Source organism: Paramormyrops kingsleyae, chromosome 25 (assembly GCF_048594095.1).
Source record: "Paramormyrops kingsleyae isolate MSU_618 chromosome 25, PKINGS_0.4, whole genome shotgun sequence".
In the NCBI taxonomy this organism is placed as follows: Eukaryota; Metazoa; Chordata; class Actinopteri; order Osteoglossiformes; family Mormyridae; genus Paramormyrops; species Paramormyrops kingsleyae.
In genome coordinates, this window is record NC_132821.1 from 30,707,147 (window position 1) to 30,829,509 (window position 122,363).

General features: G+C 50.5%; 2 protein-coding genes across 2 annotated transcripts; one reads left to right on the forward strand and one right to left on the reverse strand.

The window, feature by feature from the left end:
* Positions 1-11,265: 11,265 nt before the first annotated feature.
* maml3 (mastermind-like transcriptional coactivator 3) lies at positions 11,266-104,580 on the forward strand. Its single transcript, XM_023829755.2, has 5 exons — positions 11,266-12,256; positions 65,940-67,445; positions 97,983-98,228; positions 99,253-99,331; positions 101,703-104,580. The coding sequence occupies exons 1-5, from the start codon at positions 11,891-11,893 to the stop codon at positions 102,626-102,628; spliced, it is 3,123 nt and encodes a 1,040-aa protein (XP_023685523.2). The 5' UTR covers positions 11,266-11,890; the 3' UTR covers positions 102,629-104,580.
* An 8,807-nt stretch (positions 104,581-113,387) lies between these two features.
* On the reverse strand, positions 113,388-119,148 carry LOC111853091 (ras-related protein Rab-33B). The gene is made up of 2 exons (XM_023829654.2): positions 118,642-119,148; positions 113,388-115,881 (listed from the first exon to the last, which is right to left on the reverse strand). The coding sequence occupies exons 1-2, from the start codon at positions 118,843-118,845 to the stop codon at positions 115,432-115,434; spliced, it is 654 nt and encodes a 217-aa protein (XP_023685422.1). The 5' UTR covers positions 118,846-119,148; the 3' UTR covers positions 113,388-115,431.
* Positions 119,149-122,363: the final 3,215 nt, after the last annotated feature.

Here is a 122,363-nt window from a genome sequence, read left to right on the forward strand (position 1 = left end):
AAGTGACGACACCTCAATTATTTTCTTCTCTTCTGGAGAAAACAAATGAGACAATTACACGCATTAGTGGTCGCCCAAGATCATCAACCCAAAATCAATAGTTATGAATACATGCTGTATGTCACTGAAACGAGACCCCTGGAAAGCGATGCTGAGGCTGGATCTCGCTGAGGTTCCCCGACACGCCTCTCCTTCATTCTTCCTAATCATTCCATCGCTTCTGCAATGTTCCTGGAATGCATGTCACCCCCCCCCCCTTCCCCGAACCATCACATGGGCTCCCTGTAGTCGACAGGTCACTTTCTGATTCACCGGAACATGAAGTGAATGGTAATATTCCTGGATGGTGAGTATGAGTGGGCAGCCGCGGACGGGCAGCGTATCAGGGCCCCGTTACCGGCGTCTTTACCGGGGGCCTTAATACTCAGCGGGCACATTAAATATTTAAGGGGAATCTCACGCAATATTCCAGCAACCTGCCCTGGAGCTGAGCAGCCCTAGGGGGCGGGGGTGAGGGGGGGGGGGGCTGCAGCGGGGACAAGCACCTTTATGTCCCTCACCATTCCAGCTACTCAGCCTTCCAGGTCACATTTGCACGGTTTTGTTTATGTGTGGTGGGACGCCCGTTCTGCGCGCCAGTGTGTGGGCGAGGAAACCTCTGTGAATGTTTGCTGCGGCAATTAGTGCATTTATGCGTGTTTTTATTTTATCTGACAGTTTTATCCAAAGCGACATTACAATTTCTGTGTGCTTTCTGGGATTTTAACCCACAACCTTAGCATAATACTCAACTTTTTGAGCTGCAGGAGCAAATCATCCTTAGTAATTACTTTTTAAGCCAAGTCTGGGTCCCCATTCAGGGACACTTGGTATGGAGGATGGATTTCATTGCGGACAGTATACCAACTCCTCCCGCACCGGAACTGGGCATGATCTAGATCTAGACAGCAGTCAGCAGTGGTGTAAATCCATTACGTTAGCTCTGGTACCGCTCCTGTTGCAGGTAGGTAGTTCGGGGAACTTCAGGAACTAAAGTCAAGATTCAGGAACTCTTTGTTTGCCTTCAGTACATCAGTACACATGGATTATTACTCGCGTCGTCCAGTCAGTAACATGTAACGTAATAAAATTAGACAGCGCAAAACAAGACATCAAAGGAGATATATAATTAGGTTCTATACGGATACATATTTATGGATGAATATATAATAAATAGAATAAATGGCTGAAACAGAATGCATGGAAAAATGTAAATATATGAAATAAATATTAAACAAATGGAAGAAATAACTGAAATAGGGAAATTGCAAAGTAAAATGCAAAGTGAAGTATCGCTCTGTCCAGTAAAGTGCACTGTGTGTTTATGAGCTTGGAGTATCATTACTCTGTCCAGTAAAGTGCACTGTGTGTTTATGAGCTTGGAGTATCATTACTCTGTCCAGTAAAGTGCACTGTGTGTTTATGAGCTTGGAGTATCATTACTCTGTCCAGTAAAGTGCACTGTGTGTTTATGAGCTTGGAGTATCATTACTCTGTCCAGTAAAGCGCACTGTGTGTTTATGAGCTTGGAGTATCATTACTCTGTCCAGTAAAGTGCACTGTGTGTTTATGAGCTTGGAGTATCATTACTCTGTCCAGTAAAGTGCACTGTGTGTTTATGAGCTTGGAGTATCATTACTCTGTCCAGTAAAGTGCGCTGTGTGTTTATGAGCTTGGAGTATCATTACTCTGTCCAGTAAAGTGCACTGTGTGTTTATGAGCTTGGAGTATCATTACTCTGTCCAGTAAAGTGTGCTGTGTGTTTATGAGCTTGAAGTATCATTATTCTGTATTGAGTTTGAGTTGTTCTCTCCCTTTTTTGCAGATCTGTGTTATTTGTTGCTGAGATCCAGCTATACTTTGTTTAGTGATTGGGGATGGGGTCTTCCCAGCAGATCATGGTAGACAGACATCCTTAGTCTTCCTTATGGTCCTTGGTCTTCCTGAAGATCCTTAGTGTTCCTCATGGTCCTTAGTCTTCCTGATGTTTAGTTGCAGGTGGTTGTCACCTCACATCAGAACAAAGTCCCATAATAGGTGTCCCTACTCTGTTATCTCACCTGTCAATGGAGGAAGTGTACAGGGTTGCTACAGATTGAGTTATTAGTTGAATTTCCCACCTGTGCTGTGACTTCTTCAATGGGGGAGTTCTATTGTGCGCTGGTGTGGGCAAGGGCTGTGTGACGACTGTGGGTCTTCATGTTCTCCAGCACTGACTTGAATGAGACCAGTCTCTGTTTACATGGAAAGCATCTCTGACCAACGAGTGCCTCATTCAGCGAGATGTTCACACCTGCAGAAGCCAGGCAATGTTTTCCTCCATACAAACTGTAATTACCGACGCACTCTGCCACAGCAGAACCACAACTGGACTGAGGGAGACCCCGAGTGCCGTCAGCAGTCCCGGTCAGCTGCAGGAGGCAGTGTGATTGCTGCCGTAATCAATCTCTACACGGCGAGGCATTAAAGCGGGATTGATTTTGTGCTGCATCGAAGCTATTTTGACAAAGTGTTGGGGCCGTGCTTGTTTTTGAAGTCAATCCCCTCGACACCCCGCACCAGCGAAGGTCCTCAGATAGAGCCCTTGTGCAAGTCAGGCATTCGGGATTCCTGCGGGCCGCGTCCAGATCGTGATTGATCTTGCCGTGTGCTGTTCTTCTCTCCCATCCATTAAGGGTGCAATTACCTCCCAGGGCTGGTCAGAGTGGCCCTGGGGGGTGAAGCAGGTGTTGAAAATACTGGCAGCCCCCCCCCCCCCCGCCGAATCGCTGTAATAACACAAGGGCTAGCCAACCTGACCTTGTCCATCTCTCACATGGAAGGTGAGACCTTGTATCCCATCATCCAAGAGCAGAGGACGACATCAAGAGCTTTGGGGAAGTTAGTCATGCTCTGAAGGACCTGGATGGAATTACAACAGTCTCGCTGTGTCGACCAACCATGACGGATGCGTGAGTAGGCCGTTCGGAGAAGGGCTTCCTTACAGCAAAGACAAAGGTTTCCGGGGGGCTAATAGTCAACCAGCGAGCATGTATCTTCATAGCAGGCGAGCGGAGAATGTCATTACCTATAAGGTTTGATTTATGTTTTCCACAAAACAGTCGCACTGTTTAAAACACAGCTAGTGGGACTCTCATGCCTCGTAATGTCATCTCATAAGTCATTTCTGGAAGCAACATTAAGGGTATTTAATGTGAAATCCAGGTTTGACTGAGGTCTATAACGGTCCAGAAAACATAGCAATTTAATCTCTTGAACAGTTTTATCTAAATCAGACCTTAAATACACAAGACAATTTGTATAAAATGTATTGGATTAAAACTGAACATTTTTAAGAATAATGATGAGAAAGTATATGTCATTTATTGTGTGTAATTTCACGTCTGGTAAGAAATTAGTACTGTAGCTAAAACCCTCAACCCAAGGGGTGAAGCAGTAGTACTGCCCCCTGTAGCATCCTCCTGTCATTACGTGCCACATATTTGTTAGAAATCCAATAGGATGTCTTCCCTGATTGGCTCTGATTTCACTGTGCCATCACATGACGCCAAGCAGGCCTGTTGGCACCAACATGAGGAATTCAGGCAAACAGCGGGGGCTTGACATGCCTCTAGGTGGCGCTAATCCAGTGGCAGGCTGAAATGGCAGCTTCCCACTACCAGTGAACCAAGCATAGATCCGTTTCGCCTGTGTGGCAGATGGACCTGGCTATATTTAAATTGTACAACCCTGATTGGTTCCCTGCGCAAGCACTTTTAATAGGATTTGCTGAAAAGGAATATTTGCTTCGAGAACAAAGTCTATTTTAAGTATAATGGTTTGTCTTCAAATAATGGGTGTGCCACCATATCATGGAAAGAATACTATAGTCAAAGGCTTTTCCAGTGGAAAACACACCTCTGTCAGGTCTGTTCGCCCCCAGGTGTCATGTGACTCAGCTGTTTGCCCCCAGATGTCATGTGACCCAGTTGTTTGCCTTGCCTTATTTTACGAGACGCCTCGCCTCCCCGTGTCCCGAGGTGTCACCCTCATCAGCTGTGAGACGTCAGAGACACAGTCCGCCTGGAACGGGGACTCTGGATTTTGGAGTGTTTGTCCGAAATGTCGGAAAAGGATGATTTTGATATTTTAAACTAAACCAACATAGCATGTCCGAGCAGCTTCTTAAAACGAAGAGTAACATGCAGATACTATATTTATTTGGTACTTTTTTCTAAAGCAACTTACAGTAGAAAAAAGGGTATAATTAATAGGGGGGGTTGCTGGGATTTGAACCTATAACCTTTGTATTCTTAATGAAATGTGTTACTTGTAGTATTTATCCGGTTCACCCTAACCCATTATACAAAGTACAGTAAATCATCCATCCATCTGTCCCTCCGTCCATCCACGCCACTTCCCCATTATTGGTGCGGAAATTCACCAGAATAATATGATCTATTATTTATGTGCCACTAACAGCAGGCCAGTGGAATCAGCCTTAGTGCTTCTGCTGTGTTTCCATTGATCACTCTCTCCGTGTCCCTTCAACAGGCTGGAAATATAAGTGTGTTTTAATAAGATGCAGTTTGGCAGCCGCACAGTTTGGACGTCGAGTAAAAGAGAGTAAATAACTTCACCGTGCTTCACCAGTGGGCAAAATCCCATGCAGATCTGGCTCCCTCAGGCGCCAGCCACTCTCAGGTCCCCCGATCACCCCACCCCCCCCCCCCCCCCCGCCCCACCCACGACCCCATCCGAGGGGAACCCCCCCAATCAGCAACCATCACACCCTGTCAGACTCAGGAAATACAATTGTGTCAGGAAACAAATGGGCCAGAGGACGCCAGCTCGGCAGGAGGGGGATGGGGGGCTAGAGAGGGCAGCCGGCTGCCGCAGTTACCCAGGACTGTGGGGGTGGAGGGGCCAACATTCCTGTCATTCTTTCAGCACTAGCCGAGTGGACAAGGCAGGGCCACAAACACGGCTCTGTGCCCTGCCCTGCCCTTATACACACGCTCTCTATCCTCATACACACATTACACACGCTCCCTAACCTTATACACACACACTACACATGCTCCCTAACCTCATACACACGCTACACACGCTCCCTAACCTCATACACAAATTACACACGCTCCCTAACCTTATACACACGCTACACACGCTCCCTAACCTCATACACACAGTACACACGCTCCCTAACCTTATACACACGCTACACACGCTCCCTAACCTTATACACACGCTACACACGCTCCCTAACCTTATACACACAGTACACATACTCCCTAACCTTATACACACATTACACATGCTCCCTAACCTTATACACACGCTACACACGCTCCCTAACCTTATACACACACTACACACGCTCCCTAACCTCATACACACATTACACACGCTCCCTAACCTTATACACACACTACACATGCTCCCTAACCTCATACACACATTACACACGCTCCCTAACCTCATACACGCTCCCTAACCTTATACACACACTACACACGCTCCCTAACCTCATACACACATTACACACGCTCCCTAACCTTATACACACGCTACACACGCTCCCTAACCTCATACACAAATTACACACGCTCCCTAACCTTATACACATGCTACACACGCTCCCTAACCTTATACGCACTCCCTAACCTTATACACACGCTACACACGCTCCCTAACCTTATACACACAATACACATACTCTCTAACCTTATACACATGCTACACAAGCTCCCTAACCTTATACACACTCCCTAACCTTATACACACACTACACACGCTCCCTAACCTTATACACACTCCCTAACCTTATACACACACTACACACGCTCCCTAACCTCATACACACATTACACACACTCCCTAACCTTATACACACGCTACACACGCTCCCTAACCTTATACACACGCTACACACGCTCCCTAACCTTATACACACACTACACATGCTCCCTAACCTTATACACACAATACACACGCTCCCTAACCTTATACACACTCCCTAACCTTATACACACCACACACGCTCCCTAACCTTATACACAATACACACGCTCCCTAAACTTATACACACAGTACACACGCTCCCTAACCTTATACACACGCTACACACACTCCCTAGCCTTATACACACATTACACACGCTCCCTAACCTCATACACACATTACACACGCTCCCTAACCTTATACACACACTACACACGCTCCCTAACCTTATACACACGCTACACACGCTCCCTAACCTCATACACACACTACACACGCTTCCTAACCTTATACACACGCTACACATGCTCCCTAACCTTATACACACAATACACACACTCCCTAACCTTATACACACACTACACACGCTCTCTAACCTTATACACACAGTACACACGCTCCCTAACCTTATATACACTACACACGCTCCCTAACCTTATACACACACTACACATGCTCTCTAACCTTATATACACTACACACGCTCCCTAACCTTATACACACTCCCTACCCTTATACACACACTACACACGCTCCCTAACCTTATATACACTACACACGCTCCCTAACCTTATACACACTCCCTAACCTTATACACACACTACACACGGTCCCTAACCTTATACACAATACACACGCTCCCTAAACTTATATACACAGTACACATACTCCCTAACCTTATACGCACATTTCACACGCTCCCTAACCTTATACGCACATTTCACACGCTCCATAACCTTATACACACATTATACACGCTCCCTAACCTTATACGCACATTTTACACGCTCCATAACCTTATAAACACATTATACACGCTCCCTAACCTTATACACACACTACACACTCTGCCTAACCTTATACACACACTACACACGCTCCCTGACCTTATACACACACTACACACGCTCCCTGACCTTATACACACATTACACACACTCCCTAACCTTATACACACACTTTAGGCTAAGTGTCAATGTCAATACAAAGACCATTTTAAAGACCCATCGTGATTTATGAAAGCATACACTGGACAGATGGCATGTGTTTATGTCACTGCATTTTGGTCTTGCTAGGCCAGCCTTGTTTTATCATACTGAGTGAATGTGTGTGGATGTATGTTTCACTCGGATTCAGGGAGCCGTCACATGGTAGCTGGCAGGCTGGTTTTCTCAGGTGTTTTTCTGGTTTCGTTATGCAGCATGGCTGATTAATCACCCTCCGCAGTGCCGCAATATGCAGCACCCGCATTAACTCTTATATCATGGCTCGCCTAAGCGTGACTTGCACTTAGGCACACGGTGCAGTCATATTCCCCTGCAAGGACTTGCCCGTGCTTGACGTGTGGGCTGTTGGTGTTGGTTAGTTCTTCATGTCTTTGCTGAGGGCGCCGGGCATCGCTGGAGGTGACTCTGCTAGAGGCCCGGCGCTAACCGCTGTCACGGCTGAAGTCATACGAGGAGAAAGGGGGCCTTTCTCATGAAGGTTTCTGCAACTGCAGGATGACTCTGCGATCCCACGTCGTCCGGATCTACCTCCCACCTGCGAGTCACATGGAGAACACGCCTAACGGTCAGACCGGGCTGCTCACGGATCAGCGTGTAGTTAACCTAGCTGCTGGTTCAAGACCCCAACCCTACAACACATCCTAATCTGAATTTCTGTAGTAGCATACATTTATAAATACATACATTCAGCAGATAAAACTGCAAAGGAATCTATTAAAATAATTACTATCATACACTGTCAGAAAAAAGGGTAAAAATGTGTATCTTTGCTTGTCACTTTGCTGTACCTTTTAAGAACATCCCAAAGGTACAAACAGCATTAATGTACCATCAATAGTACAGAAATGTTCCTCCGAGTTCATTTCTGTACCTTAAAAGGTACAATTACATACAGTTATGGGTACAATTGGCAGACCCTTGAGGGTACAGCCCCAGTGACAAGCAAAGATACACATTTTTACCCTTTTTTCTGAGTGTAACAATGCAATATGTATATAAACCTGTGTGTACACCGTCAGAAAAAAAGTGTACCAATTTGTACCTTTGCTTGTCCCTAGGGGTGTACGCTCAAGGGTCTCCCAATTGTATCTTTAGCTAGTCAACCCTAGAGACAAGCAAAGGTACAAATTGGTACACTTTTTTGTGACAGTGTACAGCCCCCTTGTTTTGCACTTTAATCCCTGCCCCCGCCACTTACAGTTGGTATGTCCCACCGTGGTCCTGAAGGAATGTTCCGTGCCACTGTGTGGCTGAATATGGATGACATGACAATAAAGCCCAAGACTGACTTTTCTTTATTTTTATTTTAACTATTTCATGTGAGCTAAAAACACCGAAGAGCTGCAGGAGGAGCTGTCAGTAGCTGCTGTATCATGGTATAGCTCGACGTCCGGAACTGATCAATGACCGTTTGGGTGAACTGCCTTGCCGAGGCAACCCTACCCCGGATTCAGCTAATCAAACTCCATCACCCCCCCTCTTTTAATGGACAGAAACACTTCAGAGGACCAAGGAGAACAAGTGCATTTGTTTTAGATGAATTCGGGCGTAGCAGGGAGGGGATATAAAAAAAAAAGCTGGATTTCTTCATTTGTTAGATTTAAGCATTGTCCAGTAGTACATCTCCTCCTATTGGACAGTTTTCACAGTAGGCTTAAGTTATCCAGCTATGTGGGAAATCCTGCTTTGTGGAATACTCCCAGGTCTCACCACGCCACTGTTTCTTATCATTTTTAGTCATATTATTTGATATGATTGACATCCAATCCAGTGTGTTCCCTGCGCTGCCTGAGATAAACGGCACCCCACCCACTGTGGCCTCCTAATCATCCCCTATATCTGACTGGTGAATCCTCTCCTCCCTCTTCACCACCTTAGCTACTGTGAGGTGAGCGTACTGGTGCAGAATGGCTGCCGTCGCATCATCCAGGTGGGGGCTACACAGTGGGGGTGGTTGAAGTGGCTCCCCATTGGTTCTGTAAATTAGCTTTGGGGCGTCTTGAAAAGTGCCATATAAATGTAACTGTCATTCATTCATTCACTCGACCCCGACCAGGATAAACAGTTGGAAGATGGATGGACAGGTGTTTACTAAAGTAATGTGAGTTGCTGTTGTACCCTAAGGTACTCTGTTAGCTTCTGTCTGTACAGAACTAGTTACCAAAAGGCTGAGCCCGGTAATGAGAGGTTCGTCTGGGTTGTCTAGTGATCAGGCTTCTGGGGTGATAGTTCACAGCCTTTACACCAATCAAATGGCTCGACTTGGTTAAATAAAGGGACAGTGTAAGTTTGAATGCGCCAGGCTTGTGATGTGTCTAACGTATGTATTATTGCCTTCATAACTGAAATAAAGCTTTAGTTGACATTTATACAAGTGCATTTTTTCCATATAAGCCACCCTTTTGTCCATTTTAAGGCACAAACACACATATGGTGACACAGGTGACAGTGAAGCTTAGGTTTTAGGTCAGGGATCCCAAAATCTGATCCTAGAGGGACAGAATCTGGGATAGTTTGCAGACTGTCAGGTTTAGTTCAGGGGTGGCCAGTCTTATCCAGAAAGGGCCGCTGTGTGTGCAGGTTTTTGCTGCAACTCGCTAATTAGATTACTAATCAGAGGACTGATTGGCTGAAGAGTCGTCGCACCTGGGTTTGATCAGCTGACCTAAAGGCTATCCCAAAAACCTGCACACACACCGGCCCTTTGTGGCTAAGATTGCCACCGCTGGTTTAGTAGGTGTGTTTGAACAGGGAACTCTACAAACTGTGTTGGATTGCAGCATCCAGGACTGGATTTGGCAAACCCTGGTCTAGGTGCAGGTTCAGGTATCCATCTGTCACACCTGGAGTATTTCAGGACCTTCAAGGACCAAACGGGCATGTGGAAACTCTGCTGAGCACGGGATTCAAACCAGCAACCTTCCGATCACAGGCACAGCAAGTTAACCCAGCAAGCCACACAACACCCTCTACACAGATGTCTGGCCCGGAGGAATATCATCATCCCACTTAGAAGTCCTGGGGGGTGGATGGCGGTGGCTGGGGGGTGGCTGTGAATAAGGCCCTTAACCCCTAAAATCCCCCAGAGACCCTGCTTTCTCAAAAACCGCATATCGCTCAGAATATAAACATCGACTAAATTAATAAATTAAATGTAAACATAGGAGGAGGGAAAAAAGATTCAGATGTATGTTTATTGTGCTTTTGCAGAGCACTGGGGTGCATACTGATCAACATACGCCAGCTAGTTCCTCATGGATTCAGACTCTATAAAGTGAAGAGGAGGACAACCCAGATAAGTGCTTATTGGTTACCTGGCAGCAGAGTCATCGCTCCGAGGTGTCATGGGAATATGGCAAGTAGGGAGATCAGAAGGGTGGTTATTAAAGGAGAAGGGAAAATGCCAATTAGGAATGGTCACCTATCATCTCAGTAGGAGTGCTATTCCTGCACTCAGAAGTGAGTCTACGTGCAGCTGCCTTCAGCGGTGCCGTTAAAGATTTTGGGCCCCCAACCCAGATCACTCGGATTATGTTCCAAATTTTTAGAGCTGCAGTCACTCGGGGGCCCTTGGAATCGTCCTAACGCTCCCCCCCCCCCGCTTTACAGTGCTCCCGGCTGACAGCCTCTTTCAGGCGCTGGAGTCACGTACTCGCTAAACAGCAAGCCCTGATTCTGACTCGCCACCCTGCACGCTGTGAAAACCCTTAAAAACAACCCGAGAACGCGATGAAGGTCAGATTATTGCTGTTTGAGTGAAAAAAAAACTTCCAACAACATTCCCGAAACTCAAGTCTGTGCTAAATCAAACACAAAACGACTGCTATTGCTAAAAGAAAAACTCTATGAAACTGGCGTCCTGTTTGGTGTTTGGAAATGGATTAAAATATGGGTGCTGAAATCTAATGGGAATGTAACATGAAATACACAAAAACAATCCAGCTGAATAAACGAGCGATATGCGATATATATAATATTATATATATATATATATATATATATATATATATATATATATATATATATATATATATATATATATAAATAAACACAGATTATGTGTTGAGCCTGAATATCTAGATGTTAATGGCAGAAATACAGCCGTATCCGACTTTTTGTGTCAAGTATGCGCGCACTTCCCTTCGTGAATGCGCAAGCGGTCACAGGCGCGTCCACGTCCGGGCGCTCGGCGGCTCCGCTCCGCGTTTTGCGTGCGATTGCCGAGGCTGCTCACAGCCTCTAGCTGCTTTTTACTCAGCCCTTGTCCTGATATCACTCCGCTGGCATGGAGGAGGAGGAGAGCACTTGATCATTGTGATGGTGGCAGGCAGCTGCGAGCGACCCCGCGGATCGGCGTCTTTCGGGATCTGGCTTTTGCGCGTTTCACCTCCGGGCTTTTGGACGGACTTGTTGGCGCTCGGGGGATTTTCACGGGAAAATGTGAATGAGATGCGAGTTCGCGAAACTACTCCGGAGCCCCTGCGCTGCGAACAACAAAACTTTTTCCTAAAGGACAGCACGATAAAGCTGCGTGCTTGAAACATTGTCCGCGATGTGTGATGATCGCCTGTAACATCGGGATCTTCTGCCGAGTTAAATGCAGCGATCCGGTGCCGGTGGGAGCGAGTGAAGCACCGACCGCTGAGTTTGGTCAGTTGCGCTCCGCTATTGTTGTCTGTTTTGCAGACCGACCAGAGTATTGTTTTAATGGTACTGAATGATTGAATGACACATTTTTCCCGATGAGGGGAAGCGGCCGCCGCTCGTTTGCACTCTTTTGAATCCCCTATTTCTTCCCCCTGGAATTACTTTTGCTGAAGGAGGCTTGAGAAAGTTCTTCCAAAATACTGTGCACAGACTATATGATGGGGGATTTTGCCACCCCCGCTACTGCGAACGGCAGTAGTATTTGCATTAATAACAATAACATAAACGGTGGCATCGGAGCTGGAGGCAGCGGTAATAATGTGATGCCTAAGCATAGTACCGTGGTGGAGAGGTTAAGGCAGAGGATCGAGGGCTGTCGGAGGCACCATGTCAACTGTGAGACCAGGTACCAGCAAGCACACGCTGAACAGCTGGAGATTGAACGCAGGGAGACGGTCAGCCTGTACCAGAGGAGCCTGGAGCAGAGGGTTAAGAAATCCGCTCATAATAAGCAGCAAAACAAACAGCAAGACCCTGAGTCGGCAAGCACAACAGAACAGAGAAATAGCACGCTGATCGCGGTAAGGACGGCGTAAGACCACCTTCTCGACCCCTGTGTCCCACACCCCTCCCGACCTAAAAAGAAAAAAAAAAGTTGAGAGATTCTTTAGGTTTGCCATTTGGTGCATGACAGATGGCAGTTTTTTCACAGTTTTGAACAACATATTTGTAAAAGTATTTTTGCTCTAGTATGGGATTATCTTGACGAGGGAGTGGGGGGGGGGGGGGGTGTAAACTGTTGCCGATCTGTGTTCATAATTTAGGTAATCAAAATACCAGAAACTTTAATCCTGAGGTGTATGTTGATTTTTATTTAGTTAATGTCTACTGAAGATGTGTCATTTATACAAAGAGTGCCTCCTGTTCTATATACATTTGAGTGTTTCTTTTGCAGAAAAAAGAGACATTTTTGTGGTTGTTATAGTTTGGTAAGGAAAACCATTGTTTGATATCGTTTCATTGTTGTGCAGCATCCGCTATATTTACGGGTTTATGTATTTACTGACATGGTTTTCATATTAAAGTTAGTGTTACTGGCTTTAAGTCTCACCAGCTCTTTTGATGAGGATGCATTTTTTGGTAATGTTTGTCAAACAGTATTTCCGTCAGTATAAATCGTCAGCTTGCTGCGGTCTGAAGTCTCAGTTGATCATACTACAAAAAGCCAGAAGACGCGCATGTACTCGTGTGTGTATCCAGACACACGCTGCTTTAAGATCGGTGTTTTGAAAATACGTTGCAGTCTTTATATCATCTGTTCTGGAAAGGGCAGTTTTGTTTTGAGAAAGTGTGGCTTTTTCAGCAAGTAAATGTGTAATTAGCTGCTATCAAGTGTTACAGGGTATGAAAACAAACGGGGGGGCAGTATAGGAAGCATCGCACCAGACTGACAATGGGACACTTCAGGGTGGCTATTGTCTTCACGTGTTACGCATCCCTGTCGCAACTATCCCCTGCTTTTGAAGTGCATGCTTTTCGTTTTAAGAAGCGCATTTAGTGCCTTATTAAAACTTTACCGCGCCGGCGAGGGGATTTTACCACGGCGAGATATTATCCTAACCGATCTTAAAGCGCGGATTACTGGGGCTCGTCGTGCCGCCTTTATTGGGGACCTTCAATCTGAGCGTTTCCGCGTCGATCGCGGTAAAGTGTCCGTGATGAAAGGCAAGCGATCGGGGCATCGCGGGCGCTTTGTCTGCACCGGCTTGAAATGCCGTCGGTCCCCGGCGCCTGACCCTGCGGAAGCATCACCGTCTCAAGACCCAAATGCTTGACTAGGTGTGCAGCGACACAATAACCTCTGCATTTCATGCACGCACTATTAATCGTATCTCTTTGACAATCTGGCGTGGGATTGATAGTTCAGCGCTGCGACCGTGGAGGCGACGAGAGGAATGGCGTGTTAAGGAGGCGGCGGCGGCTGTAATGGGAAGGGACCTCCCACCGGCCAGTGTGGACACTCCACCGAGCCGCCCATTAACTGCTAGACAACAAACACTTACACTTAGAGGGATTACCACTTAAAGATACAGTAACCCTCTCAGGTCGGCTGCCGGAGCAGCGACTAGCCAGAGACCCTTGGAGGAAATAAAGCCCCCCGATTTTACTATAGAACCATCAGTAATAATCGCAATTAAGTTTATCTTTCTGTATATTGCATGAAATGCTTATATTTCATACATCACATATACGAGGCGGAATGTTTCATATGTCGTATTTAGTATTAAAGAAAGAAAGTATTAGCATTTAATTATTTTTAGGTAATCTGCCTGTCGGAGTAATAAGAGAGAACAGCACTGTTTTTTTTTTCTTAACTGCGACTCTATTACAATAGACAGCGACTGTCATTTAAACAAAGTAGCTTTTATTTATAGGTAAATAAAATGCGGAAAAGGAGGCGGGAAGGTGTAGAAACGGCCCCTCGGTTTCTCCGTCCTAAACGGGCTGATTTGTCACATTGCGGATTTGCGGCATCTCCCAGCCCGCGATCCGGGAGCCAGCGTCCCCCGGTGACCCTCCCTCCGGGCTGTTGTACCGAGGTCTGGCACGAAGGCACTCCGTCCCCCAAGCCTAGCACCCCTTTATCTGCGGGGGGTCTAAACCTTTTACATCGTGAAGCATTTAAGCTTCTCTGTGTGACACGGCCGGTGCACTGCTGCATGCAGGGACGTGCATTTAATGGCAGGCATTTCATACCGTGTTTTACAGTTTGACATCATCAGCAAGACACTGGCACCTGTCCGATACTTAATATAGGCCTAATGTATATTGAGTCGCTTTATTACGTGCTGGATGTTAAACACAGTTTCCCTCGGTCTCTCCACCGTATTTGGAAACGCAAGTGGCAATTAATTTGGAGAAAAAAAAATTAAGTTGAAGTACGTTGTTCAGTTTCACAATGGGAGAACAGGAAGCAATGCTGTAATTCGTCTGTTCTTTTTTTCTAAAAAGATGAAAGTATGTGTTTAAGAAGAAAAAAAACATTAATCGCCATAGGAAAGTGTTTGATGCCTCTGTTAGTACATCAAAGCCGCCCAGAACCAGGAAGGCGAGCTTCCTGTTAAAAGGGAAATGGCGAAACCTTAAAGCAGGCTCGCGTCCCAAGCTAGCCACAAGTGGTCACTACAGGAAAAGCAAAATGCATAGAAAAGGGGAGACCTTAGCCGGCAGAAATGGTATCATAATTCAGCGGGTGCAACCAAAAATTTAAAGTAACTAGATAAATGGCGATTAGATATTTCTTATGTTACTGTTAAGGCGCCAAATGTACATGCTATTCATTTTCCTGCTGCCTTTAGTCTGTGTTTTTATGTTATTTATGTGGTGCCTTGATTTTTGTCTTTGTTGGTAGTTTTTAATGACCGGAGAGTAGCAGAACTGTGTAATTGCACCGAATGTATGATGAGAATAAAGTTTCATTCATTAAGGTGTTCAGTAAATCAGTGGTGGTGATCTGTCTCATATCAAGCATCGAATCCTGGGTGATAACTTGTGTGAATCACCATCAGACATGTGCAACTCGTTGTTTTTGTGCGTTCGTGGAGCTGTCAGGAATTTGCAGCTGGAATCCCATAGCTGGCTCTTGCTGGTTTGTAGGTCCTGTTCCCCGTCGTTTGCTCACTGCTTATTTTTGGGGGCCAGTGTTACGAGAGGAAGTATTCCTCAGCCGGAATACGCGGAGGCTCAGTAGCAGATCAACCCCCCCAACTTTGTTTAGCGCTGATGCAACGAGTCGTGCAGAAAGCGCTCCCGGTATCACGTTGTTACTGTTCTCCGGGAGAAGGGCCCAGTTGCTAAATTTAACTGGTGAGCTGGCAGGGAGACTGAGGCCCGTGACGTCAGCGACACGGGACTCTCGACCACGGCGCGCAGCTGGGGACGGCCTCCCGCTCGGTGTCACGTCGAGGGGGGGCGCTGTTCGCCCCGCTGCCCCCTCCCCCCCCCCCACGTCCGCTTGACTCCTTCGTCTGCACGTTTGACTGCCATGGGTTCTCAACGTGCCACGGTCATATTGTGTCACACGCTGTTGTGTCTGGACCTATAAATAGTCGTGTCTCTTATCCTGTGGGTCTGTTTTGGCCTCTGGGACAGAAAGGAGCTTTCGTGTGGTTTGAGTATGTGGACTGTAAGGACCAAATCCAGCCCAGATTAAGGCTGAATGCTAACATTTGTAGCGTTGTGGAGTATTTTAGGGTTTTAGGTAGCTTTGTAGAGTATTTTTGTAGTTTGTATAGCATTGTAGAGTATTTTGAGGGGATCGAGTATGACTGTTGAGAATTTTTATAGGTTTATATATATATATATATATCTCATATTTTTATGGGTTATGTAATATATATGAAGAGCTGTGGGGATCTGTATTGAACACTTCAGTTCCTTTAGTCTCTTGTCTGTTGCTCTTTCTGACCTTTGCAGTTGGATGTTCGTCTTCACCAGCTACATCTGCAATCCTCAACTACCTCGGAGGACTTATGGCCGTCAGGAGAATTTCAGACTCTCGTTCTGAGACGGACACGCAGATCGAAGCATGGCTCGGGCAGATTCCTCCAGGAAGGGTTGCAGTCTGTTTCGCTGCCAGCCCTCCCCCTGGTGTCTGTCGTGTTTAGACAGAGGTTTAGCATGACGCTGTCATTGAGAGGCATGCTGACCTTTCCTTGTGTGGTGACCATGGCGATGGTCAAGAACAGACAATGTTCAGAACAGCCTGCAAGGGTCTCGGTCTGTTTGTATCTAAAGGAAGCTCAGTGAGAAGAATCAGCCGATGGACAGTTTCCGGGGGGTCTGCAATTGGGGTTCGAGTTCCACACTTTACAGACTGTCTGTGCCTTAGGTGGCGGGTGTTATCCCTCATTAAAGTCAAGGACACTGAATGTTGTAGACGTTTTGCTGAATGAGCTGGAAGTTTTGGAGACTTGTGAGGGGCTGCTGTTGGTGCCCCCTTCCCCCGGATTGGGACCTGTCAGGGACGGTCTCCTGTGAGCTGTCCTGAGGGTAGCTGGTAACGCTTGTCATGCCTGCCCAGATTCACTCAGGGAGCAGGCAGCTGATGATGGTCTCATCTTCACGCCGCACCTGCTGATGGTCCGTGCTGGATGCAGCTGGCCAAAGCTTGAGGGTTGGGTTTAGTGCAGTTTCCCAATCCGGTCCTGGGGGACCCACATTCGGTCCATGTTTTCGCTCCCTCCGAGCTCCCTGCCAGACAGTGCACAATTTTGCTTCCTTCCAGCTCCCGGTAGGACCTGATTGGTAAATTGGTAAAAGTTATAATATGACTTTGAGTGTGTGTATTTGTGCCCTGTGATGGAGTGGTATGCTGCCCAGGGTGTCCTCTGCCTTGTGCCCTGTGCATTCTGGGATAGGCTGCCAGCTTTTACTAACCCTGAATGGGATAAGTAGTTGATAGATGGATGACAAGATTTTGTGTTTGTGTTACTCTAGGGATGTATCTGTAATTATTTAGCCTGAAGCATGGGTAGGGGGTGATATCATAAAAAGTATGTAGGACTTTTTTCAACCTGCTTTTGTACTACTTGTTTGTTTAGATGTTCTCCTTGCTTTGTGGCGTGAATAGTGGATTGTTTGCTGAGAGTTTTAATTTTCTGGATTCATCAGTGCAAAAGAACAGTGTCTGCCATGAGATTTGAGTGGCTCAGTGAACAGACCTTTCCAGAAATGCATTTATTGGTGTGAAGACGGGGCATTTTCCCGTTTGTCATGAAGTACCGCTTTCATGGGCTCAGACAGCTGGCTACTACCGATTTAACCTGCTTCGGGTACTTCTGTGCTTTTTCTGGAATGTTGGCCAGCTCTCTCCTGTTTATATTTAGATTTTGGAACATGACTGAAATCGGAGGTGCCAAAACGGACCTTTTATTTTTTTTCCCTCCTCTTCCCCAGCTGGGCTGGACTGTCTCTTGTTTTGCCTGGATTTTTCGGGTTTGAGAAACCAGTCCCCGTGTTACCATATTCTCTCTCTTCCAGTTCAGGTAATCCTCTCCACTTTTAAGAATCGTCTGGAACTCTGACTCCCAGAACGTTTTTTTTTTTCCTTTCTTTTTATAATGATCTCCTCAGCCCGGCAAAAAGGCTCAGCGATGGTAAGGCGTGTATCTCGTGCCACATCGAGGCGGCGTTCAGGTTTTGAGAAAGCAGAGGCTTTGAGCTTTTCAGCATAACCAATGTTCTCCTTGTGCTACTCTGACTGTATCTGAAAGCAGCATCCACCCCAACCTGGATCCAGTCAGATCTCGCATGTGTACTGTATTTACAAACCTGACGTGAAGTGTGTAATCAGAGGTCACAGGCCCCCTCCCAGTGGTGGCATCTTGGGAAGCACGGTACAGTGTCCCCCCCCCCCCCCCCCGAAAATCACATACAAATCACGTCAGAATTACAATACAGCAAAGCTCGCATCGCGTGATGAGTGTCTGTGGTGCCGCAGACCGTGTGTGTGTGGTGTTTCGTTTGATAAATTGTGAAATAGCCAAAACATTGAAGAGTGTGCAGGCAGGGGCCCCAACCCAAGCTCTTGTGGACATACTGACGCCCCCCCCCCTAACGAAATGAGTTTTGGATATTTTCTCCTGTTTCTGTGTAACGCACTATTCCTCAGACAGGGGGAGCCAGTGCCAGTGCCAGCAATGGTAATATTATTAAAAATAATAAGAGGAATCTCGCTGTGCTGTATTTAGAGCAGAATGACACCCACATTTTCCAAAATACACACTGTCAATATGAAAGTTCTTGTGATGCTTAACTCATGCTGGTAAACAGGTGAGTTAGCAGTGATATTAGCAGTGATATTTCCGTCAGTATTGTATGAGCAGGCTGGGTGTGTCCCTCTAGGGCAGAGATGGGCGGTCTTTTCCAGAAAGGGCTGCTGGGTATGTAGATTTTCGCTGCAACTCCCTAATTAGATTACTAATTAGAGGACTAATTGCCTGGGCTTGAGCAGCTGACCTAAAGGTCATCCTAATAACCTCCATACACACCGGCCCTTTGCGGATAAGATTACCCACCCCTGTTCTGGGGGGGGGGGTCTCCTGGTTTGAGGGTCAGTTGCTGGTTTGGAGAGGGTGAACCTGACGTCCAGTGGCCCAGAATCAGGCTCAGCCAGTTCCTAGCTAGCGGGGGACCTTAGTAGGTGTGGTCATCTCCATGTACGTCATGGAAACCAAAGAATCCTGCCACCATATTTAAGAAAATATTGGTGCTTCTGCAAGCCTAAACATAAGGCCCGGCCGTCTCTGCTCGCCGCCCCGGTGCTGCTGACCATGGCGAGGCACAGCTGGGTGACGGTACCACTGAATAGGCAGCAGGTATCGGTCAGGTAGAGGAGGAGTGAAGGTCGTCTTGGCAAGGGGCAGCTGTGCCCAGTTCAGAGCTGGCTGGTTTACCAGACCCTGTGATGGGCTCACATCCGACCCATCGTGCCCTGCACCTCCTACCCTGAGCTTTGTTGAACAGGCCCTGGCCTATGGGTGTTTGTGGGGGTGGGGCCAATGGCCCCAGCTGAAATCTGATTGGCTCCCAGAGTGCCCCTCCCCCCCACACACTGATTCAAAACAAAGCATCATCTACTAACTAGGGTGACTCTTCTGTATGAATTATGGCCCCTTTTGTAACCCCCAATGCTAGAATTGCCCCTCGCTTGCCCCCTGTTGAACGCTGTACTGGACAAATGGATGGGTGAACATTTTAATGAAACGATATAGGCTGAACATCCTCCTTGGTGGTGTAACGTCGTTCACCACGAAGTCTGAATCTGCCCCCAGCTCCCCTGGTCCCCACCAAGTGTGAGTGTCTCGGAGGAGGAGGACCAGACTGCCCCCTGGCTTCTGGAATCCACATCGCAGCACCTTCGTGTGCCAAGGGGAAGATGAAATATTCTCCTTCCGGTCTCAGGGACGGAGTTGTGTCCATTTTGAGTCTCTCGGGTGGAGAGAGCACCCCCTCCCCCCCTTGCTGAACAGCTGGCACGATCAGTCCATGCCCCCTAACAGTCGGCTGCCCACCACAGACCTGGTAAGAGGGAGTATTATTGATAAATTTGCTCCTTAATTAGCCTCACCGGTATCCCGGACGGGGGGAACTGGCTGCCAAGCGGCAGTGCTATGCTTCCCCCCCCGGGACAGCTGTACACCCCCCCCCGCTGATACTTTCATGGGCACAACCGCTTTGTCCGAGGGCCCCCCCTATTTAATTGTCGTGCCGGTTAAGTCGTTATGGTAGGTCTGGCTGTGTGTAGAGATGCAGGTAAGAGCCAGTTTAGCGGGGGGGGAGGGGGGTACTGTGTATGACTGACCCCGCCCTCTCTCCCATCCCTCGCCCTGGCTGTGTGGCCACCTAAACACGCCTCATGCAGCATTTATCCGTTGCCGTTGGTGTCTGATGTTCTGCTGCTGCTCTCAATGAGTCGAAATGAGAAAATGATAAAAGATTGATGAGCGAGTCATTAGAGACACCCAGGGCTTGTCACTAGGGGCTAGTGGTGTCTCCGTGAACATGACCTGCTTTGGCCCCCGATGGCCCTGAGTCATACGCATCTCCTGGCAGTTATTTCAAAGGTGACCCATTTGTAGGCTTGTGAATTCAGGACTACGTTTCCCAGCAGTCTGTGGGACATGCAGAATGATGACATAACGTCAGTACATGCTTATGGTGCGTTCGTTTTTCTCTCGGAACTCGGAAATTCCGAGTTGAGTGACATCACGTCCGACAATCTCCCGTTCGAGCTACCCACATCTCGGAACAAACATGGCTGCCTCCATGAACACGTTGCTGTGTGTTGTTGCTTTATATTTTAGCAGATTTGGAGTTTTACAAATGAAGAAAATGGAGAAATTTAGATTTTTCTGAGAGACAAACAAGAAACACGAACTAGTCAAACCACATTAAAAGCTTTATAAAATATTTTAGTACATTCATAGCGATATTCTTTTTTCGAACAGTAAATAAACTACAAACAAACCAAGTCGCCATGTTGAAATTACGTCACAAGGGCAACTCGGGCAACAAAATCTTATCCGACTTCAACGTCATAAAAGGGGCGTGTTTCCGACGGGAAGTGATGTTTTTCGTGACGTTTTCATCCGAGTTCCGACTTGGAGAGAAATAATCGAACGCACCACAAAATCTTATCCGACTTCAACGTCATAAAAGGGGCGTGTTTCCGACGGGAAGTGATGTTTTTCGTGACGTATCGTGACGTTTTCATCCGAGTTCCGACTTGGAGAGAAATAATCGAACGCACCATTAGTGTAGTCAGTGTCAGAGGCGCAGGGCATATACAGGGGCGGGGCCACAGGGGCACCGGCCCCAGCTGAAAGCCGATTGGTTCCTGGGGTGCCCCTTCCTTTGTCCCTCGCAAATTCAAAGCATATCATTGGCTAATAATAATAAGGCCGGCCCCTCTATATGAGTTATGCCCCCCCCACATTTAAAAATCCTAGAATCCCAGCCCCCTTCACCAGGTTTCCATTCCGACATGCGATGGTGTGGCGCCTCATGCAAGGTGTCCCCGGTGACGGGTGTGATGACAGATCATGCCGGTTATAGCTGGGACTGCCTGTGCTTCCTGTGAAAGGCTTCTGGCTCCTCCTGATAAGTCGTGGTGGTGGATGGATGTAACGTCGGCGCATCCCAGAATCCTGTTGTGGCTCCGTCTCAGCTGATCTAGCCTCCTCCTCCTCTCTCGCAGGGCTGCTGTGTAAATGGTCTGGGATCAGCTGATCCCCTCCCCAGACCAGCTACTTGGTGCAGTCAGCATACCTCCGAATGACCCCCCCCCCCCCCCAAACTACGAGGCGTGGGCAGAGGAAGGGGCAGGGAGCTTATGGGGCCGCACTGTTTTTAGCAGCCAAGCCCAGATCAGATGTCCCTCTGGCAGAGAGCGTAAGAGGCGAGCGGTCAGTAAACACCAGGTGCCATGGGCACTTCCTGTCCAGAGTCGCTCTCCCCGATCTGGCACCCGCAGCCTGGTGAAAACGAAACGCCGGAAACGGCACCCGGGGGGAGGGGGGACTAAATAAAGCGTAACCGGTTTGTGCCGGATTTAGGCGCCGAGTACCTCGGCCATCAGCCGGGGGGCGCCGCTGGTCATCAGCCGGCCACCACACCGGCGGCGAAGGTGTCTGGTGAGCGGAGATGTGGCGGAAACGTAGCCGGTGCTGAGCGCGGGAAGGGGGGGGGGGGGGGAGAGCATGAGTCAGGTTTCATGGGGGGCCGGGACGGAGATACACCTACCTCTGCCCGAACAGAGAGCCAGTGGCTGCTTCCTACTTCCGCTTTTCATGACTCGGGCCAAGAAAACATCTCTATTTGCCCCCCCCCCCCCCCACTCCCCTGGAACTGTAATCTGGAGCTTGGGGCGGTTGGACTGCGCCCTGAGTCTCCTCCGTCCTGTTTGGCTCTTGTTTTGCCACCTCCCATGATACGTGACTGCTTAGCAGTGTGCTAATGCTAAATTAGCTGTATTGGATATATTAGCTAAATTAACAATGCCCCCCCCCCCCCCCCACTTATCGCCAGACTGCAAGCCCGCACGCAGTGAAATTTTTATGAACAGCCCACGATTGCGCGGCCGCGTCGATAGCCATTAGCTAGCCAGGCGTGGTTATCGTGCCTTAGCCCCGTGCCCTGCGGAGGGCGCTAGAGGGAACATGAGGGCCACTAGCCCTGCTGCAATGGTCTTGGCCATGAACAAGAAATGATGACATTCTTAATGTTTAGTAGGGTGGGGGGAGCAGTGTTATCCTGCACATCCTGATTGCAGCTTTTACCCCCCCCCGGGTCCTGAGCCTCAGAAATGGATCGGCCCTCTGTGACCTGCGATGCAAACCCCGCCCCCCCACAGTGATTGGTGCATTCAGCATATCTCCGAATGGGAGGGTACCACTGCCAGACAGACTGCTCCTTAAGGCCTCGCTGTCAGAGGCTCCCTCTGGCTTGGGGGGGAGGGGGGGGGTTCATTTATTAAATATGTGGGGACTGGGCCTAAGGTTATGCCATTGGACGTGTCACCTTGACTGGGGCAGGACATTCTGACTTCTCTTATTTAATGTTCCTTTTCACCACCCAGTCACAGACTAACAAGGTCATTTGACGAGTGACGCTGCAGTCATCTTTTCTTGCGGTTTAAGGTGGGACCTCACCGGTTAGAATTGGAGTTTACTGATCAGTGTTGACACACCATAGCACACAGTGCACAACAACGAAATGCATTTAACCCATATGTGACATTGTGACATAGCAGGGGGCAGCTAATTCAGCCCCTGTGGAGCAGTGCTTGGGGATGGTACCTTGCTCAGGGTACCTCAGTGGCGCCTTGCTGGTCGGGGATTCAAACCTGCAATCTTTCAATTACAAGTGTACTTCCCTAACCATTAAGCCACCACTGCCCACAAAAAATGTTTTAATGGTTTGGCCCATGTCACACTGGCTTTATAGAGGCCCTCCAGTGGTCCTGTTCTCCTGCCCGGAACAGTTTAACTGTCCAGGTTTATACCTGCGCTCCCTGACGAGATGAAACCCCTCTCCACAAGTTGTCGAGCATTAATCAACAACCAGACTGCTGGCTTCAAGTTACGGCAGGTACGTACGGTGTAGATTCTACTACGCAGAAGTATTAATCAGCCGTTAGAAGATGGATTCTGAAGGTTTTTTTTTTTCTGGGGGGGGGGGGGCGCTATTAGACTGGGATATTGTCTGGATAATGCTAGTCTGCTCACATTTTCAAACCACCCCCTACTACAGAGATGGTCAGTGCCAGTCATCCTCCAATCGCTATCTAAAGCCAGCTCCTAGTTCCCCGTGAAGACGTGCCCATCTCTCCCAGTGCCTGAACCCAAACTGCCGATTCTGAACATCTCTGCAGCGAGCCAGTGATACACATCCAGTGGCCAGTGGCTGATTCTCTGACCCCGGTGTTTGAGCAGGATTATCTAGCAGGGCTCTGTACAGACAGCCCTCACCTGCCGTAAATATGTCCCACACCCCGCACACGCAGTAACGCTCCCTCGCAAACAAGCTCTATCCCACAGAGCTGGCCTCTTGTGGTGTAACGGTTATATAAAGACTTAAAGGGTTTGTGTGCGTCGCCCTGTATTTTAGAGATGTTTATTCTCTCCCCTGTAAACATCTCACAAGGTCGGTTTCGAGCAAAGCAATCACTTCAGCCATCCCTCAGGCTCAAAGAAAATCAGCGCTCGGCTGTGGAACCGGACCGTGTAATTCAAGGATTTGTCCGTAGCCCGTATGTTAGGTCTGCGCCAGGTGCCGAGCGTGGTCCTGGCACGGTGAATCTACGAAAAGAGCCGTCAGTTGCCGGTCGACTGCGCCACGCAGGTTAGGTCAGTACGGCTTGTCGGGCCTGTGTCGGCTAGCTCGGTGATTCCTCCCCCGGAAAGTTCCTGAAAGGCGATGAGACACCTCACTATATCTCTGCCGCCGCAAGAGCAGAATCCCTCTTTTCTTTTGTCTTAACGCTTCACTCCCTCCAGCTTCAGTTCTTACGACTTCCTGTTTGGAGGGGTGAAGAAAAAAAAGAGACTGTTCCAGAAATAAATGGATAAGAATCTCGAACAAGGAAGCATCTGACATTACTGAAAACAGAACTGCGAGCTGAATCTGTAGCGCCTTTTAGCAGACAAAAGAAGGCGAGCGGGGAAATGTCAGCTTGTGTTGAGGCGCTGGTTTTGCTGCGGAGAGGCTGCAAAGTTTGCGTTTTTCTTTTTTATTCCTTGTGAAATCGATTTGATTTGCTTATCAATTCAGGTTTTGCAGGGCTGTAACGTTTGCCCAAGAATTAAAATGATAGGCATCTCATTCCTCAGCTGCAAGCTCAGTGTTTTAATTGATTTTTGTTAGATGTTTAGCAGGCCATGGTAGTGCTCATACCTCCAGGGTTGCAGGTTCGAATGCTCCTCTGGGTTTCTTAGGTGAATCAGTGACTCGTACTGTGTGCACCCAGTAACGGACTGGCATCCTGTCCAGGGTGTCCCGTGCCTTGTGCTCTCTGCTGCCGGGGACTGACCCCAACTCCAGCCCAGATCCTGCAACTGGAGGCGTATAGATGCATTGGTAAGCTGTTGTCGATTAGGCAGACAAAGCTCAAAGACTGATACGCCCACATTTAGTATTGCTGGTTAGTCGTGGCCCAGGTGATTAACATCTCTCCTGAACTAAAGGTGCAGTATGTATTGGGAACAGCGTGATCGGCGTCACGGGACAGAGAGGTGTGACGAGAACTTTTATGATAATGATTTAATGGTTTGACTTTTGTACAAATAGAGGCACTTTTTTCCCACAGCATTCCTGGAGCGGTGTTTGGGGTGATGTGATTAGTTTTTCTGCCAGGGATTCAAACCTATGACCTACTGGATACAGGCACTGACTCCTAAGTCACAGAGCCTCATACCACCATATAGGCTTGCTACGTCCACAGTGCACCACTCGTAAGACAGAGTTTTTTTTCTTATTGTTTATTTCGCCTGTGTTTCGAAATGCAGATTTCTCTATGTAGTGCTCCAGGGTAATGTATAAGGAATATCAAGGTTGGGACTGGACCTAACGAGGTGGGGGGGGGGGGGGGAGTCGAAACTGGAGCCTGGAAAACCTGCTGCTTGCTAGCATTAATATTTCAGAGCGGCAGATCTGTACTGTGGAATGAGTTCATAACACCCCCAGCAACCCTGGCTGGATGGCCAGCGTCAGCGTGGGGGGGGGACGGGTGGCTGATCTGCCGCCCACAGGTGTCGCCCGGAATTGTGGAGAGATGTTGCTATGTTCGGCGTCTGGGTGCCGTGTTTAGGCTGCTGTAAGGCTGTGTGCAGACGATCGGGGGTAAATACAGGAAACCGCGCGGGAAGAAGAGACGAAACATCCTTGATTGGCAATTACAGTGTTTAGAAAACACTGCGGAGACAGAGCCGTGAGCAGGGGAGACTGGTACGCGGACAGGCGCCGGTGTGTGTGTGTGTGTGTGTGTGTGTGTGTGTGTGTGTCTTTCTGTGTGTGTGGTGAGTTGTGCGTTTTTTTTTTTTTAAATTACAGATGCATTTCCAGTTTGCTTGGCTAAACTTTCCCATAATCCCTTTGAGGGTCTCTTCCATCCCAGTTTGGGATTGGCCCTTGACATTGTCTTCATACTGGAGATCCTCACCCACCACTGATGTCACTTTAACTGGCCCTACCCCATTCGCTTAAGGGGTGTGTCCTGGGGAGGGGGCGGGCCCTGTGGTCAGCGGTGGGCGTGTCTGCGCTGAGGCCGGGCTTCTTGTGGTGGCGGAGCTGGTTTTGGGGCATCCCGGGTAAACCAGCAGAGTGACCTTTCTGTGCTCTGTGGAAAGACTTTCATCTCACCTTTGTTGCGTCCAGCTAACCAGTGGGGGCTGGACCTCCCGCGCTGGCCGTCAAAGGAGGTGGAGGGAGGGCATTGGTGGAGGTGGGGTGTGACTGGCCACCTCCCTGCTCTCCGAGCTGTGACGTGTGACCGGGGGCCGAGCCCTGTGGATTGTCGTGGCGTTGTCATGGCGACGGTGATGCAGCGAGCCCCAGAATGGCAGCCTGTCACGCTGATGCATCAGGTCTGTGCCGAGTGACAACATGTCGGAGGGCGACGCGAGAATCCGGGCTGGCTTCATTTCACGAGGAAAAACGACACTTTTATTTTAAGGTCACGTGACATTAGCACATGGCTAAAAATTCGGCTAATGCCCCGCCCCCCCCCGAATGTCTTGTACTACTTTTGTATTTAAAATCCGTTGTTTGTTTTGTGACGACTTAATTGAGCCACGCTGTGATTATTAAATGTTTTTTATTATTCATTTGGCCTGTGGGCTAATAAACTATTATTTATTGCTATAAAGTAATTGTCTCATTTTTAAATATGCTGCCAAAGCAGCAGAATTGTTAAACAAAGGAGTAATATCAAGAGAGTAAACCTGGATGACTGCGGTTCACTGCGAGCAGTTTTCTTAATGGAAAAATGGTTATGAATATTTACGTCTTTGTAGCTAGCATCTTGTATTTTCGAAGGTGTTCTTCCCTCAGTAGCGAACACTGCAAAGCTGTTTGTTGGAATATTTTACAAAGTCTACCTACGTCCTGACTTTCTGTAGAATTTTGTAGATCCGCTCCATATTTTTCAAATTTCCACCTGTGGGCTGATTTTAATACTTTACCGCATTGTTAGATTCAGGGCTGTCATTGATACATTGATCAATTAGAACAATCTCTTGCTTGATACATTGTATCAAACGCTGTCCCTGGAGATCAGTTTTCAGGTGTGTTCCGGCCTCCTGACAGTAGGGGGCATGTGACTTGGCAAGAGCCCCAGGACCCGTGGATGCCGAATGACAGTCATGTGATGCTGTGTTTCTTAGTACACTATAGGTCACGACTCATCCTTCTGTCACCACAGCGAACCCTGAAATGCATGTCCAGGGAGGTTTATAACACTATTATAATGCTACACATTTAACAAGCTTCTCGTTTTGTTAATTGCCCAGAAAAGAGCTCTCTCCTATTAGCCCTCTATCTATTACACACTGATTTCACTGACCTGATTGTGTACGTCTGACCTCAGAATCCCAGCCAGTTCACTGGTCATCACCTTCGTATTCCCTTGAGTCCGTTTTCAATGCATGCAGTCTCGTGATGAACTCTTTCCCATAACCAACTGATGCTCCACTGGATTCAGGTTTTTGGGATGGGGGGGGCGGGGTTGTAGAATTGGCCAGTTATGGTTTATCTTCCCAGCCTTGATAGCCGACGATGGATTTCAAATGTGGTTTTAAATCGACCTACTTTTTATACTGCCTGACGGGGGGGTGGGTGGGTGGGGGGGGGGGGGTGGTTTCAACTTGCTAGTTGAGCTGTGAAATTTGTCTGTCCATCCATCCTCTATATCTTTTCATTTTCTTTTCCTATGGAGGACCACAGGGGTCTGGAGCCTATCCCAGTAGGTACAGGGGAAAGGCAGGGAATAACCCAGGATGAGGCCCTAGCCCATCACAGGGGTCAAATGTTTTTATTTATATGAATTAGTATATTTGTGTGATTCACTTCATATGACTGGTAGGTCTATAATCTTCTTAATAACCATGATAAATAGAGTTTTAATATCACAGCTATTCATCAAAAAAACCGTCCGCCCATCTCTGCATGCAGAATCCATACGCAGAGCATAGCTGGGATTTGAACCCCCCCAGTGCTGGAAGTGTGGGGTAACACTTTTACCTGGGGAGTCATTTCACCTCCCACCTCATCAGCCATCATGAAAATGTTCCAGTAAATGGTCAGAGCCCCCGGTACCTTGCCATCATTAAATCGTAACATCCCATAATTCAGTGCTGAACTTGTTATGCTGTGCTTTATTACCAAGGCTGCCGTTCCTCAATGCACACATACACCTTGATGAAGGTTTTGACGTGGCCTGTTCGTCAGGGTTTGGCCCGGGGTAGGTTATGTCTCTGTGCCGGTGGTCAGAAGGTTGTTGGTTCAAATCCCATTGCAGAGTAGTCATATCTCCACTGGGCAAAAGAAAAAAGCCAATAAAGCTTCATTTTATTATCCGATCCTCCCACCTCTATGTGCCAGAGTTTAGGTTATGAGTTCAACTGCTGCTCCTATTGTTTAGGAATCATGTTGTTAAACTTTTCCCTTACTTATTAAAATATGTGCTGAATTGCAGATTCTGATTCTGCTTAAACGGTGCGTACGCTCTGCCCGCTACTGTGCTAGCGTGTTAGCCTTCCAGTCCGCTATCCCGGTAGCGTCGCGGCTGACTGATAGCTGGGAGGAGTGGGAGGTGAAGCGAGAGAAACAAGAAGGGCAGGCCCCGCTCGCGCCAGTCCCCTCTGTGCACACGGCCCGTCCCTATCAATCTCAGAAGCGGAATCAAAAGCCCAGCTATTTTTAGCTGCGTATTTGCGGTTCTCGGGGTATTTTTAGCACACCGCCAAATTGCAGCGCCCCCTCCCAGACCGCACGCGTCCTGCCTTTTTACAGCGCTCCTCTGACAGCCCCCCCCTTCCCCCCAGGCCAACACACACACCCTCTGCCCTGGCAAGCCCTTGCAGTCAGCCCCCCCCCCAAACCCCAGGGAAAATTCTGGCCGAACCTTAGCCCGCTGTCACGCAGTCCTTGTGGAAACTCCTGGCTTGGCTGCCATAACTCTCTCACACACACACACAGATCACATGACCACTCCTTCGTTATCGGGTCTGTTGATTACATTCGGAAATGGGCCCCGGGGGTGGTGTTCTTTTGCACTGCAGGGTTTCCAAAACCGGCGCATGACATCACTGCTGTGAAATCGCGTACGGAAGGGCTGCACGGAAGAAAAGCCTCTTTTAGGGGCAATTAGCGAAACGAGAGCATGATTAGTCGCTTAGCTGAGCGGGCATCCAGCATTCGGTGTGGTGTCGGGGCAGACGAGTGCTGTTCTGAGAGGGAGGCAGTGCCTCCTGCGCCTCACTTCTAGCCTGCTTGGCATCTGCAGGTCCCGAGGCTTGTATAAAGCAAGGCGCCCCCTTCTGTCCGGAGGCTGGAACTGGGCCTAAAATGTGTCGATCCACATCCAGCTATTACTTTTATTTACTTAGCAGGCGTTTCTATCCAAAACAATATACTTTTTTTTTTTGAGAAAGCATGATCAGGCAGTCCTCAGAGCAACTGGGGGTTGAGATCACTCTGCCGACCCTGGGATTTGAACCAACGCGCTTCTGACCCTAACCTGCTGAGCCACACGCTGCCCCCAAAGACCCAGACATGCATTGTGTAAGAAGTGGCTGTCTGGCCACAAATTGAATGTGTTGTATAAGCAGTGTAACGACTGACCTGAACCCACACAAGGTCTGAAGTTCTGAACCCACACAAGGTCTGAAGTTCTGAACCCACACAAATGGTCGGAGGTTTCCCCAAAAGCTCCGAGACCTCATGAATCACTCCTGGACAAAATTCCATAATGATGCTTGTTGCTGGGTTGGTGCCCCATCCTGGGTTGTTCCCTGCCTTGTTTCCGTAGCCGCCGGGACCCTGAATGGGACAAGCGGTTTCGGAAAATGGATTGATGGATGAACGTTTATCGCTGTTAAAAAATGAAAGTGACGTAAAGACTGTTTTGTTGTACTTGGTGCCTTGCATTATCGCTGCCCTTTCTGTAGCAGAGCGCACGTTTAAGTATGAAGCTGTGCACTGCTTGTCGCAGTCTGCAGTCTTATAATCTTTGTGTCTTAGCCTTTTTCCACATGCTCCCCAGGCAATTAATGATGTGTGTCGTTTGTTTGTTTGCGTCCAACAACACAGCTGGTTGCTAAGACACTGAAGTCCTCCGAGTGAGCATCACAACCAGAACATTCACGGTCGGATCGTTTCTCCAGCATTCGCTGGAGTTTTTTGGAGGCGGGTGGGGGTTTGATTTGTAGGTTTCGGTGGCCGTAGACAGGCCCGGTTACCAGGTGTGCCTTTGTGCTGCTCGCACCTTAGCGGCGATGCCGAGTTTAATGCATTAGGGGCCTTTTTGATAGTATCACACCGTGATAACAGCACTGCCGACTACAGCTGCTAAGGCTGTCTGGACTCTGCACTCGGATTCACCTATTATCAGGGGAGCCACTATTGGCTGAAGGGCTTACATCACAATTTTTACCCATAAGCCCCCTCTCCCGTTTCGAATCGTTTTTTTCTTTTTTTTTTTAAAATCACTTCAAAAACTTTGCAGTTTTTGTTAAGACTAAGTCGTTCCCTTAATCCATTCTGTGGCTCAGTGGGTAAGGATACTGTGTCTGCGATCGGAAGGTTACTAGTTCAAATCCTTGGCTGGGTGGAGTGATGTCACCATTGGGCCCATGAGCAAGACCTGCTTTGGGTAAAACCGTCTCCTAAGAAATAAAAGATAGATGAACAAAAATATGAAAATCTCTTTATAGGTTTGTACCTCTAGTATTCAGCAGCCGTGTTCCTGCTTGGGTGCAGAGGTCATTTTAGCAGCTACGTTGCAGCTTTCCGATAATCAGACCCATATATTGTTATGCCGTAGTTACTCTCTAAATAGGATCTTGCCTGTTTTGCCTTTTGGAGCCTGGAGGACCAGACAGATACGCCCCGGAAGGAGGGGCACGTGCGAGGTGGGGGCTCTCTGTGTCTTTACCTGGCAACCCCCGGACTGTGGCCACCTTCTTGTCGGGCTGTGGTGTGTTTGTTCTGGGGAGGGCTATAAGAATTTTCATCAGTTTTAAATGTCTACTCCCCCCGCCCCCCCCCCCCATAATTAGATAATGAAAGTCTGTTTGGTGTGTAGTGTGCTGTGATTCTGTTTATTTCTTAGTCCACAGCTGTGGTCACGTGGGTCAGAGTTTTCCGGAACGTTTCATCTGTCTAGCTTGCTGTACAAAAGCCGAAGCAGGCATCGAGGTCTGGGCACAGGTCACAGAAGCTGACCTTATAAGGAGTGGCCGCGTTGGGCGGGGGCGGGGCAGGTGATCATGTGATCGGTAAGACCCCTAGTCTTACCACTGAATCCCTGCAGTCTTATCGCCACAGAGCTCATGTTTAATTATGGGGTCGACTGATACCCCCCTCCAATTCCCCCCACCCCCCGGTCACCAGGAATAGAGGTCAGATCGACCACGGCCAGAGACACTAAATCGCAATCAGATCCTTCACTCTCGCCTCCAGGTCAATCCAAAGCCTTTTATGACTAATACATAACTGCATAACAGTTGGACCTATAAATAAATGAATCTTGGGGGGGAAACTGTCTGATTCATGATTATTTTAATCCCGTGATGCCTCTGAGACAGACAGAGTAGTGCACAGAGCTTTCTGGAGATCAGAGCTGTCGAGTGACCGTGTAGCTGATGCCGTATACGCTCACGTGCCGTGGGGCACTTTCACACCTAAATGGTTCATCGGGGGGGGGGGGGGGGGGACACATTTGAATTTATAAGCCCAAGACTGCGAATTCTCCTTTCTTCATACGAGATGATGTTAAAATAGAAACCTTCGTCGTTACAAGATCAGAAGTGTTTCAGGCCTGGTCAATGCAGGCCGGCCCTTTGTGCCGATGCGGGTGAATAATTATTTATCTTCTTGCATTGATACCAGCCTGCGTTGTCTTGGCTGTTTTGAGAACACGGAGCTGTTTATCCTGCGGGGGGGAGGAGACAGATGAAGCTACAGGCAGAGTTAATCGGCAGGTTATGTAAGACCGTACGAGATGTTACAAGCGAGAGGAAAGCGATAGGTCCATTCGGCCCTGCAAGTCCAGACTGGAGGCGAGTTCTCTACTTCTGAATGTGTTTAGTATACCAGACGCAGGAAGTGCTGCCGCCTTTCTGGGTTCTGACCCAATCCAGCGTCTCTAGCTCTCTCCCGTTGTGACCCTGTGGTCCTGTGGTTCCTGTACGTGTCACGCCTGCCCTCTGTTAGCTCCGGGTCATGATCTTGCCATGTTCCTGGGAAGCTTCCGGAAGGTGTCAGTTGGGAATTAATCCCTGCTGACTCCTCCCACTCCCGGAGTGTAGGTGAAACCCAGAATCCAGCCACCCTCAGATGCCCTCCTCTCATCTGAGGTCCTCTGTATAGCCCCGCCCCCCTCAACACGCTGCCTTCCTATTGGATTATGTGACTGATTACATCATTTCCAGTGGGAAAAGCCCAGACGTAGGAGCCCGGCCTCAGAGTGGATTCTGGGGGACAACAGGACCCCTCTGAGACCCGAACAACTGGATCCTTTAGGTTGATCTGGAGCACCTGCTCTGAAGGCTGCATCTTCCACTCAAAGGAGGATTTTCTTGTTTTTTTTTAGCATGCAGTAACCATCTCCAACAGAAAACTGGGTAGCTTTTCCCATGTCCCATCTCGCTCAGACAAGAGACACAGGCAAACAAGAATATACAGGTATGAACAAATCATTCAGCATGTAGTCTTCTTGGACCAGTTAGGGTTGAGGGTCTTGCTCAAGGGTCCAACGGCGATATGATTACTCTGCGAGCCATGGGATTGGAACCCACAACCTTCTGGACTGGCATAGATCTTAAACTCGGCGAGCCCCACGCCCGCGACAGAAGCGGAAGGATAAAGGAGAAAGCGGTCACATGGCTTTCTTCTCTGCTCTTCGCTCTCAGTTTGTGTCAGTAGAAATATGACGTGACAGAAGGTCTGTGAGCTTGCCCGTGTGCTCACGTGGCCATGTTGTGCACGCACGCAGTAAAAAGCGAGAACGCAACCCCCCCCCCCCCGACTGCGCTGCAGATCTCTCTTGCCCAAGTTGATTCTTTGGTGGTTTTTTTGTGCTTAAGTGAACAGAATTCTGCAGTGAAACTCCCATTACGCTGCTTTTTAAAAAGGCTTTTATCAGCATTGTGATCACGGCCCACTAAATAGCTTCTAAAAACAGAAATTGTTTCCTTCTCCTGTATCCCTGCTTCCTTGCCGGGGCATCTGACTCAAACCCCCATATCTATAACTTCCCCTTCAGCCAGCCTCTTAATAAATTAATCATTAATTTCCAAACCTTCGATTCAACCGCTGAATGAATGTGACGCAAGTGACATTTTGTGCAAAAGACCTGGTAGCAGACTTTAAACCAAATCCAAATGGATACTTGATACTTGTGAAGCCAGAGAAGATGCTTATAAAATATTATTTAAAAATAAAACAGGTCATGTTCATTAATTTCATAAAACAATCTCTCTTAGCACTCAAACAGTCAAACAGGCTGTAAAAAGGTACCCAAGTTACGCTAGTTTATTTCCCTGCTTTCGTTTCACGAAGCATTCAAGAATTTTGAGAGTGATGTGTGTAGTTTCCTTCAGGTGATCGAAGAACTTCCGGACAGTAGGACGTACACCCTGAAACGCCCGGACAGTAGGGCGTACGCCCTGAAATGCCCGGACAGCGGGACACACGCCCTGAAACGCCCGGACAGTAGTACGCACGCCCTGAAACGCCCGGACAGTAGGACGCACGCCCTGAAACGCCCGGCTCGTGTGCTACAGCACTTCGCCTGCGCTGACCTCTGGGTGCCCCTTTGTCCCGGTCAGGCTGAGAAATCGTGTATCCTGATGAAGGGGTTGGTGTGGATTTATGGGAGTCTCCACCCCCCCCCCCCAGCTCCACCCCTTATGGGTCTCATGTGGACCTGATGGATAGTCTAAGTGGGGAAGTTGTAAGGTGTATTTTGGGGGCAGGCTCTTCAGTCCTCTTCCCTTCCAGTTTCCCATTGGTCCTCTTCTCTGTTTACTTCCATAGCCCCACCCTCACTCACCGCTTGTGACACCATGCTCTCGCCCCCAGGCCTGTCTGGTTGCGTGTGGTTGTGATCTGTACCCCTGACTGTCCCGCCCACTCGCCTCGAACAAAACCTCGAACAAAACAGGTCATGTGACTTAATGACAAACCGGTGACCCGGCTCGGCGTCAAACTGATGCCTCATGCGGGGACTCGTGCTCCCTCTCCTACCATTATAATTGCCATTTGTTTCAGGAACGCAGCTGAACGGGTGGCCCGGCAGTCTATTCGAACAAAAGAGGAACAGCTGCGATCTGATTGGCCCAGGCGTGTCACGTGGCCCAATTAGCCAATTATAGCAGAATCCTCTGTACGTCAAGAAGAGAATTTGCCGCGTGTCAGGCGCAACCAGCAGCCAAATTGCTGTCTAGGGCAACCAGAAGCTTGATGGGGGAAAGTGTTGAAAGGTGGGAAAAGTTTGGCTGGAAAAGGTGAGAGAAGTGTCCTATTTCCATGGCGACCGCAGTGGAGCAGTCATCAGCCAGTTAAGCGTTTGTCTCACAGCCAAGCCACTGAGCTGTTCTGGAGGATGGGGGGTTTTCAGTGGCGGAGGATGATTAATAAACGGTCGACGGCTAGACGGCTGTAGCTGGAAAGCGAGAGACGCGGGGGCTTGACAGAGGTACGGCCGCGCTCGAGGCTGCTGTGGGAACCCTGTGTTTGCACCCTTTGTGGAGGGAACTGAGTAGTAGGGGAAGGTCCCTGACCGCAGCTCATTGGTGGAGGAGAGAAGCCGGTCGGCCAATCGGGGATGTTTAATCACTCACACACGGCACTGTCTGCCCATCTGCCTTGTAGTTATCCTAGACGGGGCATCTGGTAGCATAGGGCACGGGACTGTGGTTCAGCCAGGAGAGGATGCCATCGATTGGTTAATAATGTAAGAGGGAGGGGCTACATTGTGGGAGGAGTCTGTCTGGGGGAGGGGCATTATGAGGAGGAGAGTGATATTTTCAGAGCATCTTGCCTGTATATTGAGACTTGGGTAGTAGGCAGTACGGATTTTTTTCGGCAGTAATCGCCCCCAGGTTCCTCATTCCACCCAGTAAAACACCCCCCCCTCCCCCCCGTTACTGTGACAGGGCGTCGTGCTGGTGGCAGGGAGGGGTGACGGTTTGACCAGGGTGACGCCTCAGTGCAGCAGCAGATCAGGGCTGTTGTGCAAGGCTGAGCTGGTGGCCAGCGCTCGCTAAGAGGATCACCGTATGTCCGTCCTCGCATGTTTGTGCCGATCGATCTTACGTAACGGGCCGAGCGAGCAGTCATTAGTCAGCTCTGCCTTTGATTCGTCCTCCCTGGTGTGACAGTGACAGGAGTGTTTAGACTGTGGGCACCGCACTGACTCCAGCGGTCTGTAGATCCTCGGCCCGGCCGATTCACGGGACCTTCAAAGCCTGCAGAGGAGCACAGATGATCCCGTCCATATCTGCTTCCCCAGAGCAGATTCAGCCGCAGGGATTTAGCTTAAATAAAAAACACTGAACACACTGATGTTCATACCGTGTTACTCACACTGTAGACTGATACTGCACTCTGCTGGTACTCACTTCTATAGTTTGACCGGATTCTCAACCTAATACTTTGCATTCATTTATTGTTCTGCTTTAACGTCTGTCGGACTTGCTGAAACACGAAGCAGTCCATGGTGTGGTTGTTCTGAGAAGTGGCCTGTAAGCGGTGCTAGAACGGGCACTGAGCGGTAAAATGGCTCGAGAACCGTCGCCACGGTGAAGCCGGATGCTGCTGAGGTTCCATGCCACCCGTTTCTATGGCGACAGCTTCAGTTTGCCGCTGGGCTGTTCAGCAGGTCAGAGGTCTCGTGTCCAGACCTGAAACATGGTTAATGAGGGCACGCATCTCGAGGGGTGGCCCCACGGTCTCTTCCAGGGCTCCTCGGAGGACTCTGAAGTGCTCTCTGGAGATGGAAAGGACAATGCCCCCCCCCCCTCCCCCGGGGAGGGTCTTACCTCATGCACCATGTGTGATTAAAGGGGCAGGGCTCTGCATGCACCCTGAACCGCTGGATCCCTGTGAATTGTGGCAGCGACAGCTGGGCTGGGTTCTATGTGAATATTCCAAGAATATTCCAAGCCTGAAATTTCAGAGCAGTTGAATTAAAAATTCTGTGCTCCGGGACGCCTGCTCTCCCTCTCTCTCTTTCTGATAGCGTCCCGCGCTGACCCGGTCCGCTCCCGGCACGTCCACAGCGCGTTGGGGAGTTTATGACCTTCCCTTACCATGACCCCCACAGCTCATCCTGAAGGTTTATTAGTTGACTTCACTTTTTATTTTTTTTATTTCCCCCAACTTCCTTTGCAAGGCACTTTGGGCTGACTCAGCTGCTATCCAGAGTGGTTTCACTGTGCAGATTTCCTCCCCTCATGAGAGTGAAGGTTTCCTGATTAGGGCAGGGGAGGGGGGACACTGGCCTGTGCGCCATGAGATCTCTCACCCCCCTCCCCCCAGATGACCCTGGAGACTCTCTCCTCTTGTTTGGTTACTGGTTATAAACATAAACCGGCTGCCATGCTGTCAGGTGACTCCCACGACTCTCCCCTCTTGTTTGGTTACTGGTTATAATCATAAACCGGCTGCCGTGCTGTCAGGTGACTCCCACGACTCTCCCCTCTTGTATGGTTACTGGTTATAAACATAAGCCGGCTGCCGTGTTGTCAGGTGACTCCCACGACTCTCCCCTCTTGTTTGGTTACTGGTTATAAACATAAACCGGCTGCCGTGCTGTCAGGTGACTCCCACGACTCTCCCCTCTTGTATGGTTACTGGTTATAAACATAAACCGGCTGCCGTGCTGTCAGGTGACTCCCACGACTCTCCCCTCTTGTTTGGTTACTGGTTATAAACATAAACCGGCTGCCGTGTTGTCAGGTGACTCCCACGACTCTCCCCTCTTGTTTGGTTACTGGTTATAAACATAAACCGGCTGCCGTGCTGTCAGGTGACTCCCACGACTCTCCCCTCTTGTTTGGTTACTGGTTATAAACATAAACCGGCTGCCGTGCTGTCAGGTGACTCCCACGACTCTCCCCTCTTGTTTGGTTACTGGTTATAAACATAAACCGGCTGCCTTGTTGTCAGGTGACTCCCACGACTCTCCCCTATTGTTTGGTTACTGGTTATAAACATAAACCGGCTGCCGTGCTGTCAGGTGACTCCCACGACTCTCCCCTCTTGTTTGGTTACTGGTTATAAACATAAACCGGCTGCCGTGCTGTCAGGTGACTCCCACGACTCTCCCCTCTTGTATGATTACTGGTTATAAACATAAACCGGCTGCCGTGCTGTCAGGTGACTCCCACGACTCTCCCCTCTTGTTTGGTTACTGGTTATAAACATAAACCGGCTGCCTTGTTGTCAGGTGACTCCCACGACTCTCCCCTCTTGTTTGGTTACTGGTTATAAACATAAACCGGCTGCCGTGGTGTCAGGTGACTCCCACGACTCTCCCCTCTTGTTTGGTTACTGGTTATAAACATAAACCGGCTGCCTTGTTGTCAGGTGACTCCCACGACTCTCCCCTCTTGTTTGGTTACTGGTTATAAACATAAACCGGCTGCCGTGAGTCAGGTTACCCATGCAACTCTTTTTTTGGGTGCTGTCCTGCATGATCGCTGCTGGGGGGAGCAGGTAAGTTCTGCTTTGTTTTTGTCTCTGTTGTCCATGCTGCTTGGACCTGGGGGGGATCTGTTGTTGGTGGTGGTAGGTGTTTCCATTGTTTGCTGGATCCAGTTCCTCAAACGGGCCTTTGTTGGGGTGTCAGTCCAGTGGATGGCTGGCATTGGGCTTGGGCTCCCTCTGTATGGGCTGCTGAAGGGGGGTTTATGCTGTGGGGAATTAGGAAGATGTTTTGGAGGACCAGGAATCTTCTTTCCCCAGATGGTACATGGTCCCTTTAAATTTTCCAGAGTGGCTTTCCCGTGGTATGTGTCACTCTGAGCTTGCGGGGATGTGTATGTGCAGTAATGCCACCCATTCTGGCCAATCCTGAGCTGAGCTTGTGTTTGCAGTGCTGGCATTTAAGTTAGCTTTCACTTCAGTGAGCCCCAACTTCGGTGATCCCATATCCCCCCCCACCGGCCCCCGCCCCCCGCCACTTACACAACCAGCTGGGGGAACAGAGCGCCTGCTCAGTGTCAGTAGGCCAGGCTGCCGGGAGGCTTTAAATAGGCTCCAGCATGTCTGTGGTGGCGGGCGGGGAGGGGGGGGTGTCACATACCTGGGGGGGGGGGGGGGGGGGTTTGGGCTGAGGCTGAAAGAGAGAGCAGCTCTGCACCACGAGCAAGTTCAGACCCTCTGTCTGCGAGCCTGTCTCTCTCCTGGGTATTTAAATCTTAAGATTTGTGGCATCAGAGACTTAGGACCCCCCCCCACACCCCAGCAATCTGTTGTTTGTGGATCCCTCCCTCCCCCTAACTGGTGCTATGACAGGTGTCTGGGTTAGACTCCCAGGTGTACTGGGTACCGTAACAGGTGTCCTGTTTGACGCCCAGGTGTGCCAGGTGCGGTAACAGGTGTCCGGTTAGACACCCTGATGTGCCAGGTGCGGTAACAGGTGTCCGGTTAGATGCCCGGTGTGCCAGGTGCGGTAACAGGTGTCCGGTTAGATGCCCGGTGTGCCAGGTGCGGTAACAGGTGTCCTGTTTGACGCCCCAGTGTACCAGGTGCCATAACAGGTGTCCGGTTAGACACCCTGATGTGCCAGGTGCGGTAACAGGTGTCCGGTTAGACACCCTGATGTGCCAGGTGCGGTAACAGGTGTCCGGTTAGATGCCCGGTGTGCCAGGTGCGGTAACAGGTGTCCTGTTAGATGCCCGGTGTGCCAGGTGCCATAACAGGTGTCTGGTTAGACACCCTGATGTGCCAGGTGCGGTAACAGGTGTCCTGTTTGACGCCCAGGTGTGCCAGGTGCCATAACAGGTGTCCGGTTAGACACCCTGATGTGCCAGGTGCGGTAACAGGTGTCCTGTTTGACGCCCAGGTGTGCCAGGTGCCATAACAGGTGTCCGGTTAGACACCCTGATGTGCCAGGTGCGGTAACAGGTGTCCGGTTAGATGCCCGGTGTGCCAGGTGCCATAACAGGTGTCCGGTTAGACACCCTGATGTGCCAGGTGCGGTAACAGGTGTCCGGTTAGATGCCCGGTGTGCCAGGTGCGGTAACAGGTGTCCTGTTAGATGCCCGGTGTGCCAGGTGCCATAACAGGTGTCCGGTTAGACACCCTGATGTGCCAGGTGCGGTAACAGGTGTCCGGTTAGATGCCCGGTGTGCCAGGTGCGGTAACAGGTGTCCTGTTAGATGCCCGGTGTGCCAGGTGCCATAACAGGTGTCCGGTTAGACGCCCTGATGTGCCAGGTGCGGTAACAGGTGTCCTGTTAGATGCCCGGTGTGCCAGGTGCCATAACAGGTGTCTGGTTAGACGCCCTGATGTGCCAGGTGCGGTAACAGGTGTCCTGTTTGACGCCCAGGTGTGCCAGGTGCCATAACAGGTGTCCGGTTAGACACCCTGATGTGCCAGGTGCGGTAACAGGTGTCCGGTTAGATGCCCGGTGTGCCAGGTGCGGTAACAGGTGTCCTGTTAGATGCCCGGTGTGCCAGGTGCCATAACAGGTGTCCGGTTAGACACCCTGATGTGCCAGGTGCGGTAACAGGTGTCCGGTTAGACGCCCTGATGTGCCAGGTGCGGTAACAGGTGTCCGGTTAGATGCCCGGTGTGCCAGGTGCGGTAACAGGTGTCCGGTTAGATACCCGGTGTGCCAGGTGCGGTAACAGGTGTCCGGTTAGATGCCCGGTGTGCCAGGTGCGGTAACAGGTGTCCGGTTAGATGCCCGGTGTGCCAGGTGCGGTAACAGGTGTCCGGTTAGATGCCCGGTGTGCCAGGTGCGGTAACGGGTGTCCGGTTAGACGCCCCGGTGTGCCAGGTGCCATAATAGGTGTCCGATTAAGAGCTCAGGTGTGCCAGGTGCGGTAACAGGTGTCCGGTTAGATGCCCGGTGTGCCAGGTGCAGTAACAGGTGTCCGGTTAGACGCCCCGGTGTGCCAGGTGCGGTAACAGGTGTCCGGTTAGATGCCCGGTGTGCCAGGTGCGGTAACAGGTGTCCGGTTAGATGCCCGGTGTGCCAGGTGCGGTAACAGGTGTCCGGTTAGATGCCCGGTGTGCCAGGTGCGGTAACGGGTGTCCGGTTAGACGCCCCGGTGTGCCAGGTGCCATAATAGGTGTCCGATTAAGAGCTCAGGTGTGCCAGGTGCGGTAACAGGTGTCCGGTTAGATGCCCGGTGTGCCAGGTGCGGTAACAGGTGTCCGGTTAGACGCCCCGGTGTGCCAGGTGCGGTAACAGGTGTCCGGTTAGATACCCGGTGTGCCAGGTGCGGTAACAGGTGTCCGGTTAGACGCCCCGGTGTGCCAGGTGCGGTAACAGGTGTCCGGTTAGATGCCCGGTGTGCCAGGTGCGGTAACAGGTGTCCGGTTAGATGCCCGGTGTGCCAGGTGCAGTAACAGGTGTCCGGTTAGACGCCCCGGTGTGCCAGGTGCCATAACAGGTGTCCAGTTAGATACCCGGGGTGCCAGGTGCGGTAACAGGTGTCCGGTTAGACGCCCCGGTGTGCCAGGTGCGGTAACAGGTGTCCGGTTAGACACCCTGATGTGCCAGGTGCGGTAACAGGTGTCCGGTTAGATGCCCGGTGTGCCAGGTGCGGTAACAGGTGTCCGGTTAGACGCCCCGGTGTGCCAGGTGCGGTAACAGGTGTCCGGTTAGACACCCTGATGTGCCAGGTGCGGTAACAGGTGTCCGGTTAGACACCCTGATGTGCCAGGTGCGGTAACAGGTGTCCGGTTAGATGCCCGGTGTGCCAGGTGCGGTAACAGGTGTCCGGTTAGACGCCCTGATGTGCCAGGTGCTGTTACAGGTGTCTGGTTAGACGCCCAGTGTGCCAGGTGCCATAATAGTTGTCTGACTAAGCACCCAGATGTGCCAGGTGCCGTAACAGGTGTCCAGTTAGACGCCCAGGTGTGCCGGGTGCCATAACAGGTGTCCGATTTAAGCACCCTGGTGTGCCAGGCGCTTTGACAGGTGCCCGGTTAGACGCCCCCACAATGGAGTCCCCACAAAGATATAATTACACACCTGTGTGTGTGTGTGTGTGTGTGAGAGAGAGAGAGAGACAGCTCCCCCACCCCCCCTCGTTCCCTCACGTGTTCCCCAGCCCGTTCACAGTGCCAGTTTCAGCAGTGGGTGTCACAAGGCCATGAGGGGAGTCTCTTGAGAGGCCGTTGAGGGGGGGCGGGGGATTATCTGCTCGGCCGTGTAACTGTGGAGATGACTCCCACCTCGCTCCCTCATTTTCCAATCCTCCCTTCTCCTCCCTCCCTCCCTCTTTAACACTCTCTCCCTCCCTTTTTAACCTTTGTGTACACTTTCTCTTTCCCCTTCACTGTCATCCTCTCCTCCTTCTTCCGTTTTTCCTGTTTTCTGTCATTTTTTCCCTCCTCCTTTTGTCATGCACTCCCTCTCCTCCATTTCTCTTCTCCTCCCACTGTCATTCGCTCCATCTCCTCCTCGCTGTCATCCTCCCTCTCTCTCTCTCCCCTCCTCTTTCTCGCTCTCTCTCGACCGCAGGAATGCATCAGGAACGCCCCGGCTGAGCAAACTGGCCGGAACAAGTTCAGAGCAGAGCTGTGGCCGGCATGAGCAGTGGCCATCGCTAACCCCAAATTTGCCCCCCGAGGACCACAGATTTTTGTCATGGTTGCAGACATCGCTGTACTCTCCTTCCCCAGGGTCTGTCTAATACTTTCCCGCAGCACTGGCAATTGAGAATCTGGGTGCTGTCGCTCTTACCCCGAGGTGCAGCAGGGGGCATTGCTGAGTACTGTTGATGTTGGCCAATAGCCCCCCCCCCATACACCATCAGAGGTGCCCCCTCCCATTTTTCTGCTAGTACATTCAGATTGGGACCTTTTTCCACTCTTCTCCTATTCATCTCAGAGGCAAACAATCAGATTATTGTGATGTGTGGTTTCAGGAACTGGCTTTTCAAGCTGATTTTTTGACAGGGTCAAAAACACCTAAAACATGTACCAAAAACGGCACCATCTTGTCTGGCTGCAGCTCTCCCCGAGAGGGTCCAGGAAGATGACCATCTTACATCATGAAATGGTGCCACGGTTTGGCTCAGTCTATGTAGGTTAGTTGGGCTATCCCTGCTCCCACAATCCTGTGCTCCTGCATCTAAAGTTCCGGCCTATCAGAAACGCAGGCTTGAGGGAGAGAGATTGCACAGATAAATGCAGAATGATCTTGCGTTTGGCTTTTGAGGGCTGTATCAGTGATGTCTGTTATCTGAATAAATTGTATGTATTTCACTATTTTAGGTAACAGTGACAATGTGGGAAGGGTTAGGGTTAAGGCTGTTAACTTAAAAGAGTGTTTAAATCGTTTAAAGTTGCAGTAAGAGACGCCTGTTGTACCCTTTAACTAAGCTGAATAAATAGTCGTTTTGAAAGTGTAGCTCACTGTGGATTAAAGATTCACCTATACGGATAAAAATAAATATTCAGACAGGAGCGAATTATTCTTTCAGAGCGACTTAACCGTTGAATAGCTGGTGGCTGTGAATGTATGATGTTTCTTTTTAATGTGTTATTATGGGATGTGCAGTTGCTCACTGCGCAGCACTATAGCGTTGTAAACAGGGGGGTTGGTGGTTCAAGTTCTGCTCCTCCTTTAGGCTGATTGGTATCTCGGAATTTCCTAGTGCGTGTGTCCCTTGCTTCCCTGGATTAGCCCCCGGACCGTGACACCGTACTGTCTAAACGGCCACGAAAGATGGATGTGTTGCGATATCGTGTTCGGTATTTCATGTATAACAACAGTTTGTTTATTCATTATTTATATGTACTGTTTCCTGAAATCTTCAGGAGTAATTAATATAATGCTTACTAACAACCCACCCGGTGCCATTAAAAAGGGGAAGGCAGGCGACGAGTCGGACATCGTGATCTGATCTGCATTACAGTCTTACTCTGTACAGCAGCCGATCCCATTGAAAGGGGTGGGGCCATCGAAAGGGGCGGGGTCGTGCTATCCGGGCTCTAGTGTCCTCCAGAGGCCAATGTAGAGTCAGTGCTTCGCTTGAAAAAGATGTTCTCTGGCTGCCCGCCGGAAAGAGAGCCCTCTAATTGTCTGGCGAGCTCCTTAGAGCGATTCCGGAAAATAGCGGCTTGCGGAACATTCTGGCTCCGTCTCATTAATTTTTCATTTTTTCCCCCCTCCTTTCGATTAAAAAAAATCCAAGAAATAAATAAGAAGGTTTAATTCTTTTTTGCTTGTTTACCCGTCTGAAGGAGTGACATTATTTTGTAGCGTGTCATTAAGAGGCAGCACCCAGGTGTCACCGGAATGGAGGTCGCTGGCATTTCCGCTGATTCGGCGCCGGTTGCTACAGTATCAGGGGCTTCTCCCCGTTTGAAGGGGGTGACCCGCTCCGGGCCCTCCGTCAGGGTGCTAATTGCCCTGTAATGGTACACACTGACCCAGCGGGGGCGTCAGCGCCACCCGGTTTGTCCTCATAACAAAAAAAATCCATTAAGCACGGCCGAGAGAGAGAGACAGAGCGAGAGAGAGAACGAATAAATCTGCAAAACTGGCCTGGTGTGAGACCGCCTCCCCCCCCCACTCCCCTGCCACTGGATCCCTCACAGCTGTGTCGAGTGCCCCTGTGAATCTGGTCAAGCTGGGTGTGGGTGTGTTTGTGTACGTGTGGGGAGTGGGAGGGGGGGGAGGATTGACGCCCTATTGTGCTGGTCAGTAACTACTGCTGCTGTCTGCGGCCTGGTCACCTTCTCTCATATTGCGGTTAAAGCTTCATGAATGAATTAGTGATGTGGCAATGATGGGTGGCTGGGGGGGGCCTGAATGGGCTCATGGGGCGACCCTGAGGCTGACGGGGAGGTCTCCAGGCTCTGCAGTGGCATCAGTGAGGGACGTGAGGACAGCATCCATACCCTGGTAACTGCAGGCTCTTCCGAGTTCCATTCCCTTCGTTTTATTCAGCACCCAGGACTGTGAAAGGAACTGAAAGGAACCTTGTGTGGTTCCGCTGGATCAGCTTCCCGCGGGGTGTTGTCCCCACTGAGCATGAGGAGGACTCGTGCGGGACTCGCAAAGGACTCATTTCCTAAAGATGACAGGTGGATCTGAGTTGACTCCGGAGCTATGGTCCTAACGAGGGTCTATGTGACCATTCCAAAGCTTAGCATGATGGGGCTGAAGGTGGCTTTAGTGAAAGGGAACACCCTGTCGGGTGGGGGTGGGGGGTGTGAATCAGGGTGGGCTGACTCTGCGAAGCTTCCGTGTGCCCCCCCATCTTTCCCGCACCTGTCATCTTCGCACTTCTTAAGCTTGCATGTGCCTCCACGTTTCCACAGCGATGGGAACGAGGGGGGGGGCGGGACTGCCGTGATGACTGTGATTTACGGAGATTGCAGGTCTTCCTGAGTGTCACTCAGCGGCACGGCGCGGTGGGGGTGGGGCCAGAGGCGGGGCTGGGGGGGGGTCAGCTAGTGCCGGGGTATAGCAGCCCATGTGTTCCTCTCTCTCTCTTGCTCGCCCGCCCCTATGCTATTTGTTAGGCCATCCGGGGTTGGGGGTGTCCCCGTGGCACCACAGCGGAGCTGCCTGCGTTTCACGCTCTTTTGTTTTCACATCTAGAGTGACATCGACGCTGGTCTTAATCATCGCTAACAGGTTTCAGAGTTCAGGGGCGCCAGGCTTACATGTGTTTGTTGTTGCGAGGAGCAGCCCTTTATGGGAGGGGTTTATGAAGGGACAGCCCTTGGTGGGTGGGGCTTATGAAGGGACAGCCCTTGGTGGGTGGGGCTTATGAAGGGACAGCCCTTTGTGGGAGGGGTTTATGAAGGGACAGCCCTTTGTGGGAGGGGTTTATGAAGGGACAGCCCTTGGTGGGAGGGGTTTATGGAGGGATAGCCCTTTGTGGGAGGGGTTTATGAAGGGATAGCCCTTGGTGGGAGGGGTTTATGGAGGGATAGCCCTTGGTGGGAGGGGTTTATGAAGGGACAGCCCTTTGTAGGAGGGGTTTATGAAGGGACAGCCCTTGGTGGGAGGGGTTTATGGAGGGACAGCCCTTTGTGGGAGGGGTTTATGAAGGGACAGCACTTTGTAGGAAGAGTTTATGAAGGGACAGCTGTGTGTAGGCAGTGCTCGTTGCAGAACAAACTTTTGTGGGTGGGGCTTGTGGAGGGACTGCCTTTTGTGGGAGGAGTTTGTCAAAAACCAGCCCTAAAGACTAATACTTCACTCAGGTGACCTCATCAGAGGGGTGTTTACACCAGATAGCCTTCCCTAAAGATCTACCCCATGGTAAGCGCTTTACGCACCGGCTGCTTAAGTGAGAGTAGGTCAGTAAATATGAAACATGTCCCAGCCAGAAGACCTCCCGTCACCCCCCTTTCCCTCCCTTAAAAGGGCCCATGCATGTGGGTAACCCCAGTAAGATGGGGGGGGGGGTTGGCGGGTGGTGGTGGTTTATTCAGTCTAATTCCTTTTGTCAGACCTTAATATGCACAATTTTAAATAAATGGTAAATGACATATCATTGACTTCGGTCAGTTAGCATGTTTGAAGTTGGGTGCTAAAGAGGCTGAGTCATCTAGGATTGGATTACCCCCCCGCCCCCACACCCCCCCACCACAAGGAGTGTAATGGCTCCTGTTCTGTTATTCTAACTGCCTATGGATAAAAGATGCCCCCCAGCCCCCCAGCTGCCCCCCGGTTAGCTGAGCTGAGCCACACGCAGGAAGAGAGATGGAAGCCGTCAGGAGTGGGAGAGACTTGGTAACATGGAGGCTGAGGATTTGGGGAGGGGGCAAAAGAAGTGACTGGACTGAAGGAGGAGAGGATAAAGGGAAGAAATCACTTCTCTGTGATTACAGAAGCAACCAGTTCAGACAGAGAGCTTGGAGGAGGTGGGGTTTGGCCAGGGGGTGGGGACAAACGGCCAAAGGGGGAGTGGTCAGTTTGGGATGTGGGTGTGGCGTAATGAGGGCTTTGAGGTTGATTCAGTTGGACATCCCAGGCCGAGCCCTCGGTTTCTTCCCTCTTGATTGGCGGACAGGATGAGGGGGGCGTGGCCATGTCACTGTAGTGTGCTGAGGGAGGAGCCACAGGCCGTGTATAAACATACAGGCACTGTTTGGATGCTTTCCAGTGTGTAATAAATCATAGAGAAGTATGACTAAGAGACAGCAGGGAGGGCTGACATTTATTTTAATTACTGAAAGGCTGGCGTCAGGCTGGACAGCCGTCTGCGTCTGCAGCTCCCTCCCTGGCACTGAGTGTGAGCCTGACCTGTAACACCCTGTTCACCCATTCCTGGAAAGGGGCGAGCGACAGCCATGTCGGCTGTAGGGAAGGACAGTGACGTTCCCAGAAATGGTAGATCCAAGGACTGCAGTTCCTCCAGCTGGCAGATAGGGGGCGGTGATGGCAGGTAGAGGCCTGTAAGGTAGGACAGGGTTTTGCACTCTGTATTTGTGTCACTAGGGCTGTCATAGGGGCCACTTAAAATGCCCCCCCCTCCAAAATGAATATAAACTAATTAGTTTAGAAGGTGTGTTGTCATTCCTTCTCATTAATATCAGACCCCCCCCCCCCCCCATTGTTGTATCTTTTCAGAAAAGCATCATTAACTCTCCTGCTGAAGCCATGTTCACCCCAAAGACACACACACACACACACACACACGTCCATTCAGATCTTTGTGGGGACCGTCCATTCATTTCTATGGGCAAAGCCCTAATCCCAACAATGACGACCCTAACCCCTAACCTACAGACACACACACACACACACACACACACACACACACTCACCCCATGTCTCCTCCTGCCCATACGCTGTGACTGTGGGAGCAGCTGTTTACAGACCCCCTTTGTCACCACCTTGCTAGGCCTTTTGCACACCCGTGTTCTCTGCTCAGCCTGCGCTGTCTGCCCAGCGAGCACTTTCAGCGCCTCGCGCCCCAAACGCACGCCTCCGCCGTCGTCTGTGGAGGACACAGCCTTCCTTTAAGCTCAGCTGGCACTCCAGCAGATATTTCGCCGTGTCCAGACCGCGGAGCGACGCTCGTCTCTGCTCCCCCCCGTCGGCCGCGGCGGTGAGTCGAGTGCCGCTTTCGGGACGCCGCCCGGTGGCTGTCGTCTGCCTGGCTGCCAGGTTTCCGTCGGAGAGGTAGCTGAAGAGGCCCTCTGGGTTTTGGGGCTTCTGAGAGCCGGGCCTCTTCCCCTGGGCGTCGGGAATGCCGCGGGGTGGGGGGGGGAATGGACACTTTGGCTTTCAGATCCAGCCGGGCTGTGTCTGCTAACGCTGGTTGCTCCCTTAGCATTCTTTGAAGTGTCCCTTTCTAACGCCATTCTGAAAAACAGCTCAGCCCGGGACCACTTCACCTGATTGGCCCCTTCGCTTGGAGCCCGCCCTGCCTCGTTGTTGATGAGCCCTGATTGGACGGGACCCGGGAGTCATAGCTTTGATGCTGTTGCCATGTGACATGGTGGCCGCTGCACCAGGGTCCCACTTGGGATGGGAACCGAAAAGCTTCTGGTGACAGTTGAGTTCCAACATGCCCTTAACCAGGGCCCCTGACCAGGGACACATCCCCTAGGGCGGACGGCAGCCTCGCTAAGCTGGATAAACCGTGTGTTCAGGGAACAGGGACAGAAAACACCCACCCAGCATTCCTCTGAAAACGATCCCCTCTTTGTTTGTCTTTTGGTCACTCCTTGTGGTGTGAAACATCCTTTATTTCGACTGGGGAATGACTTAGTTCAGCTTTTTTTTTCGTATCCCAGCATCTGGGCATCAAATGAATTTCCTGCCTGAAAAGTGATTTCTGTGGATATGGGATTCCTGCCCTGTTTCCCTGCCATTAAATCCGGTTGGCTGTTTGTGTCTGGAAAACTGCAGCCTAGAGTTATACTCTGATCAGGCATGTCCAAACGATGGCAGCCCAGAGTTTGTCTGATCAGGCATGTCCAAACGATGGCAGCCCAGAGATTGTTTGATCCGGCATGTACAAACGATGCCAGCTAAGAGCTGTGGTATGATCAGGCATGTCCAAACGATGGCAACCCAGAGTTTGTCTGATCAGGCATGTGCAAACAATGCCAGCTAAGAGCTTTGGTATGATCAGGCATGTCCAAACGATGACAGCCAAGAGCTGTGGTATGATCAGGCATGTCCAAACGATGACAGCCAAGAGCTGTGGTATGATCAGACATGTCCAAACGATGGCAGCCTGATGCGCGAGTCTGTTTGCACGTCTGAGGATTGGTAGCCTGTTTTGTCTGGGTCTGCTCGGACTCACACGTGACTCTCTGTGCCAGAACCCTCCGCTGGTGCTTGAGGATGTTACCGGCGTGGGACAGAGGCACCAAACGGAAGCATCTGCAGCTCTCCTGCTGCCGGTAAATCCTGGGGCGCCCATTTCTGCCAAAGACTTCATCATTTTCCCGTGAATATTGAGTGTGCCGGAGCCCTCTGCTAATTCCCCGTGTGTGTCTCTGACTTGCGGCTGTTTTATTCTCGCGCAGCTACGTGCTGACGCTCGTATTAATCATCCCGTAAAGAGTCCTTAATTATTCCCTCTCCGGGGCACGGGGGAGCTTCCTGGCTCCGCATGCATCCACCGCTGCCTGCCTCGCCCGCATGTGGATGGGCCTGCTTCCCGGCGGGGAGCCGGCAGCCGCTGTCCCCTGCTGTTTGTCACCAGTGAGGGCTGTCCCCTTACTACAGTCTCCCGTCACCGTGGTAACAGCTGGACGAGTCCATTGCTGTCGCTGTTATTTATTACCCTGCCTAAAATGAGCCATTTAATAGGTGTTGATCCTGTTAAGATCCTGTTTAAGGCTCTAGCAGTCTGGATGGGACGCCAGTGCCCCGCCAGTGCCCCGCCAGTGCTGGTTCTGAAAGGTCCAGCTTTCCACTGCAGCCCCCATGACCGATTGAAGGTGGCTCAATTCAGAGTTTGTCTTTGAGCCGGTTGGATTGAAAGGCCTTTTCAAAGGGGCCTAACTTCACGTCTGACGTACGGGGGGGCGTGGCCATACACAAGCCACACCCTCTGACGCATAGTCCGCCCCCTAATTTAGTCAAGATCGTGTCGGGAGTTTTGGGGGGGGGGGGGGGGTCTCCCGTGTGAATCCGCCGCCCAGCCCCGCAGCTGCTCCATTCCCCAGCTCCCCGCCCCCCTCAGCACGCCCCCCCCAAGCCTGGTTACGGGTCATTCACAGGTCGCCTTCTCAAAATCAGCAGCTGCTGTCGGGATTAAGGGCTCGTGCCTGAACGGGTGCTGATTTAAACCCCCCCATGGGCTCCCCCATGCCCATTTTTATGAAGGATACTCCTGCTGTATAAACACTGTATGTTTTTTTTTCCAGTTTTGTTTATTTAAAAAAATTGTTTCTTCCACGTCGTACAACCTAAAGGAATAAATGGGCAGGCGGGGGTGACTGGGGGCGGGCCATGCAGATCCGGCGGAGGGGTCCTGCGTGATCCGGTGCACTGCGGTTCCTACGGCCACATAGGGGAGGTTTATTGTCCCTGGACCACTTCATTACTCTGACATTTTTATTGCCCCCGTCTAATCACATCCCTGCGCTTTGGGGTAGGGTGGGGACACAGATATTAGACTTTAAAAATAATAATTTAGAATATCAGTAGTGCAGGTCACTGTCAGTGGTGCAGGCTGGGGATTTCATTCCCCCTGAATTTGTATCAGACCGTCGCCATGGCAACGACGGGGGGGGGGGAGGGAGGAGGCGTGTCCTTCCAGGAACTTCTGAGGAGGTAGGATCTACTGTGGGGTCGGCTGATGGTCTGCAGTGACCCTCATGCCAGCTCCCCCCTCACTAAGGGACAGGGATGAGGGGCTCTCACTTTGCTTCCTGGTAAGCAAGGAACTCTGCGGCCTCCTTCAGGAAGTGATGTCACAGGCACGCGTCCATCCAACCACACTTGGTCAGCGCGTACGTTATGGCCTCCCGGTCATCGTTGGGGAGGTTGCAGGTCCTGTGTAGGGATGTGATCCGACCTGAAACGTCCTCGTCTTTTTCGGGGGGGTCTGTTCTCATTAGCGTGTCCACACACGGTCGATAATGCCCATGCCCAATCTGGTACATTGGCGCCAATTAGCGATGCCACGTGCCCCCCCCCCCCCATCCCCCTCTCCCCCTGCTGCTTGGGAGATCGAGAGTGTTGTTCTTACCCATTAGCTGGGGGGGCAGGGGGGTTTCGATCCAGACGACTGCCAGGCGGTACGACTTGAGCGTGACGTTTTTCTGCACCGAGACTGAGCCAAGCCGGCCGGCGCCTTTCACCGCACCCCTCCGCTTCCTTCCTGCGTTTCCTTTCCTCCATCCTTCCTCTCTTTAACATGTACTGCCCGCCACCCCCCCCCCCAGCTGGCGGAGAGTGAAGAGGCTCCATGGCAGAGGCCGAGCCCAGCGTCGCGGCACCGGAAGCAGGCGCGGTGAGGATAATCCCCCAGTCGCCAGCTAAGGGGGCCGCTGGCAATCGCGGGGATGTGTGTTGTTGCCATGGCAGCCTGCTCTCATCAAAAAAAGAGAAAAAAAAACAGAAAAAGGGGGAGAAAAATGTCAGCGAGGCATGGGCAAATCTGTCTCTCTGAAAGCACTCGATTGGCCTGCCACAGCACGCATCTGATTGGCCGAGTCGGAGGATCTGTCACTGGACGTGTCTGATTGGCTGAGCCGCAGGGTCTGCCACCGAACATCTCTGATTGGCCAAGCCAGGGCCAGCCACTGGGGTCACTGTCTCCCCCATCAGCTGGTTATGAGGGTGGCACTGGCCCCCGGTGTGTCTCCGCGGAATGGGACCCTCAGACAAAGTGGACTTTCTTACTGATGCTGTGTTTAGTGGCCATTCTCAGTCAGAGTGTCACTAGGGCTGTTATAGGGGCCCTTTAAAATGCACCCCCCCCCCAAATGAATTCTAATTAGCTTAGAAGGTGTGTTGTCATTCCTTCTCATTAATATCAGATCCCCCCCCCCCCCCCTGTAAAGGCCCTTTCATAGATCTCTAGGGATACTACAGCTATGGGGTATGAGGAAGAGGGCGATTTTGGGCCCCTTGACGGAGAGGCCGGCTGCAAACCGACTGTAAATAGAGCCGTCGTTGTATGTTTTCGGAAAGGCATCATTAACTCTCCTGCTGAGGCCGTCTTCACCCCAGACGCACACACACACACTTGCTGTAAAAGCCCCCCCCCTCCCTCCCCATTGTACCTCCATCCCCCGCTCCCCCTCCCAACTTGCTGTGCACTCTGATCGCATCTGACAGCCGGCTGGAATATTAGATGAACGGAGTGATTAACCTGCCGGAGGGTATAGGGTGCCCCAGCCACCCCCCCACCCCCCTTTTCTTTCCGCAAGCAGCTGTTGCAGGCTGGCGACTAATAGCTCGCTCTCTTGCTCTCTCTCCATTTCGCGGAGGTGGCCTCGCTCGTTGGAGATGGTCCGCGATGCATTTCCTGTCATCCCCTTGGCATTACCCAGCATCCCGCGCTGGCAGCCTGCTGGCGGATCGAGCTCGGAGAGACGCCCGAAAACGGCGCCGCGACGCTGCCCGCGTGGTACGACACCGACATAAAGGAAATAAATTCGCCATCAGACGCTCCCTGTTCTCCGGAATCGCTTCCACGAGATCTCGGCAGCGCCCGTCGTCCGCGTGCCGCGTTGGACGCGGTGGCAACCGCACGGGTGTGGCATCACGGCCGACACACGACCCTCTGGTGTGTGCGCGTGGGGGCGCGCTCAGTAACACGACCTTGGATTACGGCCTGAGCAGGCCAGTCTGACCGTGCGTCGGCAAACGTGCCAGCCTACTGGGTTACATCCCTTCGGACCCGATTAACCGGGATTAGCAGCCTCTGGGTGGGAGGGAGGTAGCCTGAGACAGCGCCCCCTTCTGGCACTGAAGGAGCCACAGAGACAGACCTGCATGCAGGGGATTCCTGAGCCGCTTCTGCTAAGGTGTGACGACCCTACTCTTCCGTACAGTGGCGGGAGCTTAACTTAAAACTCGAGCTGGAGATTATTCTAGGCACTTAGCTCTCTGATCTTTTGAGTTACTAACGACTTGGTCTACCTGCATGTAAAGACGTGTAGATGAGAACTCATGCACCCGAAAACGTCGCTAATGTTAGTAATAATATAATAATATAATAACGGGTAAACAAGAGATGCCGTCCTGCTCACATGAAGGTCATCACCAGCACTGCTCTCTGCTCAAATGCCCTTGAAGCCCCCCCCCCTCGCGACCCCCCCCCAGAAAGCCCCTCCCTAATGACCCCGTCCTTCCTGCCACGTTCCTGATTCTTGTCGGTAGGGAAGCCACCGAGCCGATCAGCTAAAGACTAAACTTGACAGTTTGCCCCCTCCCACCCCTGCCTTGGGTCCCGTGCTGCCGGGGATTGGCTCCCGACCCCCCCATGACCCTGACCAGGATAAACGGCTAGAAGATGGATGGCTGTTCTTGATTGGATAAGTTGAATCATTCTGTATGTACATGGTGTTTGTGTCACTGTCACTTGTCATTGTTTGGCCCTGTGGATTCTGGCAGTTTTATAGACGCCCCTTTTTGCCGCTTAGGCCCCCTACCGCCAGCCCATGCCTGGGACGGTGGTTCCTCATCTATCCCCAGGTCGACTCATCGTTCATTATCACCCACTCGGCAGCTCTCAAGTCTGTTGGGGGGGGGGGGTGTCGAGACAGGCCAGGTTGGGGTGCTCAGAGCAAGATTGTGTTTGGGCAGGCTCTGTCTGCCCTGTGGTGGACAGTCGTGTTGGACCTGTTTAAGCTGCTTACACTGGATTCTACGTGTTGTGTGACCCTCCTCCGCCCCCCAGCCCCCGGCAGCACATGGAGGGGAGTTTCCAGGTACCACGGACAATGGAGGTGGCGATGGAGACGAACGGGAGTTTGTGAACTGCGTGTGTACCCTCAGTGACAGCCCACTTCCTCCTTTAGGGTGTCTCCTTCCTGTACGTCCACACCCCAACCTCGGTCAGGACGTCGTCTCTTTAAGGGATCACGTTCCCATCACGTCCGAAGACGTGAAATCACCTGTGGCCTGAGGGGCTGCGGCTTTGCCGTCGGACTACCGTGCTTCCTCAGTTAATGACGATCCATTCGTCCTTCACACCCCTCTGCAGTGCTCCTGGTAGCAGAGGGTTACTGTCTGTGCCAGTGCCATCGGTCTCGGTGGTCTGTACTCTGCAGAAGCGCTGCAGGGTTACTCCAGCGCTAACTGTACTTAATGCCAAGCAAGTACAGGCAGCCATTCTGCTGTGCTGAGCTATGCTGTACTGTATGCTATGCTATGCTATACCATACCATATTATACTATACCATACTATACTATACTATACTATACTATATTCTGGTATGCTACACTCTGGGATGCTATGCTGTGCTATGCTCTGTTATGCTGTCTGTCTATCTATCTCTTTCTCTCTCTCTTTCTCCCTCTCTGTGGTTATTTGTCCTATACTGTACTATACTATGCTGTACTATATGCCACACCATACCACACTACTCTATATCTGCGGGTTCCACATCTCCAGATTCAGCTAACCACGGAAGTATTTGAGGAAAAATACACCCAGAAAGTTCCAAAAAGTAAAAGTTGAATTTGCCGCGTGCCGATCACGACGCCGGATCCAAGCGAATGAGGGTATGTGTGGGAGCCCCCTGCTGAAGTCTCCCTGCGCTGAACGTGTACGGGCTGCTTTTTTCTTGTCAGTATTCCCTAAACAATACAATGGAACCCCCGTATTCGCTGATTAGGTAACGCGGGTTTTAGTTATACGCCGCTTACTGTGGCACCAAAATACTAAGATGAGGGTGAGTATAGACAATAGACTGATATTTTTAGGAATGTATGTCTGTCTGTCTGTATCTTTTTCTGTATGTCTGTCTGTCTCTGTCTCTCTCTGTCCACATTCATATAACTTTTATTACAGAATATTATTGTAATTGTTTTATTATTGGTTATTGTTGATTGTTGTCTTATTGTGTGTAATTTGAACTTTTTCATATGTGCATATGTACATGAAAAACTATATATGGCATTTGCTGCTATCTGTAGTAGGACTTGGAATGTACTCTCCCATGGATACCAAGGCACTACTGTACATTATAACAGCTACTCACATACCAATTAATTATTTTAGGTTTTATAAGTAATCTAGAGTTAATTTAAAGTATAAGGCAGAATGTGCATAGGTTACATGTGAATACTACTCCATTTTATATAAGGGACTTTGGATTTTGGTATCTGTGAGTGGTCCTGGAACCAATCCCCCGCGGATACGGAGGGCAGATTATACTATACTATACTATACTATACTATAGTGTACTATACAATACTATGCTAAGCTAAGCTATACTGTACTATAATATGCTATGCTATGCTATACTACTCCATACTATGCTATGCTGTACTGTGCTAGGCTATACTACATTGCACTACACAATACTACACTACCCTGGTGAAGCCAGCTTGGCCAGCCTAAGCTGGATGGCTAATTTATGATAGTTGACCAGCTTAAGGTATGTTTTTGCCTGATAGTTCAGTTGGTCATACCAGTTTATGATGGTCATTCTGGCTGGTGTAGCCGATCATACCAGCATGACCAGCTCAATAGACTGGCCACACCAGCATGGCCAACTGGTGACCCACCCAACTAAACCATCAAAGAACAGCAAGAGCTGAGACATGATCATCTAAGACAATCTAAAAACAGCAAGCTTTCAGTAGGCTATACCGTACTACGCAGAGTCCCCAGCTGGTCATTAGCTGTTTTCAGTAGGCTATACCGTACTACGCAGAGTCCCCAGCTGGTCATTAGCTGTTTTCAGTAGGCTATACCGTACTACGCAGAGTCCCCAGCTGGTCATTAGCTGTTTTCAGTAGGCTATACCGTACTACGCAGAGTCACCAGCTGGTCATTAGCTGTTTTCAGTAGGCTATACCGTACTACGCAGAGTCCCCAGCTGGTCATTAGCTGTTTTCAGTAGGCTATACCGTACTACGCAGAGTCCCCAGCTGGTCATTAGCTGTTTTCAGTAGGCTATACCGTACTACGCAGAGTCACCAGCTGGTCATTAGCTGTTTTCAGTAGGCTATACCGTACTACGCAGAGTCCCCAGCTGGTCATTAGCTGTTTTCAGTAGGCTATACCGTACTACGCAGAGTCCCCAGCTGGTCATTAGCTGTTTTCAGTAGGCTATACCGTACTACGCAGAGTCACCAGCTGGTCATTAGCTGTTTTCAGTAGGCTATACCGTACTACGCAGAGTCACCAGCTGGTCATTAGCTGTTTTCAGTAGGCTATACCGTACTACGCAGAGTCCCCAGCTGGTCATTAGCTGTTTTCAGTAGGCTATACCGTACTACGCAGAGTCACCAGCTGGTCATTAGCTGTTTTCAGTAGGCTATACCGTACTACGCAGAGTCACCAGCTGGTCATTAGCTGTTTTCAGTAGGCTATACCGTACTACGCAGAGTCACCAGCTGGTCATTAGCTGTTTTCAGTAGGCTATACCGTACTACGCAGAGTCCCCAGCTGGTCATTAGCTGTTTTCCGTAGGCTATACCGTACTATGCAAAGAGTCCCCAGCTTTTTTTCCTCAAGGCCCAAATTCCATCAGAAAGACGAAGTCGAGGGGAAGGGGGCGTGATAGATCGCACATGATCCGGAAACAATTGTATTTCATTCTGTGTGTGGACTGTCGAATGGTGACCACTACAGTATACTATGCTGTGCTATGCTACACTATAGTATACTACACTATACTATACCATGCTTTTTTGCAAAGAGGTGCACAGGAAAGGCAGTTAAATCAACAGCCTTTGTGTGGCAAATGGTTTCCTGTTCAAATAAACCACCTATGGTGATATCGTCCTCCGGGGCTTAACAAAGCAGACAGTTCTACGGCTGATTTATTGGTACTGGCTCGTGCGTAATGTAAGATCAGCAAACGCGTGTCTCCCAGCTGTGAGATTTCCGGACTCGTGCGGCCTGGGCTGGGACTCAGACCCATGGTCCTCCTGCTGCCCACTGAGCCGCCGTGGTGCCTTAGGAGCAGAATCATTATTAAGTAAGATCAGACTGCTGTGGGATTTTCACTGTCCTCGGGCTCCATTATCATGACGACCTTGACCTGCAGCCAATCAGAACACAGCTTTTGGTGTCCAGCATCACTGCTGTACTTATGTGCACAAAAACGCCTCGAATCTACAACGTGCTGAGTAGCCAGCCACGTTCATGAGCCTCATTACCGGCAGATAGATTGTTTCTGCGATTCTGTTTATCACTCTGCATGTGTAATTTATTCGTCTGGATAAAAAGCTGTCTGGGCAAACAGTTTGATTTATTAAAAATCCGTTCCCCTAGTGCGATTCTCAAGGCAGGAGAGAAGCTCAGTCGTCACGTGCGAGGGGCACGGGTGTCTTCATCAGTGTCGGCGTCGTGTAACGTTTCAGGTGGCTTAGGAAGGGCTACAGCTGAAACAAAAAGTGCATCATTGGTGATTAATTTCTAATCTCTTCAGCTGGTGTTTGGAAAATAAGGTGGTGACTGGTGGCTTGTTAAGTTACTTGGTGATTTCTTTGCTGAGCCATTTGTTTATATAAATAGATGGATGGTTGGGGGGCGGTGCTTGACTAGTTGGGTTAGAACACTGGTTCTGGTTGCTCAGTCAAATCCCAGGACCAGCTGAGTGATGCCACTGTTGGGCCCTTGGACAAGACCCCTAACCTCCATTTGTTACAGGGAGAGTCTGATCCTGCTTTCCGACTGTACTTCTCTTTGCTTAAAAGCATTTGCTAAATAAATAAGCTGGTGATAGATTGATTCAGGTGTTGTCTCAGGTCTGCCGCCGTGGTTTATGTCATGTTTGCGTGCTTTTGTCTTGGGGCCGCACGCTTGGTAAAACACTGTCCGGATGCACCCCCCGCTCCCCCTGCAGTGGGGGTAAGAGCTATCCCTGTGTCACCAACCAGCGCCTCCCCCACCAATTTATGGAGGGAAGACGGAGGCCGTCGCTTAGTTACGGCGAGTTAGTCAGCGGAGAGGCGGTGTTTGTGTGGAGCGGCGGCAGGCTCCCGCGGTAATGAAAGGGAGAGCTGTGACTCATGGATCCCCACTGTGTCGTCTCCACCACGGGCTGGAGGTGGGATGAAGACTGGCGTGCGCCCATCACACGGCGGGGAGGCCCGCCCCCACTGCACTGGGCGCTCGGAAGACTCTTCCGGAAAGGCCCGTCTGTAATCTCCAGGCTGGCGTCGGCTGCCTGCTCTCCCCACCCCCACTCCGGCCCGTCAACAGACCGGTGCCGGGCCAGGCCGGCCGGGGGGAATCCGCCCTGCCTCACTCCGGTTGTGGGTGGGAATGTGCGCTCCCCATGATCAAAGGGGCCCTTTGGCCCGGTGCATTCTGGGAAGGCCCATCTGCCTGGCTCGGTCTCCTGGGAAGGAAGTGGGAGGCTGCTGGTTGTTGTTGGCAGGTGACCGGGGGCGGCTGACACATGGCCTGTTTCTGCCCCGAGAGCCAATCCCGGCTCAGTCCAGTCTCAGCCCAACCAATCCCAGTCCTCCTCTTATTTAGAGCTCCTTTGCAAACTCTTATCAGTAATATAGATAGATATCAGTTATCTTTCTTCAGAAGTGGTTCCAGTCCCTCAAGGGTCCAACTGCAGTGCACAGGGCACTCGGGCTGCCAGCACACCGGTCTCAATCCCTAACCTCCTGGCAGCATAAATCCGGACGTGGATGTAATGTGGGCTTTCCTGGGGCTTAATCGCTAACGAGCAACGGCCTTGATCGCTAACGAGGCCGCTGAAGCGTGGGGGAGGCCGGGCCACGCTCGTTCCTACTAATTAACGGCTGTTAGCGACATTAACCAGGGGGCGCTGTAATCAAAGGCTGGGATAATGGAGGAGGGAATGGAGCTGAGGACATATGTGGAGTAGAGTGTGAGTTACCCTGTTATTTATGGCTAGTGCAGTCGGGGGCTGCGGGGGGGGGCTATCTAAAGGCCACTGGACCACCCTTTCCGCACCACCGGCTGATCTTTGCACAAACACATCCTTAATGGATGAGTTCCTCTCCCCTGGCAACGTCGCCCCCTGGTTCCTTCACATGGAAGTGCAGCCGTTTTACTGTTTACTGTTCACAGTGCCCCAGGGATGGGGGGATAATGGTGTGGAATAGCAGATCAGTAGGCTTACCCATATCAGAATCCACCTTGATGTCGTTCCTTAGGAACTCATGAGTGTCGAGTATTTAATGGTGGAAATGTGTAACCATTCTGACAGCATGGCTGGCTTTTTTTTTTGCCTACCATTAAACCTATAGGGGAGGGGTCCTGTAGAGGGGACCCCTCCTCAAAGATGGGCACACGACCTGGTGGCACAGAATCTATCAGCGGGGGCTAAGGAGGCTAAGGAGGCGGATGCCAGAGAAGGGGGGGGGGTCTTAAAGAACGAGAAGATGGGTAGCAGTTTTATTTGGTGATGGGTAAGAGCATCAGCTAGAGGTGTGGATAAGCGAATTCCAGCCGCCCTTTGGAAACAATAGAGCTACGTGGGTGGGGGTGCGGATGCAGTTTCCTTAGAGGGGGTGTTTCCTTAGAGGGGGTGTTTCCTTAGAGGGGGCGCCTGCCCTGTCCCGTGTTTTTAACATGTAAAGAAGGAGAGAGAAAAACAGGTGAAAACAGGTTTATATCTCTCTCTGCCTGCCCATCCATCCAGACATATATGGTTAATCTCTAGTCGGAAATTGTGACTTTACTTCTGAACGTGTCCATGAGCCAGCAGCCCTTCCACATGCTGAATCAACATACATACCAAGTGTATCTGACAGATTATACATGTTTCAGCCTCTCTAATGTCCCTGGGCCTGATCTCTACACAGCACGTTCTTATAGGACTAAGACCCAGGTCCGGACAATGGCTGACGTTGGAAATGTAACATCAGAGATAAAGATTTCATCACAGCGAAATCAGGAACACATCGTCAGCTGTGTAAATGGCTGTAATTTAACATAATTGCTACTGGCTTGATCCATATGATATTTTGAGGTCTCTCCCAGCTCTGCCATTGTCTGCCATGGACCCCTGTGATAAATACATTAATCAATTTGTCCTCATTAAAACGCGGGAAAACAGAGGTCAGCTGTAGAAATGTGAGTCCTGCCATTTTAAACAAATTTTGTTTTATCAGAACTAAATTGTATCAAATGTGTTCTTAATTCGTTTGTTCGGGAGACGAGTGAAATCGCTCCGAAGCAGAATCCTGCGGGAAATGCCGGTTTCCGGATGCCTCCATGGTCTGCTCCCCGTGCCCCGCCCTCGGAGGAGCTGGGCTCCACCCTTTGCCCCTCCCTCCTTCAATCTGGGAGTAATTGCTCTTGGTGCTTCAGAAGACTGGGCCCTTCAGTGAACCTGTTTGGATTTTTTGGGCCGTGGGAGCCATGATTAATCTCTCCGGCCAATCACGGCCAGGAGCAGATTCAGATCCCATTCCTGCCCCCCACCCCCTGCCGACTGCCCCCGTCTTCCTCCTCAGCTCTACAGGAGATCACACCCCTCCCCGCCCCGCTCCCCCCCTCACTGGGGCAGCAGCAGAGCCACGCGCCACACTCGTTAATATCTCATTAGTGCTGTGTGGACCCCGCCCTACCCGGGCAGCCACCACAGCTCCCAGCAGAGACAGGCTGGCGTTTCCTGCACAGCCCAAGGGCTTTAAAGGGCTTGGGGTGCATTTTTATACCCATGGGGGGTTATATTGTGGGACGGAAAGGCAGGATCTGACCCCACACTAGGAAGGACGATAGTAGGGAGAGAGAGAGTGGCCAGACACTGGGGAAGGGAGAGAGAGTGAGCAATTGGGTGAAAGAGAAGGATAATGACCACACAGGAGAGAGAGAGAGAGAGAGAGAGAGAGAGAGATAGTGACCACACACCAGGGGGGAGAGTGAGAACGATAGTGACCATGCACCGGGGGGGAGAGTCTGAACAATAGTGATCACACACTAGGGGGGAGACAGAGAATGATAGTGACCATGCACCAGGGGACAGAGAGAGAACGATAGTGACTACGCATCAGAGGAGAGAGAGAACTATGGTGACCACGCACCAGGGGAGAGAGAAAATGACAGTGACCACACACCAGAGGATAAAGAGATGGATAGATAGTAATCATGCACCAGAGGAGAGAGAGAATGATAGTGACCATGCACCAGAGGAGAGAGAATGATAGTGACCATGCACCAGAGGAGAGAGAGAATGATAGTGACCATGCACCAGAGGAGAGAGAATGATAGTGACCATGCACCAGAGGAGAGAGAGAATGATAGTGACCATGCACCAGAGGAGAGAGAGAATGACAGTGACCACACACCAGAGGATAAAGAGATGGATAGATAGTAATCATGCACCAGAGGAGAGAGAGAATGATAGTGACCATGCACCAGAGGAGAGAGAATGATAGTGACCATGCACCAGAGGAGAGAGAGAATGACAGTGACCATGCACCAGAGGAGAGAGAGAATGATAGTGACCATGCACCAGAGGAGAGAGAGAATGATAGTGACCATGCACCAGAGGAGAGAGAGAATGATAGTGACCATGCACCAGAGGAGAGAGAGAATGATAGTGACCACACACTGTGATTCCTTTGTTGGGTCCCAGTTTCCCTGGGTCACCCTGCAGATATGAATTAGTCTGGTATAGTTGCCAATTGAAATATACAGTTTAGAAGACACTAGTGTAACTTAATTAAAGTTTGGTTATTGATACCATCGTATCTTCGCAGTGTTTCCTCTGCTGGCCGCATTTGACCTCGCAAGTCTAATTAAAGGCACATTTGATTAAATTGGCTAATTTCGCAGTCTGCTGAGCAGAGCGGGCCCCTGGGTGGGCAGGACGCATCACCTGAGTGCTGGCCGGGGGGGGGTTGTGTCAGTGCGGGCAAGAGATGGGGGGAGGGGTTTATAGGGGTGCACTAGGGGCATGGATTCCCTGACCCTTGAGTATGTAGAATTACATGTAAAATTGGGCAGGGGGCGGCCCAAGGTGACATTTTGTCAAGAGGCCTGGAATTTCTAGTTCCACCCCTGGGGAGGGACGCACAAACTCAGCACCAATCGTCATACTCTGCTTCCCTCCTCCTTCCTCTATAGATGTCACCTCAGGTGCCCTTCCTCCCACCCCCCCCCCCAGTCTCGTTTTGGGACTTAATCCGACGTGTCGCGGCAGAAACAGATTTCGTAAGTTGGTGGTGCTGCAGCAAATCCCCTTGGGGGATCGGGGCGCCGGGTGCGAGTGAGCCGTGCCCGGGGTTGGCGCTCTTGAAGCCCTGGGGCACGAGTTTCTCCGGCAGCCCCTGTGATGTGCCGAACCTGCAGCCGGTGGTTTTGGCAGTAATTAGCGAGCTCGCGGAGATCAGACGCATCATTAAAAGCTGAGGCGGGGCTGCAGCTTTAAGCCTGTTCAGCGGTGTGTCCTCGTCACCTTCCAGGGGCGGGTCTATGATGTTTTTTTAGGGGGCCATAATTCAAACAGAGGGGGCCAACCTTATCATTAGCCAATTATATGTTTTGAATAATTGAATGACAGAAGAGGGGGCACTCCAGAGACCAATCAGCTTTCAGCTGGAGCCAGTGCCCCTGTGGCCCCACCCCTGTGGTCCCACCCCTGTATACATCCTCAATGCCTCCCATCACCCCCTTCAGAGGGAGTCTATAAAAGCCACAGATGACTTCTCTTGTGCTCCTCCATAAATATCTGTTTCTCCTGGTTGGAGAGACCATGGACTGCTCGCAGAGAGCTCTCTCGACATCTTCTGCTTTCCCTGTGAATTATGGGAGTCTCTCTGACTAAGGCGTAGCCGGGGAGTACTGCAAGAGTGTGGGGGGCGTTTCGGTTGTGCCGGCAAAGCTGTGGCGGTGGGTGGAGCCTTGGGAGTGGGAGGTGATGTTACAGGATGGGGGGAGAAGTAAGGTCACCGTGGGAAAGATTTGGGGTGGCTGGGATCAGCCCTCAGGGGCACAGTTCAGCTCAGGCAGCCGGTCTCACCGGGGAACCACTTTCCATTGTTACAGGAAAAGCAGAGGGCTGTTTTGACATTTATTACCCACCTGCCCCTCTTAGAGCCCCTGACCTGCTGAGAATGTGCACATCAGGTGCGTTCCAGCACTTCACTGCTGTCGTATTCGAGAGCCGAAAGCGGGGAGGAAGATTCCGGTATTTCCCAGTCGAAGTCGGCTTTGAAGAGGCGAGCTTCCAGTTACGATGCACTGCGCACACCCACGGATCCAGGAGACACGACTTGGCATCGCTTTCCTCCACCTGACACATTCTTTCCTCCCCCCAAAACCTTCAACGACCACCCACCCCCACCCCACCCCCTAGGGGGTGCCGTGGAGAACCTGAACGCCGGTTGATGAAGGGTTGCACGCGCCCTGCTCTGAATTTTCGGTGTTGGGGCTCGATGACGGAGCCCCTGTGAGTGCGGCTGTTTGCGGCGCCATTGTCATGGCTGAGGCCGGTGAATATTCTGCCGTTCATTTGGGGGAGTGGGAGGGGCAGCCGTTTCATCATGGCTGGAGCCTGGCTGGTCATTTCCTGCGCGTTATCGGCAAGGCTGCCCAGTGCAATCAGTGCATGTGTGTGTGTGTGTGTGTGTGGGGGGGGGGGGGGTACGCGGTACGCGGTGCTGGAGCAGAAGGTTGCCATAACAACAGCACCTTGGTGGATCTGTTCCCGTCCTCGACCCCCCCCCCCCCTGGGATGCGGGGTCTGACTTCCTCCTCTTGTCAGAAGAAAGGTCTCTCCGTCTGGATGAAGGGCTCTTCTCCCCCCCCCCCCCCATCTCCCACCCCCCACATCCCCATGCTGCCGATGGAGACGGAGAGCAGGCAGACAGACCGGCTCGTCGGTGGAGTAGGCGGGAGGCAAACAAACAAACAAGCGTGGCCCCAGCCCTTTAAGCGCCTGACGGCGCCCCCCGCTGTCCCGTCGCGACACGTCTCTACAAATTAGCGGCCGGCCATGAAACCTCCCTCTTATCCCATTATGCCGTTTGGCCGCCCCGCTCAGCGAGCATTGTGCTTCTCCCCCCTGACGCACGGACAGCCAGCCGTAATTACGCCCCCTGGTGGAGCAGCTGTGGCACTCTTAGCCAGCTCCGGATGCCTCACACATAATTACAGCTATTAGCAAACACACAGAGATTGGTCATTGGTACGATTACCAAATTTATACTCAGTTTCGTCCCTGAAGGAATAGTATCTTGAACTGAGAAAAAAAAAAAAAAACAACACGTTTGGTTTTTAATTAAAACTGGAATAATTATTCTGCATTACTATCCGTTTTACCCTGTTTCTGGGATTCTGGATTCAGTATTTCCTGTTCTGTAGGTGACTGATTTCATCTTTTCATTTATGACCTGATAAATTCTGGCCCGCCTAAAATGAAATGTATATCTGTTTAGAGTAAAATGGCTGGCTGGTAGAGGTTAGCATGTGTGCGTCCACTTATCTGGGTGTACTATGCATCCTCACCACCCCCAGTGAGGGGGAGTGCGACACAGGCACGGTGCTGAATCGCTAACAGGTTTCGCTGCAGCCAGACTTGCGGGCATCCCACTTTAATCAGCACACCTGGAGGGTAATTAACGCTCAGGCACTGGGGTGGGCAGCTGCAGCAGGTTTAATGGGGTCCTCTTTGTTTGGGCTGACCGGGGCAGCCGCTCGTCAGACCCTTTCAGAATTGTTTACTGTCAGGCTGCGCTTGTTTCTCCTGGCTGTTTGCCGGCATGGCGGCCTTGGATCAAACAGGACCACCCTGTCAGAATCTGCTTTGTGTTGGATGCGTAGGTGTCCTCAACGGTAACCCACCTGCTGCTGGCCATGGGTGCCATTCTTCTGAAGAGCTGTTTGGGAGGAATCTCAGCAACCTGAGATGCAAAGGGAGTGTTTCATAACAAGTGGACCAAAGGGTCCTTTTGTAGAAAAGAGAAACTTCTGGTCTGAAAGAGAATCTGCTTGAGGTTTTGCATTTTGACAAATGATTCCATCCAATGAAATTCCCAGACCTGGAACACGTCCCACGGCACCCATATCCTCGGTTACATTCATATACTAAACTTCAGTGAATTAGCTTTCATGACAGTCTTAAACAGTTCCTGAACCTTGAAATAAAAATAGTTCTAGAATTAGCGGAATTTCAGTCTGGTTACTGAGCGACTGTGCCGGGAAAGGAGAACCGGGTCTGTGTTTACAGCGCCTCCGTTTGGCAGGAGTTCTGGAGATTGGTGCGCTTGTCGGTGCAGCCATGAGGCGGTGGGAGAGCTGCACGCGCGCACTCCGTGCAGCGGAGCTCACAAATCTGAAGCGGCAGCAGCGAGGGCAGGCCAGAGGTACATCTTAAAGCTGCAGTAGCAAAGCGTTTCTCTCTCTCTCTCTCTCCTGCCTATTCCTTGTGGCCATTTGGAAAAAAAACACGGCTTCCGCACTGCCGATCTCTGCATCGCATCATCTTCATGTTCAGTTTTGCAGTGGGATGCATCTTATTGGATTTTTAGTGTCGGAAACACTGTATTAGCAATACTTCTTCTGCCCCCCCCCCCCCCCCCCGGTCTTTCCTGTTAAACTGTTACCTCAGGGGGTGCCGATCTTCCCCTTTTCCGCTTAAGTTACCCTCTCCCAGCGGTTTGTGACTAATTAAGCGGGAAACGGCATGACGGCATAACGAGCACCTGCCGGATCACGCCTGGCAGCGGTCCTTCAGCTGACGACCCTTCTCCACCAGTTCCCTGCCCCCCCGCCCCCCCCCAACAGAAATAACCACTGAGCACTGAGCCGGGGCTAATCGTCATGGTGACGCGGCTCATTTGGCATGACCCCCTCCTGGAATGGAACTGCTGATAGTTACCGCGTGCCGCAATTCGGTCACCGTTGGGCCGCTCGGTTGGGTTTAGGACACATTGAGCTCTCGCTGTCCCAAGGCCCACGTTTGGTAAATGTGTCCTCTTTCTGTCTTCCAAATACACTCTGAATGGACTCCTATCATTTATATTTGGACTTTTTTGTCCATAAGAATCACCCCCAAACCAGCAGATAATTATGAGTATGATTTCAAGCAGATACATTCAACTTTTCGACTGATACTGTCTTTGTATACACATTATATATGTTTATATTATATATAATATATTTGATTTATATTTATAAAGCAGTATACTATTTATAGAAGTCCCCTTCTTGTGCTTAAAGTTCAATATATACCTGGGTAAGTCGTTGGAAGATGGATGGATCGATGTATATGTTCGATAAATGTTGGTTGTATGGGTTATTAATCTGGCAGCAATAGGTACTGGTCGTAATCTTCTCAGCTTAGAGGTTGGACAGCGATGACAATCAGACTCCTGCTGACACTGCGGCACCCAGGCTCTCTCTCAGTAGTGGTGTGAGTCACCTGATGTACACGTGTTTGTTAATATAGCTACACAAGAGAGCGGCTTTGACTGTGTGTGCTCCTCGCTTCTGATTGTGTTAGGAGAAAATATAAGTTCGACGTGTCGGGTTTGCGTTCTAACGTACCACCGATTCATCTGGTCTTCTGGCCTTCCTGCAAGTGGCTGTGGCAGGTTTCTGAATACACACTCATGTCTGTCTATACCTAGTTGTTGGGGCATGCTACATAGTGATGTAGTCGGTAAGCCATGGTGGGGGGGGGGGGTAGTAGTTTAAAACACCCCATCACTCATCTCATCTTCTGTTCTTTGTTCACCAGCTTCAGGAGACGGTGAAGAGGAAGCTGGACAGTGCTCGCTCACCTCTCAATGGTGACCAGAATGGCATCTGCGATGGGAACTTCTCGCCCAGCACAAAGAGACTTCGTAAGGAGGCGCCAAGTGGGGGTTTGGATTCATTGGTGCCACCTGTGTCACCCCTCCACCCAATGGACATTAATCCTCCAATGGCCCCGGCCAATAGCACTAACAACGGGAGCAATCATGCCCCTGGGCGGCCCGATGACTTGGGAAAGAATGGGGGTCTGCCAGATGTCAAGCTGAATGGTTCCCTGGACCTAGATGATGGATTCACACTTTTCAAAGACATGAAACAGGAACCTCTTGACGACACTGCTGGCATCGAATCCTCTGACACCTCCTTGTCCAATCAGAAGCTCTTCTCGGACATCAACCTCAACGACCAGGAGTGGCAGGAGCTCATCGACGAATTGGCCAACACAGTGCCGGAGGATGACATGCACGATTTGTTCAATGAGGACTTCGAGGAGAAGAAGGAGGTGGAATTTACACGGCCGGCAGTGCAGACGCCCCTTCCTCAAGACCCACCCCTAGCCCCGCCTTCCCAGAATAGTCAGATGTCTATGGGTTCCCCTCAAGTCCGACCCTCTTCCTCTGGCCCCCAATTCACCACAACAGCAAACGGTACCCCACCCCAGCAGTCTCCCGTGGTCGCCTTAGCCTCCGGCTCACCAGCTAATTGCACAACCCAGTCACCACAGACACCCACACAGGCACAAACGCAACCCTCCAGGCCTGGAAACGGATATCTCATGAACCCTGGCCCTGTGGTTGTACCTGGCTCTGCTCCCAGAACCGCTGGGACCCCAGGCCAAGGAGGGGGCGGTCCCGTCCCGGTGCCGACTTCAAGCTCCGAACTGACCCCGGCTGAGCAGCTGAAGCAGATGGCTGCCCAGCAGCAGCAGAGGGCGAAGCTCATCCAACAGAAACAGCAGCAGCAGCAGCAGACCCAAGCAGCTAGCTGGTCGCCCGCCAGGCCTCCCAGCAGTCCGTATGGTGGGCCATTCAATTCCGACAAACCAAATAGCCCCATGATGTACCCACAAGCCTTTAACACCCAGAATTCTGTGGTGCCTGCTATGGGGAACAACCCTCAGAAGGCCATGAGCAACTACCTCCCACAGAACCCCATGAACGTCATCAACCAACAGCCCAACAGCATGGGCCAAAGCACCATGAGCAAGCAGCAAGGGGGCGTTCTCTCCTATAGCAACACCAAGCCCCTGAGCCACTTCAACACCGTGGATCATATTAGCCAGAGGATGACCCTACCGGTAGCTAACCCTGGCAAGAACACCATGATGCCCTACATGCAGTCCCAGGTGGGGCAGAACACAGGGCAGGCCCAGGGGCAGGTGCCTGGCCAGGTGGTCCATCTGACTGAGGAGCAGAAGCGGATGTTGCTTTTAAAGCAGAAGGTGTTGAATCAGACCCTACCTTATAATTCCCTGCAGACCCATGGACAGGTGAGTACTCTGCTTCTCATAACACTCTTGAGGTGCTGCAAGTGGATCACGGGATAGTGTGGTTGGTTATAATCATTGTTTAAAGGCCTCTTGAGTGTATGGGACCTTGTTTCCTACGTGTACGGTTACGCCGTACGGCTGGTGGGTCTGTTTGGTTTTTCGGATTTTTCACGGAGCACATCGGTGAGAAAATAGCCCATTAAATAACTTATTTCTCCCGAGCATCCAGCTCGGGCACATGGTGTGAAGAAGAGTTTGTTGTATGTAGGTCACAGCTTTTCGGTGCGGAAGGGGCCCAGCAGTGGAGGCTCTTACCAAGATGAACGTGTCTCTTTGCACCTGCCTCGGGAGGCTTGGGCTTTGGATGGGGGGGCTGGTAGGTTGATGTTGAGAACTCTGTATCCCAATGTGTTTCTGGGATACCCTGTACTGCCCATCCCAGGCCATGCCCCGGGGTAGCAGCTGCAAGCCTGATCGCCTACCACCGTTGCCCAGTTACTCGTGTGTGTCCCAGTTTATGAGCCGACAGAGTTGCTAAGTGTTAATGTTTACTGGGGGTGGTTTTGCAACCGTCAGAGCCTAATAAAACAACCACTGGCTACTGATGGCCTTTAACCGACCAATCACATTTCTACATACAACTGCCCTCGGCTCTGTTTGTCCTACACTGAATACATCATTGTAGTTAATCCCATGTCGCGGGGCCATGTTTGGCGGTGAGAAAGGCTCACGACTCCATCCACATGGCAGCTAGTGACCAGACGGGTCCCTGAAGCTCATGGGTGCATACGTAACGACCGCTCTTCAGTCCAAATCGGGCGGTTGGCTGGTTCACCTGAAACATGTGCTATGTTCTAAAACGGGCAACGAGAATCTGTAGAGCCACCAGTGCCAGCAGTGTCTGGGCTGTGGCCCGTTCGGTCAGCTGATGGGCATCGGCCTTCCAACCCCTTTGAAGGAACATTTACACTGAGGTTCCTGACGGACATCTGCTGAGGAGGTCTACCGGTGCTTCTCTGCCTTTCCTACCATTCCCCAGCTCCGCTGAAGCTGCGGCTTGTGGCGAGACCTGCTTCCCGTCGGGCAGTCTGCCATGCTGCTGTTTGCGCATAGCGGCAGAGAACGTGCCCGTACGCCAACATGGAGGTTAAGGGGACAGACTGATCATTCCATGGGTGGGGCATCCAGCGGGGCAATACGGACAACGAGCTCCGAGCATCAGGGGTGACACAGGTTAATGCCAATGTCAAATAAGACGTGTTTTTGTTGCCATTAAGTGTCTGTGTGAGGGCTCTGTGTTTTCAGGCAGGACGGTTTCACCCGGAACAAGGACTGTATCTCTCTCACACACGCGCGCGCACACACAAACACACACGCGCTCCATCTGAAAGGGCGTCGGAGGGCCGTTCGGACAACAGGGAGGGCCGTAAGTCATATTGATTATCTGACCGGCTGCGGCTGCCGAGGGTGTCGTCGGCATTATTTATGAGCCTAGCAGGGATGGGGGGTGGGGGGGGCGCTCTTCAGAAAGAGCAGCCTGAAGTGCTGTTTCACAGGTGGGGAAATGGAGCACGTTGCGTAATCCTATTAGCGTGCGATTATGAAACTGAAGCCTGCTTTTTAAAAGGTTGTTAGTCAAGGTTTAAATGTTACTGCTCACTTTGCATATCGCAGCGGCAGTAATTTATTCTCTGGTGGCTAGGAAGGCTGCATGGAAGCAGATCGAATGTTTTTTTTTTTCTTCCCCCCCACCCTCACCTCCCTCCCCAGCTAATGGATTTTGCAGAGGCGGTCCTCAGAGAGGTGATTGGTAGAAGTGGTTTGACGAGCGCCTAAGTGACCCTATTAGGGGAGTGATAGGATCATAAGGCGCACTGGCTCGGTGTCAGGCCCCTTAATGCAGAGGAGAGGCTCATCTGGGGCTGGCGTTCCCCTCCTTCCCCTGGGGCCGAAAGGCCACTGCGATAACCAGTGCCGTCTGTATATCCCCATAGCAGCTGCCTGACTCTCTAGGGCCCGAATCAGTGGCAGCACAGTGTGGAATGTGTGGACAGAGAGGAAGAGGGTGAAGGAAAGGAAAAGACAGAGGGACCTCCTTCCTCACCTAGTCCTCAGAGAGATGTAACCCCCCCCCCCCCCCCCGCCTGCTTCAGCTCCCTCACTGCGCATTGGCACATGTGTCAAAGCTTGAGCTGAGCTCTCAGATCCTCTGGAGAGGCCTCGTGGGGGTGGGGGGGGGGGTGCCTGTGCGGGGGGGCCCTGCGTTTAGAGACCGACAGCACACCGGGGGTAACCGTGGGAATTACGAGCCCCCCCCAGTTTTGAAAACTGCAGAGCAAGATTTATTGATGCTGCTTTACAACCTGACCATTTGCTGTAATTGCTGTAACTGATGGTTATTAATATGCATATAAATACAGTGACTGTGTGTACCAGTTGCAGTGCTCATACAGTACTTATAATCTGTAATTCAGCAAAATGGTGAGAGGTGCATGCTGGGTAAGCAAGGGGATAGCTTAGAGGCAACTGTGGCTAGCCTCCAGCCCTCTGGGGGGGCACAGTCAGACTGTCCTGGACATGTTGCCACCCCTCAACTTTTACCAATGAATGTTGTGAGAGGAGAAAGTTAATGCTGATGCAACCCCCCACCGTTAATGGAAACATGCACTCCCATCTCACTGATGTTATTCTCCGAGAGAACACCTCCCCCATCCTGTTTTTTTTTTTTTTTTTCGAATCCAATTCCTGGCAGCGAATTCCTGCTCCCGTCAATGTCGGATCGATAGTGGGTCTCCTGGCTCCGTTAACACTCTGCTGTGCATGCTTACGGCATAGTGAAAACAGCCTTTCCCGGTGTGTATCCGGCTTCTCCGCTGGCTTGGATTGAAGGGAGGGGGTGTTTATTATTAATATCGGTCCGTCAGAGAGCGACAGGACAATAACACAGCTTGTCCAGTTACTTGAGCAAACCAGTGCTTGAAAAAAATGTATCCTTTTGGGGGGCTGATCGTTTATGATGCTTTCCAAGTATTCGTATGAAACTCGGTGGAAATATTCTGGAGGGACCGACACAGGATTTTTGGGAGTGTCTTGTGGGTGATGGGGTCATGGGGTCGCAGACAGGCACGACAGTGTTGACGTTAGTGAGCGGCGACTTCCTTTTCCACGCCGTGGCCGGCGGCGCCCCCACCGTCGCTACGGACAGATGGACGGCAGGTTAGCGATGAGTCGTCCATCTGCTCGTGGGCCCTTCAGGTTCCACCTCCTTCTGGAGTAGTGCACAGATGCACGACATCACGCCCTTTGACCTTTTGTTGAACGGGGGGGGGCTGTTAGAGCCTAGCGCACGTAAGACCCCCTCGCCCAACAGAGAGAATACACTAAGCCATTCGCTTCCACAAATAATCCCACAGTGCTCTCAGAGATTGGGCTGCTTATCGTTTGGCACATGTAAGTATCAGGGGGCGGGGCTCTGAGGGCAGGAGGTGTAGCCCAATTGCATTGTGGGCATCCAACCTGTTCCATCCATGTTAGAGAGCAAGAACTGTTACACTACGGCGCAGATAGGCCGGCCACGCACACGAGAGCATACGCACACACACAATCCTCGAGCACCGTAAAACTTTGGCTGTCTCAGTTGCTCTCAGTTGCCATGGATACCGTGGCCCACGGCACCTCGCTGCCTGAATCGATGGAGGCTCTACGAGAAGCCGGGTGGGGGGGGTGTGGGGGGTCTCCGGTACTTAGGAAGATGTTGAGAGCGTGCCGCGATTCCTTGAAGGCTGGCAGCAAAGGGAAGTTAACTCTCCCAGACAGTGCTTTTCAGAATCGTTTTTTCCTCCCCCCCCCCCAGACATATCACCATGCTAACATGCTAACGCTGCCTCCGACATGCTGTCACCTTCCTACAAAGTAGCAGGTTGTGACAAGATAACGGTTAATACGGCGGGTAGCAGCGAGGTGACGATTGACGCTGGTTTATTTAAAAGCATCCGTGTCTGAGAAGGGGTTGGTGGCGGCTTTGTGTCGGTTTCCTTTCTGTTTTCCCAGAATCCTTTGCGACGCGTGTCTGTCCGAGAGGCTTCCCTCCACTCCCCCGTGGATACTCAGTTACAGCTGGAAGGAGGACCACAGCATGTGTGTGCTGGGGGCGGCGCACGCTTTTGGCTGCGGCGGAGTCGTCTTTCCTGTGTGGTTGACTGAGACACCCTTGGACTGCCACCACACAGGAAGTGACACTCATGAAGATGGGGGGGGGCAATCCTGGCAGGTGATACTAATCCCCAGCTGCCCATTGGTCAGTTCATGGTAATCCCGTGATTCTAATAGTTACATTTAGGATTTAGGCACTCTTGGGGGGGGGGGGGGGGGACAGGCGGACTTCGCTGGGACTCTCACTAGTTTGTTTTGGATCCGCTCCCTTTGGATCCACTGCTTCACCAAAAGGCAGAGCCGGTTAACAGACTGCTATCTGATTCCGTGCAGCTGTCTTTTGGTCCTCCGGGGTTCTAGACAGACCGAGAACATGCGAATCAGCTGACCTGGGTCGCATCGTGCTGCACGAGTCCCCGCAAGCTTCCCATGGGAGACGGTGAGTGGCGAGGAGGGGGGGGGGACATACACAGTCTGCATTTCGGATAAAATGGCCTAAGAAAAGGCTGGTGTTTGTCAGTGCTGGCAGGACACGTGGCGACGCGGTGCTGATGCTGAGAAAGGGACAGGTGAACAAAACACAGATACCATGATGTGGAACGTTTGCCAGGACGCTATGGAAACGATGATCAGGACTAATGCTCAGTTACAGAAGGCTGAGGGTACAGGAAGGGGAGGCAGGGGTGCTGTGGTGATCTGGGAAGTGGCCAGTGACCAATACAATGATCCTTGATGCCCAAGCTCTTCCTGGACCCTAGAAACTTCCAAACATGGCAACCCACACCACCATGCTAAGAGAGGCCCTTGGCTGATAAACCAGTTTTTTCCTCACACATAAAGGAATACCAGGGGAGCTACGCCATGCTAAAATAGTTAGCTGCAGTATTGCTAGGCAGTGTTACTCACGGGACGCAGTGCTAAAATGGTTAGTGGCTATACTGCTAGCCAGTGTAACTCACGGGACGCAGTGCTAAAATGGTTAGTGGCTATACTGCTAGCCAGTGTAACTCACGGGACGCAGTGCTAAAATGGTTAGTGGCTATACTGCTAGCCAGTGTTACTCACGGGACGCAGTGCTAAAATGGTTAGTGGCTATACTGCTAGCCAGTGTAACTCACGGGACGCAGTGCTAAAATGGTTAGTGGCTATACTGCTAGCCAGTGTTACTCACGGGACGCAGTGCTAAAATGGTTAGTGGCTATACTGCTAGCCAGTGTTACTCTGGTGATAGGGTTGCCACCCATCCCTTATACTACGGGATATTCCCACATTGGAAAAACTGCTGTGTCCCGTATTATGCGGGACTATCCTGTAGTGTAAGGGACGAGTGGCAACCCTATTTGGTGACGCAGTGCTAAAACGGCTAGCAGCTGTACTGCTAGCCAGTGTTACTCTTGGAACGCAGTGCTAAAATGGTTAGCCAGCCAGTGTTACTCTGGCAGGGACAGTGTAAAGCGATTTGCGACAATGTAATATTTTGAAAATGCGCTACATAAATACATTTAATTGAACTGAATTGCTGAAAAGGATGGAGGCTGTACTTCTAGCCAGTGTCACTGTAAAGCACCTAAATGTGGTCAGAATTAGCTTTACATAATAAATCTGTTCACTTGTCATTATCGCAGTTGGGGTTGTGCTGACTGATGATCCGTCCTGTCTACTGAACATCCAGATATGTCTCTCATCATTTTTTTAATATTGAAAACTGCAGTTCCGAGGAGGTTTTTAAGATTGCTGAATGTTTTCCCAATTGGCTCGCCTGAGCTGTATGACAGCCCATAGTTCAACCAATCACGGGGCCAGTCGTGGTGTCAGGTGACCCCATGGGTGGCGGCCTCTGGTTCTTACTGCTCCTGTTGTTGAGCAGGGCTGAATCATTACTGCTTTCTCACATTCCGTCTTCATAAGCTGCCGAAGGAAATATGGATCATCACAGTCTGACTCTTGATTGTTTAATGCAGCTTTGTCATTGTATACTAACCCTCACTCATCTGGACCTTTTCACACTGACTATTTAAGTTTGCAGTTTAAAACTGCTGGAGAATCGTCGTTGTCAACGATTCCAGATGAATCAGTTTCGGTGGTCTTGTGCACAGCGTTGTCATTTTATGTTATTTATAGTATTATTATTATTATTTTATTTTTATTTTTTTATAAATTGTCGGTGGATTGTCACCAAACCTGAGTGAAAGAATGAGTTTACAGATTTTATATCAGAGAGAAACTTTGTCATCTGTCACTACTGATGGCATTTTTTTTTATGTAAGAGCAGGTCTCGGAGATTTTCATCTTTTTAAGCGCGGCGGAGTTGTGCTGGAGAGAATAGGCTGAGGGGGATTGTTTTAAGGAACGCCGATCTTTCACAAAGACTGGATCGGCGGCAGTGGTGGTGGTGGGGGGGGGGGGGTGCTAAGAAGCTTTGGAGGATTGGGGGGGGGGGGGGGCAGAATTTAACTTTCTCTACCAGAATCTTTTGCTTGGGAGCAATTTGCCTGGAATGCTGAAACACGGTTAATCCCCTCTTAAAAGTACATAATCCCCGTCCTGCTACCTCAAGCTGGGCCTGCAAGATGGGAAGGAGTGTCATTTATACACTACCTACCAGTGACTCAGCTCGTATCGATTTCCATGCCCGCGAGAGGCGAGTATTTACTCTTTTCCAGAATCCCCTCTCACTTCACTGTTTCTATGACTTGTTGGTTTCGTCGGCCGAACAGACGATTGCGGTTAGGAACTCTGCCATTTTAGAACCCGATCTTGGAGGCGGGGCTCAGAGGAATATATTAAAACAGCTTTCTCTTCCAGCATTGTTTCCGCAGGAGCGGATTGGTCGATTGCTTGCAAGTAGACAGCAGTCAAGTACCTTATTGGGTATTTGAGATCACAGCACGAATAGCGGCTTTACAGGAGCCACAGAGGACGGGTTGTGCCAAAAAGTTCTTGTGCATCGATTCCATCTGTAGAGCAGGTGTGTAGCGCATGTACAGAGCAGTGAAAACATCCATTGTCCACTTATGCAAAAATAATGAGAAATGCATTGTGGGAATCCTGGCCTTTTGTTATCCTCCCTTCGCTTGTGTGCTTTTCAACCTTGACATCATCGGCAGGCCCCTCGATGTGCTCTGCTCCTCCAGCTCGGAGCTCCGCTCGTCATCCTGTCCTGTAACCTGACTCCCTGCGTCCCCCCCCACCCCGGGCGCCGCGGTCATGAGGAAGAGTGCCGTCGGCAGCCGATCTGAGATGGCCTGCGCTGCACTGGGATTCCGGCAGGGGCCCTGATGACGGGACAGGAGGCGGGTAGCCAAGTGGAGGCCCAGTCGCTCCGGGAGGGTTCCGCTTCGGGCCTTAGGCAGAGCCAGCAGCCTGATGGGGTAGGGGTGATCCCTTTCGGAGGGGTGCATGGAGACTCCACTCTGTGGGGAGTGGATGCAGTGTCTGCTCTCCGCTAATTGATCTGAAAAACGGGGGTTATAAATAGAGAGGGGTGGGCTATTTTAAGGTCCGCCCTGTAATAAATAGCGGCGATCGTGAGCCTTCCCTCTGAGCGGCGTGAATAATTTAGACGTGGACAGAAAGTGATGCGCTGTCGGCGCCTTCGCGGGAATGCGGCTCGGTGGCGCGGATCTCCACCACGCGCGCATTTTCACCCAGGGGTGGGGCGGCCATCTTGGATCGAATGCCCTCTGCACGCAGCTGTGTGATCCCTGTGTAATATCACACTGAGGAGCAAGGAAGCCCCCTAACCTGGGGGGGGGGGGACAGCAAAGCATCTTGCGTGAGACGGTAAAGAGGGCCACCCCTCCCCCCCCTTTAGGCTGGCACTGCCAGTGTGATAGCAGCAGGGGGGTGGGTGTTTATGATACAGGAGGTGTGGCTGCATTGCTGCACTCCCCCTTCATTAACAGGAGATCTTCACAGGCCAGCCCCCCTCCCCCCTTCAGCGAATCCCCCCTCCTCCCCAGCTGAAGTCCTGCACAGGAAAATTACACCACATAAAGTTGAACCTCCGGAGGGTGATGGATGGTCCTGACATTGCCCCCCACCTTGCCTCTCTCCAAACCTTCCTGCCTTCCTGAATTCTCTGCCTTTTCTCTTCCTTCAGTCTGGGGCTTTTCCGCCTGGTGCGCCCCCCCTGTCAAGGACTGCATCACGTTCAGAATGAGTTTTTTCTTTAAAGTCTCCTTTGTCTCCAAATGAACGTCGATTGGTTGTAAGAAGACTGATCAATCAGCAGCGAGGTGTCGTAGTTATCACCTGTGAAGGGATTGCTGGGATACGGACAATGTTCTCCGTGACCTGGAGCATGCGCAGCCTACACGTCCTTGCACACGCCGGTGACGTAGCGGCCCGTAAACACGCTTTATCGAGGCAGATGGCGGTGGTAGTGTATGTTCAGGGGGCTGTCAGTTCGGGCTGGATAACACGCGTGTGTCACCCATCCCGGGGTATCTGTCATCCTAATGGACGGCTCAGCTGAAAGCCGACTTCCTATCAGCGGGGGCAGGAGGTAGCTATCAGCGGCGGCCATTGTCTCCCAGTGCCTGATAAGGATGTCTTGCTCTGCAGACTGGGAGCCTGCCTTTATCGCGGAGGGGTCAGTGTTTGTGTTTGTGTAACAAAACTGACGGGCTGCTGGTTGGGGTGAGTGGGGGGGGGGATGTGGCCATGCTCTCCTCTGCACTTGTGCCCCCTCCTGTCCTGACATCCTTGTGAGGCTTGTGAAATAGAGGGGGGGATGCAGGACTTGTGGCATCATTTGAGGTCAGCTTAGCATTTCATCCAGTCACTTTAACATTTCGTCTGTTCACGATAGCATTTCGTTTGGTCATGTTAGCGTTTCAATTGTTCATATTGCTGTTTTGTTTCTTGCGTTAGCGTTTCGTTTGGTCACATTAGCGTTTTGTTTATTCTTGTTAGCTTTTCTTTGTAGTCATGTTACTGTTTCATTTTGTTTTTTGTTTGTGCCTCTTACTCATATTGTTATTATCCGACTTCCTGCTGGTTTCGTTTCTCCGATCGCCCAGCTTCCTGAACTTCTCCTGCCGTTCTCCCCTTAGAAATGGCTCCCACAATACCAGAGATCATTTATTGTGTGTGCCCACTTGTGGCCAGTAGCTGGAATGGCAGTTCCGAATGCCTCCCGTCTCCATGGCGAGCTCGTGGCATCTGAGGGCTGACCCACACCAGCCTACGTTAGCGGCCGATAAGCCAAGGGGGCACATGTTGTCTCAAGCTGCTACCCCCCCCCCCCTTCTTTAAGGATTATCAGACCAGTTGAATAGAGTAAGAGTGAGACAGGGTGGATGGTTTGATGCTGAGTAATTGTGTCCCTTTATTGGATCAATTTTAGCAGCCATGCTAACTGACATGCGGTAATGGGGGGGGAGGGGCGCTTTGTTCAGGGCTGAGCAGCAGGCTGACCTCACTCCCCCTTTCCCGGGTCTGCTACAAGCCCCGCCCACTTTTCCAGCAAATGAAATCCCTCGTCCACAATCCAGGAAGCTGAATCATTTTTTTTCCCTCATAGGATGGGTTGGGGTTATTCGTAAATAATTCATGAACTATGGCCTGGTCTAATGTCGATGCGAAAACGAGGAACTGTTCGACTGTAAGATTACTACAGAGATCTGTTTCAAATTTATAAATCAATGTATTTTTTTTTTGATGTCTTGCACTTAGCTGTTCTTTAATTTCAATGTTGGTGAGTGATACATTTATGATCCCCATCAGGTTAATCACCGCTTGCATGGATTGTCACTTGTTATTCCCAGTATCTGACCGAGGTTCTCTGGTTTTAAGGTGCTCTTGTAACCATGCGGGTAAACTCGGACCAGCTCTGTGTTTCCGTTCTGGTTTTAGGGGCCGGTAACCACAGAATGTACCGATGCACACACTGAGGCACATGACTGCTCTCTGAGCTCCAGACGCTGAGCGTGAGGCGGCCTGCCGTCCAGCATCATTACCCCGGTCCGCTGCTGTCGGGCTGCTTTGCCTCCATAATTATTTCCTTTCCGGCCCGGTCCCCGCCTAATTTATTCCACCGTGATATCTGCTCCTTGCTCATTTCCTCTCTGCTCGCTTGGAGATGCTGATAGCCAGGCTGGCTAACGAGGTACGCCAAATTGCCGACTTCAGGCATAGTCAGCTGGCTATCATACGACGTCCGAGAGCGCCGCCTAGCTGCTGGGGTGGAGCAGGACTGTCTGGTTCCTTTCTGCCTCTGTCACATGGGGCTTTGAGTGTGACGTGCCCTTTGTTAGCCGTACCTGTGACCCGCCCGCTCTGTTGATTCTGTTAGAGGCGGAGTGTGACGTGGCAGGTTATACTTCTGTGTCTATGATCAGAAGGTCATTGGTTATAATCCCCTGCTCAGTAAGCTTCTATATGCGTACTTGTGTATCATTTGCCTGTTTACGTACTTCTACAAATGGAAAATAAAGCTTAGTTTCAGCCTGGCGTATAGCCAGTTCCTCGTGGTAGAGTGCACAGTTCTGGAACCTTCTGGCAATAGATATGATCCATCTTCTGGCTGCTTATCCTGGTCAGGGTTCCAAAGGGATTGGAGCCTGTGCCAGGCAGCATGGGACGCAAGCCTGCGCTACACTCTGGATAGGATGCTAGTCCATCACATATCCATGTTTCCTTGTCATTTACCTAAACAGGAAGTAGTCAGGTGCCCACACAGGAAGTGTGTCATCACTCTTTCTAGGGTGGTCCACATGGCCGTGAATGGTTGGGTTGTATTGTTCTGAGCCGGGGGGTCCTGCAGGCCTGAGGGGGGGGGGGCATCACAGGCAGGTGGGGGGCGGATTCCATCCCCATCCCCCCCCCAATGACTTGCAACCCCCCACCCCTATATCCCCTCACCAGCCACTCGACACCCGCTCTGGGGCTGGAGCACGCCGATAAGCCTGATGTCAGCGAGACTGGGAGAGAACCCCCCACCCCCACCACCACCACCACCGACAGGGCTGCCATTGTGCTGTGAGGAAGGGGTGGGGGGGCAGCCTCTCTGGAGAAACAGAGAGTAGGCTGGGGGAGCGTGTGCGCTGCTGATTGTGAGGTTCTGTATGTGTGTTCAGGTTTTACTCTCTGTAAGCGTCCTCGCACGCCTACTGTCCCCAAGGCACCGGGGTTCAGACAGACCCTGGTGTGGGCCTGAGCACTGACAGATGTTGCCCCCCCCCCCCCCCCCCATGACACTCCATCGCTCTTTCATCTAACCCCCCTGAATCAGCTGGGCATAACATTCCCTCATATCCTGCTCCCTGGCCTGGATCACGGGTGAGACACAGGACAGCGGTCCCTAGACCCCCCACCCCCCAACTCTGATGTCATTACAGAACCCAGTTCCAGAATCCTGAGTATAGCCTGCAACAGCACAGACTTCCAATCATGTATGGGTGAGATTTTCAGCACGGACATAAACTGCCAATCAGCGACTGGGCCCACGACTACAACCTCGACTGCTTCTCTCATCATCGGCGTCGACGTTTCATGAAAGCTTGCGCTCCAGCCTGGAAGTTTCACTATGACCATAAGAATGTCATCTAGACTGTTTAGAAAGAATATAATCTGCAGTTAGGGTTACTGTGCACTGTGGCTGTTCCCAGTGGTTTGCCAGAAGTCCATGCTTTTTATAGTTAAGGCCCGGGATGATTCATGTGACACTATGTGAGTATTTACAGTACATGTGTTTGCCCTGCGATGGACTGGCATCCCGTCTGAGATGTACCCAGGCCTGTGCCCTGCAATAGACTGGCAGGATGTACCCAGCCCTGTGCCCTGCGATAGACTGGCATCCCGTCTGAGATGTACCCAGCCCTGTGCCCTGTGTTGCTTGGGAGAAGCTCCAGGTTCCACTGTGACCCTAAATGGAATAAAGTAAACAAATCTGCATTTTTAATCCCGGTTTAATCCCGGTTCTGCTGCCAGAAGCTACACTGAGCAGGTTGCTTTCAGGTTCAAAATATCTAAGACAGCAGTACACAAGAACAAGGTGAAGCAGGAGACACTGGGAACGACCAGAAACCAGCCAGGTCTAATGCCAGAGATGACCGTCAACTTATCTGACAGCTTCTCATGAATCGAAGGATGACATCAAGTGACCTTCAAAAGGAATAGGAAACATTAAGTGCAGGTGTGAAGTGCTCTGCTGGGACAGTTCGTATCAGGCTCCTAGAAGCAGGACTGAAGACCCATAAAGAATGGATGAAGCCCTTCATTAATGAGAAACAGAGAAGAGCCAGGCTGGAGTTTGCAAAAAATATATATTATTCACAGACACAGACCCATAACTTGAGGACTGAGGTCTGTGCTGCTGCTTTGGTCTCTTCATTTTTTCCACAGCTGTAGATGTTCCGCAGTTCGGTTTTTCTGTGTAGGAGCCATAACAAAGGACGCATTCAGTTGTTTCCTGGGCTGCATCATTACTATAATGCGTGTAGGCATGTGAAAGGTCGCCTTATTGTCTTAACATCTTATTCTGTCCTGCTAACTCACACGGATTAATTTCACACTTTATGTCTGAAGCACACAGGCAAAGAGACCAAAGTGACTTAGTTCTTTTAGACTGATAATGTGCAGCTTTGTAGAAAATCTCCTTACTATTATGGGCACAAATCCTCAAATTAAAAAGTATTTAACCTGCTCCAAGCTTGGACTGATTAAGCAGGAGTGGAGGCCAGTCTTGAGGATGGGGTGGGGGGGGGGCGTCCTCCCCCCACTATGTAAATTACAGCCGACTGGGAATGAACTTCTCCACTTTTCATCTTTTTAAGGGCATGTAATTTTGGGGAATAATAATTTTGATAACTCAAAGCCCCCCCCCAGGCAGCCCTCACTGACTTCTAAGGGATATCGACGGGTTTTCAGTGATAAATTACCCTCAAAATAACCTCAGATAAACGTAACACCCTAACCCCTCCATCTGGATACAGGTGACAGCCTGCATAACTCTGTACTGTTACACTCACACCATGTTCATCTCACTGACCCGAAGGGGCTGCTTTGCTTTATCTTGCAGTCTTTTGTCTCGAACCCTGCTCTGGGGACCCTGTCTCCCTCTATTGTCTATGTATCGCTATTGTTTTTTTGTTTTTCCCAAAGACAGTTTTTTTTCCCCATCTATATGCATTCTGCGCTTAAATCACCATGATGCCAAGCTGGACATTCAACAGAAGGAGGGGTTAGGGTGCAGGGATAGTCAGGCAGACGTCAAATGGGACCAGGGGCCCGGATCTGTAGGCCTTGCACCCCGAGGATGCCCCTCCCCCATCTGAAAAATGGGCGGGGCTTCCCAGGTGACATGAGTGAAGACCCTCCGTCTTGCTTATATTTTTTCCTACATTTTATTTATTTAACAGACACTTTCATCATTTTTTTGAGAAAGCAGGGTCTGACAGTCCCTGAGGTGAGAGGCCTTACTGAAGGACCCCACAGTGACTTCGCTCGGGGGCTTGAACCGGCGACCTTCTGATCTAACCCCCTGAATCACATGCCTCGTGAGCCCCCTCCTTATACTCGTCTTCCTCTGCTTCCGGCAGCAGTCAGAATCAAAATGGCCGCCAATCTCTCTGCGCCTTTTCTCCTTGTTTTGGATCTTCAGATGTTCGCCGCTGTCCCCTCCGTTAGCGTTAGAGGGGTGGGTTCAGTGTGACACTGGTGACACGTAGCACGGACCCTGGCTTGGGGTGAATGAGGCGTGATCTGGCTCAGGAGCCGCCGTTGGTGGTTGGGTCTGTGAGCCGGGCCTCTCCGAGACTCACCCCCGCCCCCCCCCTTTTAAGCCGAGGCGCGGCGGAGGAGGGGGAGCGCGGGGCACGTGGCGGATTTAGCGCTCAGCTGGAGAACGCGAGAGTGTCACCCCGCAGACGGGCCGGGGTGTAATTAGCCACAATGGGCTGAGGTAATGGAACAGATGGCTTTTTGTAAACCGGGTTTTCTGTGGCGCGCGCTGTGTGCGACCCAGTGCATCCCCCCCTCCCCCTGCTCACTAGCCCCCCCCCCCCCGAAAGGCTGATCTCCGCAGGGCGCTGAGGCTACGTCAGGCTGCAACGTGCCTGCAAGAACGGCAGCAGTTATGGCGTTAAACTCCCTCTCGTTCTTTCCTTCTCCCTCTCTCTCTCTCCCTGTCTTTCCCTCCTTCCCTCTCTCTCTCTTTCTCTCTCTCTCTCTCTCTCTATCTGAGGCACCAGCATGCTCTGTGTGTCCGTTTCGTTCCTCGTCTCTGATGAATTTTTCCTCGTGTTTTTCCTCTGTGTGTGAAGTTTCACCAAGCCGCCGATCCACCGTCACGGTGACCCTAGGGCGAGACGCAGCAGCGTGACGACAGGCCGCACCTCCCAGCTCGTCTCACGCCAGTGCCGTGACTCCCGGTATTTCTGTCGCCGCGGTGACGGGCATCAGCTGACCAGATTCTTCACAGGCCGGTGACTGAGATGGATGACTTGCTCTACCCCAGAGGGGCTTTCTTGAGCTGGCGGTCGGAGGAGGGGGGGTATCTCACGACGGCACAGCCTCCTGGCCCGAGCGGAGTGCAGGGGGCCTTTCTGCCGCATCATGCTTCCTCCAGTGTGGGCGGCCGGCAGGGGGGCGGTCAGCTCGTTTATTTTCCATCCGGCGGCTGACGCTGAGCTGGGCTAATTAATTGCGCCAGGGCCCTGGAAACTGCTGGGTCATCAGAGCTTATACTGCCGGTGCTGACCAGTCCTTTCGTGGCGTCCGGACCGCCCCCGCTCTGTCGATCCCCCATAATGCACTGTGGCCGAGCAGAGCCAGTCCTATTCTCTGGACCTGGAAATGAACACGTGACGGCGTTCCTGATTCTCAAGATTGCCCGTGTTGTCATCGGGTCAGTTCTGAGGTTGCTGTCGCCCCCCTCTGGCGGGGGAATAGATTGAATGGTCAGTCTCCGTAATAGGCATGTCTGATTACCTCATGCAGATTATAAAAGGTTCAAGAAGGGAGTTAGCGGGACAGTGGCTGAGCATGATGCATGTTGCAGAAGCCAGATTGCAGTCGAGTGCGGTGTAATTACATCGGCGTGCGGAGCGGTTAACGGCTTCTCTGGTATGAAAGGCCCATCAGCTGGGGAGTGAGATGCAGCACAGTACTTGTTGCTTAATTTTTAGATAAAGCTTAAGGCCTGTTGTTGTCCCCCCCCCCCCCCCACCCCCAACAATTCCTAATGTCAATGCACTTCCGCATGAACTATAACACCCATCACTTCGAAGAAGGAAAAATAAAGGCAGAGCAATGAGCAAAGGTCGTAGTTCCCGGGCTGGCGGGGGGGGGGGGGGGGGCGTGAGTGGGGGCCGCCCCGATGTTAACGACACGACTCAGCAGGCCCGGGCAGGCTACCCACCCGGAAGGAGGAGCCCCTCCCCAGGAATGTCACATATGGCTATTTATATGCCCCGTTTCCGCTCCCTCTCCCTGTTCTTCGCGTTCTGTCCGAAAGAAGCATATAAATAGCTGCGGCGTGTCTGTGGGCCGCACCTGGACGGGCTCAGCTGGGGGGGACGGCCCACCGACGGCGTGGGGACGCCATGTAGACACGCGTCAGTTTGTCTGACATCGATTATCTGTCTTTCAGGGCTGAAATACAACATGTGCAGAGGTCCCCCCTCCTTAGTGAGCGGAAACACGCCATCTATGGTGGATCGTCTTCCTTAGCGTGCGGTGATTTACGGACGGTTTACGGACTGTGGAAAGATATCCCAGAGTCCTCTGCTTTTGCATGAGAAAAGCCTGACAGCGGAATCCTGCTGTAAGCTGTTTTAAACTCTGACACATGTCTCTAGCTGCCAGCGGCTTTGACGAGGTGACACTCGTGACGTGTCCCTTTGACGAGTTGCCGTGGAAACCTGCCAACGTGTCCGTTCGGCGGATCCGGTCCCGTTGAACATAAAATGATCCTAGATTCTGTGTCAGCCTCCCCTGGGGGAAGGGGGGGGCATATTTTGGGTCTCCAGTCCAGAACCCCTTCTCAAATCCATGTTGTGGTCATTCAGAATGAATTCTAGGAATCATAGCACATATTGTACATGAATCGCACACACAGCGGTGCACTTTAACGCCACATGTTCTCCTGAGCACGTGTGTTTGGACCATTGCACCATAAACCTCACAATCGCTGTGAAAATGGACCACCCATGTCAGAATCTTACCCACAATACCGCAGCGGACCCTGAAATGCTCTTTTGATCAAAACAGTTATCTTGATTTCAGTATGACTGACCTGTAATTGCATTTAAATTGTATGCCAGTGTTTAAATGTCAGTTAATATTTGTTAAGCATTTTTTAAAAAGTGATGACGCAGTTATGTACATTGGAATACTTCTCTTCACATATCCCATCATCCTCTGCTTTGAGACATGCACACAGCTGAGAGTGAAGCTTAGGGTGCGAGTACGGGGTCGGCCGTTTATTAAGATTCAAAGCAGTGACCTTCCAGTGACAGTCACATAACCTCACTGGACCGAGCCTCTAGTTAAAGATGTTTCTGTGCTGCTGTGGCACCCCAGTGCCACTTTGCTGCTTGCGTGTTACATGGGCACATCTGTCGGGGCGGGGCGGTCATCTGTCGCGGTCGCCCGCTGGCACCGGATGGGCATGCTGGCACCGCATGGAGCCTGCGTTCCCCCGAGAGCCTTTTGAGCGGTTTGTCAGGCCCCACACCGCACGGCGGAGCCGGCCAGCCGGATGCCAGATTCAAATTCTTTTATGGTTTTTATTATTAGATTCCAAACTGCTCTCCAAACAGCCCTTTTCCCCCCCTTATAAGAAACGGCAGGCCTGCCCAGGGGTTCAGTTTAGGATATATATTTTTTTTAATTCTCTTTTTTAGTGCTTGTATTGTTGTAGTCGTTTAGCAGAATCTGCAAACAGGGCCTGAATTTCCTCTTTACACCCACACAGCTCACCGGTCCGACGGCCTGTACTTCCTGTTCACACCCAGTTGGCTTGCTGGTCAGGGTTGGCAGATGGCCTGTACTTCCTGTTTACTCCCGCACGGTTCCCAGGTTAGCGTTAGCAACCGGGACCTGTACATCCTCATTATACCCGCACAGCTCGGTGGTCAGGGCTGGTAAATAGCCTGTACTTCCTGTTTACTCCCGCACGGTTCGCTGGTTAGCGTTAGCAAACGGGACCTGTACATCCTCATTATACCCGCACAGCTCGGTGGTCAGGGCTGGTAAATAGCCTGTACTTCCTGTTCACACCTGCACGGTTCCCAGGTTAGCGTTAGCAAACGGGACCTGTACATCCTCATTATACCCGCACAGCTCGGTGGTCAGGGCTGGTAAATAGCCTGTACTTCCTGTTCACACCTGCACGGTTCCCAGGTTAGCGTTAGCAAACGGGACCTGTACATCCTCATTATACCCGCACAGCTCGGTGGTCAGGGCTGGTAAATAGCCTGTACTTCCTGTTCACACCTGCATGGTTCCCAGGTTAGCGTTAGCAAACGGGACCTGTACATCCTCATTATACCCGCACTCGAACAGTCTCCACACTCGACCCAGGGCTTGCCTAGTCCTTTTCGGGGCCCTAAGCAAAATTTGATTAACCTATTTCTCATGTTTCTTTGCATCCTGACACACTGATCAGATGGGAGCCCCCCCTGGTGGCTGTCGGGCTCTAAGCAGCCGCTTGATCGGTGCTTCTGCACCATCCGCCATCTGGAAATTTATGGTGTGGAGAAAGAGCCCTTTAAGTCTAAGACAATGATTTCAAGAAAACGTTGGTCTTGAAATGGTGCTGCTATGATTACAGATGCTGTGTCAGTCTTGCAGCCCTTCTTCCAAAAAGCTCCAAATCTGGGGTGTCCGCTCTTTCCCCCCCGCCTCCCCGTCAGCCCCCGCTTGGGGCCGGCTTGCCGCGCTCCTTAAAGGAGCAGCTCTTTGCGGATTAAGCTCGCTCCCTCTTATTCTATGGAACAGATGGTTGCTTCAAGTGCAGGCCTGATCCGTCTGGATCATTGCCAGAAAACATTTATACTTCCTTGTCTAAACCAAAGTCATACTGTAAAAAAAATCTCTTTCAAAGGGGACTTAAAGGGGCTTTGACTGTTCACCGTCTTTCTCCAAATGGCTCATAAATACCCTTTAATGATACAGCTGCTCTGGGGCTAACATAGACTGTGAGGTGCTTCAGAAACCCTTTGGATCTGTGGGTGGAGCCACACGTAACCACACCCACTCCCCACCCACTCCTTGTAGTTGAGCCCTATGATTGGTCCTCATGGTAGCTCGTTGTCCAATGGGTTCAGGTCCTTCCATTGATCTCTTGAGTGTAGGTAGGGCTTTTCCTGTCAATGGGAAATTAGCATAGCAATAGCATAGTGTAGCAAATCCTGCCAACATGACACTACAGGTCAGCTACGGTCCATTTCTGATCCCACTCTGGGGGTCCTAGACATTTCTGTGCCCCCCCCCCCGAGGCTGAGGTGGACAGATCCTCCAAATCCCCCTCCTCCATCCAGTCGCTAGCTCTCCTTGGTCTGACCTTGCTCACTGCCGTAACATCCCGGCTCCCTGTTTGATGTGTCGCTCTCTGGTGGGGGAGGGGGGGAGACTTGGGTGGGGGGGTTGACGGGGGCCAAGGCCACCCCGTTAATCATGTCAGCGTTCCTCTCAACTCGACTGCTGGAGGAAAAATCAATTATGGCACGGCACTGTCTTTAGCCCAGTACCTTTAAGCGTGGCGGTTAGCGTCTGTAGGGTAACCCCATGGCGAGCCATTTGCCGGGAGGCCCGTCCTGATTGGTCAACACCTGCTCACATGACACAGATCAATCCGAGGTCCGTGCTGCCAGCTGATGGAGCCTCTTGGGGTTATAAGGCTTGAACTCCGCTGCTCGGATTCAATGTAGACTCGCAGCTGTTAGCCAAAACGGATGAAGGAAATGTGGGATGTGTGAAAACAAGGGCGGGCAGGATTTTAGCTCCATGCCTTGAAGCTGAGATCTCATTGGCTCTGGGAGCGGGGTTGTTGTTGGGGCATGTTTGACAGGAGCTTCAGTGAAGGAGATGTATGGAACCTACTGACATTTCTTGAAGAGCTGCGGCTAAGCCGATTTTGACGTCTGAAGGAAGACGTCAACTAGCGAAATAGCGAATGCGCCAACTGCATGTCAATCTGAGGTGGTGTTAGGCAGTACAGTCTGTCATGAGCTTCACAGGAGACGATGCCGTAGTCCAATGCCTTATTACACCCGAATCTGCACTTTTTCTGGTAGGAACTACAGGCAGGAGTCTACGGAACACTGGCTGAAAAGTCACATGATCGTTTGAGCCCATCATGAAGGGGGTGAACCCTCTCTGGTTTTGATGAAGCCTGCAGGCTCCCATTGTGAGGACTTCTGGTGCTTGTCTTCTGGTAGCATCTTTCCTGGCATGGCTTAAGTTCTGCTTAACCCCTTGGAAGACAGTAAACACCAATGAAGACAAAGCCAGCCTGAATGGTCGTGTTCATCCTACGGTGGGAGTGGAATTATCTGGGATTAAGACGCCCCTGTTCATGAGGCACTGGGGGTCGCCAAGTCTGGAGAGTTTGACAACAACGCAAACCAGATGGCAGCTCCAGCCCAGGTGATGCTTCTGGGAGATTCTGAAGGCCTCAACCGCTGTTAGCAGAATCGACCATGCTTGTGTAGCTCAACAAGTAGAGCTTTGCACTAACATGAAGGTCGTGGGTTCACATATGAGGGAGCACACATAAAATATAACCTTTTCCTGTTTTGTAAGTTGCTTTGGAAATCAGGTAAATGTAAAATTATGGGATTTCTCATGGACAATGCTTTTGTAGAGTCCCTAATGTTAAGGTTGAAACTGTTCGGCTAGGTAATCAGTGCTGGTTCTTTGGCAAATACCTGCATATTAATATAGGATTTAATAGATACATGTACGATGTATAGAGCCTAAAGTATATCCAGCCTGTATCTCTAGGAAGAGACCATTTTTTTCTTCACGGGGGGGGAGCTTCTTATCTCAGCCACCCCCCCCCCCCCCCAAGTGGCTCAATACGCCACACTTTGTAAATTCCTCGTTTTGTAGGCAGTTCGTTAAAAAGTGACAGGTAATTAGAAAATCACAGTGTAATTAGTTTTCTTCTTGTCTTGCCGCTCGGGCAGCCGTCAACAACCAGCGTCACCGCCCAGGGGAGGTGTCGGGGGCCCCGCTAAACCGGCGTGATCCTCGCACCCACGCCGTGCACCGCCAAAGCTTTCTATTCTGTCCCGGGTCTAGGGCTAAAGTAAACAAGGAAGTTTCTGTCCCACACCGGGAGCCAGCATGTGATTGGTCCGCTTCTACGCGCCTGACCGGGTCAGTAGAACGTGACACCAGTCCCACCAATTAAAGTCCTACCATGGTGACACACATGACTGTGGTTCGTAGGTGTCGGACATAGACTGGGCTCAGAGCAGGAATTCCTTAGGATGTGGCATGTTTGGTTTGTGTCGGGTAAGTGACAGCGTTTCTCCCGGGGGGTCCTGCTCCTATCAGCGATATGGGGACAAAGTGACATTAGCCTGTGCGCCTGTCTCTCTCTGCAGAGGGGCTCTGGCTGTGTGGCACCGTAAATCAGACGATCAGGCCCCAAAGACCTCGGCTGCCACTATTCGTACCCTCAAATGATCCCGAGCTGTGTCCTCCGCAGAGGCGAGCGATGGCTTTAGGATCGTCTCAGCATCTCTGTAAGAGCGCCCCCTACAGTCCCATCCAGCACCTGCAGGCGGTGGGAGCTAATTCCCTCTATGCTGCATTAGGCCCATGGTGAGTATTAATAAAAACAGTAATGAGAAGAATTATCGGCGACGAGGAGCCAATGAAGGGTCAGCCGGCCCACCCTGCTCCATTTAAAATGTTAAATGTCCACCCCGTGGAAACGAGGGGGCTGGTATCTGATAAAGCCCCCCCCCCGCCCCCCGCTCAGGGGCCCGACGGGGCTGCTGTAATCCAGTGGTCAGCTGATAAAAATCCTGCTCATCTCCGGAGTAGATGAGTGAGGACCCAGCGAGCTGCTGCTGACTGGACACATAAATCATGGCTGGTAATTGGTCTCCGGGTGAGGACAGGCCTCCCATGCTCACTCTGTGTGTGCGCGTGTGTATCCATGGCAACAGAAAGGGGCGTGTTCTCCGTCTCCCTGAACGACCCTCCTGCAGGTGGATGTAATAGGTTATTATACCTCGAGCGCCTCGCTGTTTGTCCTGATTCGTTCTCCCTGCCCGGGATCAGAAGCGCGTATGTGTGTGTGTGGGGAAGAAGGGATGCTGTGTCAGAGAAGCTACCTTATTCATCCAGTCAGATACACCCCTCACGCGATATCCTCCCCTACCAAAGCACCGTCGACATGGCACGGAGATGCCCAATGTCCCCGTGCCCCCACAGGAGAGAACCTTCCGGATAACGACTGTGATGACGTCCAGAGATTTCTGTGAGTTCTGAGAGCTTGTTTGTCCAGGTGTACAGAAAGGGATCCACCCTGACACAATGAATAATGTTTGATTAGGGCTAGATACCTGTTATAAGCTCTGCAGTGCTTCTAAAAGCGTCCATCCGTCCATCCATCCGTCCATCCATCCATCCATCCATCCATCCATAATGCGGTTGCATCCCTATCGCAGGGGGGCCTGCCGCTCTACAGCCACATTCGAGGGCTATAGCGCTGCCATCTTGGTCATACGTCTCTGTTGAAAAGTGCCTTTAAAAACAAACAGGTCAGTGAGACACTGTGTGGGCAGCTTCACCCCCTTCCCCCCCCCGAATGACTCGCGGGGTCCCTCAGCCGTTGTTCTCCCCCGGCGATACGGAGGCATGCGGAGAACTCGCGGCCATCTGCTCGCCTGATCTGGGTCTGGGGGCGAGGGCCCACAGATCGCCGACTGCCCCAGGGGATCTCAGCCCTCTGATCCGGAGGTCATCAGGGCCATTTGTGTGGCTCTTAAAGGGGGGATTCCTCGTTAACCCTCATCCTGTCGGCTTTATGTCATGCCTGACCTGCTCATGGAGCTGCCTTGTTCTTACCCTGGGCTTGCTTACCATAGACCGGCGGACTGCACCGACTTCCTCTAAGGGTACAGATTTACCCCTCAGGTCGGCTGTGATAACTGTTATCGTGGCCCGCGCTCCACGTCCTCTCGCTGTCGCATTCAAAAAGTCGAGCAGCACGGGAAATGGACAGCAGGGCTTCCTTTAACCTCACTGGCGTATTTAACCCCGTGTTCCTCAATCCAGTCCACATTTTCCCACCTCCCAGCATACATGTACAGGTGTTCTGTGTTCCTCTGTGATTGTTTGGTTCAGGTGCACTGGGATTGAGCAAAAACGTGGACTGACTGCGGGTCCCCGAGCAGCGTTATGGGAAACACTGATTTAGCCTGATAGTGACATAATGAACCTTCTTTTTTTATAGATCTGTCAGGTGTGGGATAACACAGCAGCCCTGTAAAATTACCTGAATTTTACTTGCTATAGAGCAGGCTCAGGGATGCGTCTGGTCCGAGGTCAGACGAGGCTGTGGACCTAGTCCAGCTGCATCTGGTGTGATCTTAGGCCCTCGTGTGTGAGGAGAGCGAGTGGCCCAGCCGCCGAGCTGGCCAGGGAGGGGCCTCGGTGGGAGAGGAGGACCCTATTTTGACCGTGGACTCCTGTCATGTGCCCAGATGGATGTGTGGCACAGCCAAGCTTTCAGGCCGTCGACTCCGCTGCCTTCCAGCCATACAGATGTCCTCTCATTCTAGAGGTGACGTCTTTCTAAGATGATTTCAGAGGCTCTTCTTTTTGGCTCTGCAATGCCATGGAACAGAGGTGGGGAACCTGATCCATGGAGGGCCGGTGTGGGTTTTTGGGTTGGCCTTTCAATCGGCCAATAACAGTGGGTCCCCTGGACTGGAGCTGAGAACCACTGCTTTATTATTGGCTGATTGAGAGGTCATCCCAAAAACCCGCACCGACTCCAGCTCTCCATGGATCAGGTTCCCTACCCCTGCCAAGGTCCAAGGAAAGAATTATATTTTTATTTATGCATTTATATAGTTTGTCCTCCTAACCTGCGGAGGCGATAGTGAGCCAGCCTACAGGTGCAAACTCAGTTCAAGTTTCCCAGTACATTGTTTGGAAAGGCCTTGACATCATCACATGACAAATGCCCCGTAGCCTTCTGATTGGTTAATTTCTGTGTGTGTGGGGGGGGGGGGGGGGATAATGGGTGCTTTTAGGACCGAATATGGCTGAAGTGTCAGCGCAGCCCTGAGAATGGGCTTCTGAAGTGGGCGTTTTAGAGCATGTGATGATGCGGCGTGGAGAGGAGCGGTGGAAATCGGTGGAGGGAGATCACACCGTTTACCAGCCCGAGACTCATGCCCCCAGCCCCCATTGTAGGCCCCTTGGTTTATTTATAAACTTTTCCCTCAACAGCACTGGAAATCGTCGCCAATTTTGTTAGCGTAATGTTCCCGTTTTGGCACCGGAGTGATTCCCCTGTGCGATTCCCCTCAGAGACTGGGTGGGGGGTGTCTGTGCCCTTCGCTGATGTTTTCTCTTTTATCTAGAATGTAGAATTCAGTCATTAGGCCTGTAAGAGAGACACTTTGTTTAATGGCCTTTCCATTTTCTGCTTCTGAGACCTCTGTTAGCTTTTTAGTGCAGATATACCCATGATCCATGATTTCTGGGGGGGGGGGGGACATTCATGTAACATAATTTCCCATATCCGGAAATTTAGTATCATTTTGCTTCCCTAATGCATCAATTTTTCTACTATTTTGTCATTATCCAATTAAATCATTTGACGCCGTGAAGCACGTCACAGCTAATATGCAAATCCGAAGGATGCGTAAAAGGCGCGGTGGCCTTAATCGTCTGCGGTCCTCGTCGTCGGGGGAGAAAAGCTGGGCCGTAAACGCCGTTGGCGAGGAGGGCCGGAGTACCGATGCGTCCTCAGTGGCTTAGTGCAGATGACAATAAGCAGAGCACGGATCCTGATTCTCATGAGCAAAAAAATCTAGTTTTTTTTTTTTAAATGCCGGAAAAATGTTGTGCCTTATTGTACGAAAGCTGATGTTGTTATCCCTTGCTAAAAGCCATTCTCTTTGTCCTGGAGCTTTGGAGACCTGCGATTGTAGACTCTCTACAAGAGAAGAAATAAACTCCTTCAAACTGGCTTGTTTTCAAACTTGATCCCTGGACATTAGTACAAAGCAGTATTTTATTTCTGATGCGTGACGTGTGGTTTTTACCTGCTAAACCACACCTGTCAGCACTGAGTTAACAAGAGAAGTGTGAACCGCAAAATGGCTGCACACGTATGCTGTTCTGGAGATACTGCTCTCGCGTCCGGAAAGCTAATCGCACGCTGGTGGGTCCTGAAGGGGGGCGCTGTTGTACTGGGGCTGATTGCTGTAATAGTTGTGCACTGACTGTTCCCGTTTCTTTAGACTGCTGGCTTTTTCTCCCCAGATTGTCACCGGGATTTCACGAACGTTTCACCAGGCTGTCTATGCTGTGCTTTTGCCACGTTTTCACCACGTTAACGGCAGCTTTTCAGCACGTCTCCTCCTGTGTTTGCCAGCCTGCCCCTGCTAGGATTTACCAGAACTCTGCTTGCCTCTCTGCGGACCAATTCTGACCCCGGTCTTGGGGGGGCCGGCTAATTGAGACATTTACAGACATGTCTCTGTGGATGAGCTCTAATTCTCCCTGTGAGAGAGAGAGACAGGGAAGGGGGGGGGGGGCGTGTCTCTTTTAACAGGCGTGTAATAGAAATGATCTCCTCACGAATTATTAAAATCACTCAGATCCGTTGGCTGGGGAGGGCTGTGACCAGAGATAATCGTCGTCGGAGGATAATCAACCGTTTGACATCAAGGCAATCGTATAATAGCGTTGAATAACCCGGCTGCCCCCGATAAACATGGCAGACCACAGACCCGCACTGGCCTCGGCCCCTCATTTCCACAGTCACCCTCCTCTGCTGCAGCTGTGAATCGATAACAGCTAATCTGCGATTCCTCTGTCGTTTCAAAAGGGGGGGCGGTGGGATTGGGGCCATGACAGGGGGGCTACTCTTTAAGGTAATGCCCCCAGAGGTATCCAAAGGCAGCTCCGAACACCCAGCGTGCTCCAGATGCCGTCTGTGGTGCTGGCCGGCTGCCTCGGCAGAAGGATGGTGGCGTTGTCTCTGTTGGGGAATTGGCTGTAGATTAAGGCTCCCCCGCAGTGCGGGATAAAGGGCTGGCACCGGGTTCGAGCCGCCCAGCGAGGGGTTCGGCTGTTTTACCTTCGAGCCAGCTGCTCCACGACGTGGATGGGCAGAGCCGTAAGCGCACACATAGGCTCCCCATGCCAGTGCAGCGCACGTCTGTACCTGCAGGGCGGCGCCGTCATGCCCTGAGCTCTCTGGAGCAGGGACCCGGGCTTGGCTTTCAGCTTACTGTCCGTAACCCAAGAACGCCTGTCAGCGCTGCTAATCCATTACCTGCCATGTTGTCATGGAGACTGGGGGAGGGGGGGTGGGCTGTCGACAGGTTTGGATGGCTTGTGTAACCGATACTCCAGCCACCTCAACACGGGGCAATAACACCCTCCAATGACATGCCGACTTCCATCTGAAGGCTTCAATGGAAGTTACGGACACGAGGTTAATATATATTTGTTTAATATACATGCAGAAATTAGCTGCTAACGGATCCCAGGCCTGGTCTGGCTTCCTGGAATTGATGGGGGAGAGACCAGAGGCCTCCACAGTGATAGAACGCCTTCTGCTGCTGTTGACTCAGCTGTGCAAAGCCTGGTCTGGGCTGCACATGCTTTGGGGGATGGGGGGGGGGGGGCAGAAACATGAAAACACCATTTGTCTTCCGTGAACCGGCGTGGTAGGGCGGGCCTTTGTGAGAGAGGGAGTTCCGATTGGTTACGGCTGGCAGTTGCCACCAAGGCGAGGGCGACCATAGGCTGGGGTTGATTGCTACCACTGTGGAGAGAGCTCTGATTGGCTGGCAGCCCTCCCCCCCAACTTCCTGTGTTGTGTAATGGCCGACAGTCACCTGACAGGGACACCATGTATCCTGTCTGCAGGATGGAGTATGAGAGGAGCAACAGGACATTGGGGAAGCTGCAGTAAGGACACAGACGTGTGTCTCCAACGCCAAGTAACACATTAGGGGCCTTTGCACCGTAGCCTGGCGTCTGCAGATCCCGAAGCCCTAAATCTTTGTGTCACATGCTGATTGGACGTCCAATTGAAATATAGCATTTTGGTATTTTTAGCTGCATTGGTTATGTGGGAAGGCGATTTATGCATCTTTGATGTCCAAGTCCCCACAGCGGAGGCAGAGAAGGAAATGAATCTGGTGAAAGCATGGCCAGGAGATCGGGGCCTTCAGCGGTGCGGTAATGAAAAACGATGGAGCTCACTGGTGGATACAGTAAAAAATGAGAGGACCCTCCGCCAGTGAATACCATCTGCATTGAGGCTGCCCGTGTCAGTGCCCGTGAATGGGAGTCCGCGGGCTGCCCGTGTCAGTGCCCGTGAATGGGAGTCCGCGGGCTGCCCGTGTCAGTGCCCGTGAATGGGAGTCCGCGGGCTGCCCGTGTCAGTGCCCGTGAATGGGATATGGGTATGTCACTCCAGCAGTGGTCAGTTTCAGACACTCTTGGAAACATTAATAATTATATTAAAATTATTATTATTATTTTGCAGATTTTCCCCCTAAATGAGTCTGAGTCTCAGTGTGTACTGGTCATGACGTCGCACCCTCTGCCAGGCCGTCTGTACTGCCAGGACCCCAGGTCTGCACGCATCCTCTCTGACCCACGGTCTGTGGATATCTCTTAATTCCACAAAAGCCCGGCGGCGCCATCTGTTCGGGGTTATCGCATTTTCCGCCGTTGCATAATTTTCATATGGCCGCACGATTTTGTTTTGTGTCGCGTGCTTTTCCCGCTTTAATGGGATTAAAGAGCAGCGTGTGAGCTGTAGGGGTCTGGCTGGGCCTCCACGAGATCAGGTGTCTCCCCGGAATCCCACCTGGTTCCATCGTGGGGGACAGCCGGTGGTTTATGGGGGAAGGGGCTCAGTGCCACGCGATTATGCATCTGAGGATTGCTGTTCGGACAAGGTAACCCCCTCCCCCGCTGAAAGGGAGAATGCAGCAACGTTCCATTCCGGCCTGGTATGGGGATCGGCAGTTGGGGGGGGGGGGTGGCTGGGAGTCGGGAGCTGAGATTTCAGGACTTTCAGCGACGCCGGCCCTTTTGGCCTGCAAGGTCGGGATTGGTAGAGCGAGGGTGTGAGTCCCTGTCACATACACTGCCTGAGGGAGTGGGGGGGGGGGGTGCAGGTTTGGATGTCTGAGAAAAGGGGGTTTATGGGGGGCTGTCTGGCTGAAGAGGGCCCCAGCCCTTTCTCTTAACACTAATTATAATTACACTTACTGACCCCCCCCCGGCAACTACGCTGGAGCTGGTATCCTAACCCCGCCCTCGCGTACCTGCGTGCGCAGCGCTGAGCCGTAAACCTCCACGTCAGCGACAGCTTGCGGTCCTTCGGAAGAGCGCACCGGTGTTCCGGCGCCGGCCGGTGAGCGTTGCGGAATTTTCCGCAAGCTGACGGGGAGTGGAGGTCGCTTTGATGTCATCCTCCTTTCGTGACACAGGATCCAGACTGGGAGAGTGTCCCTAACCCACTGCCACCTGCCACCTTCAGGAAATGGGATATTTACTTCATTACTGCCTCACTGACTAACGCGAAGGACTGAGGCCTTACATCCTGCACGGATCAGCGATAAGGAGTATTATCAGCAAGCACTTATAACTTCCTGTGCTTCCTCATGATCTGCTCTCTCTCTCTCTCTCGTCTAGATGTAAAGATCCAGTTAATCAGATGTGATTGTTTCACTTTAACTCTGAGAGATATGAGCTCCTCCTCCTCTGGCTTCCAGGGGATTGATGCTGTTAATATTTACATGTCTTCTAATTAGCTGCAGGAGTGAGATGCCGGTGGTGGCTAATCTGCGGCATGGGCAGGCACTCCGGATACGTCCGTCCTTTCCACGGAGCAGGTGACGCCACTGGAACGAGATGCCAGTGGATGCTGATTGGTGGATGTGGCTTACGCCCCTAATGGCGGTACCCGGGCGACAGGGTTATGTGAGGTGCCAGCACCTTCTAGCTGTCTTGTAGAGGCAGTGAAGGTGAGGTTTTGGGGCCTTAAGTGCCATGTGGGGGAGAAGGGGGGTGGCAGCCAGGAAGCTGGGAGGGGGGAATGAGGGTGGGGATGGTGGGGGGGGTGGCAGGCATTTATTAGAGGACTGGAGCAGGGTGGGGGGAGCTGTCTGTGCTCCCATGGGACTCCTCTGGTTGTTGTAAGCAGTGCAGGGCAGCATTCACCCCCCCCCCCACGGCGAGTACAGTTTGCTCACCGCGAGGACGGCGGTCGCCTGGCCGTCCGATCTCTGCCGACGCCTCTCTACGCGGCAGCTCGCCCTCAGACAACAGGGAGACATATATTATACTGGTCATGATTAAGCCATCTGCCGGGAAAAGGCTGAGCCGAAGCTGACAGGACGGAGCAATGTCGCCACCCCCTGGCTGGAGGCTGCTATTGCAGGCAGGCATGCAAAGCGCTTCTATCCGCTCAGTCTTTTATTACTGTTATCGTACGTATTTTACACCTGCACTTAAAACACATTATACCATCCAGTGTATGTCATGTGTGGCCTCTGGTTTTTGGCTTTGCCGCTGAACGTCATTGAATGAGATCTTTATTGAGCACTATAGCCCCCTCTCTGTATGTTTATGGAGGTTCAGCATTGATTATCTTCTTCTTCGACATGTCGTGACCCAGCCCACACCCATTTCAGTCACTCAGCCAATCAGATGCACGTAAAGCACAGCCCTGCAAGCGTGCAGTGCCTCATTGCAGCGACAGGCGGAGCCGACGTCCACCGAGGGGCGCTGTTCGCTGCATTTCTTTGGCCTTGGAGAGAGCAGGCCGCATGCGTAGGCGTGTGTGTGCTTGTAATTAAATGGCATGTTCGGAGGACCCACTGGTGGCAGCAGGTTTAACGCTCACCATAAAAGGGCGGGGCCGTAGGGTCACTGGCCCCAGCTGAAAGGTGATTGGCCCCTGAAGAGCTCTCTCCCCCGTCACTCACTGATTCAAAACACATCATTGGCTAATGATAAGCTTGGTCCCTGTCTATGTCCTCTTGTTTTTTTTTTTTAAAATCCCTGAATGTCACCTGTTGACAACAACATACATGTCGCTTCCTGGATCGATCGGTGACGGGCAATTCCACTCCGGAAACAGAGTATAAACTGGTGATCCGATGACAGCTGGTGTCCATGGCGGTGATGTCACAGAGTCCGAGAGGCTCCTTGCCACGGTGGGGGCCTCCCTATTAGATCCAGGGACTCCGTGCTGGACAGTCGTTGCCTTGGTAACCACAGTGACCCACTCAAAGTGTGACATAAATCAAGTGGCTGTGAGTGCTGTCTCGCAGAGCCGGGCCCCAAGACGAGGAGCACAAGATACAGGCCATGTCCAGCGGCACAGCTCGCCTGAAACGGAGCGCCCTCTGCTGGGGAAAAACACTTCAGGCGTGAGATGGACGCAGGAATGCTACTGTGGGAGGGTGTTCCCCTTATTAATACATTTTGTTAGCGTTTTAATTAGTCTGTCTGCTCTATTGATTAATCTCTCTCAGGTTTGGTTGGCTCTCTACAGCCCGTCCGTCCGGCTGCTGCCTTTTAACCAGACAGTTTTCATTAAGCTGAGCTAAAACCATGTCATTAGCATCTATAAACATTAATTAGAGTTGATGTGTCAAAGTCGACTTTATTGTCACTGTGTACACACATGAAGAGATGAGGTAGACTGCCTTCCTAGTGCAAGCGTTAGATATTGCGAAAGTATTAAAAATATAGGAGAGTCGATCATAAGAATAACCTGAGGTAAAGAAAAAAGTGGAATAAATAGCTTCTTGACTTGAGTGATGTATGCGGAATCAGCCAAGCCTTGGCCTTGCGTGGTGTTAATCCAAGTGCACCCGCACATAAGGGTGATTGAAGAGACTTTAACTAAGCCATGTGCCCTGTGCTGCATGGGATTGGCTCCAGCTGCCCATGTGACCCTGCTGCATGGGATTGGCTCCAGCCCCCCATGTGACCCTGCTGCATGGGATTGGCTCCAGCCGCCCATGTGACCCTGCTGCATGGGATTGGCTCCAGCCCCCCCTGTGACCCTGAGGAGAGTAAGCAGTTGGTAGATGAGTGGCACGTGATGGGGGGCATCCTTTCAATGCCATGTAGGATGACCGTGTGCACCATACAACCACTCTATGTTTGAAAGCCATCTCTCTCTCTTTCTCTCAGGAACAGAACATGGTTGGTGTCCCACGGCAGCCTGGTGGGGTCCAGCCCTCACTCACTGGCCCAGGAGGCGTGGTGCCGGGGACCAATGGCAGTGCGCCGGGATACCTGGGCAACCCACAGCAGGCGGCCATGATGAAGCAGATGATGCAGATGGAGCAGGAGAAGCGTGTGCAACTGCACCTGCTTGAGCAGCAGAAGCAGCAGGCTCTGCGTGAGCAGAGGCAGCAGCAGCTGCTGGCCGAGCAGGTACCCCGTGACGGACAGCTCCGTGCACCAATCTCCAAGCCCTGGTTTATGGCCTCTGGCCTTTAGAAACTGGGTCATACACTGTGCTCCTTAAACAGTGTATGCAGTGTTCCATTAGCACTGGATCATATACGGTACTTTATAAATACTGAACAAATGCAGTGTTCCATTGGCACTGGGTCATATACCGTGCTCTATGTACGCTATATATATACTGGATTAATGCAGCATTCCATTGACACTGGATTGTATCCGATGCTCTATAAATACTGGATAATGCAGTGTTCCTTTGGCACTGGATCCTATGTAGTACTCTATAAACACTGGATTACATACAGTGTTCCTTTGGCACTGGATCATATATAGTACTCTATAAACACTGGATTACATACAGTGTTCCTTTGGCACTGGATCATATATAGTACTCTATAAACACTGGACTACATACAGTGTTCCATTGGCACTGGATCATATATGGTGCTCTATTTATACATTGCTCTTAAATATTGGGCTCTTGTCTTTAGACACTAGATACAGTGTTCTGCAGACAATGGATCATATAAGGCGTTCCATTAGTAGTGTATCATATGCCCTGTTGCATCAACACCGGATTATATGCTGCGCTACATAAACAATGGATCATGCACAGTTCTCCATACATAATGGATTATAAGCAGTGGTCCATAAATATTGAATAATGCATACTGCTCCATAAACACTGTTCTCTAGACACTGGATCATATACATTGTTCTATCAACACTAGATTGTTTATAGTGCTTCATAAGCACTGGATCATGTGCATTGTTCCACTGAAACTGGATTATACTCCATAAACACTGGTCCCTGGTCGTCAGAGACGGGATCATACGTTGTGCTCTGCAGATAAGCTGCCTCTTGGTCTGGAGGTGACACCGCTTAATCATGTCATGCAGTGCTCTATCTACCCCAGAATCTGTGTGCTGGAGTTGTCTGTCTAATCCCATGTTGTTTATCCATCTAATGCCGCCCCCCCCCCCTCCACAGTTACAGCAGCAGCACCCCAGGCAGCTGCCCCACCAGCAGAGAAGCCCTTACCCCGTTCAGCAGGTGACCCAGTTCCAGGGTAAGACATGACCCGCATGCAACCGGGTCCGGCTCACGGCATGGCATAGGGGCTCCTGTTAATGGAATTTAAACATTTTAAAATTACATGTAGTTGGACTCTATTGTGTTGCCTCTTATATGGCACCAGTTAAACGTTTGGACACATCTACCTATAGAAAGGTTTATTTGTTCTATTGTCTATGTTTCCAAATGATTATAAAGACGTCAAAACTATAAGATGACACATTTGCATGCATCAACCAAAAAAGTATTAAAAAAACTAATTTGTTGGGGGGGGGGCAGCTCTATAGCTTGGGATTCAGAAGGTTTTTGGTTCATATCCCTGGTTGGCAGAGTGATCCCACCTTTGGGCCCTTGAGCGAGGCCCTTAACCCCAGTTGCCCCAGGGACTGGCTGCCCCTACTGTCCCCTCTACACCAGTTCCATGAGGTGGCCTCCTGGGATGCTTTTCCAGCTGTCCTGTAGGAGGTCCCACATATGCTGAGCCCTCATTGGCTGCTCTTCCTTCAGTCTCTGGTCAAACTCCTCCAAAACCATTTCTACTGTGTTTAGGTCAGGTGACCAGGTCATGTGATGCGACACTATCGCTCTCCTTTGTAAGCGGCTAGAACTATAACCAAAAACACTGAAGTCCCTCTGGATGAACACTTACCCAACAATATTTAGAACTGTGATTTCAAACAGCTCAGAAACTTCCTCGATGAAAAATACATCTTGCCCGTCAGTCACACAAGGCAGAGCTGCCCGCCCCTAACTGACTGGAGGTTAGAGCCTCGTGAAGGTGAACGGTGCTCACTGTAACAGCCACATGTTAGCGTGGGGAGGGGTGCTGTCGCATGGCTGACCGTGGAAGAGCCAAAGGAGCGGGTCCAAATCCCACTTCCCTTGGCTGATGATGGAGAAAGCTGATGACATGTAATTCTGAGCACCCGGAGAAACCAATGTCTTGACTGACTGGTTTTTGCATCATCTGTGTTGCTTCTGCGGAGAACATGAACCTGAAAAACTGTAACCAAGATTGAATCTGTGAAGCCCGATCTCCAGGCAACACCTCAGTGAGAAGCAAAGACTTTTAACTCCTCAAACGGTTTCTTGAAGAAATGGAGAAAATGGCTGCTGTCAGAGACCCACATTTGTAAAGTTGACCTCAGGTCGTCCCGTGGTTTCTGCCCAGTGAGGACAAGCTTTTTGAGGGACCTTCATATGGTTTTCAGCAGCAGGTCACAGGATGGTTATGTTCAGGACTAGAGACCTTTGCTGGTCTAAGTCTTGATCTGTCCTGAATTCTGAAGGCTGAAGGAGACTTTGAAGCTGTTTCATTGAAAAATCCTTATTTATTAAGCAAATAACTGTTGTGTTTTAAATTTATTGTTTTCCGTCCAACTCATGCAATTATATGGATTAAATTACTCAGTTAGAGTACTTGCAGGTCAGGCTCAACAAGTTGCCTAACTCTATCTAGAAGTAGCACCAAGTGTCATCTAACACCCAGTGGTGTAACTCAGAGTGAAGCCACATCAAACACCTTGTAGTGTAACTCAGAGAAATGTTACATCCAACACACAGTGGTCTAACTTGGAACAAAGCCACATCTAACAGTCAGTGGTGCAACTCAGAGCAAAGTCACATCAAATGCCCAGTGGTGTAACTCGGTTACATCCAACACCCAGTGGTGTAACAACTGGTAATAAATCTGGAGCGCCTGCCAACAAGTCTCAGAATTTTTCCATGGACTCACACTTAAATATAACCTGTGAGAATCTAATTTCATGACAGCTGTTTGGACTCACAGCACCTCCATGAAATACATTTGGTAATTTTTAATCTACAGTGCTGCTGCACTTCTTCCCCAAAGATGCAGCGTCCATCAGAAATGCGAAAAGCGCAACTTTTTCGGCTCCAATCGTCGCCATGGCAACCTGACCCAGATCTCAAGTGTTCCAACGACTTGAGTCAGATCGGCAAGGAAACAGATTTACTTTGCTAATGGAAAAGAGAAGCTCTCCATAGACGTCCCGGGGGCAACGCTTTGTTCTCCTTGAAGGAGTCGTGTGTGATTTCGTGCTGTTCTTCACAGACATTCGAGGGAAGCATGCATCTGTGCTGGTCCATTTCTAATGTCTGCTATTGATTGGTAGCAGGAGGGTCAGCCAGTAATTGTTTAAATCTTTATGTATCTAAAGCAGGGACAGAAAATGGTGGATCTCGATCACTAAATCATACACAGCTCCAGAACAGAACTGGGGACATTTTGAGTAACGATGCCATCTGTTCTCATTGGTCCTGGTCCCATGAGAAGACGGCTCATTGGCTGTCAGGTTTTCAGCTCCGCCTACTGCCAGGTTTTCATGCGTGGTTCTTGTTTTCAGGCTCGCAGCAAGAGATGGCCGCCAGGAACCAGGCTCTCCAGAACATCCGCAACGCCAGGCTGCTCCAGCAGCAGCAGCAGCAGCCGCAAAATCAAGGGATGCTCCAGATAGCACCGGTGCAGAATTCCACCCCCATTCCCGCGGGGGCCGGCCAGTCAGACATGGGCGTGGCCTACACCGGCCAGCCGGCCGGTCAGCAGAGCATGTACGGCCTAAATGCCGGCGTCAACCAGATACTACAGCACCCAGCCCAGGGAGGCGTGGGTATGGCCCACAATGCAACACAAGTGCAGAGGCAGCCTGGTAGCGGGCATGCAGGGGGCATGGTGAGCGGGTACGGACAGGGCATGCTGATGAACCCCGACATGTCCCAGCAGCCCATGAAGGGCCCCGCCATCGCCAAGGGCCAGGCGCAGAGACTGCAAAGCATGATGGGAGGAGCCTCCCAGGCTTGGCAGCAGCAGCAGCAGCAGAACCTGCAGGCGACGGCGGGCCGGACTAGCGGGGAGATGGCGGCCTTCAACGGCAGCCCCGTGTATGCCATGCAGGCTGGCCAGCCTCGTATAGTCAAGCAGCACTTTCCACAGGCGGTGGGCCAGCCCATGGTGGACCCCAGGGCCGTGAATCCAGCCATGGGAGGCCAGATGATGCGGACCAACCAACCACGGCCCGTAGCTTTGCCCGGCATGGCGCAGGTCGTCCCCAACATGGCCCCATTCAGCCAGGCGCAGAGCCAACCAATGGTGGCAGCCGGAGGCTCGTACATGCAGGGCAGCCAGCCGCCCACATACCAGCGGACACCCAGTCAGGACCTGTCGTACGGCTACAGCGGGCAGCCGTCTGGAGGCGGAGCCTATAACCTGCCAGAGAGGGCGGAGCTGGACTCTGCAGATGGCTGGATGGACGAGTTCTTTTCCAGCCAATAGCGGGCAGGCATGGGTGGGGCTTCAAGTTGACTATGGATGGACACAAAGAGGAAGGAAGGACCTGGGTGAACGACAAAAGCTTTCATTTTTTAAGATGTTAATGACCTGGAGAGAACAAAAATGTGGCTTTTGTGCACCGTCATGGTATTTAAAAACTCCTCCTGATGGGAATGAAGTCTGTCAGGAGTTTAATGGTTTTTCACACAGGATGTTTATTCGCGTTTTTAATTTAAAAAATGTCATACTTCCCCCAGTTTCAAATCTGCACTGCGAAATCTGTAAAATCTGAATTATACTTAAATTCCGGGCACTGGAGGGGAAACAGCAAGCCGTTAAGAAAACTGTTGATATCTTTTGATTGGGATCACAGGATCGTTCGCAGCATCTGCATCATGCCACGTAGCTCGTCAGTTCGGAGTGTTTTTCCATTCTGGGTCTCGTGGGGGTCATTAAGTCGAAGCATTCCCTGCATTCCTATCGGCATGCAAGGCTTTGACTTTAAACCTGACGGTCCTTTGTTTACCCCAGAAGCTGTAGAAAACATCAGGTGCTTCTCCTACAGTACCTGTAATGAATTTACCCCCCCCCCCCCCCCCCCCCCCAGGAGCAGCGCACCACACACCCATTCCCGCTTACAGGCTTGCCTTTAATCTGTATTTGTCTGCTATTTATGTCCCGAAAATAACAACAAAACAGTCAGGATTCTTTGTTGGGCGTCAGTATGGGCCCTGGTAGGGCGGCCCGTCTCTTAGCAACCAGCAACGCGGCGTCGGAATGGGTGGAATCACCACACATGTGACTGTGGCGTTCTGGCTGAAGTTCTGACTGGCTGAACTGTCACGTGGAAGCTCACACTGATTTATAGGAAACGAATGGAACAGCCACTAACACACTAACACACACATGGAACACACTTCAGCAAATTCTTAAATGTGTGAGCTTTAATAGGAAACTTGAATTTTAACCTAGATATTTATGCAGAATATGTATTTTAATGCCGCAAATACACTCTCATACCTGCGCTTCACACATTTTGGGGCGGGGGTTCGAACGATTGTTAGGGCCCTGGAGTGAAAATTTGGAACATAACTGGATTGTATTGGATATAATGAGCTTAAGTATGAATTGTTTTTTCTTGGGACTTACATTGTCTGAATACATGCTCCATCATGACAAAAACAGAGATTTTCTACTTCAACTAGAAATTAATTGGGTCTAATAGGTTTTTTTTTTTTTTTACTTTAATGCATATAGGCTTTATATCAATCAAGGCCTAACAAAGGATTTATGTTTGACCGGGTCATTCTGGTTTTTTTTTTTTCTCTCCATTACAAATGTTTCTGACACAGGACCGTTCGCTCTGGAGACAGGAGGGGGCAGTGTGGAGCCCATAGTTGAGGCCTGTCTCCACCCCCCAGGAGAACTGCCTGCCAGATTCCTCCGGGTCACGTGGTCTGGGACCAATCGGATGTAGACTTTGTTCTTTCTGTTGTCGTCGGTCATTTCCGTTGGTCTGTTATTTTGTTTAACTGGTGCTGACGTGTATGTGATAATGAAAAAAAGTATATAAAAGAAAGTTGCTATTTGTAAATATGTTTTTACAGGTTTAAATACATCAGATGATATGGCTATACCCTCTGTAAAGAAATTCTTGTTTGTTGAAAATAGAGACATATTTTTATTTTGTTTTTTTTTCACTTTTAAAATCATCTGAGCTATGCCATTGCACTTCAGACAATGTCTTACTACTAATTTGTATTGTAATTCAAAATTTTTATTTGGTCATTTTTCTAGTTTGAGATTTTACTCTGTACTTTAAGCAGTGCTTATTTCTTTTTACCCTGTACAGAATTGCAAAATGTAAACGCGAGAATACAGACACACGTTTGTTTTTCAGAAAAAAACAACAAAAATAAAGAAAGATGGTTATCTCATTGATCGTATTAAATGAACATCCCCGTCTGGTCCCAGTACATTTCTTCTACATTATATTACACAGATTCTTCACATGGTGAGACCCAGTCGAGGGTGAGGGTATGATTCAGAAGGTTGTATCCTCGTATGATTCGCCACAGCTATGGCACCAATGGGCTGAAACTAAGCAGGGTTTAGTTATCCAATAAGGATCTGCAGATCGTCACTGAAATATCGATTTTTTTTTCCCAATCCGACTGCTTCATTTTGAGAATCAATTCTAACGTCGATATTTCAATCTTTTTACCCCGATAATTTAAATGTTAATTATTATAAGAGCAGAACATTAACCAGTAGCGGGGGCAAGGCCACCCATGGGGGGGGAGTGACTTTCGGGGCCAATCTGTTTGGCAGGCCTTAGGGTGCCCTTTGACTAGGGGGCGCTAAAGACATTACGGTTATTTAAACTAGTTTTAATATTGTACTACTATTCTTGTGAAACAAACATGAGCTAGCTAGTTAGCCAGATGCCCAAATGTTTTAATATGAATGAATACACATAATTTTTTTCTGCTGCCCGAGGAAGCTCAGCAGAATCTCACCTGGGGGGGGATGGCACCAGAACACTAGTGAACTAGGGAAATATGGTCGATTTGCTGCCCCCCCCCCCAGCTGGGAAATATTACTCTGAACTCCCACCACCATTCAGCAAATGTTACCATCAGGGTTGGGCTGGCACTGCATATCAGTATCAGCGACTTTGGTATTACTTAGTATCGGATCAAAAATAGAATCAGTGGTATCGCCCATCCCTACTGTCCAATCCTATGCTTGGAACATACCAAAGCCCCCGCGTCCTGAGGGGAGGTCTGTTTGTGTATAAGTCACTCAGCAGGCTGTTCGGTGACCCCGTGCTTCCAGCGCTCTATGCATACCAGCAGCTAGGGCTTCCCCCAGAAGCTGCCCACTCAGCAGTGAGCTCTGTGGGCCGCGATATACTTCAGGTGAGGCGACGCATGCGCAACGCAAGAAGTGTAGTGACTTGACCGCGTAGTTTACGTAAAGGTCATGTCCACCAGGGGGCAGTGCGAGGAAACCATTATACTCGGCTCCTTCGTTTCCGGTCTCACGTTTTGTATGAGGTTGTGACATGAAATGATGTACGCTGCTGCCTCCGCGGCGACCAAGTTGCTAATATATTACTACTGTTGCGGCGTCCTCTGTATTCTGACCGCTGCTCCACATCGTACTTCGCTCTGCCATATATCACTTTACTACCCCAAGTTGATTGTTGCATTGTATGTTGTTAGATATCGTTAGTATTTAGTAATTAGGCTGCAGGACACTGAAAAATACGTATACATATACCTATTGCAGTATTTTTAAAGAAAAAAATAATCAATTTCCCACAATCACGTTTATTCGTGAGTGATTTAATCAGCAAGGATGAAAATAACTAGGGATGGTTTGCGGTAAACTTTAAACTAATGTTAAACGTATACTAGATAATTCTGAAAAGGAGCGTTCAGCTTCCTAAGTTTTGTTTCCTCTAACCATATAAATCTTATAGCGAAATGTAAACCCCACGCTCTCGGCGAATTTTATAACCAAGCTTTATAAATATCGGAACTGTATTTCATGCTCATGAAAGTAGGTAAGTCAGAATTTCAAGTTAGAGCTTCATTGTACTTCGTACATGACACTGCGTTCTTAGAAACGTAAACTGATTACATTTTGAAGACGCTGTACATCGAGGGACACAATATATAATGCTCGCAATATTTTCTCTCTTGCCTCTGAAAATATACAGCCAGTAATTCTTAAAAAAATCAGATGTTGCTTTAATACATAGTCCCGTGACAAAAGGTTTCCCAACTGCCACCGCAATTTTTGGCCCTACTGCATCTCGCGCGCGCGCCGCGTTAACTCCTCGCCCAGGTGCACCTATGACGCGTGGAATTAACGCAGTAAAGACTTGGCGGCCATGATGCGTACGCGTCGTGACAGTCAAGTACAAAACAACCGCGTAACGCTCCTCACACCTCTGCCTTCTGAGGATGGAATAATCCAGAATGTACTCCATTCACCGGGGGAAAGGACGCTACATAGGATTAGCATTAGCGATTAGCATTGGCCTACCCTTCCAAAGGACAGAGAGGACCTGACCCGTGTCCAGACACTCAGTGGTCTCAGCAGAGATGCTAATTGGAGTCAGAGTCGCCTGTGGGGGTCTACAGGCTGTTTAGGGAGGGTGTGGCCTTCAGCATGACAGGGCAGAGACCCTAAGAACAGGCTCAGTATACTAAAAACAAAAAAAACATCCTGAAATATGTTGCTGGCTGTCCTGTGAACATTTATTTGATTTTTGAAAGCAACTCAGGGCCAGTGAAACCACCCTCTTTTGTGTTTTGGGGAAGAGGGTGGTTCACTGGTTTGGAATGGAAAATGCCAACAGTTTTAAGTTAAAGGGGAAATGGCTTATGTTCCTCATTCTCTGTCTTACAAGGCGTCCTAATGTTTCTCTTGGTACTGGTTTCTCTAGATGAACAGGGTTGGGCGCAGGTGGTTAGCCTTCAAACCATTCCGCACATCCTGCCAGGGACGCCTCAGCCGGCCATTTCGCAGCGAATCACACGCAGCTAATCACCCCGCAGCTCTGTGGGTGTTAATTCGGTTATGAATCTAATAATAACCAGCCAGAAGCTTCTGGAAGGATTTCACAAAGGACTAGCACTTCTGCAAGACATCGCGGCTGACAGCCACGACTTGCACCAACTGTCACCCAGAACTTTCTGCTCAGTGATCTCAGTATTTATCACACATACATATATTGTACAGCTGTTTCTGGTACTTCTGCACTATTTTAGAAACACTTTTACACTATTTTAGAAGCCACTATGCATTTTGTTGTGTGAGTACTTCTGCCAGATGCAATGACGATAAACTAAGTTGAATCTAATCCAATGTAATTTAATGCAGATTTGCTATTAACCAAAGAAGGTATGATCACTACCAAGAAAAAGGTCAAATTGGAGGCTGGTTCAGTGTGGTGAAGAGAAGTATTTTGGTAAATAGGGCAGACAGTCTTTTCTTACCAACCAGTAACTAGCAGGTTAACTAAACAGAGGTTACCTAAACCAGACAGCAGCTTACCACGCTCCAGGATCCCAGCAGGCTCAGAGTTACTCTATTTTCCTGGAAACAGGCTGCCGTTTTGATGGTCATCCCCAAAGCAATTCATCAACGGCAGTGAGATTGTGTGCAGTTTTATCAGCCAGTGGTGTCATCGTGTTCTTGTGGCTGGGATGAGGGGGGCCACGTTTGGTTTACGAGAGGGGGGGGGGGGGACCAGAGGAGGGTAGATTTACCAGCGGCTGCCAGGCCCCCACCACCTTTCCATAATTAAGAGGACGTATGCTACAGAGGGCCTCTTTATTCCTCACGCCGTCGCCCGGCACCGCCGTCGTCCCCGGCAACCGCGCACGCACACGCATACTCCTGACCGTGATGAATGGGAGGCGTCGTTACTTCCCGACGTCAGGATGGGGGTCGGGGGCTGCTTATGAATGTATCTGGGGGGGGGACCCCTCCCTGGGGGTCCCGGTGAATGGAGGACATTATCTTCCCCTCCCGCAGACGGTCGTAATCAAATACTCTGAATGCTGGTAAAGTGTGACCGCTTTGAGGGGGCAGCCCCCGCACATTTTAATCATGGTGATTAATACCCTGTCACCTGCGGGGAGGATCCCTGGGCCAGTCAGAATGGGACCCTGGGTCGGCCCCGGGGCCCGTCTCCCCAATTAGCTTCGCAAAGTCCCGCCTTCGCTCGTCACCGCTCATTAATATGCAGATCAGCCGCCACCTCGGCGTATCATCGTCACCGAGAGGTTAATGGAGGCCGCGCCCTGTTCTGGCTTTCGCACACCGTCGTGCGGCCTCTGCCAGCGGTCACACCTCACTCTTAACGAGTAAAACGGTGACTCTGTCTTTCCTGGACATATTTCTCCCAGGTCCCTCCAGCCCTCTGGAACAGGTACGCAAAATAATATTTTTTCATAAGCTCTTTAGACGTTTCCTACATTTGGACAAGTGACCGTCACCTGTTTTAGAACCGTCACTTTATGAAGACAAAGTGAACCTTATTTTAGCTGAATATCTATATATATATGTAACATAAATATATAGACTCACACAAAGTCCTGCACCCTCAGCATTGGGGGGAACAGGGCAGTCCACACCTATTGCTGACCACAGCAAAACTATTCCGAAATAATAGAGTCGACCGTGTCGTCGATATATTTTCACACTGTCCAAATGCTCAAATTGCACGAAAAGTCCCAGCAGTGTAGATTAAACTGAACAGCAGAATGTAGATCGTAAGGATGCGCCGAGCATATTTGGCAGGGCGGGGGCAATGGCCTACCCCCCATATTTATTAAGACCTGCACGTCTTTGGTGAAACCTGTACTGCTCTGATTTAAAATCACAACACACAGGATCTGTGGTGCTGTGACCGGCCAGCCCACCAGAGTCATTCTGTCTGCTGATAGCTCTGCATGGTCGGATGAGGAACATGATGTCATTTTACAGCACCAGGTCCCCCCGCCCCCCAAGACACAAACATAAGAACATAAGAGTTCACTCTTAACACTGCTCCTTCACTGTGTCCCCATTTTTCCAAGATGAAAATACCCCCAGATACCCTACGAAACAACCGCAAGAGTGAGTTCACGAACAGCAGGTCGAAATCAAACACCTTCCACAGCCCCTAGATCTAAACATCATCCAGGCTTTATGGGAACTTCTCTAAAGGAGAATGTGGAGTAGATTCCCAGCTCCTGGAGCCTTTCCTTCTTAAAGAATGGCCCAGTAACCAATTACACACAACTCCCATCTTGTTTGGCAGCAGTGTCAGAAGGACTGAAGAATTACCCACCCGGTAATTCTTTCAAATACTTAATGGACTAATGCATAAACAGCAGGCCGCTAAATAAAAATGTGAGTATTTTTCCTATTACTGTTGCATTTCAGATGCAATAACAGGCGCTGTTAACGTCTGAGTCACTTTCCCCAGCTGTGTTAAAAGCAGGCCTGTTTTTCATGTCTTGCTGGATGTTTAAAGGTATTGCGGTATTAAAGGAATCGTGGTCTTAAAGGGATAGTGGGGTTTTTTTTCTCCTCCCCACACATCCAGGTTGCCCTTCCTGCTGCAGTAGGCCACATGGCCCCTAGCCGACTGTTGTGGTTACATGGTCCCAGGGGAGGGGAGGGCAGCGCAGGTGCCATGCCAACTCCTTCTTGGGGAACCTGTCGGGGGAACACCCCCACTTTTTTTGACCATGATGGTTGCTGCCAGACAGTCTCATAGCATGGATGTTGACACCTTGGAGAAATGGGCCTACACCACTTGTGGGCGGGGCATTAGTGGGCAGTGGGCGGGGCATTGGTGGGTAGTGGGCGGGGCATTTGTGGACAGTGGGAGGGGCATTGGTGGGTAGTGGGCGGGGCATTTGTGGACAGTGGGCGGGGCATTGGTGGGAAGTGGGCGTGGCCAAATGAGGCAGAATAAACCAACAACAGAACCAGACACGTCCTCACCTTCTAACCCACCTTCTTCATGCCTGTATCACATCCAAGGCTCCAAACGTACATAGATTGAGGCTTTAAGAAGCTCAGTCCCTGGAGGGGTCAGAGACAGGCAGGAGACTGAAGTTATTCACCGGGATTCACAGCCTCAACCACTTCGCAGAAGTTCTCCCCTTTTCTGAAACACACTCTGGTATTTCAACGTTACAGTCTTTTCAACTCATGGGCTACATCACACCAAGGTGATTCAGCTTTGAAAACTAACCATGAACTAAAAGGAGTTTTAATTAAATGTCTTTAACTATTACTCACTCTACCCAAAGTCCTAATAATGTAATAATAACCCAAATCTGTATATTAACTATTACTGCAAACTTAAGTACTTCCATATGCTTTTGCAGACACTTTGAAACTGTAATTCTACTTATACATTCATAAATGTATATCTGCATGGATGACAATCTTGCCATTTGGACTGTAAGTGTAATATATAATAATTTAAGTTACAGCTGGGCATATGATCAGGAGATGGGAAGCACCCCCCCCCCTCCCCCACGGCAGCCCTCTTCCTGTTTGCTTATACGGCCTTATGAACACTGCTCTCTTCATTTACCGTGGGCATCCGGGGATATCTATTGGCTTATTGAATAGGAGGACCAACCTCACACCTTTTAATGATGTACCGCACCAGCTACACTATCGACTCCTTCAAATGTCCTTCAGATCCCTCTTCCTGTGGCTGCCAGTTTCAATTCCCCCCGCGTCCCACTTACGGGTTCCGCATATCGCGGATATCGGATACCAGTGGACTTCCTAATAGTGTTGCTCTAAAAACATCCATCCTCCTATACATGCACCAGATTTGCTCAGTCGAGGGCCACGGTGTTTAATGTGAAGTCTCAGCTGTGGCTATACTCTGGGCAAAGATACACCACCAGTCCTCCACGGATCACCTTGGGTTGTCCTTACCCTCATGTTCACGGTCCTACCAGGAGACACTTAATGTTGCCATAGAGATTCTCTCCGTGCAGGCATATGATATGTAGAATGAGAGCCTCCTGTCCAACACCCCCAGCTTTCCGTCAGAGGTGCCTTTGTGCTTGTAAAACCTGTCAGACTCAACACAGTATTCTCCTGCAGACATCTTGCTGTCATGTGTCATTGTCTTTCGTTTACGTGTCAGGTCTGCCCTCTAGTGGATATTCTGTGAAACTGCAGCACATTTTCACGGTGCCGTGGAAGACCCGAACGGATTCTTGTTTATGGTAATATGCATGGGCGTAAATCCCGGGGGGGACGGAGGGGACATGTCCCCCCCCATCCGAGGGTTGTCCCCCCCAAAAAAAATATTTTAAAAAAATCACACTCTCTATTGTGAAAAATATATGTATGTATACCTAAAATAATTGTGTAAGCAGAAAAAAAAAACAAACGCAAAAATGCATTTAGAAACAGTTGAGTTCCCCCTCCCCTTCCTCACAGTGGTTTGGCCAACTGCCTGCCTTCCCAGTTCATCTCACCTACTCCACACACAAGTCAGGGGTGTGGCTGCGGCTCAATTAATGTTGAACTCTAGTAAGTAGGGTATTTTATTCACTTTAAATGAAACGATTCTCTTTAATGTAGTTGATGCAGACTCTTTCATAAATTAGTTGCGGCAAAAATGCTGATTACCGATGTAATTTTCCACGAATCTGCTATACTAGCGATTAAAATATTACTTATCTAGTTAACGTTAGCTTGTTTACAATAGCTTGTTGCATAGTGCACTGCAACTAACACGCCAAAGCCGTTTCCCATGCATTGTTTTATTTGTGACGACTTGGCATAATGTTAACTTAACATTAACGGCCACAATTAGCATATTGTTTAGCTGTGCATTTACTAAATGAGCACTGTGCTACGTCCGAACTGACCCCACTGTATTTTTTTTTGTATAATCAATTTCTATTATGCATTTAAACAGTCATGTTTAAAATTTATTGTATGTTGATGGCTTGACTGTAAACAACATAACAAACAATGCAATAAATAGTTTTGAAGAAAAATCTGCTTTGTCATTGAACCTGAGAAAAACTTTGAAAATAACCATAATGACACAGTCTCCACGCTACAATAATGATGATAGAAGCAAAGTTTTTCACTGTGGGGACATATCTTTATAAGTACAATTTGATTGTATTATTTGTGTCTCCTTGCTCATGAGAAATGTTATATTTATTGTCCCCCCCCTACTGTTAAATGAAATTTACGCCCATGGTAATATGTACCTGATGTGATTTGAATTGTTCTTTAATGCACTGATAGTAAAAGCTTGTGCTTCCAATAATCTCTTATGCACGTGACATCATGCCATGTGCAGTAGGTTGAAATCCTTTCCCTCTGTCATAGTGTTGTGGTTCCTCTGGCAGTTAATATTCAAACAGGCTGATCTTGCTTATGAGATTCCCTGCAGATTTTGCAAGCCGTCTCTTGTTTGTGTTTCATTCACCAGCCTCTCTCTTTATTCAGCCTTGGTTCTACGTACCTCAACACCAGGCTAGAGCACCAGCGTTACCCTTTGACGGGTAAAAAGTGATTCCTAACCAAAACTTTACCCGGAGAGTGCTTCTCACACTCCTGATGTCAATGGTTCCCCGTGAACATCACGATAACCACACTGAGAGCCATTGCTACTGTATGGTAATCGGGAAAGGTGGACGTACAATATTTCACTGGTGTGACACACATCAGGTGATGGTGGTTGACATTTATGATGTGTTATTTGGTGGGTTGGGATTTATTTACAAATAAAGGTATGAAAATGTGACGACCGGGTGACACTGCAACCCAAGGGGGGGTCAGCCCTGTCCGATAAGCAGGGTGCTCGTTCATGGGTACAAATCACACCTACTGAGTGTTCCTGTCCGCGCGTGGCGTCTCTCAGGCGTTTACATCGGGTGAGAGTAAGAATCTTGTGGCAGAAGTTGTCAGCGTGGAACAACTGGTTCCCAGACAGCAGTGACAGAATCCAGAGACTCCTGAAAACCTCCAGTAAGACATGCAGTGAACAGCATGGGAACACACACAAGGAAACATGGAAAGCCAAGGACCAATGTGAGAACATTAGCTGGAATGAATAAGCATGACAGGTACACATATAAAACTCAGGTCCAGCTGTCTGACATAACAACCATCATGCTGGTAAGTCACCCCGTGAGCCTGAAGCTCTCTGCAGCCAGAGATGGCGGAACCTTAAAGAATGACAAGTACTCCAAAATATTCCAGGTGCTTTAATGCACAGTACATATATGGTCATACATCTCCAATCATCAACAGCATTTTAAAAACAGTACTCTCCCAATAATAGTGCTCTTCATTTTCCTACTTTCACTGATTACCTATTTAGCTTCCTTCGGCTTGGTAAATGACTTATGATTGTCTTATGAAATTTGGACGAGGGAGGTTTTGTAAAACAGTCACTCGTACAAGCTGTCGTGACATACGTCCCAGGTCAGGATGCGTTTAATCGGTGGAAGTTTGTTCCTCTGGCTCTCGGACGTCGCTGACAGACACAGAGGTGCACGCTGATGACGAGGGGACTGAGTGTAGTACCTCTGCTCACCAGCAGGGGGAAACAGAGGCATGATGTACAGATTCCTGGGGCCGGTTGGGCGTCTCGGCCGTGATACTCCGTAACAGACGGCGTTAGGACACCGCACGCGTGACCGCTGGCACTGTGACCGCTCTCCCCCTCCCTCTCTCTACAGAGGGCTTCTGGGAAACTGCACAGGCGTCTCCCTGCCTGGTACAATTCAAACAAAAAAACCCAATGTTGGGGGGGGGAGAGAGAGAGAGAAAACGGGGCACTAGAGAGGACAAGCACATCCAGCTGGACGGCTGGTCAAAGCCAGCTACGGAAGGCCGCAACAAAACAGGAGGAGAGAACTAGCAAGGCACTTCTGCAAAATGGCACCAATAAATAATAATCACAAAAATAGTTAAAATTCTGCAAAAGCTCCAAGCAAACAACTTCCTTTGGCTACCTTCAGTAAGACAATGCCTCCATTCAGTAAACATTAAACACAATGCAAAGAATTATGATTCATAGACTATATTCCTATCATCAAAACAATATGCCAATGGATGAGCACAATATGTAGGTTAACAAAATAACACATTTAAAGGAGTCAGAACATTGACTGCTGACGCTATCTTTCCTGTGATGGGCACAAACGTCCCATAAAGATTAAAATTATAACAGCAACCCCCCCCCCCCCATTTCCAGTAGCTGTAAACCCCTCCTTGTGCTTGTTCTTTTACACGCAGTTGCATTTACAGGGATCTGAGCTGCAAAACCAGCAAAGACTGAATAGATTATGGCTGCATGGGAAAAAATAACATGCAGGTTTATTTCAGATATCAGATACATGAGATCCACCTTGCGGATTATTCCCACCCCATCCACCCGCGAGCGACAGCCGACACATGGCGGCATCACTGGCATGCTGCATCGTCGCAGGCGTTCTGATCTCAGAACAGTGCTCGTTCACCGTCGAGCCACCGGTCCCCGTCTCTGGCCTTCGTGTCCCGGGGATTGTGGAAGATACCTTCGCTAGGAACCCACCCGTTTTAATTCCCTGTCCCGCTGCAAACGGGAGTCTGATACAGGAGCACAGGAAGTCTGACCTCTGAACACAGGTTCAAGTTGCCTGTCTGCTCATGTGATGTGAGACCCCGCCCACTGCCGCCACACCCCTGCACAGCGTGCCAGGTTTCTGAGAATACTCTGAGAATACTCTGAGAATACTCTGCACTCTCTCCGCATCTGGGCGGGACACGGTGTTACGGTGCCACCCTCGAGAAAGCGGCACCATTCCTAAACACAAAACACGAACACCTGACGAATCAGCTGCCATGCTCTGTAACTCTCAGGACAGTCACATGACCGCAGATGGCAAGGTCAGGTGGGGGGGGGGGGGGTGCTGAGTTCATTCAGCCCCGAAGAGGGAGCGCGGTACCCTGAGGAGTCCGGCTCGACGATTGAGCTAGCAGCGCCCCCTAGTGGCGCATTGGTGCCATGATGCTGTCCTCCAGCGGAGGTTACTGTATCGGAAGGTTAATGGCTAACCAGGTGCACAGCTACGGAACAGGGATGCTTAGCTACCCGGAGCATTAGCCTTCCCCAAACACCAACCAGCGACTGAATGGAGACACTAACGGAGGAACGAGGCAACAAAGAAACTAAGTAGTGAACTATTGTGGTGGAGGGAGGAAAAGAGGTTATTTGTGTTCTTCCCCTCCCAGCCAGCAGGGGGCGCTCCTCAGCAGGCGCAGGTGAAAGCCCCCCTCTCCTCTGTCTGCTTCAGCGGGGCGACGTCCCTCCCGCCGGGAATCTGGCTCAGCACGAGCGGCTTCTGGCTCTTCAGCTTGTGCGCCACCGTCATGAAAATGGCCTCCACGTGGTCGTTATCGCCCGGGCTCTTGGCGGACGTCTCGAAGAGCGGCATGCTGTGGGAGTCGGCGAACTTCTGGGCCACGTCGGTGGGCACCTTGGCCGCCCCGCGCAGGTCGCACTTGTTGCCCACCAGGATGCGGGGCACGTCCTGGCCCAGCGAGTGCTGCCGGCACTCCTCGATCCACGCCGGAAGGCTCTGGAAGCTGGCGGCGTTGGTGATGTCGTAGACGAAGACGATGGCGTGCACGTTGCGGTAGTAGTGCTGCACCATGCTCTTGCGGAAACGCTCCTGGCCCGCCGTGTCCCACAGCTGCACCTGCACAGATGCCAGAGGAACAAACGCCCCAAATCAGCCCCACCCAAACCTCACAAAGCCGGGGTAGTGACCTCACTGTCCTGGGGCATTCAGTTAGTCAGTCATGTTGATTCATAACGCCATGTAAGCAACTAGGGCTATATGCCGAGAAAAAACAGGTATAAAAACAGAGTGAAGAACCAAAAAGGTATAAACTTCATAAATAACCATAAAACACTAGCCCACAAAGCAGAGGCAGAAGGCAGACAGAACTCTACAAGCTCCAAAGAAAAACCTACAAGACCCTCTGACTGCAAACTCAAGGAGGCAATTAACATACCAAGAACCCACCAAGGCCTGGTGTCGGGGCATCGGTTTTTGACTTGAGGGCCACTCCTGCATTGTGCTTCGGTGCCCCCTACTGCCAGCAAAAACAAGGACCCCCCCCCCACCACCAACGTCGGTCCAGTGGATAGGCAATGCATCTCTTTTTATTATCTGTTTGTCATTTAATCAAAGTATATGTGGTATAACTTACACCAATATGGGTGAGGTTGGGGGCCAGTGGTCTGTTGTTTGGGGGGAGGGGGGGGGGGGTTCCGTAAATACAGGATGCTGGTGAATACTATACAGCATTTATCTTCTACCATTTATCTCATATGACAAGTTAATAATAAAAGAATGTTCGTACAAGCTGCCCTAGAACCACCGGAAGAGTCAAGAAGACGAAGGATAAGGTAATCTCTAAGAGGTTAGCGTAACCCATAAATCAGGCATTTATAAAAGAGCAAAACAAAAGTCTTATTTCCCTCCCACCACAATCTGGAAGTTTGTCCCGTTGAGCCGTAGGCCGCTTAAGGGTACCGTCGTTCAAACCGGATGTTGGGTTGGGGGGGGGTCGTTTTGCCAGGAGCCCTGCCACTGCACATGCGCGAGCCAGATTCCCGGAGCGCTGGCGTCCACGCACGGTGTTCAGGCCGCGGGAATGCTGCGCGCACCCAAACCCCTCGTTTATTCCATCTGCAGCACCGCTCAGATTTTAGGGGATAGACGAGATCTGCATTTTTCTGTAAACTGCTTACGGTTTTAAAAAAAGTTTGTTACATCACTTATTGTTAATCTGCATTTATTCATTATTACCATCACCTGATTAAGCACATGATTTACTTTAAAAGGCTCATGCTTTACCCATGGACATCTGACCGCATCCTTCCTAAAGGTTTTGAAGCAGTAGCCTTCCACGTAGGCACGCTCATCCGGCCCACACGAGCGGCTCGGTTTCCCCTGCTTCTGCACAGCTAGAGATAATAAAAAGTAGAACTCTGCCAGTTTGGGGTCTCTGGCACGAAACAGCCCGCAGCTCGACAGTTGCCAGCACAGGAAACGATTAGCGAGGTAAGGAGAAAAGGGGACCTAGTTTCTGCGTTCACAGCCTCCCTGGTGTGTTTGTCGAGCAGCGCCGGGGGAATCGAAGCGGAAGCCGCGGTATTAATCAGACACCTGATAGGCATTAGCATTTAGGAAGGCGTCCCAGAATAAGAGGGCCACCAGCAGCGAGCAGTCCGCGGCGTTCCGGGTGCAGGCGGAGATTCACAGGGGGGGGCTAGGCAAGGTTTGATCGACAGCACTGACGGTTTGATTAACACTCAGAGCTGATGGAGGAAAACCGCATGTAATCCATTCTCCCCGGTGATACAGCTCAGACCAAGCCCAGACTTAAGGAGAACCAGTTTTCTATGAAACCAGTGCTGGGTCCAAAACAAAATCACTAAGGGTGCATCCAAAATTCGTCAGGGGGCAAGACCCTTGCAACCATGTCTCACTGACTTCCAAACAGTTTTTTTTATTAAACGTAATTTTAAATCTTAAATCTATGGCAATCACTATGGTATAATTCGGGACAGGCTTTAAGGCCGTTTGTAAAATGTAGATGAAGATTCATCAAGGATATAAGAAGCACGACGACCAGGCAACGAGTGATGTCACGCTACGGGACCTGAGGTTCCGGAATATGCCATCGGAGGCACGGAGTGAGACACCAGGTTTACCAGAGATGCGGGAGGGTTGGACGGGACTCTGGAGACGGTGCTTGTGAGCAAACATTAGTGATCAGGGATGGGGAAAGCACAGCAGGTAGCGTGGGCTGTATCGGGAGGGATGCACGAGGGAGGGGAGGCAGTGAAACAGACCGGGCTGTACAAGAGTGCCTAAGGATGCATAACAGCCTCAACAAAAATAACAATGTGCACCTTCGGGTGGAAGTCAATCAGTCCATGACTGCGGCATGTTTGGGAGGATCGTGTCCCTCCATGATGTTGTTCTGCACGCGACTCTGCACGCACACCGGTGCGAACGCCTGCTGACTGACACAGGCGGACACACACGTGGCTTAACAACCGGATGATCCCGTACAAATCAAAGTGATTGCAGTCGAAACAGTTACATCACAGTCGTCCCAGCAGGGAAACATAAATGACTAAAGGATTATAATGCAGTCAGTGAAGATTTCAGTGTTATTGAGCTGAGGCGTGACTTTTTCCATACATTTTGATTGCAATCCGTTATTAGGTATTAATTTAAACGAGATTTTATTATTAATTGGCGATATTACGTTAGTCTGACAAGCTATTCGTGGAGTATTTACATCAGTACCAGAATGTAAGCCCCAGTGCTAAGGGGCGGCTTTACCCACCATTTACAGTTTGTTACATTATTGCATTACTTGTATGATAAAAAAAAGCATCACATTCGCGTCGCAGAGCTCCTACCCCGGCTCCGTACCTTGATCTTCTCGCCGTCTATCTCTATCGCTTTCTCGCGGAAGTCCACCCCGATGGTGGCCTCCGTCTTGTCGGGGAACTTGCCCGCACAGAAGCGGTAGGTGAGGCAGGTCTTGCCCACCCCGGAGTCGCCGATCACTATGATTTTAAAGATGCGGGAGCGGGGCGGAGGCAGGGAGCCGGTCAGCTCGACGGAGGTCTCCATCTCGGGCACAGCAGGGCGACGGGCGGACCTAGGCTCGGCTAGCAGACTGTAATTACACCGTCCGATCAAGGCGGCTTTGAGAAAAAGCCTCGAACGCTCCGCCACCCAAATCGTATAAATATGTCAGAAGTTGCTTATTATCTCCGCTGCGTAAGTGGTACTAAATGTGCCGAATCATGGGGCTGGGGAGCGTCCTGTGCAAGCAGCCGCCTACTCGACGCGCTCCGCTGCGGAGTCCCCGGTCATGTTGGGACGGAGCCGCCACGCACCCAGTGAGCCGCGCGAACTCTCGCGAGAACTCCGAGCTGCGCCGCAGGTACGAAGTCCAGGGAGCTGCGGAGCGCGCGGATCAGTCAAGTACGACCCGCTTATCTGCATTACTTTTTGCATGTGTGCTTAGGACTGGAGAGAGATTAAAAAAATCTGGGGACCCTCAAGATAAATTTTGCCGCTGGTGGAGGGAGGTCCCCATGATGAATTTCCCAGAGCACCCCAGGAATGGGTGGGATTGGGGTATCACCCATGATAAATTTTACCAGCCTATAAGCATATTGACCCACCGGGAAAGTGCGAAAAGGCCAGTCCAGCCCTGGTGTGCTTTATGAATAACTAGCGCCCGTCAGGGTGTAGCTTAAGCAACGCCCTGAGTTATGCCTAAATTATCTCCTGCTTCGTGGAATCAAATCAAGGCTCATCACAACGCAGCCACAAGTGAGCAGTTATGGGTATTGGAAGGAAGGAAGGAAGGAAAGAAGAAAGGAATGAATACAAGTGATGAAATGTATTTCTGCAATTTTAATTGTATGTAAAACAAACGATAAACCTTGGATGTAACGCTAATTGTTGTTGATAGTAACATCCCGTGACCTGGCTTTGAGGAGACTGCACTCGACAAGAGCAGGACACGTCTTTAATACAGTCATTTCAATGTTCATTTACATTTGCAATAAATTTGTTGAAAAAAAAAACAATTTTTAACATTAAAGGCTGTGAGGTACAACTCAAATGTCATGTCATGATACTCATGAAATTATCCTAAATCGCATAAGTAGTCCATCTAATTATGTACTTGTGCCTCTTCTACACCCCTGTGAACAATGGTAGAAACGCAGTCTACAGAATACAGCCACATACGTTTTCATTGCTGAATGCTAGATGTCCATTGGAATCTTTATCGACCAGTGATCCAAGAATAGGGATGAAACTTAAAAGAATGACATTCTCACGTGTTGCTCCTTTACCTGCAGTGGACACTGTTGAATTTGAGCTCTTTATGCCCTTCAAGTACGCACGACTTACAAAAAGGTTTCTGTTGTACGGTTAACGGAATCAGTGAACACTCCAGAAAAATCGATGTTAAGCCATTTTAGAAGGATTCTGTTTCCCCCCCCCCTTGTGCCTCAGAACACAATTAAACTGCCTCTCTCTGCAAAAGGAAACTCAAAACGTCAGTGTCTGAAAGAATCACAGGCTTTCAGGAGCAGCACGACACACACATCGAACATGGAGGACGAACGATGACCACTGGGGTTCTGCGATTAAGACCCTCCCCCCTTCAGAAGACAAGAGTGAAATATTCAGGCGGAGAGGGCTGCTGTCCGGATGCTGAACTGGGTCATGTGCTTCCTCTAAAAACCTATTGTGTGGCTCTCATACTCTGTTGCTAGATGGTGTCCCCACCATGGCATGGAACTAACAATATTGTAGAGTTAAATGTCAAAGAAGTGCTGCCTTTAATGTAGGTCTGTCGGCGCCATGGCAGGACTCATTGTGGAATCCCTCTGCTTAGCAAGATTTGTCGTGGCGAAGCCAGAAGTCTAGGCCCGATTTTTAATCCCAGTCCAAGTACATTTTAGAGTCTGACGCATCAACACCTAGTCTGCATTTACGTGATTTTCATTAAATGTATCCTTAGTGAAGTAGTATCTGAACAGCATTTCCTCCTCGAGTTACGCTTAATCATGCTAACTTGTTAACATCTGTGCTCTTTTTTGTGAATCTTGCTTTCAGTGAGGCAGATTTCCCAGAAGTGTGCCTGCCACAGGACTTTTGTCTAAATGAAACGGAAGAAGAACCTTTAAAATAGGGTTATTCAACTCACAGTCCTCAAGGGCCGAGTCCTGATGGTTTTCCAGCCTTCCTTCACATGTGAGCCTGGTGTGAAGCCTCTGACCAATCAGAATCAGTGATTATTAAGCTAACTACCTGGGAGAACTGAAAACAAGGCCTGGATTTGGAATCGAAGGCCAGGTTTGAAGAGCCCAGTGGGCTCAGCCTGGACCCGACCAGTGGAGCCGCTTATGGGTCCACTGACACAGTATGTTGAGAGCTCTATGGTGGAGCAGTGTGATGAGCATGGAGAGCAGGGCTGAAGCTGGATGGTCTCATGGCTGCAGATCCTCCTCAGGGAGTTCATGGCGACCGACGGTTTGGAACACAGAATCCCGGGTCAGAACAGGCTTCACTGGGGTAGAAAAACACCTGGCATGTCTAAAAGCTAGGCTCTTCTTTAGATAGACCAGCTCCTGCTGCTTCAGTGAGATGTCTGGACAGCGCTATTATCAGTCTGTAGCTAGAAGGGACAGCCCCATACTTAACCATGCTGGTTCAAACAGAAGGAGACTGGGTAATGGGCTTCCTAATTCAGGTGATAGATTTTACAGGAAAATGCTGCATTACATGCTCTTAAGTACGAAGCGACATTCAAGCGAGGAAAGCCGGTGGTCAGGGTGCAGGAATAATCCAGGTCTCCATGGGACGGGTCCTAAATCTGGTTCTCCCTCCCCAGAAGACTGGCCGCTGTTCCCCGATTGGTGCTTTATCCACGTTACCTTGTCTTTTAATTCCCTCGTTTCTCTTCCGGCTCAGAAAATGTGGCCCCTGCCTGTTGGCCAGAAAATATTCACTGGACTACAGGGGCCCCAAACAGACTTTTCGAGCGGCGCCCCAGAAAGAACAAACCCGTCCCGGCGGCCGCCCGTCACGAGGAATGGCGCCGCTCTGCAGAGTGAAGAAGCAGTCGTCCACGCAGGAGGTTGTCAAAACAGCTTTATTGCATCTCGTGTTTGATACCTCTTACGTGCTCGAGAGTGAGGTTAGTGAGCTCCACAAGAGAAAAGGAGGAAGCCGTCTCGGAACAATAAAAATACAATTATTATAATTATATATTTACTAATCACCCCCCATTTTGAAAATGTACAAAGGCTAGGGTTTCTCTTGAATTTCTGAACCAGAAACAGCACCTCCTACTGGTCAATGGGGGACACGCTCCACTCAGTCCTTAGGTGTGTGATCTCACTCAAGATGGCTGATACCGTGTCTGTTTGTGTCAGGGAGGGTCAGTATTAAAAATCCATGAATGCCCTGGGGGGGTGTTTCATTTCTAGACCCAATACATGATCTGATATGTTTCGGGGATGATCCTGGGTGAGAGATATATATGAATGCATGTATGTAACAGTCAAACTAAGAAGATATGGCGGACATCATAAACCATCACATGTTCAGCTGCCCGGAGG

What these genes read in the sequence shown, in the direction of transcription:
- maml3 (XM_023829755.2), top strand. Translation starts at nt 11,891, where the DNA reads ATGATGGGGGATTTTGCCACCCCCGCTACTGCGAACGGCAGTAGTATT. An exon ending in GAAATAGCACGCTGATCGCG is followed by an intron (nt 12,257 to 65,939) that starts GTAAGGACGGCG and finishes TTTGTTCACCAG; the next exon opens with CTTCAGGAGACGGTGAAGAG. An exon ending in GCAGGTGACCCAGTTCCAGG is followed by an intron (nt 99,332 to 101,702) that starts GTAAGACATGAC and finishes TCTTGTTTTCAG; the next exon opens with GCTCGCAGCAAGAGATGGCC.
- LOC111853091 (XM_023829654.2), bottom strand. Translation starts at nt 118,845, where the DNA reads ATGGAGACCTCCGTCGAGCTGACCGGCTCCCTGCCTCCGCCCCGCTCC. An exon ending in TAGACGGCGAGAAGATCAAG is followed by an intron (nt 115,882 to 118,641) that starts GTACGGAGCCGG and finishes GCATCTGTGCAG; the next exon opens with GTGCAGCTGTGGGACACGGC.